Source organism: Chiroxiphia lanceolata, chromosome W, assembly GCF_009829145.1.
Source record: "Chiroxiphia lanceolata isolate bChiLan1 chromosome W, bChiLan1.pri, whole genome shotgun sequence".
Lineage (NCBI taxonomy): Eukaryota > Metazoa > Chordata > Aves > Passeriformes > Pipridae > Chiroxiphia > Chiroxiphia lanceolata.
In genome coordinates this window covers 1,590,913-1,735,091 of record NC_045670.1, presented here as the reverse complement: position 1 = coordinate 1,735,091, position 144,179 = coordinate 1,590,913, and the positions used below count along the sequence as shown (strand labels likewise).

The following is a 144,179-nucleotide window of genomic DNA, read 5'->3' as shown; positions in this document are numbered from 1 at the left end:
GTTTGGTCAAAAGTGTATATGGGTTTACTACCACTAGGTGGAGATAGAGGATATTGTTTGTTTCTTACCAACTGTGTTCTGGGTTTTTAGCCTTACTGGTTTTGTGCAGATTTAGCTCTTTCTGGGGTCCCATTGGCCCAAACTCCAGGGTAAAACTTGATTAAGGCTTGATGACAGTATTTATTCTGATATTTGTAGCTGAATTAAAGCAAGACTTAAGATTTCGATTTGTTTATTTTCTCTTACTTTGATTTGTATTTCCCTATTTTTAACTCAATTTTTGCATTCAAGTTTTCTAATAAATCTCGTCTTGAAAGTGATATAGGTGTATGAAGAATATAAAGGAATTTGTGCATACTTAAAATGTTTCATAAACTATGAAACTTCTGATGTTGACTAGTTTCTTTTATAACATTCAAAGATACATAACATTTAGTTCCTAACTTAACACAGAGCATGATGCACTAGTGTCCATCAAAAATTCTATTTTATGTTTGTCTTTCCCCAGTTCCATTAAAACCAGGGGGTCTCTGGAGTGCAACCCCCCCCGGTACGTCTGAAGAAGTTGGTAATGGTTATTTCTATCAGACTTTAACATAGTTTGGGCATATGCTCTGGCTGCCTTTAATACTAATTCCTTTTCAGTTTCAGTTAAAAGCATCTAGCATCAAATCAATATATTCTCAGTCCAGACTTTTAACATATGTTTTAAACTTCTTCGCTACCCCCAACTATATTGTTCTATATTTATGAGCAATATTTTTCAAATTATCTAGATCTCCCATAGAGAAATTAACTTTAGACCTTAAAGGTCGGTGGGTCTTGTTCTCATTTTGCTGCACGTTTGCCTGCTCAGGGGAGATAAGGACTGGGAAAGGGAAATATTTTTCTTCTTCTCCTTTCTCTGTCCCTTTCTTGCTGTCTTGAGGATGAGGACAATAAAGTGTCCTCTTTTACCTCCTTTACCAATCCTGAAGGGGAACGGAAGCATCATCTTCCACGGGGTCATTTGCCCGTTTTCCAAAGGACTTACATAATCATCAATTCCAATTTCTGGTTTACTGTTTTTATATTTTAAACATCTCTGTCCTATAAAACATGTTGAACAACATCATTTAAGTTCTCCTATTCCCTCTCTTTGATTCTTTTGTTCTAAAGTTAGGACTGATGCCTTAAGATCCTTTTGGGTTTTTGATTTTTCTAATTTTTATAAACTTTATAAGTAGTTATATAGTAGAAGTAAATTTTAGAAGTAGCTGTATTATATGTCTCACCCTTTAGCACAGTAGTTTACACATTCCTCAACCCCTATTACCCCATTCCATTCTCCCCATATCATTATCCCCTGAATTCCAGTAAAAATGTTTACTCTCTTGTCAAAATAGGTCCATTTTGTTTAGAGAACACTTGTATCCTGGCCTGAACTGCAAGAGTACAGTCAAGAACTGGGTGAACGTGAGCCCCCTTGTCTCAGTCTGAAGAGACTGGAATGTTTGCTAAAGAGGATGAGTTATAAGATAGACCAAACTCCTCTCTCTCAGTAATTGTAAATTCAAAATTAAGGGGTTTTAATCGAGGAAGTGTGGAAAAAAACAGAAGAAAGAACAACCCTTTATTAAAATATATATGTATGTTGGCAAAAACAGTAACAGAACACAAAAAACTAGACAGTAGTCCTAGAAAAAAAGGGTCTGAATGAATACTTCTCTGTCCTTTAGCGCAGTCCTAATCGTGGCCTGCAGGAGGCGCTGTTGGGTCACTGAAGGTGTAGGACCTACAGTACCCTGTTGTGACCTGCAGGGGGCACTGTAGGATTGCTGAAGGTGTAGAGCCTGCAGTTCTCTGTCGTGGTCGGCAGGGGGCGCTGTTGGGTTCAGGCAGTCACCACGTGGGGAGAGGGGTCTGGGGAGGGAGTTCCTGGACCGCGGGAGAAGTCGAGAAGGAAATGGAGGACCCTTCCCTCAGTAGGAGGAAAGGGGTAAGGAAAAGCAGTTCACCCCCCAACAGGACTCACTGTGGTTCTCAGTTGATGGCGTCCCAAAAAGCTCCTTCTTTTCTCCCAGCAAACACAGAGACTCTCCAATGAAACACACAGCAGGACCGAGTTGGAGACAAAAGACAGTTTGCAGGCAAGTTGAAGCCAGCAGTCAGGGTTGACCAGGACGGGAAACCAAACAAAAAGGCTTCCAGGCCTTCTCTCCAAATGCCCCAAACACAGACCCTGTCTCCATCCTCGAAAGAGGACCCAGTCATCTGACTCTCTCCCCTCTGAACAGAGTCAGTTACCCCCTCTCTCCCCAGCCTCTCTGATGGTCCATCAGCGAATGCAGTCTGGTGAGCTAGTTCCTTTGTAAGGCTAATTACCTCCCTTCCCCCTTCCCTATTCGAAACTCTGTTTCTCTTACAGGGAAACAGGGAAAGAAAAATTCCTCTCTGATTTATAACCTATAACACCCCTGTATCCCAAATAAGATGAAGATGATGAAGAGGTGGTCTCAAAAAGCCCCTAGCCCCAATTCCCAGGGGGCGGGATGAGGGTGGATCGAGACAAAAGCCACAGGGTGGAAACATCTGGGATTGGACAGACAGTAGTATAAATTATGACATCTGTACAGAGAGATACACACGTCTTGTAATCTTTATGCCTAGGCACAAACTAAAATCTTTTCCTTATCTCACCTCCAAAACTAATTTACCTTGGAGCTTTTTTTCTCCCTGAATTTTCTTTAGGTATCAAGACAAATGGATCTCGCAAGACCAGATTAATGCCACACACTCTCTGCCACTCTGGGTGTTCCCTCAAAGCAAAGAATATATCCGCATAAATGACTTCATCTCATTTTCAGCTTTCGCTTTGCCTGTCTCTTGCTGTGCCCTTTGCAAGATAACAGATATGCAAATTCAGCCTCCTACTTGCTCTGTGGTTTCAGTCACACACTGCTAGTACACACCACACAGACCACACAGCACCAGTTTTTAATTATTTACAGGTTCAGTCCCTAAAGCAGGGAGTTTTTGAACCAGTTCTGTCAGTTGTTTTAATACTTCTTGTTCTATTAATTCATTGTCTTGCAGGAATTTTCAGTTTAACATTGGGAACAAAAGTTTCTTTCTAGGGTGTTCCACTGTCCTAAAATATCCACACTGTCTACAAATAATACCCACTAACGCAGGTTAGCAATCTCCACAATTTTGACACTAACAAAGGAAAACCACCTCTATTCCTTTCGTCTTATTTCATATACAGATCTCGTTATGCCCTATGGCACTGTATAAGAACAGTATCTAAATTCAACTACTCTATTGCTAAAGTTCTGTTTGTGCAATTTATAAATCTTTGCTGACACGTTTTCCAACCTTGTAAGACCGTTGCACAAACACATGTGTTTTCGTCTTCTAGTTCTAAATCCCCCCGTGCCAATCCTATCCCTATCCACAGGTTAACATGCTGAAATTGCCAACAATTAACACAGATGATGAATATACGAGGTGAACAACTATTACAAATTGAGTACAGATAAGAGTTAGCACTTTCGTTTGCTGTTATCAGACAGGCTGTCAGCCCTGGAGTTTGTGGCATTTACAAGCAACCAGTAAACTTCCGGATCTAATTCCTGCAAATAATAAGTGTCAGAGTCAGTTTCCTGCCCAATTAGTTCTGTAAACCATGAAACCACTATCTCCCATAAACACATGAAGGTAGTCTTTTTACCGTGGTTGGAAGTAAAACAGTAACACACAACAGTAATTTTATGACATAAAAGACAATACTCCCAAACAATATAATCAACACACACAAGGGATCCCCACAGATAGTTTAAAACAAACCCAAAGATAATATATTACCAGACTTATAATGATCACAATTCCGAGTCCAAGTCCAAAATCCAGCCACAAAGGTAAACCCAAAAACATCTGTCCCTTTCTTCCAAATCCTCTTAGTCAGAGGAATTTGGTATAGCTTTGGTGAGACTCTAACTCACAGTCAAAGCCTATGCAACTTTCCAGTGGGACTTTAACCCACAATTAGAAAGATGCTGCTCTTTTTAGCTGCTAACAAGTCAGAACCCTAGAAAACCAGTGTACAACTGAGGGTTTCCTTCCCAAAACCCTAGAGAAAAATGAAAGAGTGCTTTAAAATTTGTATACCTTTGCACAGAATCTTCGTCCATGTCATAGTTTGAGAGCCCTAAAATCCAATTCCTTAGTTCTAACCCCCCTCCCACATCTCAACCCAGTGTGAGATGGGTTTTCCAGACACCACACAAGACTCAAAATGGCAGGAAGGGAATATATTACAATGACTGTACAAAATAAATACTACAATACATTATATACAATCTTAACTATCTCTACCATGACAAAACAGTATTTACAATGGATCAAATCTCTTCTCCCTTCCAAATAAAAGTCCAGGAGGGAAGAAGGAAAAGATCCTTTCCACTCTCAGAGCAGCAGTGTCTTCAGGGCAGCAGCCTATCTCATTTCATGCAGCAGTTGCAGTTGGATCTCTGCCAGTACACACGAGGGGGGTATCCAAGCCCCTCTCGGCCCTTCATCTCCAAGCGAGGGTCTCCTCTTCCGTGGGCTGTGTTCACCCGGACAAAGGTCACTTCACCATGGTCATATCAATGAAGTACAGAAACCTTCGTGACGGTCCGTATCTTAAGGGGATTCAAGTCCCCTTTGCAGAGCTCCGTGCTCTGACTCAAAGCGGGGGGGGCAAAAGCCCTCCTCTGCATTCCTTTGGCCATCCCGGTCCAGCTTTCCAGGACGCCTGAGTTTCTCAGTTCCTCTGCAGTGCTGCTGCATCTTAGGACTTCCATTCAGTAGGAGTCCATCCTCTCCACTTAGGAGAGGTCAAAAAAGGAGTTTGGGGGTTTTGGTTCAGTTCTTACCCCAAAACTCTGTCTCTGTAGAGCTTAGTTCTCTCTCTACTGCTGTTCTCGTCTCTCAGACAATTCTGTGTCTTCCTGCTCGGTTGCATGCTTGTTTGTTGCTTCTCTCTTATCTCTTCTGGCTCTCTGTCACTTTTCCTCAGTCAGTGTTGTTCTACCGCTGCTACTGCTGCTGCTCACAGTGGAGAAACATCCCCCATCTCATAGTTGCAGGTACTTAGCCCAGTCTTACACTGTTCCAAGTCCCTGTAGCCCCCCAGTCAGGGTCTGGGGGGGTCAGAACCCCTAACGGGCTCCTGCCCCTTCTGCTCGTGGCTTTCACAACATGGTCACCTCTCCAACAACAACTACAACTACACCTTCTCTTCCAGTCTGCTTGTGATATGTTTATATTTTGCAGAAGCGCTCATTGACTCAAACCTCAAGGGTCACCACCCCCTGGGGATTTACCATTTTATAGCTTCAGGGGGAAAGTTTTATCTTAATTGCCCACAATTTGGGCAGCAACCTTCTTTCAAGCAGTTACAATTTTGCAAAGTCACACTAACATAACTGAATTTTTATTTTATTTTGTCTTGTCTTTATTTCATTCTCACTCTGACCTTATTTTTTTTCTAAAGAGATGACTTAGTTCCTTGCAATAAAAACATCCTGTCCAGTCAGAAAACCACAGTGGAAACCTATGACTTGAGGGATTTAAAGCCACACAGTAGCTAACCTGTTTCAAATTAGGGCTCATTCGTTAAAACTGAAACCAGAGGACAGCAAATTTTAATATGTTTTAGTGTAAAAATTAATTAAATGCAGCCTGCCTGGCTGTACTAAACCCTTCTATACGTGATTGTTAGGAGGACCCTGCTTGAGGAGGGAGGTTGGACCAGATGACTGCACTGTCGCCGAAAACATCAGGATAAATGAAACTCTCTGTCATAGGTTTTCTTGTTTTAAAGAAAAAAAAACCTCTGCTTGGAATTTTTTCCCTTTACCACTGTGAAAGAAAGTTGTTGAGGGAGGGAGCAGGGAGGAGATGGTCAGAGTGAACCACACAAAGGCTGATAGCCCCACATTCCGAGCTAATGACTTCAGAAGACTGTAGGGGGAGGTGAGGTTTTTTTTCTTCTGGGGATGGCACTTTACTTTTGCCCTGACTCAGGGAGGGCGTGTGGGAAGAGAAGAACTCCAGGGTTCATTTTGTTTTCGACCAAGTCATCTAACTGCTTTTGGCTCCAGTTTGCCCACTGCCCGGACTTGCCTCAGAGCTCATCGGAGAAACTGCTACCATCTGCTGAGGAATTTTTGAGGGGAAAGGTTGTTCTTCTCCCTCCTCCCTTTTCCGTGCCGATGGCACTTTGCATCCGTTGATGAGGAAGGGGAGTTCCAGTCAGAGCCTTTGACAGTGTGAGTCCATATGAGGAATCACCCTCCCCCCTTCTCCCTTTTCCCTTCCCCCTTCGGTGGGGGTCCCCAATTGGTTGCTTCCTGCATGTTTGGCCCCTTGACCGTGGCTGTCACCAGAACCCAGCGACGCCCCCTGTCGACCATCGGAGAGGAACTGCATCCTCCGCTCCTCTGGAGGTCCAACAGTGCCCCCTGGTGACTGTGAGGCACTGCAACCCCTGCCTCCCAATGCGCCAGTGCCCCCTGCTGGTCATGGTTATAACTGTGTCGAAAGGTGATAAGTACTTAATTGTTTTTGGTGGGGGTTTGGGTGCAGGATTGTTCCTTGTTTTCTTTTCTTATGTTACCTATTGTCCTAGTTAGAACAACTGGGACATCACTGTGTGGGTGTAACCCAAACTGTATTCTACACCCTCTATGTAATTTCCCAGAAACTGTTAACAATAGAACATTTGCAGCAGCTGTCCAGAGCACACCTGACCCCTCAGGCTATAAGCTGGGTGTTAAGAAGCCTGTGAGATAGGAGGATGTTCCTGTCCTCACACCCATGACTCACAATCACCCACTGTGGAACACCCTGCCCTGGGGGGGTGCTGGGTATTCCTGCCTGAATCTGAGGGTATATAATCTTGGGGTCTTGGGACTTTTGATACCACTTGTGGGATCCAGAGGAGGACCAGGACCTCGACCGGACTGCGACCACCACTTTCAACCAGACTGTGACCACCACTCTCGACCGGACTGCAACCATCACTCACATCAACAGGTTTTTCCTCTCCTTTTACTTTTGTACTCAGGGGGACCATGTGGGGCTCAGCATGGGGGCCAACGAACACCACTCTGTTCGTGCTCCAGGGTGCTGGGTTATACATCTGGGTTTTGTAGGTTAAAACCAATTGTTTGTCTATATAATTGTATTTATTGTATTATTTTTATTAAATTGTAACTGACATAATCTCTTTTGAGTTGGGTTCTTAGGGTGATGAGGGAGCTGGCAGAAGAGCTCACCAAGCTGCTCTCCATCATCTACCAACGGTCCTGGTTCATTGGGAAGGTCCCTGACGACTGGAAGTTGGTAAATGTCACTCCAATCCACAAAAAGGGCCAGAAGGAGGACCCGGGAAACTACAGGTCTGTCAACCTGACCTCAGTGCCTGGCAAGGTTATGGAGCAGATCATCCTCAGTGCAATCACATGGCACATACAGGATGGACAAGGGATCAGACGCAGTCAGCATGGGTTTAGGAGGGGCAGGTCCTGCCTGACCAACCTGATCTCCTTTTATGACCAGGTGACCCGTCTGGTGGATGAGGGGAAGGCTGTGGATGTAGTCTACCTGGACTTCAGCAAAACCTTTGACACCGTCTCCCACAGAATACTCCTGAAAAAACTGGTAACCCACAGCTTGGACAGGGGCACTCTGTGCTGGTTGGATGGTTGGGCCCAGAGAGTGGTGGTGAACGGTGCTGCATCCAGTTGGCGGCCGGTCACTAGTGGTGTTCCCCAGGGCTCCGTGTTGGGCCCAGTTCTATTTAATATCTTTATTGATGATTTAGATGAGGGGATTGAGTCCATCATCAGCAAATTTGCAGATGACACTAAGTTGGGGGGGAGTGTCGATCAACTGGAAGGCAGGAGGGCTCTGCAGAGGGACCTGGACAGGTTGGAGAGTTGGTCTGATTCCAACAGGATGATGTTCAACAAGGTCAAGTGTCGGGTCCTGCACTTTGGCCACAACAACCTACAGGCTGGGGACAGAGTGACTGGAGAACAGCCAGGCAGAGGGACCTGGGAGTTTGGATTGACAGGAAGCTGAACATGAGCCAGCAGTGTGCCCAGGTGGTCAAGAAGACCAATGGCATCCTGACCTGTATCAGGAACAGTGTGGTCAGCAGGACCAGGGAAGTGATTCTTCCCCTGTACTCAGCGCTGGTGAGACCACACCTCAAGTATTGTGTCCAGTTCTGAGCCCCTCAGTTCAGGAAGGATATTGAGATGCTGGAGCAGGTCCAGAGAAGAGCAACAAGGCTGGTGAAGGGACTTGAGCACAAGACCTATGAGGAGAGGCTGAGGGAGCTGGAGTTGTTCAGCCTGGAGGAGGCTCAGGGGAGACCTCATCACTCTCTAAACTACCTGAAAGGAGGTTGTAGTCAGGTGGGGGTTGGTCTCTTCTCCCAGGCAACTATCAGCAAGACAAGAGGGCATGGTCTTAAACTGTGCCAGGGGAGGTTTAGGTTAGATATTAGGAAGAAATTGTTTATAGAGAGGGTAATCAGACATTGGAATGGGCTGCCCGGGGAAGTGGTGGATTCTCCGTCCCTGGAGGTATTTAAGATGAGACTGGATGTGGCACTTAGTGCCATGTTCTAGTAACCATGGCGGTAGTGGATCAAGGGTTGGACTTGATGATCTCAGAGGTCCCTTCCAACCTGACTGATTCTATGATGCTATGATTCTATGATTTCTCCTACTGGTTTACCTTTAAACCAGCACATTCCTTGGCACTCAATGTGGGGCATGAGAGAGAAGTCAGAATCACAATTTCATTTTAAGCGTTTGTGTATTTGGATATAGAAACTCCGTGATCACCATGTTGCTTGATGTATTCACATGGATGTTATATCTGAGCATGTTCATATTTCTGCATATGGGGAACTATTTGCCTATTTTGATGTTCACTTTAAGACCAGGGAGAGGGATCCAAATTGCTTTATTATTATACTGTTTATGTCGTCATAACGTCAGAAGCAATGAGTTTCATTGTGAATGTGTATTCAGTCTTGTTTGCCTGTCCTGGTTTGGGTTGCTACCTCTGGGGCCTCATTGAAAATTACACCCAACCTTTTGGGGGAACAGGAGGGAATGGTTGTTTCCAGTCTTTCACCTCCTTCTTCCCCTTCAGACCTGCTACAACAGCTTTTGAAAATATGGAGTTTCCTTTTGATGTTAAAGACAGCATAATGTTATTGTTAGTGTTGCTTTGTCTGCTCTGTACTTTCTACACCATGTTTAGGGTCAGAACAGAACCTTCTAAGGAGGTTGTCTGGAGGCCTGCCCTGGGAGTGGATAATGTTGAGTGGCACAGGAAGTGGGAGGACATCAGCCAGTATTTGGAGAAGTTTTCTCCTCCAGTGATCTGGAAATTCACCCCTGAACAACTGCAGGATCCTGTTAGCATGATAAGACTGGTGAAGGAAAAATGCTCTGGCAGTTCCAGAGATGACCAGTTCACAGCAACCTGCTGGACCCTGACCACTGCCTACCAGACACTACTTGACATGGTACAACACTGTCAGGGGGAGGAGAGAAGGACCAAATCCACAGGCACCATGTCCACCCAAACCATGGTTGAGTCAGAGGGAAAAAGAAATAAATCAACCAGCACTGTGTCCACACAAACCATCAAGGAACCAGAAGGACAACCGAAACCAAGAGCAGTTGCCCCTGTCCAGAAAAGGAAATCAAAGACTAAATCAGTCCGTATAGCAAATGATGACGAAGAGGCAGGACCTTCCCATCCACCGGAGGAGACAGAGCCAGAAATAATCACTCGGTCTCTATCCCTGGGTGAACTACGTGAGCTCCGGAGATACGGCGTTTGGGGTACTTTATATGATAAAGAAGGATGCACGCTGTTCTGAGGTGGAGAACAAAGAGGTTTATTTCAAATTCGGCGCTTCCTCCATGTGACTTCCTTAACCAATAGGATTGTCTGTTTTGGCGCATGCTCCCCTGTGCATTCCTGCCCTGGTACATCCCCTCGTGCCTTAGACATGCCCCCTACATCACCCCCCCCTCAATTATATAAGAAGGTCACAAAAACAGTGCAAAAACAACAGTGCAAACAATCAGAACAGTACATTGTAAACTACCAAAACCTGCAATGACCCAACACATCGCTTGCTCTGGCCTCTTATACTTCTGTTGTAAACCTTTTAAAACTTTCTTATTTTCCTAAAGGGTAGTGCAACTTGGAGAAATAACTTTATTAACTTAAAGGCCTTAGCCCAACCATGCATAGACTTATAACCTTTATTAATCTGAGGGTTTTGAATAACTGGGGAGTTCAACTTTATTTAAGAAACAGGTTAAACTTAGCAAAACTAAATTCTCTTAAAGTGACCTTGTGGCGGAGGTGGTGTTATCTTGTGAGGTGTTTTGTGTTTTAATATTTGTCCAGTCAAACAACTCTCTTATTCATTCACACACTCATTCACTGACTGCCGTCATTTCATACATCATACACACATTCATGGATTTTATACAGACTGCTTTTTGCCACATTGGTCGTCCCTGAATGTCAACCTGAAACATAAACATAACTCTTTTATAACTTCTGCGTTACTCTGGTTCTTGCTGTTGTGGTTGTGTACCTAGGTAGGGTCTACACACCTGGAAGGAATCCATTTTAACTCTTTTCCTGTAGTCACACAGGAGTAACCTCTCTCCCAAGTCACGAGATCTAGCGGTCCCGTCCACTGTCCCGAGATCAAGTTTCTTACCATGACCGGTGGTTTGGGAGAGGTAAGAGCCTGAGGCTTGTGCTACTTTTTATATCTGCTTCTTTCAGTGCTGTCACAATTTAAAAAATTGATAACATACGTGACTTTCCACAGATGCTCTTGCAGGTTACACAGATTCCTTCCCTTTTTTGTTGTTCATGCAACATGTGTTTCAGTGTGTGATGTGCCCTTTCAATAATTGCCTGTCTGATGGGTTAGTGTGGAATGCCTGTGACGTGAGAATTTTCCTATTTGATAGGAAATGAAGTTGATTTATTGTTAGTGTTGATCTGTTTTGGGGTACCAAAGGTTGCTAAGCAACTAAACCAGTGTGTTTTACACTCTTGGCCTGTTCTCCAGTGGGTGTTGTGGCGGTTATGTTTTGTGGATGTGTATCTGTTTACATGTACATATTTCAATATGCCAAATTTGGAGATGTGTGTGATATCTGTTTGCCAGATCTCATTTACCATTAACCCTCTGGGGTTAACGCCTTCCTGAGATGGCATGGGTGTGATTTTCTGACAGTCTGAGCATGCCATGATGATGTCTAGAGCCTGAGTGTTATCTGGAATTGTCTCTTCAGAGAACTTGTGTTCTGATGGAAAAATGAGTGAGACAATTTCACTTGTTCTAAGACTCTAGGTAAGGTGTTAAACATAGCTACTTTATCAGTTTCCCAGTTCCCGTTAGCTATTGACCCTGGCATGTCAGTGTGAGATCTTGTATGCATTATATAGAAATCAAACCTTCTGTGATTGACAAGAACCCAAATAGTATGCATTTCAAATAACAGGTGGGGGTTGGAGACATTTCAAAGAAACGAACTCTCAAGACGAGACACCAACCCTGCAGCATAACAAGAGTCAGTTACAATATTAATAGGTTGATCAGAAATCTTCCCCAAGGCAATGCAAATGGCAACCAGTTCCAGAACCTGTACAGAACCTTGGTTCACGGTCTGTGCCTCTCGTTCTATTGTCCTGTGTCAGGATTTACCCAAGTCATTGCAGCTTTTCGTGTTTTTCCAGATGCATCTGTGAAAACCGTGAGGCCTTTCAGTGGTTCATGTTTGCATCTGGTTGTGGTTTTTAAAGGTAAACTACCAATTTCTGCCCACAATCTGTGTTTAGGGAGATGGATTGAAATGTCACCATCAAAGTTTGCCAAGGCAGCTTGGAATCCTGCGTCCTCAGCTAGCATCCAATCCAAGTTGTCCTTTGTAGCTGGAATGTAGATGATGGTAGGATCCCTTCCGTCTAGTTCCTGCAGTCGTCCTCTGCCTTTAATGACAAGCTTAGCAAACATTTCGTTAGTAGTCCACAGTTTTAGGTGGTGTGTGGGGCAGAAACAACCACTCCAGAATTAGTAGTGGGTCTTTCTCAGTCTGATCCCACTGAAACAAAACTGCAAATGGTTGATACCTGCTGGGAACAAGGGTCAGGTAGATTTGCAGTTCAGGATTTCTCCTTCTGCCTTGTCTGCTTTCTATCACCTTGTCACGAATGTCTAACGCCTGCTTTACCTCTGCTGTCAGAGACCTGTTAGACGTTAGGTTGGCGTTCCCCTTTAGCAGCTCAAATAGAGGGTATAGTCCCTCTGGGGTTATCCCTAAAACAGACCTTAACAAGATGATGGCTCCCAGAAGTTTTTGCAACTCATGTAAAGTGTTTTTTACCTCGAGATGCAGTGGTTGTGGAGAAGTTTCTGGTTGCATGATTTCCCATCCAAGGTAAGTCCAGGGTTGTGATGGTTGGATCTTCTCTGAAACAACCTGTAACCCAGCATCTTGGACAGCTTTAGTTAGAGCAGTAATAACAAATGGCAGTTCATTTCTTGTGACCGTGGTTATTAATATGCCATCTACATGATGGTGTATGATAGCTGTTTGATTTCTCATCGGGCTGTTTTGCATATGTTATGGGTTATAAATCTGAAAGGGGAATTTTCTCTTCCGCTGCTTTCCCTGTAAGAGAAACAGAGTTCGAAGGGGGAAGGGGATCGATTAGCCTTACAAAAGAAGTGACTGGCCTGGTTAATGGCCCACTGACTGCTGGAGTGAGGGGAGGATGGTTGGGCAGACGGGAGGGCAGGTTAGACAGCAGAGTGCTCTGGCCGGGACAGAGACAGGGACTGTATCCAGGCATTTCTAGAGAAAAACCTGGGAGCCAGTTTTTTCCTGGTTCTTTCGTCCTGATGAGACCTGACCACCGGCCCTGCACTGCCAGTGTCTCGTGACTCCCGTCGGGACCTACGAGTTGTTTCTTCTTTTCATCGGAGAGGTCTGTACTTGCTGGGAGAAGAGGGGAGAGCCTTGGAACACTACCATCTGGGAACAGTGAGTCCTCTTGGGGGGTGAACTGTTTGTTTGTTTTTTTTTCCTTACCCCTTCCTTCCATTGAGGGAAGGGGCCCCCTATTCCCTTCTCGGCTTCTCCTGCGGGTTGGGACCGCTCCCTCTGGACCCCTCTCCCCCGCGTGGTGACTACTGGAGCCCAACAGTGCCCCCTGCAGGTCACGACAGGGTACTGCAGGTCCTGCACTCTCAGCAATCCCACAGCGCCCCCTGCCGACCACAACCGAGAACTGCAGGTTTTGCACCTTCAACGATCCAACAGCGCCCCCTGCAGGTAACGATTAGGACTGCGCTAAAGGACAGAGAAGTATTTCCTTCAGACTTTTTTTTTGTTTTCCTAGGACTACTGTCTAGGTTTTTTTGTGTTCTGTTACTGTTTTTGCCAACATACATATATCTTTTAATAAAGGGTTGTTATTTCTTCTGTTTTTTCCACATTTCCTCGATTAAAACCCCTTAATTTTGAATTTACAATTGCTGAGAGAGAGGAGTTTGGTCTATCTCATAACTCATCCTCTTTAGCAAACATTCCAGTCTCATCAGACTGAGACAGCATCCCCTGAGGAAGGACAACCCAACAGTAACCTTGCATGGGCTGTGCATTGTTCAAGGTCATGATGGAAAAGGTAAACCTTGGCTTGTCCTCAGGGTATAGGAAGATGGTAAAGAAACAGTCCTTTAAATCAATTACCACTAGTGGCCAATTTGCTGGGAGCATAACAGGTGAGGTAAGTCCAAGCTACGATGCTTCCATAAGCTCTATGACTGCGTTTGCTGCTCTTAACCTTTTCAGTGTTCTCCACTTCTCACCTTTCTTGGGGGTGCAGAATACAGGGGTATTTTTGGGGCCGGTTGTTGGCACATTGTGGCTTGTCTCAAACTGCTTCCTCTCTTGCTCTTGAAAGTAGGCGGCAAAGAGGAGGATAGCGAGCAGCACGGCAGCAAGCAATGCAATGCTCGTGGCATGGCCTTTGCCTTGCCCACGGTACCCTTGGTACAACTCAACCCATTCCCTGCTGTTTAGGTACTTGTGGGATGTTGCTGCTAAGGGTCTCCAAGGACAATCCCTTTGAGAGTGGTCAGTGTCACCATATCTAACACAACTAGCTCTGTGTCTGACCTCTTTTTGCATTCCTAACCAGGCGCTTAGGGTTGTAGCAAAAGGGGAAGACTTGTGCTCCACAGAACTAACTCTTTGGTAGGGTCGAAGCAGTTCAGCAATGCTGTAACCTTCCCTTTCAGGAAGGGCTTGCAAAGCTCTTTTAAAGTCTGAGTTCGCCTTTTCAAAAGTCAATTGCCTATACAGCATCTCCCTGGTTTTATTGTACTTTACTTGCTTGTTTAAAGCAGATTGCGGTCGATCTAAGCATCTTGAATTTGGTTCAGTACAACCTTGTAACACTTTTGTGGGGGACAGATTGCTATCTTGGTTTGTAGTGGGAAGGTTTTTCATAGCTTTCAGGGCCTGTTTGGTTATTACTCTGTACATTTCCGGCGGATAGACTGATTGGGCATCTACTGTACTGTAATCTCCCTCTCCAGTTAATTGGTTTGTTGTTATGCCTGCTTGGGTGTCAGTTGCATATTTAGCACAATTCTCCCAAAAGTCAGCTAACCATACTGTATATTGGGTGTTATTAAGAACTAATTTCATTAGATTCTTCCAGTCATGTGGGGTGAAAAAATAGATGGAACTCAATGTCTCCAAATACTTGAAAGTATTGGTTAAGGACATGTCAGCATCTCTTATTGACTGTCTCAATTTCTCTGTAACCCCATATGGCAGAGGTTGGAATTGAGGGTGCTGACGTTGGCTAGTATTGATTGAACATGCCTGAATATCCTTCAAGCCTCTCATTCGAAATACCTCATCCTGACATTGCTCCCACTTGTTAGCTGACCTTCCCCCGTTTGCCTCTTTACTCCCTCCCGCTGGAACTATCTCTGGTCCCTCCTCCTCATCCCCCCATGCCTCCCCCCTTGTGGTCCTAGTGAATCCAATTCCCTGGAGGGGGGGGTGGTGGGTGGTGGAGGTGGTGAGGGGGTGGGGCTACCTCCCCCCTCGTGCCTATGGGTGGGGCGGGGCAACGCTGGGGCTGGAAGAGACGGATCGACTTTCGGTCTGTTTGGTGGGCAAGATGGCTGTGCCCAGTCCGAGACACACGGTCACTGTTCTTTCGCAGTGTGGTTACCTCCCACATCACTGTAACAGAACCCTGTGCGCTGATCCCATGGCTTGGGACCTCGCATTTCGGGCTCTGTTCCCTCCCAGTGACTTGTGTCTCTGTGGTACTCGGTTCCCAACCCGAAGTTTAACTCACGAACGGTTCCTTTCTCTCCCCCCAGTACATCTCATGCATTTCTGTTACTATGCCTGGGGGTTTTGTTGCTGCTAGCAGTGTGAGTGGGGTGTGGGGTGTGCCTTAATTGTTTCATTCCCTCGTGTGCCTTGTGCAGGGCTGACATTATCCCTGCATAAACTGGTACTATGTTGCAAGCTCTGCAGTCGCTTGCCTCTGTCCCAGTGTTTTCCATGTGTTTAAATGTAACACTTCTGTTAGTGGGAGTGTGGGGTGTACAGAATTCTACCTTTGTAGTTTGAATGTGGTGGATTTTAGCAGTAATGTTTCAATGCCTCTGTGAGGTTTCCATGGAGACAAAGCTCCCCATGTTTACCTTAGCTCCGGGCGGCAGGTACACATGGAGGGAGTCCTTTTGTCTGGTTGTTGAGTTTACTTTCGGTTTCTGGATCGTCTGCATTATTGTGACTTGAGTGCGGCGGCATGGCTGGCGGCTGAGGGCACGGGTTGCTCCTTGGCAGAGGCACTGCTCAGCGGCAGGTGGCATGGTGGTGGGTGCGAGGTTGATCCTAGGCGCAGGCGGTGGCGGGCGGTCCTAGTGTTGCTCCATTGGCGAAGCAGCGAAAAGCGGCGAGAGGTTCCTTCGGGGTCTGCACCATTCCTGGTGGGTTCCTCCTCAACGTGGGAGTGTTGCGCTGTCATTACAGACAGGCATGGGTCAACAGAAGGTGACTCCGGGGCTCCCCTGGTCCACTGAGCGGTGGGGGAGGTCCGGGTGGGCGGTTTTTAAGTGTGGCGCAGGGCAGGCAGAGGCGGTGAGTGACCTCCGGTGTGGATGTTTAGGCGGTGCTGGGCTCCGTTCAGTGGGAGTCCTGGTGCATCTGGTATGGGGTCCCTGCAGTGGCTGTTTCGGGTGCTTGACTCAGCCACGGCGGCGGGGGGGGCAGGGGGGCAACTGGCAACACGTGCATGGTTTGACCATTTCCCCACGGGGTGGTACGTGGGGTCTTAGGGTCCCCAGGGCGTCCGGGGCGGTTTTAGCTGCCTTTACTGGGGTCTCCTTTGCTTTTTAGCTGTGGAACGCCCGGCAGCAGCTCGTGAGGTATACACAAAGCAACTCCGAGCTCCTCTTGGCAGGAGTTGGGGGTTGCAGTGTTGATAACTCACTCAGCTTCTCTGTTTTCGCTACCTGCTTCTGCCTGCGTGGTCCTCGACTCCTCTCTTCGCCACCCACCGTTCCATTTCTCCTTTTTCTTTTCTTCTTTCTTTTTTCTTCTGTTCACTTTCCCTAATATTTTTGAGCTCTCTAAATTTACTTTCCGTTTCTCAGACACTGCTGAGATAACGATTTACAGATGTCTAGGTATTTTTCGGTAAAAATTCCCATCTCCAAACAATTGAGACGATATTTGGAATTACCGAGTTTTCTACCTGATTCAGGATATGCTAAACTAACCTAATATAGGTTCAAGTCCAGGTTCGGGGCGCCAAATATGGAGTTTGGGGTACTTTATATGATAAAGAAGGATGCACACTCTTCTGAGATGGAGAACAAAGAGGTTTATTTCACATTTGGCACTTCCTTTTATCCCCTAGAACCATGTGACTTCCTTAACCAATAGGGTTGTCTATTTTGGTGCATGTTCCCCTGGGCATTCCTGCCCCACTACATCCCCTCGTATTTTAGACACGCCCCCTACACAGAGAGAGTTCACGCAACAGGAGAATGAGTCCATTCTGACCTGGTTGCTCCGAATCTGGGATGCCGCAGCTTATGATACAATTCTAGATGGGAGTGAAGCAAGGCAACTGGGATCCCTGTCTCAAGATGTAGTCATTGATCAGGTGATTAGAAAGAGGAAGGGAAACTCTCAACCTCTGGTGGCGACTGTTGTCCGGGATGAGGGATAGATACCTTTGTAAGGAGGACCTCCACGTACAGCAAGGACAGTGGAACACGATGGAACAAGGTATCTGGTACTTAAGGGAATTAACCATACTGGAGATAATCTTTTCAGAGGACGGAAGATTCCCTAGGATTGCAGGATGCTGTTTTTAACATGGTGTCAAAGTGTTTCAGGGGAGTCATCTGTAGAATCTATGGAATGGTTTTTGAGCCTAGTTTGAAGATTTGCCTGGAATCTGTTACTCACTGTGGCTGATTGGACATTGTAAACTTGAGGTCTCCTCCTTGGGATACTGCCCCTTTTAGGTTTGAATTTGAGATTGAAGTTAAGTTTACAGCAAACAAGTCAATGGTCTGTTTGGCATTCTGCACTAGGCATCACGCAGGTATGGTGGACATCGCGGACATCTCTCCGTCGCACCAAGACATAATCGATGAGGTGCCAATGCTTAGATATAGGATGCATCCAGGTTGTCTTCAGACTATTGTTCTGTTGAAAGATAGTATTAGTGATGGTGAGCTGTTGCTTCGCACAGAATTCTAGCAGAAGTCAACCATTATCATTGCAGTTTCCAACACCATGTTTACCTAATACTCCTTTCCAGGCTTCAAAGTTCTTTCCTACTCTGACATTGAAATCACCAAGGATAATGATCTTATCATCTGCAGGCACCTTTTGGGTAAGGCGGTGCAGGTCGGTGTAAAATTTATCTTTTTTGACAGGTTCAGTTTGGAGAGTTGGGGCATATATACTAAAGAGGACAATGTGCTGCTTGTTGTGTAGTGGAAGGCGTAGGGAGATAATGCGGTCAGAATGACCTGTTGACAGATTTTCGAGTTTAGGAACAATAGAGTTTTTGATCATGAAACCAACTCCTGAGAGATGCCTTTCGGTTCTGGGTTTACCTGACCAAAAGAGTGTGTAACTGGCACCATGTTCTCTAAGGCTGCCTTCCTCGTGAGGGCGAACTTCACTGAGAACATCAATGTCGATGTCAAGACATGCCAGTTCATGGGCAATTAGGGCAGAACGATGCTCAGGACATCCGCTATCCACAGAATCAAGCATGGTTCTGATGTTCCAGCATGCTAGAGTTAATTTGGGTACACCTTTGGAGGCAGGTGTATGCCTTTGTCTTTTGATCTTTGTGCAACCGCATTGGAAGAAGATGCCCGTTGGCCTGCAGTTAACCAACCGGGTGAAGGTGGAGATGAGCTTTGTTTAGGCCACCATTTCTAGACCCCTCTCCGAGTGGAGCCAGCAGTGTTGTCCTTGAAAAGGTTTATCATTCAGGATGCTGCCCAAAGAGACTGTCATCTCCGATCAGTCTCTGACAACCAATATCCTGAACCACCTGCATGCGGGGTTAGGTCTGCGGCTTCCAGTGCACCTTACACCTGCCATTTCAACCCTTGCCCGTTGCTACGGGGCTTTGCAAATGTGGGTAAGGCCTTCAAACCTGCACAATGGATTTTTAAGGTGAGACGCAGTATGCATGGAACTGGACCCACCCTTTAAGCCTAAAGTTCATCTGCCAGGGCCGAGTGGCAGCAAGGTCCTCAGGACGTAGATTTAATTAGAGTGAACTTCTCTTAGATGGATGGCCTTAACAGGACTAAACGAGTTCCATCTGCCCCAGTTTGGGATTAGAGTTGTCCTTCTCCTAGGATGACTGCCAGAAGGCTAACGAGTTCATCCTGCCGACTGATATATTTTATCTGACCCTACAGTTTTGACCTGTCTGGCATGGGCGACCCTACCAAAGGCATGAACCATCGCCAGCATAGCTCACAATCACATAGGGGTACACAGGTTTCATTCCTATTAGAATGATTAGGGCAAGTCTTTCACTTCCTATATTTCTATCACCTATCTATATACAATCCCAAGGAAATACCCAGGAACAACCCTTTGTCCTGACCACCCTTTCAGGATGTAACAAAACAAATATTTCCAGAGCATGCCGAACCTGGGCAGTAGCCACAGGTGAACCAGGAACAAACAAACAAACAAACCATTCTGGTTCTCGTACCCATCCAAGGTTGGAATCCTTTCAAGGCCCCAGCCCGACCAGGACCCCCATCACTCCAAAAGAACCCATTATCCACCCTGACCTTTTCCTCCACCCACTGTGTTACCACATATCTTCAGACGCACTACTCACCTGTGACATTTCATGCAGGGCTGCCCCGCCTGCCCTCCCGCCAGTCCGAGGATCCCCACGGCCCACCCGACACCCTTCCCCTCCCCCAAACCTGGAACAGCAAACCTCAGTGTGTTCCAAAGCTCCCCTCTCCTCTCCCTCGAGGGTGCAGTACCCACTGGCGAGGTTCCCTCTCCTTTCTCCTGCTGGGGCCATGGCAGGGGCCGGCTACGACCGCACCCAGGGACCAAGGTCCCTGGGGAACTGCGACCATGTCGCAGCGGCTTCTGGGGTCGCCAGGAGAGTTCATTAGATCTTCTTTAAATGGGTACCTTTCTCTGACAGCGAAGAGGATCCAGAGCCAAAGACTGCGGATAAATCTCTCCCTTCCAATTTCCTGTTCAATTTCACGATCTCTGGCAATAGATCCTAGTTGCTGTGCTTCATGACCTTCTAACAGGTGACTTCTAGTCCCATCATCCCAGCATTGGAACATCCAGGTAAGAATTCATTCACCAGGCTGGCGGTTGTAACCTCTTCGCAATTCCTGAAGTTCTGATGGGGTCAGAGACCGGGTAACTTCGTTGTCCTGTCTAGTTTCTTCTCTGCTTCTCTCACATGGAAGTGGAAGTGGAAGTGCCCCCGCTCCCTCTAATGAATCACTGTCTATTTGTCCTGCCTCCCCTTCTTCTCTTGGAGGCGCAGGCAGGGTAGATCCTTCTCCTTCTTCCTCCCGTACTAATGATGGAGGTAGGTCTGTAAGTCCTGAAGAACTCCTTACCCATGTCTTCCTTTTCACTACAGGGGCAATAGTGACTTCAGATGTCATGGTTTGGATCCCTGTCTCAGTCATAGTCTTTTTAGAGTATTGAACAGTAGCTCAGTAGGCACAGACTAGGCCCCAGTACAGGGTGAGAAGTTGCTGGTTTTGATCGGGGTAGGCAAGGTAGCCTTCCATCAAACAGTGTCAGCTTGCTGGAGTTGAATACTTGTTCTGGTGTGAAGTCCCAAGCAACAGGGGGTATTAGATGCCCTATGAACCTGCCTAAATTCATCCACATCCCTTGCCACCCAGGAACTGGCCCCTTTAGAGAACATCCCAGTAAATTCTCTCTCGAAGTTGGTTTTGTCCTGGCACAAGGCAACAAAAACAACACTACCCTCCCCACTCCCCATAATGTTTTAAGAGCATTGGTTATGAACAGTAATATAGCTAGACAACTCAAGTAAGGATTAGTAAGGATCGTGGGTGCTTTCATTACCAGGCCCTCTATGTCAAAATTAGGAAGAGAAAAAAAATTGATTTCTTTCCCTTCTGTGTCTTTTAAGGGATAAGTTCCACACCCTATCAAAACTGTTAGTAAAATTACAGGGATCCCCACAAGAACTGAGTGGATTGCCATGTTTTTGTTATATGTTCCTGGCTTAACAAAACAAATAGATAAGTGAGGCAGTTGTTTTATAAACAATTTTCCCTTGGCAGTCTTCCCAGGTTTTAGGTACCAAGAATGTGGTTGTTTACTTTGGTTGAATGCCAGGTGTCCACTGAACCTGTGCAGATTCCCCCTCCTCCCAAAGGGGAGTCGAAAAAAAACGTGAAAGAACAAAAGTTTATATTTACATGGAGAAAAAGAAAGGAAGAGGTTAATAACGCTACAAACACACAGGCGAAGGAAACTAACAGTAAAAATTCTACCTCCCCCACTGAACGGCTTCTTGGACAGGCACAGCTGTCTATCCAGCCATCCCGGAAGGAGAAGGCGGTTGAGTTAACTTTCCCTCCCCTTATATAGCAGACCTGATGTAACATGGTATGGAATATCCTCTTTCTCCTGGGAAAAGGAAGTGCTATTTGACTACACAAACCCACTACAGCAAGATGGTACATTTTGAAGGGTGTATCAAGAATGTCTATGGAGTTCTGGGTGTGAGGGTAAAGTTATATTAAACATTGTTATACTGTAATTATATAATTTAAAGATGTTGTGAAATATCACAGTAACTTAGTGGGTATCTTATTTTTCTACACATTATAGTTCAGTATTTTGCTTCCCATGAAGTTATTTCTCTTGAGATCATAGTTCAGTACTGTCTCTTATAGACTCCTATGTCATAAGGATCTTCATCCTGATCAGCTAGAGAGTTAAACAGGATGAATCCACTGGTGCTGTTTGTCTGTCTTGGTGTAAAGACAACATATATATAAGAGGCAGGAAGTCCAATAACATGAAACCCCTCCCTTTTTTATTCCCTCCCCTCCAAAAAATAGAAGAGACAAAAATGAAAGAAAGGTGTAAGTGAAAAAATGACTATTTATTAAAAGAATATTAAAAAAAAAATTAATCACCAAGATACAGGGAAAAGCAGTTTACCCCAGAAAAGAGGGAGACCACTTGACCACGTGGACCCCCACTCCCTGGAAAACAAAGGGGAACAACGATGGTGGGGGATTTTTCCCCGCTGAACTCAACACTGCCACTGCTCTGCTCATCTAGGCAAGCAACAAGTGAAGTGAGGTAGCAGCAACAGTTGCTGGTTCTGAAGAGGCTCTGAGTGCAGGGCAGCTGGGGTGGGGTGACCTCTGGGGTGCTCCTATTCTGTCATGGCGTGGAGTTTTAGCTCCACACTGCTGGGGCACTGCGGCAACTCTACTCTGTGCAGGCAACAGCAGAGGGGGAGTGGTTCTGATGCGGCAGAGGCGAGCTACTGAGTTTTCCTTTCGCTTTCAGATGGCAGTGGCACACAGGGACTGGGACAACCTCCAAAGTGCTCCAAGACCTGAGCTGTGGTGATTCCCCTGGCTTCAGTATGGGATAAACAGTAAACCGACTGTCCAATGATGTATCTGGGTTCGGCTGGAAAGTGAGAGGATGGCTGGGTGCCCCAGAAAAAATGTGGACCTGTTACTCAGTGGGGCAGAAGATCCAGTGACCAATGACATGGAAAAGGTCATTCATTAATTGCCCTCTTTTTACTTCAGTTTTCACCACTAAGTACTGCCCTAAGACCTCTCAGTCACCTGAGCCTCCTAGCAGTCTGTAGGAGTGAAGCATTACCCATAGCAGAGAACAATACAGTTAGAGAACATTAAAGCCAGTTGAACGGTGGTCTATGGCACCAGACAGGATGCTGTTCTGGTTCCTGCCAAGACATGGTTAAATTTTTGCGGTAGCCAGGAGAGGGTGTGACTAGGGTCCGGAGGTTATTCTATACCACCTCACGTCATTGCCAGGGGCGGGGGAAAGGAACTCTTGCTTCAGGTCAAGAAAATGTGGTGGAGGGAGCTGTATCGTCTATTATCAGGAATGTTTCTCTGTGTGAATAATTTCTTTTCTTATACCTTTTATTATTAAAATTGTTACTGTTTCTGTTCATTTTTTATCTCATTGCTGTTTCCAGTAAATTGTTTTTATCTCAGCCTGTGATTTTCACCTTTTGTACCTCCAATTCTCAACTCCATCCTGCTGGAACGGGAAGGGGGAGGGGAGGGGAAGAGGGGGTACCTAGCAAGCAGCAGTGTGGTTTGTAGACTCGGTGGGAGAACTAAACTGGGGAGTACCATTACTAAACCACAACAGCCTTAATTGGCACCCAATCTGGGGCACAAAGGGTTGAGATAACAACAGATGTGCCCAGAACAGGTTGGAAACAAATTTGATCTAAGCATTTGTTGTATTAGGTACAGAGTCACTGGTCACAATGTTGTTTGGTCTGTTCATGTGGGTGTGGTACCTAACCCTGTATATGTTCCCATATGTGTTCCTCGAGGTGTTCTTTTTCAGAGCAGGGAGGGAGAAGAATCAAGATTGCTTTGACGCTGTACTGTGTGACATCCGCTTATGACATGATACCATCAAGGGCAATGAGGGTCATTTGGAACATGTTGCCCTTTGTCGCAGTCGTAGTGAGACTGGACTGTTTGCTAAAAAGGATGAGTTATGAGGTAGACCAAACTCCTCTCTCTTTGCAATTGTAATGTCAAATTAAGGGGCTTTACTCGAGGAAAATGTGGAAAAAACAGAAGAAATAACAACCCTTTATTAAAAGATATATGTATGTTAGCAAAAACAGTAACAAGAAACAACAATAACAACAACAAGTCTAAATGGATACTCCTCTGTCCGTTAGCACAGTCCTAATTGTGGCCTGCCGGGGGTGTTGTTGGATCGCTGGAAGGTGCAGGGTCTGCAACGCCCTGTTGTGGCCTGCAGGGGGCGCTGTGGGATCACTGGAAGGTGCAGGACCTGCAGTACTGTTCCCAGATGATAGTGCCTCCAAGGCTCCCCGCCTTTCTCCAGCAAGTACAGACCTCTCCGATGAAAAGAAACAGCAAAGACTCGTCAGCCCCGACGGGAATCACACAACACTGGCAGTGCAGGATCGGCAGGCAGGCCTCACCAGGATGGAAAAACCAGGGAAGAGAGTTCGCTCCCAGACCCTCCCCCAGAGATGCCCGAAAACAGTCCCCGTCCCTGTCCTGGTCCGAACACTCTGCCATCTCCCGTGTCCTCCCCGTCTCTGTCTCAAACATTCCCCCATCACCCCAGCAGTTAAAAGCCCATTAAGCAGATTGACCAGTTCCTTTGTAAGGCTAATCGACTCCCTTCCCCCCTTCGAACTCTTTTTCTCTTACAGGGAAAGCAGGGGAAGGGAAAATTCCTCTCTCAGATTTATAACCCATAACACCCTTCTACCCTGGCCTGTGGGAATTCATTTATAATTGTACCCGGTCTGGGGGGGGGAACAGGGGAGGATAATTTTCCCCTGCTTTTCACCCCCTTTTCCTCCTTCAGGTCTGTTACAACAGCTTTTGAGAATTTAGAATTTCCCTTGGATGTTAAGAAAAGCATGTTCTTGTTGCTAAGTCTGCCAGGTCTCCTCAGTGCAGACCATACCATGTTTAGAGTCAAGAGATTTCTAGGAAAATCATTCAGAGATCTGCCCTGAGGATGAATAATCATGAGTGGTATGGAGTGTGGGAGAAAATGGACCAGTTTTGGGGGAAATTCTCTGCTCCAGTGGTTTGGAAGTTCACCCCTGAACAACTACAGGATCCTGATAAAATGACAGAATAATTGCAAGGAGAATGCTGTGGCAACTCCAGAGAGGACCCACTTACTGCAGTGTGCTGGGCCCTGGCTACTATTAATCAGACACTGCTCAATACTAAACAGCACCCTCATGGGAAGGAGGAGGAGGAAAGCAGACCAACAGGCACTGTGGCCATTCAAACTGCAGCTGAACCAGAGGGACAACTCGTGCTGGTAGCAGTTGCCCCTATACAGAAGAAGTCCAAGACCAAATCAGTTTGCTTAGTGAGGGATGAAGAGGAAACAGGGCCCTCACAACAGGAGGAAGAGGCAGGGCCAGAGATAAACACCTTATCCCTATCCACCGAGTGAACTGTAAGATATGTGAAAAGATTTCAACCGCCAGTCAGGTGAGACCCTGGTGACCTGGTTGCTCTGATGCTTTGACAAGGAGATTGGGAAGAGGACAGAAATTCTCAACCTCTGGAGACGACTCCTGTCAAGCATGAGGGAAAGGTATTCTCTCAAGGATGATCTAATAGTGTACCACTGAGCTCTGCTGTGTTGGACATGCTGGAACTTCAGTATGAACTAGAGTCCAAGGCAGCAAAGTGGTGCCACCATTGACATTGCTAATGTGTTTTTCTCCATTCCTTTAGCAGTAGAGTGCAGGTCACAGTTTGCCTTTACCTGGAGGGGTGTCCAGTACACCTGGAACCAACTGCCCAAGGGATGGAAACACAACCCCACTATTTGCCAGGCTGCACTGGAAAATGGTGAGGTTGCAGAACACTTGAAATACATTGATGACATCATTGTGTGCAGCAACACAGCAGAGGACGTTTTTGAGAAAGGGGAGAAGATAATCCAGGGAGACTCGAGGATGACCCCCGGGGTTCTGGAGTCGAGGATACAAGAGTCTGCTACACTCCAACTCAAAAAGAGATACTGGCATCCTATGAAGGGGTTCAAACTGCTTCAGAAGTGATTGACACTGAAGCACAGCTCCTCCTGGCACCCTGACTGCAAGTGCTGGGCTGGATGGTCAAAGGGAAAGTCCTTTCCACACATCATGCCACTGATGCTACATGGAGTAAGTGGATCACTGTGATCACACAGTGAGCTCAAATAGGAAACTCCAGTCACCCAGGGATCTTGGAAGTCACCATGAACTGACCTGAAGGTAAAAATTTTGGGCTATCATCAGAAGAAGAGGAGGAGAAAGTGACACGTGTTGAGGAACCCCCACCATATAATCAACTATCAGAAAATGAAAAGCGATATGCTCTCTTTACTGACAGTTCCTGCCATATCATAGGGATACATCAAAAATGAGAAGCTGCCATATGGAGTCCTATGCAATGAGTTGCAGAAGTTATTGAGGGACAAGGTGGATCAAGTCAGATGGCAGAGCTGAAAGCCATCCAACTGGCTTTAGATATTGCTGAACAAGAGAAATGGTCAACACTCTACACTGACTTGTGGATGGTGGTAAATGCTCTGTTGGGGTTCCTAGACCAACAGAAAAAGGTCAATTGGCAGTGCAGAGGGAAACCCATCTGGGCTGCGGAATTGCAGCAAGACATGGTTGCCCGGGTAGAGAAGTTGGTTGTAAAAGTATATAATGAAGATGCGCGCATACCCAAGAGTCAGGCTACTGAAGAGCATAGCAACAGGTGAATTGAGTTGCCAAGATTAAAGTGTCTCAGGTAGACCTGGACTGACAACATAAGGGTGAATTATTTCTGGCTCAGTGTGCCCATGATGCCTCAGGTCATCAGGGAAGAGGCTGGAGAAATGGGTTGACAGGAATCTCAGTGAGTTTAAGGAAAGAAAATTTCCCAAATTTGGGATGGAACAACTCCATACACCAGTACAGTTTGCAGGTTGACTGGCTAGAGAACAGATTTGCAGAAAAGGACCTGGGATCCTAGTGGACAATTAGTATATGAGCCAGCAGTGTGCCTTTGTGGTCAAGGGCAACTGCATCCTGGGATGTATTAGAAGTAATGTAACCAGAAGGTTAAGTGATTCTTTTCCCCCCTCTATTCAATATTGATGAGACTGCAACTGGAGTCCTGTGTCCACTCTTGGGCTCCTCAGTACAAGAAAGACTTGACATACTGAAGTGAGCCCAGCAGAGGACCACCAAGATGGTCAGGGGGCTAGAGCATATGGCACAAAAGGAGAGGCTGAGAGTTGGGATTGTTTAGCCTTCAAAAGAGAAGGAAGGACAAGAGGCAATGGGCCCAAGCTGAAACATGGGAAATTCCACTTAGATATTAGGAAGCTTTTTCCCCATAAAGATGTCAAACACAAATAGAGACCATTCTTGGGGAGTGGGGTGGATTGGACTAGAGACCTCCAAATGTCCCTTTCAACCTATATAATTCTATAATTCAATAAATGCCCATCATCATCCACTTGTTTTCTTGTTCCTCTAACTGAACTACTACAACAGCTGAGGAAGCTTTAAGGACTTCCCGAGTTATGGAACAAAGATTAGTACAAACTACTTTCATCTAGTTTAAGCAAAGGTGGTTGATTTTGTCTCAGAAATATGCTAGTTGTACTCAGATCATCTGTACTCACATCCCACTCACCGTGGTGAACAGCATCTTCTAGCTGGAAAGAGAGAACAGTTTGGGACAACATCTTTTTAAACACCACTCCAGCTAGATCTGTGAAAGTATGTCTGACTATGCCCTAAACTCTAGTTGTGAAGACATCTTCGGATTTTGGGTGCATAGTATTTCCTTGGGAAAACAGTTCTATTCATAAAATTGTTCAGAAAAAACTGTTGACAGCACCACATTGTAGTCAAGATTTCTTTTTGTTTGTTTTCTTTTTTAATACTGTTAGGTTTATCCAGTTATTGGGGAAGAATACATACAATGGTGTTTAGTGAAATATGGAATAAGATCAGGAATAACAGCATAAAGTCAACACAGCAACTCTATTTGGCATACTATTAGCAGAAATAGATAAAGGTTTGACTGCCTCGGTTCCTTTTTGGAATAATAATTGGCTTTGTATTTGTGATGGCTTTTTGCACAGTTTAGATTGTTGTGGACTATATGCATTTTTACACGTTAGAAGTGATTGTCTGAGGTGAGGTAAATTAAATACATTTAAAATAACTTGATATAAAATGTAATTTACTTGATAATATGAACATTGTGCAGAAAAATCACCTTGCAGAAGTAATAAAAATGGTATTTTGATGTGTAACCCATCATATTCTGCTATATTCTTACAGTACCTTGCATTTCCCTGAATTTCCACAATTTCTTCCATATTGTATGCTATGGGATATATATTACAGCATTTCCATTTATTATTTAAATTATTAAACTATTTTAATTAACATTAACAGTAACAGACACTGAATCCCGAACATTCTGGTAACACTGCTGCTGAAAAATAATCTAATAATATGACCAAATACTGTCAGTTGGGATGAGTATTGATCTGGGGACCTACAGGCCTATCAGCCTGACCTCGGTGCCCAGCAAGGTTATGGAGCAGAACATCTTGAGTGTGATCACAGGGCACATACAAAACAACCAAAGGCTCAGGCCCAGCCAGCATGGGTTTAGGAAAGGCAGGTCCTGCCTGATATCCAGGTGACCCGCCTAGTGGATGAGGGAAAGGCTGTGTATGTAGTCTACCTGGACTTCAGCAAAGTCTTTGATACTGTCTCCCATGGCATTCTACTGGAGAACCTGGCTGCCCACAGCTTGGACAGGTGCACTTTTTGCTGGGTTAAGAACTGGCTGGATGGTCAGGCCCAGAGATTGCTGGTGAATGGTGTTGCCTCCAGTTGTCGTCCAGTCACTAGTGGTGTCCCCAAGGGCTCAGAATTGGGACCAGTCCTGTTTAATATCTTTATTGATGATCTGCATGAGGGGATAGAGTATACCCTCAGTAAATTCATGGACGACATCAAATTGGGTCAGAGTATCAATCTGCTGGAGGGTAGGAAGGCTCTGCAGAGGGATCTGGACAGTCTGGATTGATGGGCCAAGACCAACAGCTGCATGAGGTTCAACGAGACCAAGTGCCACATTTTGGCCACAATAACCCCCTGCAACACTACAGGCTGGGGGCAGAGTGATTGGAAAGTGGTCCGGTGGAAAAAGACTTCAGAGTGCTGGTCGACAGTCGACTAAACATGAGTCAACAGTGTGCCCAGGTGGTCAAGAAGGTCAATGGCATGCTGACTTGTATTGGAAATAATGCGGTCAGCAGAACCAGGGAAGGGATTTTCCCTCTGTACTCAGCACTGGTAAGGCCATACCTCGAGTGCTGTGTCCATTTCTGGGTCCCTCAATTCAGGAAGGATATTGAGGTGCTGGAGTAGATCCAGAGAAGGGCAACTGTAGCAAACCAAGTGTGAGAACAAGAAGAAAAAGGTCTGAGAAATGTGTAAAGATGACCTTGTGTTGTTTTCTCTAGGCTGATTTACTGCCCAGAAACGAGCTCAGTTATTCTGTTTGCATTCTTACCGTATGTGGGTGTGAAAAGGAGTTCCTTGAAACTCCAAGGTCTGTGTATGTGAGGTGTGTGTGAACAGGTTGGCCTGAGAGAGTGACGGATGTGTGACTTGCAACTGTGCTCTGTCTTAATTTGCTTAACCACTCCCAGTTAAAGTGAATGATATAAAAACCCTGAGTCATGGGGGAATAAACTGATTTCTGTTCATTCATTCCTTTCTCTATGTAACCTTTGTTGACCTCACCAAGGCTTTTGATACTGTGAGCAGGAAAGGTCTATGGCAGATTTTGGAACGCTTAGGTTGTCCCCCCAAGTTCCTTAAAATGATCATCTCACTCCATGAGGATCAACACGGTCAAGCCAGTTATGGCAATGCACTTTCTGAGCCCTTTCTAATAACTAATGGTGTGAAACAAGGCTACGTTCTCGCACCAACCCTATTCACAATCTTTTTCAGCATGATACTCCAAAGGACCATGGCACACCTGGAGGATCAGGACGGTATCTACATTCGATACTGTACTGATGGAAGTCTTTTCAACCTAAGGTGACTGAAGGCCCATACTAAGACCTTAAACCATCTTGTCTGGGAACTGTTCTATGCTGATGACACTGCCCTTGTCGCTCACACAGAAGCAGCCCTGCAGCGTTTAAAGTCCTACTTTTCAGACACTGCTGAGTTCTTTGGGTTGGAAGTCAGCTTAAAGAAGACAGAAGTTCTCTATCATCCCCATATCACCATTGGCCAATCAGTGCTCAAATCAGTCCAGCAGTTTAGTTACCTAGTAGTCTCATCTCCTCGGATGGTAAGATGAGAGGAACCCTGAAGAGAAGATACAAGGACTCCCTGAAACAACATCTCAGCCTTGACCATATTGATCAACATAACTGGTCTACTCTGACCTCCAACCGGGAGGTCTGGAGACATATAATCTATAACACTGCTGATGCCTTTGAGAACACACGCAGGATCACTCTCGAGGAGAAAAGACAAGGGAGAAAGAATCGTACCTTGCAGAATTTACCATCTAAGGAGTCTTTCTGCTGTGCCTTTTGCAACTGGACATGCCTGTCTCATATTGACCTTTTTACTCACCAGCGCACTTGTGTCAAACGTGGGTAGAGACCTTTCCCTAATCTTCATTTGCGAAGCCCAACCACGATGATAGACAATGAAGCTGTTGAAGGGTCTAGAGGATAAGTCATATGAGGAGTGGCTGAGGGAGCAGGGGTTGTTTAGCCTGGAGAGGAGGAGACTCAGGGGAGAGACCTTATCACTCTGTCATCATGGTTAGGCTTCACGAACGAAGATTTGGGAAGGACTCTACCCACATTTGCTACAAGCGTGCTGGTGGCTAAAGGTCAATGCGAGATAGACAAGTCCAGTTGCAAAAGGCACAGCAGAAAGACTCTTTGGATGGTATCAGCAAGACACGATTCTTTCTGCATTGTCTTTTCTCCTTGAGAGTGATCCTGCGTGCATTCTCAAAAGAAGCAACAACCTTAAAGATAGTGTGTCTCCAGGTCTCCCGACTGGAGGCCAGAGTAGACCAGTGATGAAGATCAATATGGCCAAGGCTGAGATGTTGTTTCAGGGAGTCCTTGTATCTTCTCTTCGGGACTCCTCTCTTGTGGCAACCAGTGGCAAGTTCACCATAAAGCAAGATCTTAGGGAGGCGGTGGTCTTTCATCCTTGAGACGTGTCCTGCCCAACGCAACTGTGTTCTCAGCAACATGACCTCAATAATTGTGACTGCTACTTGTTCTAGAACAGAAGTATTAGTCACATAATCTGACCAGTGGATGTTTATCACTCTGTACCACTACCTGAAATGAGGTTGTAGCCAGATGGGGGTCAGTGTCTTCTCATAGGCGATGAGCAACAGGGCGAGAGGACCTCATAGCCTCAAGTTGCACCAGGAGAGGCTGAGGTTGGACATCACAGAAAGGATTGTTAAACATTGGAATGGACTGCCTGGGGAGGTGGTGGAGTCACCGTCCCTGCAGGTGTTTAAGGAAAGACTGGACGTGGCACTTAGAGTCATGGTCTAGTTAACATGGTCGTGTTTGGTCAAAGGTTGATCACAGTGGTTTTTTCCAACCTAATTGATTTTGTGATTCTGTGAAAGAAGTTGACTATAGCTCCTTCTTTACCCGATGTGTGCTGGAACTAAACCCACTCAGTCTCAACCAAAACACCAGTTAAAACAGGATGTCTCAGTTTTCAAACCAAGTGGGAGGATATTGTAAACATAAATCTGGTTTGTCATCAGAGTATAAAGATTTATAATATTGTCTGGTAGAATTCATTGTAGAAGTCGGTATTGTATTTGTAATAAGCTTTTGGACCTCAGTTGAAATAAACTATGAGATAGGCAACTGTGGATTATAATGCTCATAAACTGAATTTCCATAACAAAATAAATTCAAGCTCTAGAAGGCAGTTTTCCTGTCTTTTTTTCCTAAACTTTGTATGAAATACCTTTTTTGATCCTTGTATTCCAAGTTCACTTCAATGCTCTAGCATTCTGTTACTTGGTGGGTCTTCCCCAATTAAAATAGCATTCTACATTTTTATATGCAAAACACACTGCTTGGAACATACATTAGAGATCTATGAGAAACATGGTTTGATAAGATAGAGACTTTATTCTTTGTTTTCAGGTTAAGTACACTAAAATAAGTTAATGCTGCAAATATTTTTCACAATTTTACTAGAGTAAAACTTGAGGTAGTAGGCTATGGGGGGGTCATATATTAACAGATGGCAAAGACTTCTTGCTCCTAACAACCCTCTTTTAGCTAGCTAATTTTAGAATGGAGTTATTCTTGATATTTAAACTAATGTATTATATTCTGCAGTTATTGGAAGCATGAACAGTTATTTCATCAAGTTGACACCTTAAATAATAATTTCATTTGCAATCTGAGAAACAGAGTTAGTTTTTTACTCCTGATACTGTTACATAAATATTAACTGACTTATTTAAAAGGTAGAAGTTGAAATAATTTTTCTTCCAAAATCAATAGCATTACAATCTAAAGTATTTAATTATATAAACCCCCAAACAATTCAAATGTCAAATGTTTGTAACAAGAAAACAAATTTATTTATTTCAGAAGACAATACACAATTTTGTTTTGAAAAACACAAAAAAACCTAGCCTGAGTTCATGTCTGAAATATTCAGAAAAATCCTACTGTCTTTAGCATGTTCCAGTCATTAATTTTAAACAACACACTAAAAGTTAATATATTTTTATAATTATAAAAGTTTTCTAGTTATCGTACAGTACACAATACAAATTGCCCACAAACTATTATTTAGCTCCTTCCAATTTTGAGAGGACATGAGATACTAAAAGATTTAGCATTTCTCACCAAAAAAAATCACATCAGGAAATACATATTTAGAAAATCAAATACATTATACAAAAACCATATCAAGTTATTCTGTAAAGATGTTTCCTTAAATAATTAAAAAGTGTGTTCAACTAATTAAAAAACTGCAAAACTGCATTATGTCACATGTACAGTCTACAAAAAAGTTGCTTTCTTAGTTTACATAATGTATGCAGTAAATAGGAAAACAAAAGTTCAATTTCTCCTACTGTTATTACATTTCTGTGTCTGTGGTACTGAATAATGTAAACTGCCACTTACTAAGTGAAATTTAAATTATAGCGCCTTAAAAAATTACAGTAGAAAATAAATGGAACCAAGTAAGTTTCCTAGATGCTAAGAAAGCCCTGAGTGATGACAGAATTATTGATTGGCAAGCTCTAGAATTACCCTAATTACAGTTTACCACCTGAGGCAAAAATTCCCAAGTCTTTGAAAGGCACTCAAAGTTTATTCAGTAGCCTCATTGGTTATTACTGTAAATCCAAATTTTCAGTGAAGATGAGAAACTTGCTTTGGTACATAATTATATTTTTCGGACATTTTAAATTGCTTTATTGGGTTACTTCAATATTATATTTAATGTTTAAATACAAAAGAATCACTTTAACAATGCATTTGGGATCCCTTTAGTATTATTTGTGTAAAAAACCCCCAAACAAGTTAAAAGAAAAAAACCCTCTTGTTGATATCAGTGAGTCAAAAGATACTGGATTATATCCCTGGTAAACACCAGTCAAGGTGAGGTTGTCCCTCCACAGCTTAAATTCTTTTAAAATATTTATCATTTTAAAGTTTACCCAGTGCTGAAAATTCTTGAAGACATTTGTACCACAACCAAGTAAGTACTTAAGAACATAAGAGCATTTCCCTGATTCTGATTTAAGTGAGGCTCATTTTGATGCTCATAGTCTTGTTATGGACTTCTCTACAGTGAATTTTAGCCTTAATGATCAATTTACAAGAACAATTTTTGCAAAAAACTTAAATTACTCAGGGCTTCCAGTCCCAATAATTTAATTGCCAAGTTCCTTTTTTTAAAAGAAAAAAATCAGAATAAACCATGAGAGTTTAAATGATCAAACTGAGGCATATTTTCCTCAAACAAAAACTAGGCAGTCACTTTGTAAGTGGCTTTTACTATTTCTTAAGCAAAGTGGGTAAATTAAACTTAGGTCTTCTGGCATATAAAATCACTAACAGCAATGTTCAAGGCATGCAAACTGAGGAGTATTTACAATAAATTATGAATAAAATATTGTTAAATTAAAACCCTTTGAGTATTGCATTCTAATTATGCATGAATTTGAGGACCCCTGGTGGTCTAGTGGTTAGGATGCGGCGCTCTCACTGCCGCAACCCGGGTTCGATTCTTGGTCAGGGAACTCCTCCGGGCAGATGGAGCTCGTCAGCCCTGTAAGGCCATCCATCTAAGAGAAGGTCACTCTAAACAAACCTACGTCCTGAGGACCTCTCTGCCACCATCCGAGTTCGCTCGGCCCCAGCAGATGAACCTTAGGATTAAAGGGTGGGCTCAGTTCAGCGCACACTGTGTCTCACCTAAAAAATCCACTGGGCAGGTTCGAAGGGTAATGACCTTTCCCAAATCTTTGTTCGCGAAGACTGACCATGATGCATGAATTTGCATTAACGTACTAAAAATCTTTACAACTTACTTGCACTATACTAGTGATGTAATTCCACAAAATGTAATGAGACTTTTTTTCCCTCAGCTAGATTTGAATAAATAGATCTGCACCTCCTGTTGTTGATTGCTGCTGCAAGGAATCAGTAGAAAAGCTCAGTAAGGTGGAATTTCTATCTATAATTTTCAACAACTCTCTACTCACTTCTGAACTTGTTCCCTTTTTCTGGTGAGTACTACTTGTAAGAACAAAGGACTTTTTCAACACAGCAGAAGATAGGTGCAGTTTCGAGTTGTTTTTTTTTTTATTTATTTCTAAATTATGACATTCAATGTTAACCAAACAGCTTCCCTGTAGAGAAAGTTGAATCTAGTACCACTGTCTTTTCATTAGTTCATATCACAGTGACTGAATGTTAAAAGTAATGTGAATACAATGTCCTTTTTGTCTATTTATCAGATAGACTGCAGAAAATTTGATTGCAAACATACCAAGCATTCTGTAAAATTCATTCTCATGTTAACTAAGCAGTTTTGGTTTTATTTTTAAAGATTTTAATTTACAGTATTAGAGTATTTTAATGTTACCCTAAAGATATTTCCAAAATAGTACAAATATATTTTTTCTAAAACTCCATATTGTAAAGGCATCTTAAACAACTTATGTCTGTAGAGTCAAATATTTGATTTCTCCAGATATTTATGCAATTATGAAAACAAAATAGCAGAAATAGTTTTGCACCATACAGCACATATTGATGGCAGTGAATAATTTAGCCTAAATCTATTGAACCTTTTTTGTCTAGCATGCAAATATTTAATTTAGAAACTAAAAAAAAAAATCTGCAGGACAATCAGTTACCTAAATAGAAGGCATTACATTAAATTAATTTACTAAGGCTTAAACTAAGCACTTTGTATTTATTCTTCTATTCTTGTTTTTTATTTCTTTTTATCACTAAAGTAGCAAAGATACTAAAATACCATTCGTTGACCTGTTTTTAAACATGATAGTTTTTATTTTCTACAGAGGCAAGGATGTAATTTTCAGAAATTTATACTGATCTGTCAAATGAATGTTTTAAAGTCTGAAATAACTGTCACATGAAGTACCAAAAATACTTACATTATTTAAAAAGGTACTTTTTCACCATTTCTTTTCATGACTATAAAAGTTTATTTTATTTTGTAAAACCACTCTATAAAGTAAGTTAGATTGCAATGTAGCACTAACTAATATAAATGTTTTTCTAAACAATGCTGATATCATTTGATGAGAAACACAAATATATCAGGTCAGGTCTTCGCCTGTGGAAAATATTTTGACAAGAAGCAGTATTTCAGACATTTAAAAATGCTTCGCTTTAAATGGAAATGTTTTATAGAGCTATACATTCTTCAGTGACAGTACACCAGTACATTATTTTACACATTTGTGAACTATAGGCAGAAATGTTGTACATCATCATTTTGTAAGTAAACAATTTAAAGAATATTATCCCAATTATTTAATGGAACATTAAAAAAAAAGATGCACAAAGTATGTTACAGTACAATATTGAAACACAGAAACGGGTAACTGAAAAGAGGGGGCTTTTTTCTTTTTTAAAAACTGATTTACAATGAGAAATATGAAAATGTAACTAACTTTTCATAAATATAAAACTTGTGAAATTTGGGCTCCGTGTTTTGAAAAAGTAATTCAACAATACTCATTCTGCCACAGTGTTTACTAAGTTATTTGTGCCAATAGGGGAAGCATCTCTAAAATAATTATTTTGAATTTCACATCAAGATTTGGTAAAATCCACAAATGATATCCACAAACCCTTATCTTGTAGTGTCTAGTCAATAGATGCTTGCTACAGCTCTTTAGAACTCTTTTAGAGTTAAGCAGGCTTCAGAGTAGCAATTCAGCCACATGCTACACACTACATAATTTGGACCAATGTATCCATATTTGTGTTCATGAATCATTAACAATACACATCTGTTTGCAAATATCAAAAGTTTGTAAATTGTTTCACGTGTGTGTTTGATCTAAATTGCAGTAAATTTAAAAGCAAAGCACACAAATCTTGTAAGTATACACAGCAGCTTACAATAACTTAATTCTTTTAAATATTTGATAAAGTGATGAAAAGATTACTCAAAAATTTGAGAGAATAATCATTTGATAAGCACAGAAATACAAACTTCATTCAGTTATCTGAATCAGGGATAGTTCCTTCCAATTTGTTTTGATAACTTCTATTAGAATCCATGATATGCATTCTGGTTTTGTATGCATATATTTTGTTTTCTTTTTGCACTACATGAACAGTGATCAACTGTTCAAAAGATATTCAGGTCCCACCACTTCTTAGCAACCTAGATTTACATGTTACAACTATACTTTTCTCTCAGCAACAACAAATCCAACATTCTACCAATAAAAAACCTTTAAGATTTGTCAACACAAAATTTGAAAACACACAAAACAGATCAGTACAGCATAGAGTACCCTATGTTAAAAATGAGAAATACTGAGTATTAAATTACATTTCACTTGTTAAAATCTTATAATGCAAAATAAAAGGGAGAAAATATTTATCATAGGTTAGTTTTTAGGATTTTTGGTGAAGGGTGCTGATTTCTAAGGGAAAAAAAAAACAGGATGCAGTGGTATTTGGGAGAACAAAACCTATGAGGATTCAGTGCACAGGTGAATGTAGATAGAAATTTATACAAACCTCATTTGCACTTTTTGCTAAGACAAAAAACATCTACAGACATAAGAAGGAACTGTGCCTACACAGAATGGAGTAGGATGGGTTGGCCTCCAAATTCTGCTAAGAAATTTACAAATAATTTTGTACCCCAAAAAATACAGTTGATCTGTAACCATTCTTGGAGTATCTGAAAGCTCTAGCAACAAATTTCTTTGCTAAAAATACACTGTTCATGTCACATGCTGTTCACCCATTTGGTATATATGACTTTAAATAAAAATTGGTCCACAGTCACGCTAGAGAAAACAAGAGACTCCCTACATTTTTTATACAGTCCTTTCTATAAAATTGCTTTTGTTATTTTTCCTTCACTTTTTGTTTTTATTTATTTATTTTCACTATTTTAGGCTAGTCAATTCATGTGTCTGCTTTAAAAATAATGAAAAAATATAATCAGAAAAAAATTAGACATTTAATGTTAATTAATATGGACTGTATAAACTATCACTATAAGATGTTATCATTAAAACATAGCATCAGACTGACACCCTACCACATATACAAAATGAAAATATGTGCTGCATTATGTACCTGCTTATTTATTTTGTCTGACTTTTAAAAATTAAAATCTGTCAAGGATTTAAAATATATAACCATGATTATGACTAGGGTCCATTTACTTTAACAACATCTGAAGTTGGTATTAAAGCTAGTTTTGCTTTTCAAGTTCCCAAGCAAATTTTATTTGTAATAAAGTGATATTCAACTAGAAACAAGAGAAAATATTGTTAATATCAATTTTAGGAGGGATATAAATATAACTTAATAATAAAACCCTCTTTATTTCTTTGAAGACTATGTAACCTGCCCCAATATTTAGGAAATTTGAAAGTGACAGACACACCTTGTTGAATAAATTTTAAGAGTTATTAAAAATAACAAAAAATACTAAATCTTAGCTTCAGTTCTGTTTAAGGCACCATGTAAAAGCCGAGGTACAATGATCCCTGATGTACATTCTTAAATGGCAATGATCCATCTAGCCACCTATGCAAATTTAATGCAATTGGGAATAAGTACAAGGGAGGTGTGCCAGTTACACTACCTTAATAAAGTTTTGTAAAAATTTAAATTCACTTTATTATTTGGGAAATATATTTTGAAAAGAAAATGATGCGGGTTGCTACATTTCTTACATTCTATAAATTATCATTTATGAAAGTAGCAAATTAAACCAGTAGGAAAAGGTCTGGAATAGAAGAAAGTCATCCAAAAGGAATGTTTTCCTGTATGTCCAGTTCAACATAAGTAGCATGTACACTTAAAAAAAAATCAAGTCACTTTTTTTCTGGTTTAGTTTCTATTAACTACAGTACCACTTGACAACCAAAAGTATCTGTGCAGTGATCTCAAATATAGAATCAGTAATCTCCAAAACCAAAGGAATTGTCATGCAAATAAAATCCAGAGTTGTTGATTTTAAAGGAAACTTGTATTGTTTACACAAGATCAGATAATTAGGTGTGCCTACAGTGTACACATTACCACATTGTTACAACTCTATCACTTATTCTGCATTTGTAAATGCAGTGAAAACACTTCTTCCTTACAGAAAGAAAACAGTAGATATTCCCAACCCTCCAACGTTATGATAAAAATACCCCCTGAATGCTCACAATTTCATCAAAATAGGGTCTTCTAGTTCTGTTCAATGAAAAGCACCTTTTATAACAAATGTGATGCATTTGCTGTCAAATGAGCATGCATCCAGTAAAAGTCAAAGAAAGCATTTTTTTAAAATATTTTACATCTAATTAAAAACCTATGCATATGAAATCATTATGACAAATAATTAACATTAAAATATATTTAAACTATAAAAAAAATAAGTTGTTTTAATTTTAAGCAAACAAAAGCATTAACATTAAAAGTTTGACAAAAATCTTCATTGACACCTGGAACTAAGAAAATTGATAATATTGAGTAACCAATGTAAAATGATTTTGCTTACAAATTTTTTTAAACATCTGACAAAATGCATACACACATTTCACAACTCTAATAAAAGGTAATGGTCAGCACAGATAAAATTTGATAAGTCAGCTTTCAGACCTACTCTCCTACCTCCCCCCATTAAGTCCAGCATCAACAAGGCTAATGTAGTTGGGGGGTACTTCAGTATTAGACTGCAGTATATGTATTTCCAGTAGCACTGCATTGTCTGATAGTCTGAGTATTTGTAACAATGTGCTCATTATGAAGTGGGTTCAGGAGGCTCTGCTCTACTCCACTCTCAAGCACTGGTTGCTGCATGCAGCCTGCCTGAAATGCTTGGTTTAAGTCTGTTTTCTCCCTCTTTGCTTGTGGTTCTCCATTTTCATCCATCTCTTCTTCTATTTCACTTTCAACTTCACTGCCCTCATCTGCACACACAAAAAAAAAGAAAATGAAAAAATAGCAAAAAGGGAAAAAATCTGAATACAAAGGCCTTTATTTTGCAAATAACATGAAATATGAAAACACAGGAAAGTGTAGCAACCAATCATCTCTTCCTTTTTTCAGCTGTCCATCCCCTTCAGCTCTCTCACCAGGATATACAAATAAATTCTGGGTGAAATTCTGAAAATTTCTTGTGTAAATAATAAACATTTTAAAAAAAATTAACTATTAAGGCCCTACAGTACTGTAATCATTATTATATATAATGCATAGCATATTGTACCCATATAATAGTTATATTCACATAATTTAAATTATGATAGAGTTTTAGATTCTGCTTAACTATATTTAAAAAAAAAATAAGAACTTGTCTTACTCCAAGACACACATTGGTTCTAAATAAAATGATACATTTGAGAGGTTTGACTGCTTACCTTTATCCATATTTCCAGGGGATATAGCATTTAAATCACCAAACTGCAAAATAAACAATAAAAAGTGTAGTCACAGTCCTATATAAACATGACCTTAGATTATCTATGATGAAACCAGTAGTATGCTCTAATGGCTTGTTGCTAGTATGAAAGTGCATGCATCTGACTGCAGTCACATCCATAGTATACCAGTTCATTTTCCATTCCATCATATTCACGTTCATACTAAGGAAATTAAAATATTCTCAGCAATTAAAACAATAGGATATAAACTTAACCATATGGTTTTGGATTTTTTAGGGTGACTTATGTCAAGGCCTTTGTTGCTTTGAGTGAGATATGTCTGATGTAGAATGCTAGAAAATATGACCGGTGTCCATTTTTAAACTGCAATATTTTAACCAAAAGCTTGTTTAAAAGTTCCCCTAAAATGGTGTGTCACTAAAGGCAGTTATAGTGTAGCAAAACTATATGTAATGTAAATAAATGGCACCACTGAAAATAAGGTTAATGGTTATTACAGCATATTCTGTTGACTAGTTTACTTATACTAAAAACAAAGTGAAAAGTTGCTCACAAGTGAAAAATGCAAACTTCTTTCCTCCCTTTTCTTGTCCGAGTCTTTTACCCTTCTCTTAAATGATAAGCAGCAGAGCATAATTTGATGAGTTAATCTCAAATGAAAGGAGTACAATATTTAAATAAATATATTTCTAACCATACCTGATTCAGTCCTTTTCAGAAATACAGAAAGATAAAACTTCAATGAACATTAAACCAACATAAGCAGCAGCAGCCCTATCCTTCCAGGTTCCTTTACACATACTCCCTCCTCACCTCCCCATACCCATCCTTTCACCTTAAGTCTTCACATCACCATGCAAAGAACCACATGACAGAACTAACCCAAGAAAAGTAGCCCAAGGGGTTATTTTGCACAGGATTAATTCTCTGATCCAGTTAACCACAGGTCTGCCTGAGTACTTGTGCCAGCATCAATATACAAATCTAAGGGGATGGGAGAGGAGGAAACAGAGTGCTTTTCTCAGCTGCAAAGACAGTTCATAATGGTTTCAAGTGTTTGTCAAACCAGCCTTAGTCTTTCCCATTTTATATTTCAACCAGTCAGTAAATGCAGAGAAACACAAGAAACCAGGTATTTAATGAATGTTTACAACTTCTTCCCTGTTCCCTTCATCTCTCAAAGCTTTAGATTACATATTTTCTCTCTAATATCTGCCTTAAGTTTGCCAAAACATTATAGGAAGTCCCCCAGTACTCCACAAACATTAAATTTAACATATACTATGTCTGTCAAGAAAACAAGAATGTAGCAATACTACACTTTTGCAATAACTTTGCTATAAATGTAATGGCAGAGTTCAATCAAGTATCTAATCAGAAACAGTCATTTATTTTTTACAAAATGTCATATCGAACTACAAATTAGGCCAACTTCCCATCTCTATGAAAAAGTACATATTTTTATAATATTTAATTATACTATTTAATATATCCTGAGGAAAGAATGATATATCAAGTCATGCAAGGTGACTTACAACTTATCAGGAAGATAAAACATGATATACTGATCATCAAGTATAAAAACATTAAGCGTCAGTCTAGTGAACTATCTATTGTATCTCCACATCTATCCATTCTCTAGAACTTTAAAAGTACAATTCCTTGATGATAACTCCTAAGATAATGTAAATTCTTAAGCAACTCGCACAAAATTAAGAGTTAGGTGAGCTACTGAAAAAGAAGAGGTCTGAGGAAAACAAGACACAGTGGTTATGAATTTAGACTTTTGCTCTGATTATTTTAAGCAAAATACATTGAAATATAGGCATGAAATTATGCCATGTCCCAATCCTGCAAGTACTTCTGTGCTACTTTCATGTGAAACATGGATGAAGATAACCCAAATTTGAAGATGCCAATGTATTTGCAACTCAATCTACAACGAATTACAAATATTATTACAAAATATCCCATAGGTCCATGTAAATGTTCAAAAAAATTGTATATGCATATCCAGATTTATTGCTAAATTCACCAATCCATTGTCTTGAATATTATCTTACCTCTCCCATAACTGCAATAGGTGTTTCTCCTGTTGCCTGAGCAACACGATGTTCGACTAAGTAAAACATGTACTCATCATAAAGCAAGCGGATCAGATGAAAAGAGCCAAAGCTAGCAGCACTGCGTAAGGTTAAATCTCGAATCACCATTGAGCTATTTAAATATGGGGGAAAAAATTATGAAATAAATATCACAATTATTTAATAATTTATTCATATGGAATATACACTTCAAGAATAATAAAACAATGCTATCCAAAACCATCTGATCAATGGTAGCTTCAGAAAGAAATGTCTGGGAAAGACAATTATTTTTCTCTCCCCTTTTATGAAAGCGTGGTTAGAGACCACATTACACAACTAGAAGTTAAATTTTAAAAAAGATGGGAAAGTTTTTGTTTTGGTGTATGCACAATTACCAGTATGTGAGCACATGTAAAAACTGAACTTAGTGAAAGGAAGACCTCTGTTAAAATTTTAAATAACAAAATTGTATTAAAATTATTTAATTTTAAACAAAGCAGTCCTTCAAAATATTGTGTCTGTTGTGCTCACATTCCTAGTTCAAAGGTTTTAATTGGTATGATTTTTAAACTTGTAAAATTTAGATAAGTTTGTGTATACCTTATAATAGAAAAATGCAGATTGTGGATGAAAACATCCATATGATACTCTCAGAAAGTATATGTACCATTTTGAAAAAAAAAATAGCTTTACTATGATAACTGATACAGTAGCAGATGAGATGGAACATTTGCCTTGTTGTTCTTTTTACACATTAAAAAATATTTTCTTGTCCCTACATAATAAAAATAGAAGTCATGGTATTTTAATAACTAGTATTAAAACATTTGCTTTAAAATTATATAACTATTCAATCCAAAATGTTTCATGGCATATTTCCAAATCAGGATAAAATTCCAACCTCATTACCCTTACACAAGGCCTTTAAAACAATATACAAGGATCGTTTCATCCACTACTGAGTTGAGTTGCACATAGCACTGTGTTTAATGTTAACAACATTAATCTTTCAGTGGATGGGGGAAGACTCTTCATTTCTTGGGAACTATTGTCTGATATTACTTTTTTCAACATTATTACAGCATACAGTTCAGCAAATAATAAAATAGATAAAATAATTTAGAAGACTACCTGTAGAAAGACCATTTTAAAAGAAATTGCCGTGCTGCTTTAGGAAAACTGGGTCTTCCTTCATATGGTTTCAATGCTTGCATCATTACATTATCAAGCCAGGCAGCCCACTGCTCCAGAGTGCTCTGTTGTTGAAGAGTCATCTTGAAATCTGTTTCTAGTCTTTGAACCATATTGTCATCACACTGACACACCCAGGAAGCCTGTTCCTGTTATAACACATGGCAAACATGAAAGCAAAACACAAAATGTAAATTATTCTTAAAGACTGAAGAATTAAATGAAAAGGATGAAATACACTTATTAAACAAACTAATGAGTATTTTTATCTTCCTATCTCTCTCAATTTTGTTGGAAGAAAATGAGAATAAGGAATCCAAAGTATAAAAATGGGCATCAAATAAAGTACACACATAAAAATGCAATGAAAAATCACAAATACATTGCAATGTTCCATATTAATTTTCATTAAAGAATTTTCAACTTCCTCCATTCATAGTTTTTCTAGTAAAAATTTCAGGAATTTCCAGGTTTGAGACTACAGGAACAAGGAATGGAAAGGGCAGTCAAATGGAAGTTGAGAGAGTAAAAGCTAAAGAGGAACCAAGAAACCAAAGTATCATGGTTACTAATGCTTTGAAGTAGTGTCCTGGTTCCGGTCAGGACAGGGTTAACTTTTGCAGCAGCCAGGAGGGGCACAGCCAGGAACCTGGGGTTATTCTATACCAACTCATGTCATGTGCTGGGGGGTATTGTCTTTCCTGTTTGCCAGTGTGTGATCTTTACCTTTTTGTGCCTCCAATTCTCCTCTCCAGCCCTCCACAAGGGGAGGGGGGGAGAAGTGAGCAAGTGGTGCATGGTCTGAAGTGTTTCAGGGGGAACACTAAATTGGGAAATGCTATTCCTAAACAACGATAGCCTTATTTGTAGCCCAATGTGGGGCTCAAAGGGTTGAGATCATGACGATGGATCCTGGGATGATACCCCCCCCATCCTCAAGGCTCAACCCTTTGCCTGTTGAGAAGATGCAAAGGCATCCAAAGTGAGTATTTCACTGAATTCAAGGGGAATCTTTCAAAGGTACCTTGTACAGACTCTTTAGGTCTGTGTGCATGCAAATGTGAATACACTATAGTAAATGTACTAGGAATGCTGCTTCCTAGATTCTTAAGTACTTTAGATTCGTAAGTTAGGCCCGTAAGTAAGTTACTGTTGTGCTATAGTAAATTCTATATGAATCCTTTGCTAAATTATTTAACTTCAGTTATGGATTGAGTTTAAGTGCTGTTAAGTTTAAGTTAAATACTTTTGGGCCTTTAGGCATAAACTGTTGATCAAGTCCGGGCTCAGTTTAGCACAGGGGTCTACTCTGAACCTTGTGACTCAACAGAAGGGTCTTCCATATTCCTTTTTATCTTTACCCTTTCCTATCCTTTTCTCTCCCCCCCTTCCCCCAACCTCCACATAAATACTTTTGGGTTTCTTTCAGTTTGGATTGACTGATTTTGGATTTTTGTTTGCTTTTTCTCGGTGTGCTTTAACCATCTAGTAAGTAGTAGAGTGATCCTTGCCAAAGAATTTTGTTATGCTGTCACTTTTATATTAAACCTGTTTTTGTTGATACTTTACTGGCGATTCTTTAAGCGATCTTAAAACACTCACTGGCCCAGGGGTGGAAACACAGCCCTACTATTTTCCATGGACTGATCCAGACTGCACTGGAAAAGGGCGAGGCTCCAGAACACTTGCAATACATTCATGACATCACTGTATGGGGCAACACAGCAGAGGAAGTATTTGAGAAAGGGAAGAAGATAACCCAGATCCTCATGAAGGCTGGTTTTGACATAAAACAAAGTAAGGTCAAGGGATCTGCCCAGGAAATTCAGTTTTTAGGAGTAAAATGGCAAGATGGATGTTGTCAGATTTCAATGGATGTGGTCAACAAAATAGCAACTATGGTGGATTTAACCATCGACACTATCTCCCAGGTTATCCATAACTGTGAAACAAACAGGCCAAGTGGGTAAAGTCCCTGTGGTATGGGGGACGAAATGGTTGAAATATAAATATGGGGAGGCCTGGCAGATTGATTACATCACACTCCAGTAGACCTGCCAAGGCAAGTGTAATGTGCTTATGATTGTAGAAGCAACCACTGGGTGGCTGTAGACGCACACTGTGCCTCACACCATTGCCTGGAACACCATCTTGGGCCTTGAAAAGCAAATCCTGTGGCAACATGGCACCCCAGAAAGAACTGAGTCGGCCCACAGGACTCGTTTCAAAAATAACCTCATAGACACCTGGGCCAGAGAGCACAGTATTGAGTGAGTATATTATATTCCCTATCATGCACCAGCCTCTGGGAAAATTGAATGGTACAGTGCCTACAGTTAACACTAGAGGTTCCACCAATTGAGCTGGCCATGTCCAATCAAAACCTCCACGTACTGTAGAAGGGGATAAAGTTCCCATGGTGCATATGAGAATGTGTTAGGGAAGACAGTTTGGATTAGTCCTACCCCCAGCAGAGGTAAACCCCTCCGTGGAATTGTTTTTGCTCCAGGACCTGGGTGCACTTGGTGGGTAATGCAAAGGGATGGGGAAATACGATGTGTACCTCAAGCAGATTTGATTTTTGGGTGAGAACAGTTGGTAATGTTGAATCGTATGATATTGGTTGCTGAATGACACTGCTACTGTATGCCATAACTACCATGGACAATGAATATAGACTGCTCCAGATACACCAGTCGTGATCTCCTGATGCAGCTTGTAACCAGCCCTTCTGCCCTGGAAGACATCTAGGACAGATAGAATCCACAGTCATGGACTAAATGAACTCAACATCTTGGAGGAACAGCCATTGACTATGGAAATGATACCTCTGCTTGTGTAGATATATATATATATAGTTGCAAGGTGTAGGATCTGGGCATGAGGTAGATGATATAAAATAAAGGGTGGATAATGTCCTAGTTCTGGCCAGGACAGGGTTAATTTTTTGCAGTAACCAGGAGAGGGTGAAGGTTATTTTATACCTGAGATTAGCTCACTTGATTAAAACTTGGTGCTAACGCCAAGGTCACAGGTTTAATCCCCTATATGGGTCGTTCATTTAAGAGTTGGACTCGATGATCCTTGTGGGTCCCTTCCAGCTCAGAAGATTCTGTAATTCTGTGACTATGCTCTGTGATTCTATACCACTTCACACCATGCGCAGGGGATGGAGGGGGGTGGGTAGCCTTCTGGTTTGGTTGGTGCATGGCGTGTACAGTAGTGTGGTGCCGGGTTAGACATGGAGAGCAATCACATGTGAATCGTTTGCCTATCTTGTACACTCTTATTAGCCTTGTTGTTGTTACTGTTTGTTTTCTTATCTCATTGCTGTTTCTAGTAAATTGTTCTTATCTCAACCCATGATCTTTACCTTTTTTGTCCTTCCAATTCTCCTCTCCGGCCTGCTGCAGGGGGAGGGGTGGGAGGTCTGGTGTGTTTCAGTGGGAACACTAAATTGGGGAATGGCATTACTAAATCATGACAGAGTTAAGACCAACTACAATTTCTGTTACATTTTTTAATCACCTCACTTAAAAAAAACTTTGTTTAATGTACAAAAAAGGATTGCTGTGTTTATCCATAGTCTGCAGTATATTACAGATTGCTTAATGAGCAATATAAATAGCACACAACTGGACAAACACAGTCCGTGTACAATAATGAGCAATTCACAGTATTATCATGGAATGTGATTATATTACATTTTTAAGTTTTAATAAGACTAGTATGGATACTTCTGTTAAATGGAATTTGAGAAAACCAATATTGATTTGACATAGACCATATTCTTAAACTCTAGCTATCACATGCCAAGTTAATAGCTCAACATTCATAGACCCTATATCTTACCACAGAACAATTTTTAATACACCATATATTTGGTCACATACTAAATCACACACTATTATGCAATATAACTATATTGTGTTAAATATTATTTATTCAAAGATCTTTGAAAAAAACAAAAAGAATTTAACTGTTCTTAGTGAACTTCTGAACTTCTGTTAAAATGAGTTTAAATGTTTGTTCATGAAAGAAGACAAATGTGTGACTATCAGTAATCTGGGCCATGAAAGTTAGTTGAGCAACAGGAGAAAAAAAATGTTATTTTTTCTAAGGAGAAGAAAGAGGCAAAAGGGAAACCCTTTTATAAGTCTAATGAAAAATAATAAATTGATGTTTTACAGATAACTGGAAAATAGTTCTAACCAGTTACTTAGGAAAGGTCAGAAATGTAAACACAAACAATTAAAGTATACATATGATATTGTATTTTAAATAAAAATATGAAACATAATAAAAATAATGAAACCATCTGTACTAGAAATACGATCAATACTTTTTTATGGAAGATCAGAAGCTATGTTACTATCCAAGATTTCATCTTCAGGCATTGTTCATGCTGTTCATTCTAACAACACACGTAGTCTACACTTTCATCTGCATTAAATAAAAATTGGCAGAATGCATAGTCTGAAGGATAAGAAACTTTCAGAGAAAATGGAAACAGATAATGTTTCTGAGGTTTTATTTTCCTTACAGCCAAAGCAGAAACTGGAAATTTTTGACTGAATCACTGTATATATATAAATCAGAAAAATGTTCCTACTTTGCTTTCTTGATAGAATAAGAACTAACAATAAAAATGAAAAAAATCAGGTAGAAGTTATAATTGTTTTAAAAGTCTGGTTTTTAAAACCAAAGGTACCTGTACATTGGCAAAATCCACACGGTTGAGATCACTGAGCATCTGGTTGATCTGAGAAGTGTTCTGAAGCACAGCTCGAGCTGCCTGAGCCAGGTGATTAAGAGATGTGTATCTTCTCAAAGTCTGGGCAAAGGCACTTACAGAGGCAATCTATGAAGAAATCCATTTATCTTAACACATTGTATTATCGACCAATCTTCTGTTTCATCTATTTTAATTTTAAAATTGCTGTATTAATTTATGAGCAATTCACATATAATGGAACAAATACTGTTTTTCCTATGGTTTTTTTTGGCAAAACAAAGTTATTTCCAATCCCATGTTTTATCTTTGAAGTTCAACCTAAATATGACATTTAGCATAAAAGTTAAAAGGTTGCTACTTTTAGATCTTGAATGACATCTAGTGTACAATTGTGAAAAAAACTGCAGTAAACTTTGTTTACCTTGGTTTGTATCATTCTCTGTGGAATATTGATCATGGCACTGGAAAGCCAACCTTCAAGGCTTTTTGCAAAATTGCGAATGGCTTGAGTCAAGGCACCTAAACATTAAAGAATAAAAATAAAATTAAAAGGATGGCAAGGTGCCTCTCTTGAAACCTTTTTCATCCTCAGAATTTAAATATCCCACATTGAGAAGTACTGCATTTATTGGCTCAGAGACTTATTCAATCTAGGTTTAGATGCCTATCAATACAAGAAAGATGTTGATAAACTGGAGCAAGTTCAGTAGAGGGTCACAGGGTCAGGGAGTTGGAGCACATACCTTATGAGGAGAGGTTGAGGGAAGTAGGTTTTTTCAGCCTGGAAAAGAGAAAGTTTGGGGGGACCTAGTAGAAGCCTTTCAATACCTACAAGGTATCAAGAAGATAAGACCCTCTTCAAAATGATGCAGGAGGGTGATAAACACTGGGCATAAACTGAAAAAAGAGGGGTCCTGACTTGATAGGAGAAATTTTTTCACCTTGAGGACAGTTAAGCAGTGCCAATTCATGACCCTTCAGTGGACTCTCTCCAGTATGTTCATGTCACTCTTGTACTGGGGAGACCAGAACTAGAGACAGGACTCCATGTATACAGTACTCAACTAGTGCTGAATAAAGGGGAAGGATCACCTACCTGGACCTACTGGCAATACTTTGTCTAACACAGCCCAGGATACCATTAGGAGCAGGACTTGGCACTTCCCCTTTCTGAACTGTATGAGGTTCCTGTCAACCCATTTATCCATCTTTTCAAGGTCCCTCTGGATAGCAGCACAACCTTGTGATGTATCAGCCACTCTTCCCAGTTTTGTGTCATCAGCAAACTTGCTGAGGGTATGCTCTGCCCCATCATCCAGATCACTAATGAAGACATTGAACAGTGTTGGACCCAGTATTGGCCTCTGGGATACGCTGCTATTTACTGGCCTCCAACTAGACTTTGTGCCACTATGACCATGGGATTCTCTTTAAGAATGGAGGACTGCTAGGGAGAAACAGGATCCACATGACTAAGTGAGGCGCAAACAGCTTTGTCAACAGGCTGACCAACCTGGTAAGGAGAGCTTCACACTAGAAATGATGGGGAAGGGATGACCAATAGTCAAGTGAGTAAGTCATAGACTGGATAGGCAAGCAAAGGATGTGGTGTAAACAGGAGGGACCTCAGAATCAACAAAACCATGTTGAAAGCAGACCACTTCAAGCATGTGCACATAACTAAGGAAATGTCAGGACATCAGCATTATGGGAAAGCTTTCATACCCTTTTGGGGAAATTGGTATGACTGGGTGCCTCTCTGAAGTGCCTGCACACTTATGCATGCAACATGGGGGAAAATAGGAGGAATTAGATGTCTGTGAGCATTTGCAGGGCTACGATCACAGAGATATTGTGGGATGGTTCATACAACTGGAGTGCTACAATGGATAGATACAGAATCTTTAGGGAAAACAAGTCAAGAAGGTGTTCTATATGAAGGAGGAGGTAGAATGTGTGGAGCTTTGCCTAGGGATAGATGATAAGCCAGTTGAGAGTTTAAGGGTCCGGATTAGATGACATAACAATGTGGGTGATGATGTAGGTATCTGATACAGACTACCTCATCAGGAAGAAGTAGATGAAGTCTTGTGATGGGTTGACCTTGGCTGACCACCAGGTGCTCACCAAGCTGCTCTATCACTCTCCCTTCTCAACAGAACAGGGGAGAAAAATATGACAAAATGCTCATGGGTCAAGATAAGGACAGGGAGATCACTCAGCAATTACAATCACAGGCAAAACAGACTCAGTTTAGGGAAATTAATTGAATTTTTTGCCAATCAAACAGAGTTGGAAAATGAGAAATAAGAAGAAATAAAAAAAAAAAATTCCTCCAATCCTCACTTCTTTCCAGGAACAACTTAATTCCCAACTCTTCCACCTCCTCCCCCCAAGTGGCACAGGGCAACAAAAAAAGGGGGTTGCGATCAGTTCATAACACTGTCTTTGCCTTTCCTTCCTCCTCATGCTCTTCCCCTGCTCCAGTATGGGGTCCCACCCATGGGAGACAGTCCTTCATGACCTTCTCAAACATGGGTCCTTCCCATAGGCTACAGTTCTTCACGAACTGCTCCATCATAGGTCCTTTCCATGGGGTGAAGTCCTACAAGAATGGACTGCTCCAGTGTAGGTCTCCACACAAGATCACAGGTTCTGCCAAAAAACCTGCTCCAGCATGGGTTCCTCTCCACAGGACCTACCAGGACCCTGCTTTAGCATGGGCTCTCCATGGGCTGTAAGCTTCCTTCAGGGCACACCCACCTGCTCTCGTGTGGGGTCCTCCATGGGCTGCAGAGTGACAGTGTGCTTCACCATGGTCTTCCCCATAGGCTGCAGACGAATCTCTGCTCCAGTCACTGGAGCACCTCCTCCCTGTCCTTCTTCACTGACCTTGGAGTCTGCAGAATTGTTTCTCTCATATATTCTCACTCCTTTCTCCCAGCTGCTGTTGTGCAACATTTTTTACCCTTTTTTTAAAATATGTTATCACAGAGATGCTAATAATGTCTTTGATTGGCTCAGACTTTGGCCAGCAGTGGGTCCATCTTGGAGCCAGCTCAAAATGACTCTTTCTGACATGGGGACAGCTTTTGGTGTCTTCTCATAGAAACCATCTGTGCACCCCCCACCTCTACCCCGACCGAGCCGTGCGGGACCGGACCGTGACTCACTGCCCAACCCGCTAGGTTCCCCTCCGAACGGGAGACCTTCCATCCCAGCTCACACACAGTGCCGCCGCTGCAGAAAAAGTTTTTCTACCAGATGACTCAGTCGAGGAAACAACTAAGGAGAGAAATTCAAATCGAGACGTGCAGGCAAAAGGAGCGGGGCAGAAACAAACTGGAGAGCGAACAAAGGGGCGGCAAAACCGAGCTGAGTGCCGCGGCCCCTCAGCGGGGGCCGGGCGGAGGACAAGAGAGCAGAGCCCGTGTTTGCCCTCGGGCTTGGAGTCGGCACCCACCTTCTTTTCTTTCCTTTTCGCAGCCTGAGTTACCTATTCTTTGTTCATGTGCTAGTTAACTGTTTCAGTTTCACAGTGTGTGTAAGGCAAAACACATTCGATATGCAACTGTTTTAAAAAGTTCTCACAGATTAAGTTTAATGTAGTGAAAGGTCGAAGTGTCTTGAACAAAAGAGAGGGGGTACCTACGCTGTGCTGGGACCCTGCGAAGACGGCCCCCGCCGCTCGCAAGCGGTGGGGGGGAGAGAGCGGGGGAGCAGCCGGGTGCAGGGCGGCTGACAGCGGCGCGCGGGGGGGAGCGCGCTGAAATGGCGGAACGGCGCAGGGCTGGCGGTCCCGCTGCCTGCGATGAAGAATTCCGAAGCGTGTGTGTGTGGGGGAAACGGCTTTCCACCGGAGCTGAGCGGAGTTGGCGCCAGGCACAGCTGTTCCTGCCTCCTCCTCCCCCCCCCCCCCGCGTGGACAGACGTGCAGCACCCTTTTGTTGATTTGTGTGTTGCAGACAAGTCTTTACAGATTGCTAGAAAAGGTTTTGTGTAGACTAATTTAGTAAAATGCTTGGTTCAAGGTTTCTTAGTTGACAAAGGCAGTTTTTGCCAGAGGGGAAAAAAAAAAGTAAGAAAATGAAAATTGGGTCGTTTTAGCCGGAGATGTCCACCTTTGTGGAGAGAGAGATAAGATCTAAAGAGATAATACAGGGAATTGCCTAGCAGCAGACAGCCTTTCAAATTTAATCTGTTGCTTAGTAAGGGAATAGAGGAAATCAAAACCTTTTCTACCTTTTATAACAACAAGCAAGAAGCAATCCATGTAAACTACTTTGATAACCTTGATTTTTCTGTTCTCAGTAGAGCATATGCCAGAAAGACTGAGAGGTGGAAATTTTCTTAGGCAATATTTTTTTATGCAAGTTGTTGCTGAAAACTAGAAAACATTCTGAAAACTCGAGTGCTTTCAGAACTGTGAAGTTTTCTAAGAAAGAGAAATAAAAGAGTATAAATGCTCTTTCACACAAAGATATTTTGCTGGAAAAGATAACAGCACCAATAACAAACTCTAAAATAGAACACAACTGATGATTAGTTACAGCCTTGCATTGATTTGTTTAGGGTTATTACATTTGGGAATTCAAAAGACAAATTCTGCCTTACTCAGATTCTGTGAAATACAAATATGCGTAATTTTGAAGGTATCTAAAATTGTCTTAAACTGCATCTGTTCTAGTCTCTGTGCTAAGCAGCAGAGGTGTGTCCCTGTTATCAAGTGACAAGCTTAGACCAGAACTGTTGCTGCTTTGCCAGGAAGCATCCCTGATCCCCTGGTATGCTCCTATAAGTAAGACCCTGGTTTGAAGCAACCTGAGTGAGTTTTGCTGTATCTTTATTTAAATTGCTAAAGTTGGAAGTTGCTAAACGTTGTTTGCAGTTGTTAAATTCTTAAATGCATCTGTGTAAGTTAAACTGTTATAACTATTTTGTTCAAGTAATGTGTTTAGAGTTTTCAAGCATTCCTATTCTTCATTACTTAATACATACAAATATTCTCAAAATATTATGTTATCCCAGAAAAGTATATAATATCAACAAATATTCAGAATTAGTTGCTTATAAATCCTAGCTGATCATATCTTTTCAGAGGCTGGGTGAAACTGCTTAAGTCTGAAAGGACATGACTGTTCTCCAGTTTCATGTTTTGCATCCAGAGAGGCAGAAATCTGCCCTATGAATTACTGTGCATCCTTACATTAGAAAGGTGGAAGTTTCAATTTCAAAAATGCTGTTCAAATCCCAAGCTAGGTGTAGCTTGATAACAGAAAAGTAAAGGATACAAAACTATATTTAATCCAATTATGCAAATAAAACCCTTATCAAAATCAGTAATCCCATCCTCTGAAGGATTTCCATATGCTGGAATTTCGAACAGCCAGTTGTCTCTTCATAATGAAAACTGACACTTATCAACCTGTTCAATTAATGCCTTGCTACTTTCTTTTATCAAAGTTACAGTGGTCTTCTTGAAATTCAGTGTGTTTTGCTTTACGATAAGAAAGAATTGTTCTGCAGTACAACCTGATAAAATGCTGCTCAAAATGATAAACAGAGTAAAAGAAAATACAGAAGTCAGAGACCTAAAGAAACTGAGTTAGAACTAAATGTGATTGTTCTAACCAATGTTATTTGAGAAGCAGGATTGAAGAATGCTCGAGGAAAAATTCAAAGAACCAAGTCATAGAACCTATCTCCTATGGAGAGAATTATACTGCAAAGAATCGTCACTAAGCCTTCAGCTTCAGAGAAAAACTGTGAAATTACCCACAATAACCACTTAAAACTGACTAAACTATTAATAACAAACTTGTAAGTTTTTTATTAAAGGTGAAGAACGCCTAGAAGAGGCAAATGAACAAGGACCGAGAGTTAACTACATCCCAGAGACAACTTGGACTGACTTCTCATGGAAGATAATGAATTTCAAGCTGTATTAGCAGACTATAATAGCGACTTATCTATTCATTTTTCTAAGTACCGACTATAGACAGAAATCATGCGTTGCTGCCAATCACACATTACTCACGTAACTCAGACATTGGTTTAATTTCTCCACAATTTAGGAAGCTTTGAAAAAACTGTAAGAACAAGTAATGCTGTAATTTGCTGTTTTTCCAAAACTAAAACAATTCTTGCAGGTTGGAGTGCATGTCACGCTGCAGACATCCGGCATAAATCTCTAAAAGTTACAACATTATACTCAGTGTGAGGGGGCATGGATGTCTTTAACAGAATTATTTGCAATATACTATGTGAATTCTAATAACTTTTATTTTCCTTTAGTGACTACTGCTGTGAGACTTCTCTTGATATGCCTAATGTAAATGGTCAGAGATTCTTATTCAGTATTAACACTGTTGAGTAGGTAATCCCATGATAACGTATTGTACAAGCTAATTTGATCCATATTTGATACAATATCCCTTCGGTTCAGTCAAGATGTGAATTATGAGTAACTAGGTTCAAGAAGTGAAATACCATTTGTATTAATTTACAGCTCTTACAGCATGTTGCTAAAAGATGAACAAAAATATAAAATTAGATGATATGTTAATAGAATAATATAACCCTGAATTTTACACATGAATAGAAATTGCTTTATAGAACACTTCATTCCATACAAAATTTCTAATACCCTTTTTAATTAATGTAAAAAGTAGAAGTAAGGATAATTCTTCTAATGAGAAAATAAATGTTAGTGCCTTAAAGATTAAATTTCAGTAAGCTACAAACATGTCCCACCTATCTCAAGGATAAATAAGACTTTTAAGTACTAACTTTATATAAAAAATAGAATACATGTGACTTGAGCATTGCAATTTCAGAAATTTTCACTAAAATAACTGTCCCTTTTTAACTTTGTTTTGTAGTGAAGAACATGATACAATAATATTCAATTACAAACAGAAGCTTTAACTTATTTACCTTTTGTTTTAACCTGTGTAAAGGGACAAAAACCTCATGTTTCTACTTAAATTACCAATGTTTAAAAACTCCTGAGATTTTTATTATTCAAATGTTTCTTTAACTCGTTGCAGTTAAATTCAAAGGCTTAAATTGTTGGGTTTTTCCTTTTTTGCCCTTCTATATGTCTGCTTACTAAAAGAATAATTAAGAGTAATTCAGAAAATTTAATCCTAATCCGGGTTACTGTAGTCCGGTGATTGCAAACTAAACCTTCTTTCTTTCCTTTTTCCCCTTCCTGGCATCACATTTGTGTCTCCCTGCAGCAAACTCATTGAGGAAGTCCATTCAGCCAAATAATAAGGTTTTTTTTGCATAACTAGATCAGTTGTGTGGCCTGAGTATCGAGACTACGTTGTCTCCACAGTGAATTGACTTAAACACATACAAATAAGCCCATGGGACAAGTGGAAGTAAAAATAAGATCAAGTAGCGTATATAACACATGATGTGTAATTTCTCTTGATGTTCCTTAATCATCTCCTTTAGAATGCTCTGTATGTAATACTGCCTTCTTAACTTTGACTTAACTGGAAGTTAGTACCCAAAATGAAATAGCATCAATAACAGATAATAGTTATAACAGTGGAACTTAGGTTATGAAACAAATTAAGTGCCTTTCAGTTAGAAATTAAAAGTGTACGGGCATTACTTTCTTATGTCCTTTTAGCTTAAATGACATTGTTTCTATTTTGTTGTGTAGAAAAATCAAATTACTGCAAGATGCAAAATGCAGAAATTACTCACCAGTGTTATGTCTTTGACTTTATTAGCCTTTAGTATTCTAAACAAAACTAACTCACTCCTAGAACAAGTTATTATCAAGAAAGCATTTTACACATCAAATGACTATTTTTAAATACAAAAAAAGGGGGAAAGAGACTATGCATGTGCATAAACAGATGCTAAATCAGAATAGATCTCATTTAAATTTGTTAGACCTTATATTCCTTATAATAATTCCTCTTCAAACCAAGTACAGTTGTTGAACGTGACTACCAAAAAATGACAGACTGAGAAGTACACAGCCAATAACTACTTAAAATGTAAACTGTGTAATTACAATGTAAAAGTATAATAGAAATTCCAGTTATGCGTGAGTGAAGAATGACTGAGGTGACCACCTATTGAACGACTGGAAAAAGATTGTATGAGAGAGAGAAACTGTGTAGATATATATGTGTGTAGACTTAAAAATACTTTACATGAGTGTCCAGATTTTAAAGGAATGTGTTACATGAATCTGTCAGACCATAGTGAGTCCTTATTCTAGATGGTAGATGAACTCTCTTTTTTCTTGGTGAAGTGTTGTTATCCATCCTCGTTGGGAAATGCTGCATTTCTTCTTAGCTTTGATTCAGGGTTTGTTGATACTGATGCCTTGCTTGATCAGCCTGTTGCAAAGGGCCCTGCAACAGACTGTCAAGGCCATCTTTGTGGCATAAATACAAAAAAAAGGGGGAATTGTCAGGGTTAACAGTAGGTCTGCCAGAAGGAAGACAGGACTATAGAGGCAGATATCCTGAGTTTTCTGCGGAGTCAGAGTGAGTTTGCTGGAGCTTAATCACCATGAGTCTACAGGTGCTGAATCATCGTGAGCATGCTACAGGGCAGCCAATCCTGATGCATGTTTATTTACAGGCACCAATCATAATGTAACATGTATGTTATGCCAAGAGCTATAAATGTCGGTGACTTGTTACAATAAAGGTTCTATCTATCTATCCCTCTCCTGTCCTGCTTTTGGAAGAAGACTGTTTCTGTGTCGCTTTGGCCATCTCAACTTAACAGCGACAAGTAAAGACTGGATTTTGTTTATGAGGCAAAACAGCATGTTTGGTAGAGTAACAATTAACTGTTAATGGAAGTCACCTAATATGAGAAATGCCCTTTTTCAGCTTGAGTAATTGATGAATCCTGTAATTAAAAACTTCTGCTAGCAAAGTTTTTTCCTGGACAAATGCTATGTAAAATACCTAAGATCTTTTCAACCCCACTGTATTACAGAATTATCTGTTTTACAAAATGAGTGTGGAACAAATGCAGTTCAGTGTCATCCTGATTTAAAAAAAAGTCTTTAGCTATGAAGAAAGAAAAAGTCTGAATTCTAAAGAAATAATATTCCATCTTTCTAGCTGAACACTATATTATTAGAGGACGGTGATGTATAGAGTGATCACAAATTTCTAATGAACTTTGAAAATGATACATTAAATTAAAAAATTTTGTTGTCCTCTGTCCTGTAAACAGTGGTTAACATATCCAGCCATTACCAAAAGCCTAAGCGCCTACATGCTCCAAACATTCTTCAAGTTGATCTGGGTATCATCAAAATTGCCAAAAACCACTTTCAGAGAATTTTAAGCATCTGGTGCAAAATAAATGGCCTAAGTTCATTCAGATAGTTTGTAAAGTGTTACTAAACACATATTAAATGATGCAGCAAAAAAAGTTAGGAGAAGAACATTTATTTTTGGATAAGCATTCAAAAAGTTTGTGTTTCTCATATGAAATCTTTCTCCTACACAAATAACAAGATTTTGCAGTTTTTCCGGAACTTGAAATTGCTGAAATTGAGAAACACAATGTGAAAAATATCTTGAACATAACTTCTCTGCCTGGAAGAGGAACTCTCAAACAAGTTTGGTACTGTCCATCCCGTCATTTGTGAAGAGTTAAAAAGGCCATTCTCAGGGGAAAGGATCTATTGCCATTAATACACAGTGGTTCTGGTCTTTTGCTAGAATCATTAGATAATAATAAATTTTACTCTTGCTGAAGTATAAAGTGTTTGACTTATTTTTGAACAAAGAAATTTGGCTTTTTCCTACTCAGTAGTTTTTCATTCATTTTGTTGGCACTAAAAAGTTTTCACAAAAATTTCAACTGACCAAATTTTACTTAGAGCTTGTTTTTCAAAAAGTTTTTCTTCACTCCTAATTTCCTTTATGGTAATATTTATTAGGAAGTTATGGGAAAGAGTAGGTTTCCCCGAATACTGAAAATCAGGAAAAGAAAAAAAGATGAAACTCAAAAATAGAATTATCAGTTTACATCCTTACTAAATTAAACATATTTTCCCTTTTTTTTTCCTGTTGGTACCTTTCTGATTATCCAGAAAAAAAAGAAACCTGCCTATGATGGGGTATTTCTACAAAGTAGTACTTGCAAATATTTTCCTGAGTTTTTTCTTACAGCATAGATAACAGAGGCAGACAACAGATGCAGCACTTAGAAGGGACCCAGAAACTTTGCAGAGAACAGCATCCATGTCCTGAGTAATGGTGTTAATGTGTCACAGGGTACCACCTCCAGCCATTGATGCAACTATCCCTATAATGTCAGAGGTCTCAATCCAGACCGAACTCCCAAAGGGAGGATGCAACTCTCAGAGTACAGTGAGTGCTTGGGGTCTCTCGCTGAGGCTGGGGTAGAGGGAGACAGTTTCCTTGCCTGCAGAAGGTGTGCAGTGGAACAGGACCTGTGTTGCCAAGGAGGTACAGGAAGAGGTCAGCAGACTGCGTGGTATCAGAGAAGGTGAGAAAGAGATCTACTGGTTTTTCAAGACCCTGCAGCCTGAAGTCTCAGCTGTGTTGAAGGAGAATCAGGTGGTCTGTGCTACTTGGGTTAGGAAATGGCAAAGGCTGGAAGCCTGTGACTTCTGGAAGCAGAAAGAAAGCTCCTGCTTCACCTGCATATCTCCAGCTGAAGAACAGATGCAGTACCCTCACAGCAGATGAAGGTCTGGGAACTCTGTCCAATGAATCATCTGAGTTAGTTAAGCCCAAGCCACACAGCAGCACCAGAAGGAAGTGACAAGTGATAATAGTGGTAGACTCCATGCTTTAGGGGATGGGGGCCCACATCTGACCTGCTGTGTTGGGAGATTTACTGATTGCTGGGGAGATACTGACAAGGTTTGTCCAATCCTGGGATTATTACTCCTTGCGAATCTTCACATGGGCACCAATACTGCCAGAGGAGACCTGGAGCATATCAAGTGTGACTACATGCACCTGGGAGCAATGGTCAAGGGTATGGGGGCCCAGGTAGTTTTCTCATTGATCTTTCCAGTGAAAAGTAAGAGCTTGAGGAGGAATGGAAGTATCCTGTGGGTCAACAGTTGGTTGCTCAGCTGGCAATGACAATTGGTATTTGTATTTTATGACCATGGGGACCCTTCTTTAAGGACTGAAGACTGTTAGAGAGATATGGGATCCACCTAACCAAGTGTAGCAAAACCATCTTTACCAACAGGCTGGCCAACCTGGCAAGAACTTTAAACTAGAAATAACAGGGGAGGGAGATGACTACCCACAATCAAGGGAGTACTGGAATGGGTTGGCAAACAAAGGGTGCAGGGTGTTATGGAAAAGAGAGAGCTTGTAATCGGCAAAACAGGGCTGAAAAGGAGACACTGCTGGACACAGTTCTTACAAACAAGGAAGCTTTTCTTACAATTCTTACAAACTGTTGGTGATGTGAAGCTTGGGGGGAACCTGGGCTGCATTGACCGTGAGATGGTGGAGTTGAGCATACTGAGAGAATAGACCTGCTTGGAAGAATCCCATGGGAGGCAGTCCTGGAGATCAGACGGGATCTAGGTGACCTGCTTGATATTCAAGGATCACCTCCTCCAAGCTCAAGAACGGTCCATCACAATGAGCAGGAAATCAAGCAAAGATGACAGGTCTGCATGGACGAACAAGGAACTCACAACTAAAACACGAAAAGGAAGCGCACAGGAGCTGGAAAAAGGGGCAAGTGACCCAGGAGGAATGCAGAGACACTGTCCAAATGTGCAGAGATGAGGTTAGGAAAGCCAAAGCCCACCTGGAGTTGAAACTGACGAGGGATGTGAAGAGTAACATTAAGGGTTTCTACAGGTACATCAGCAAAAAAAATGACCAGAGAAAATGTGAGCCTGGTGCTGAATGGGGTAGGGAACCTAATGACAAAGGCTGAGGTACTTGATGCCTTCTACACTTGAGTCTTTACTGGTAAGGATTGCCTTCAGGAATCTGAAACCTCTGAGATCAGAGGGCAAGTCTGCAGCAAAGGTAAGTCATATGAGGAGCGACTGAGGCAACTGGAGAAAAGGAGACTCAGAGGTGATCTTATCACTCTCTACAACTATCTGAAAGGAGGTTGTGGCAAGGTAGGGCTTGACCTCTTCTCCCAGGCATCTAGCAACAGGACGAGAGGACATAGCCTCAAGTTGCGCCAGGGGACATTCAGGTTGGACATCAAGAGGAATTTCTTCATGGAAAGGATTGTTAAACATTGGAATGGACTGCCCAGGAAGGTGGTGGAGTCATCATCCCTGGAGGTTTTCAAGAAATGACTGGATGTGCCACTTAGTGCTATGGTCTAGTTGACAAGGTGGTGATCGGTCAAAGGTTGGACTCGATCTTAGAGGTCTTTTCTAACCTAAATGATTCTGTGATTCTGTAATAATGTTGATAACACACTGATGTTTTGATTGTTGCTAAGTAGTGCTTACCCTAAGTCAAGGACTTTTCAGTGTTTCATGCTCTGCCAGTGAGGAGGTACACAAAAAGCAAGGAATATAGTTGGAACAGCTGACCTGAACTGACCAAAAGGATATTCCATGACACAGAACATCATGCCCAGTATATAAACTGGGAGGAGTTAGCTGGAAGTGACCAATCGCTGCTCAGAGATAGACTGGGCATCAGTCAGAGGGTGATGAGCAATTGTATTGTGCATCACTTGTATTTCTTGGGTTTCATTTCTTTCTCCTTTTCATTACAATTGCAATTACTATTATTGTTATTATTATCATTAACATTATTAGTATTATTATATTTTACTTTGTTTCAATTATTAAACTGTTCTTATCTCAACCCACAAGTTTTACTTTTTTTTTCTGATTACCCATCCAACTAGCAGGGGAGGGAGGGAGTGAGCGAGTGTCTGTGTGGTACTTATTTGCCAGCTGGGGTTAAACCCCAACACCATCTAACAGTCCATTGATCAAACCCATATGCCTCCAATTTATTGGCCAGAATATTTTGGGGGACTGTTTCAAAGGCCTTACAGAAGTCCAGGTAGATGACATCTGTAGCTCTCCCCTTTTCCACTGATGCAGTCACTCCATCGTAGAAGGCCACTAGATTAGTCAGGCATGATTTGCCCTTGGTGAAGCCACATTGACTGTACCTAATGTCCCCCCTGTCATCCATATGCCTCAACATATCTTCCAGGAGGATCTGCTCTGTTAAGGAAACTACCCAGTCTTACCATTCACACGACTTCTCGGAAGCACCAGCTCAGGCTGTTTCTGTGTTGCTGTACCATGAATAAATGGTTTTATGGAACAAGACATCTGAGATTCTGCTATGGGAAACCTGGGGTCAAACTGGTAAGAAAACCTGGTCTGACTGTGTGTGAGGGGGAGTTGTGGGGAGCCAAATGGGGCTCCCGTCAGCTCACTGGAGCCACCTACAGTGAAGGGGCTTCGGTCCCAGAAGTTAAAGTCTTTGTCCTTGGGACTGTGACTGCCAGAGAATCTCACGAATGGTGAGACAGGGTAGTTACCTTAACATGCTTCATGATCTTACAGGTAACAGAGGTGAGGTCGACCTCACCCTGAGTTCCCAGGGTCCTCCTTTTTACAGTTTTTAAAAATGAGTGCAATGTTTCCCTTTTTCCAGTCACTGATGATGTGGTCTGATTGCCATGACTTCTCAAATATAATGGAGAACAGCTTGGCAACTATATCAATTTCCTCAGGACCCCAGCATGCATCTTGTTGGGTCACAGAATCATATAACTATTTAGGTTGCAAAAGACCTCTAAGATTATTGAGTCCAACCATTAACCTAACACTGCCAAGTCCACCAATAAACCATGTCCCTAAATGCCATGTCTACACGTCTTTTAAATGCCTCCAGGGATGGTGACTCAACCACTTCTATGGGCAGCCCGTTCCAATGCTTGACAACCTTTTCAGTGAAGAAATTTTTCCTAATATCCAATCTAAACTTCTCCTGGTGCAACATGAGGCCATTTCCTTTTGTCCTGTCACTTGTTACTAGAGAGGAGGGACCCCCACCTCACTACAACCTCCTTTCAGGTAGTTGTAGAGAGATAAGGTCTCCCCTGAGCCTCCTTTTCTCCAGGCTAAACAACCCCAGCTCCCTCAGCTGGTCCTCATATGACTTATTCTCTAGACCTTTCACCAGCTTCATTGCCTTTCTGTGGACTCGCTCCAGCACCTCAATGTCTTTCTTGTAATGAGAGGCCAAAAACTGAACACAGTATTTAAGGTGCAGCCTCACCAGTGCCAAGTACGGGGAGACAATCACTTCCCTAGTTCTGCAGGCCACACTATTTCTGATACAAGTCAGGATGTCATTGGCCTTGGTCACCTGGGCACACTGCTGGCTCATATTCTTCCCACATAAACTCACGACATCTTTGTAGTCCTCCTGAGTTGCCTGTCCCTCCTTCCAAAGGTCATAAACTCTCCTTTTTTTCCCCCCCAAGTTCCAATCAAAGCTCTCTGTTCAGGCAGGTTGGTCTTCTCCGCCAGCTTGTCTTTTGGCTCATGGAGACGACCTATTCTTGTGACTTTAGGATTTCCTTTCTGAAGAATGTCCAGCTTTCCTGGACTTCTTTGCCCTTCAGGACTGCCTCCCAAGTGATTCTCTCAACCAATCTTCTAAACAGGCCAGTCTGCCCTCCAGAAGTCCAAGGAGGCAGTTCTACTGGCACCCCTCCTTACTTGTCCAAGAATCAAAAACTCTCATTTTGTGATTGCTATGCCTAAGATGGGCTCCGACTATCACATCATCCACCACTCCTTTCCTATTCAGAAACAACAGGTCCAGTGGGGCACCTTCCCTAACTGGCTCCCTCACCAGCTGTCAGGAAGTTATCTTGCACACACTCCAGGAACCTTCTAGACTGTTTCCTCTCTGCTGTGTTGTATTTTCAGCAGACCTCATAAGTTGAAGTTTCCCATGAGAACAAGGGCTAATGATCACAGGACTTCTCCCAGCTGTTTATAGAATATTTTGTCTGCCTCTTCATCCTGGTTGGGTGGTCTATAACAGATTCCCACCATATATGTCTTGTTGGCCTTCCCCCTGATTCTTGAGTAAACACTCAACCCTGTAGATACCATTATTAAGCTCCAGACAATTGAGACACTCCCTAACATACAGGGATACCCCACTGCCTTCTCCTTCCTTGTCTATCCCTTCTGAAGAGTTTCTATCCATTCATTCCAGCATTCCAGTCATGTGAGTAATCTCACCATGTTTCTGTGATGACAACTGTCATAGTTTTCCTGCTGCACAATGGCTTCCAGCTCCTCCTGTCATCCCATGGAACCATGCTCAGGTTCCTCATGTGGTCACAAACCTGATCTTCTCCCATGATGGGAGGGTCTTCTTTCTACCAGTCCCTACCTTTAGATTCAGGGTCTTGAAAGATGTGGGAAGAGAGATTGCCGGTGTCAGGGTGGTTGAAGTCCACCACAAGGATCAGAGCCTGCGAGTGTGATGCTTCCTGTAGCTGAAGTAAGAACACTTCATCAACAGGCTCCCTTGATCTGGTGGCCTGTAGTAAACACCAACCACGAGATTGTCTTTGTTGGCTTTTCCCTTATTTTTACCCATAAGCTCTCAACCCATTCAGCACTAGTTTTCAAAGACAGCTCTCTCCAGTCAATCCATTTTTTTACATAGAGGGCAACCCCTCCATGCCTTCTTCCTTGTCTGCACTTTCTGAGCAGTTTATAGCCATTGATTGCAGTGCTTCAGTTGTTTGATTTGTCCCACTAAGTTTCAGTGATGGTGATTAAATTATAGCTTTCCAGGTGCACAGTGACTTCCATCTTTTCCTATTTGTTACCCATGCTGTATGCATTGCTATAGAGGCACTTTTGTGGACCTATCAACCTTGTTAACTTTTTAGAGGAACGCAACCTAATTCCTTCGTGGCATTTCACCGGTGTCTCCCTGTTCATTCCTAATATTTATTTTATAATTTCTTTTAATATTATATATTATATTTTATATATATATGTAATTATAATTACTTTTCAATATTTAACACAACATACAAAACATGAAATAAATGTTTTTTTCTTCCTGGAAAACAATTTAAAAATCATTTACTACCAAAAGCAACCATAAAAAAATACCATGCTTGAGCAATGATGGATGCTATAAAATCAGCTTTGAAAAGAATGCTCTATTCCTGATAATGGTCAGTTGACCATAATACTAGAATCAATTGATGAGTCTTTCATGTTGGAAATAGAAAATGAAGTATAATAGAGTGGAACAATAAACAAACCTTAAGATGTTTGACAGTGTTATGTTGGTTTAATAGATATCAAAACTGATAAGGTTTTAGCAACCACTGATAATACACAAATCTTCAATTATCCAAAAATGAAAAGACAAAGCATATACATTTTACTTTTTTAACAACTAGAACTTTTATATATAAAACTTAAACTAAAGCCTACTGAGGTCAGCAGAAAGGCTGTCTTGACATTATTGGATTCAGGCTCAGGGCCATAGTGCATTCACAGCTGTCAGACTAGAACTAGTATATAAAGAAAACCATTTTTATCTTAAAATTAATAAAAACTTAGAATTTGCAGTTAAAAAGGCATATTCCATAGGGAAATGTATTCTTAAAAATTCTAGAGGCTTTCTTAAATGCAGTGAAATATCCGCTCTCCTTTTCTTTAAATACAATGCTTACATCAACTCCAGTACACTTTTCTACTCAACAGAATTAAGGAAAGATGACACACACACTAAGTTTACATCCTTCAAAATCATTCCCAAAAGTTTCACGTGAGACACAAAAATTTCACCACATAAAACAAAACAAAAGACAGTCTTATGAGATGTTATCTGTGTTTAACTTACTAGGAATAGGTCTAAGGACATCAGGAATGAGAATCTCCACCAAAGCCTGGTACATCACATGGTCACAGTTACCCATCCATTTCAGAATAGACTCATTTTTGCACAGAACAATTAGTTTTCCTTTTGGAAGTCGATTTTCTATTTCACTCAGATTGCTAGTGTGAATAAATGTAACAAATGGAAATGCATTTACATACAGATAAGAACAACAGATTTTGAAATAGATTATTTAATGAAAACTTTATAGATATCTCTGTTACATCCAATTGAAACTCTAACTTGGTCATATGAAACTGGGGGAAAAAAATGGCCTCCAAAGTTCTGCTCCAGACCATAAATTATGCAGAGGTATGATAAAATGGTCCTTGCAATTTAAACAGACCAGACAATATATTGTGAAGAGATACTTTGAATTTAGTCATCCAAAGGAAAAAATAGAAGATGTATACAATAATTTCAAGGCTGCAGTTTGACATATACCAACAGCCTATATGTCAAATATCAGGCAACAAAAATTTAACCTGAAAAACTGCTGATACCAGAAAAGGTTCTTAGTCTATATGTAAAACTAAGTCTTTCTTTGATTTGACTCCTGCTGTTATATCATAATGGTGAACAGTAAGCAAAGAGACATTTACTGACCTCAGTTCAATAATAACTGTGTCGTCAGCTGGAGCAGAGGGAGAAAAGCGCCAGAAAGTTTGCCACAATTTTTCTATCAGGCTAAACTGAAGATTCACAATAACATCCACAATTGCCTGAAAAAATATAAAACCAGTGCAGATAGTCTTCTATGTGATTGCCCTCCAATTCTTCACAGGGGTATAGCTGCCCCAGTCATTTTGCAGAAAAAATATTAAAATGTATGCTTATAAATAAATGTATAATATACTTTTTAATAACTTTTTAGCAAAAATTTTTCCAACTGTCCAGACTAGTGTGGACAGAGACTCAGATCAGGCCAAGAGGAAATACATGGAAGCCTCCAGAAAAGAACCTAAGCACATATACCAGGTGAATTCACCTAAACAGAACTTTTAATACTATTGCAAACACAAAGGAAACCTGGTATTTCATTAATTTTGTTACTTCATTACATGCTTTAAAACCCCATCAACAATAATTTTAAAACACATTATTCAATATAAAATGTGGTTTTAAGTTCTTAAACAAACTACTTCTTTAAAACTTGAAGAAAAATTGAGTTTGTTTTTAGCATAAACATTAGAAATAATTTAATCTAATTTCAACTCCTATAAAAAAAGCAAAATTCTGAATATATATTATCTAAAGTTTGTTTTATCTAAAATTCTCAAAACCTACACATGATTACATTCCAGTATTGGTATTCTATTACCTATTATTTTCTTTCCCTGTTAAGAGAGAAATTCCAGAAGTCTTTTTGCAAATGTCCTTTCTGAATAAGCAAAATATTTGAGGAGTGTAAAAGATACAAGTAGGCTGACCGTAATCTGCTTTGTGTCAGTCATCCTGTTGAACTGATTCTCACTAGAAACACCAATTTTCAAAGAATGATTTCTGTGAAATGCCACTTTTCTTACCTCACAGTGTTCTCGATAAAGACTTTGCAGTGATTTTATGTCCTCAAGGGTAGTACCATCTGGCAGAGAAGATATTTCAAGTTCCCCAAACTCTGGAAGTACTCGAGATGCATCTGTTTCCATGACAACATAACAGAATAAAGCTATCGCAAAGTATGCCAATTATAGTTTGATTAGAAAACATTTAAGGATGATGTAAAGAAATAAAGTCTAGAAGGTCATAATGCCCAAAGAGGAATGTCTTTCATAGTTAATATATTTTGAAGTTTAATTTGTGAACAAACCAACTATCTATTTTTACAGCAAAAGGAGATGTTAAATTATTCTTGACAGATAGCAGAAAAAAATGATCACACATACATCTTGTATCTGTATAGAAAAAAGATAAGACTCATTTTCAGAATATGACAGGATGAAGCAGAATATTCATGTCAGTACATAAGAGATTAATAGAATTTAATAGGTTTTATTTTGATCAACTGAATAGTTTTTGAATTGACATGAATGTTAGGGTTTAGTAGACTCAGTAGCATATATTTATTTGAAAATAAAAAGACTTTCGACTGTAGCCAACATGTGCTTTTACTATTTCTCATAAATGTTTCCCACAGATATACTGGTATGGGGGGGAAAGTCCACTGTCAACCAGGGGGACAGTGGAACAAAAATTCAAAAACCTGCTAACTATAACCTAAGGTTCCCAATGATTTTGGTAACAGCAAGGTTAGGCCAAATCCCAATACATGAATTCAAAACAAAGTGTACAATTACTGCAATAACACATTTAATAAGCATTTTTACATTAGCAAATATAAAAGCCAGGATGCCATTGGCCTTCTTGGCCACCTGAGGACACTGCTGGCTCATGTTCAGCACCCCCAGGTCCTTTTCTGATGGGCAGCTTTCCAACCACTCTTCCCCAAGCCTGTAGCGCTGCAGGCGGTTGTTGTGACCCAAGTGCAGGACCCAGCACTGCGCCTTGTTGAACCTCATGCCACTGGCCTCGGCTCATTGATCCAACATGTCCATATTCCTCTGCAGAACCTTCCTACCCTCCAGCAGATCAACACTCCAGTCCAATTTGGTGTCATCTGCAAATTTATAGAGGTGCACTTGATCCCCTCATCCAGATCATCAATAAAGACATTAAACAGGACTGGTCCCGAGATTGAGTCCTGGGGAACACCACTTGTGATCACCTGCCAACTGGATTTACCTCCATTCACTACCACTCTCTGGGCTTGACCATCCAGCCAATTTTTTACCCAGTGAACAGTGTACCCATCCAAGCCATGAGCATCCAGTTCCTCCAAGAGAATGCTGTGGGACACAAGCCTTTCCTTCATCCACTAGGCAGGTTACCTTGTCATAGAAGGACATCAGGTTATAGAATCATAGAATGGTGTGAGTTGGAAGGGACATTAAAGATCATCTGCATCACTTGTGTGACTTGTCCCACTATGTCTATGTGATGGCAACTATGTCATTGTTTTCCTACTGCACCATGGCTTCCAGCTTCTCCTGTTTGTTGCTTATGCTGCATGCATTGATGTGATACACTTCATTTGTGTTACTGATCCACTGCTTGACCATTCTCAGCTGCTTCCACGGTTTCTAGCACATCAATAACCCATGCATCCTTGCTACTGCATGTATCTCCATCACATACCTCTACTGAGCAGACTGAAGGACCTCTCTAGCACACCACCCCTCAAACAATGGCATACCATCCCCAGGCTTATCTCCAGTGTTCCTGATTTTATTCCCTTTAAATCTAGTTTAAAGGTCTCTCAGTGAGCCTTGCTAACTCCTGTACAAGGATCCTTTTCCCCCTTTGAGACAGGTGTACCCCAGTTGTTGCCAGCAGGCTCGGTGCCATGTAAACCCATGATCAAAACCCCCAAAATTCTGCCGGTGACACCAGGCTCAGAGCCAGGTATTCATATGTATGATTTTCCTTTTTCTACACCCATTGTTCCCTGCAACTGGAAGAATAGAGGACAACACTGTTCACACTCCAGATCCTTCAACCAGTCATTCCAAAGCCCTGAGGTCCGTCTTGATTGTCCTCAGACTTCTTGTTTGGACTTTATTGTTGCCTACCTGAAAAAACAGTAATGGATAATAATCAGAGGGCCGTACCAGGCTACAGAGTTTCTTGGTAATGTCTCTTACTTGGGCCCCAGGGAGGCAGCAGACTTCCCTATAGGTTGGGTCTGGTCAGCATATCAGGCAGGCCTCTGTTTCTCTCAAAAGGGAGTCACCAATGACAACTACTCTTTTTTTCTTGACTGAGGCAGTTGTGATGCAGGGGGTAGACTTACTCACGTTAGGCAACTCCTCCAACCTGTATGGATCTTTGTCCATATTGTAGTGTATCCATATTATATTTGTGTTCATCTGTAAGTGGCATTTGGGGATATGGTTTAGGGGTAATTATGGTGGTGCTGAGTTGATGGTTGGACTAGATGATCTTGATGTTCTCTTTCAACCTTGATGATTCTGTGCCTGTTCTTCAAGTTCTAGAGCCTCATATTTATTGTAGAAGGGCACCTGGGAAGCTGAGGTAAGCCAGGAGGGGATTCGTCTGCTGCCTCAAGTAGACACCTGTTTCCATTGCTCCCCCATCTCTTAAGTCCCCTCCTTCTACCTGGTGGTGAGAGAGTAGAGGATCCTTTGCTTCTTGTGATGTGGTTGGTTGGTGTATTTGCCTAAGGGATGGTAAAGAGTGGTTCCACCACTCAACCTCCTCCTGAGACTCCCTGATACTTCTTAACCTTTCTACCTCCTCTCTTGAGCAGATCATCCACTTCATCACACCTCACACAACTTTTGTCTCTACTGCCATCCAATACAGTGCCAGGCTCTGGCACTCCCCGTAACCCAAGACCTAGATGGCAACTTTGTCTGTGTCACCACATCCTTTCTGGCAAGTGCAGAGGACATAGTTCCCCACCGAGCGGATACGATAACTCATCTCCTTCTGAGAGGGTAATGACCACCAACTGAGCTGACCTCTTGAGCTGGTGGGTGATTGCATCCTCCCTTTGCGAACTGCCAGGCAACACCACGCCCTGTTTACCTACTCTGCTCTCTGTGTTCCCTAAGAGATACTTTTGTAGGGGTGGGGAATGGACGTGTCACTCCTGATCCCACCCATACTGAGTCAGCGCTGCCTCTGAGTCAGAGCTTCAGAGCTTCCTGCTGGGGGGAGGGGGGCTGAGGCACCTCTCTGTGCTAATTTCAAGGTCTTGCTGCTTCAGGAACTCTCCCCACAGTCCCTCTGCATGATCCTTGATTCCAGAGCATGTTTGCCAGAGCAGTTTGCCTCGGAGTCTTCATCGCAATTGCATTGCAATATATTTTAAATCTACCATGCAAGTAGATTTTGCACATTTTTTCCTTTTATATTTGCATGATGCATATTAAATATTGCAGAAGTCTTGCAATACAGAACATATAGCTCCTATGAGTATCTTTTTGTTCTATTAGCAATGAGACAACAGTATAACACATCTTTTCATACCTAAAAACTGTTGATGATGTTGACTTTGGGCAATTATAGTTTGTTCAGCAGATGTACCTGTCTGTTGACCACTTCCTGTGAAACCATCTGCAACTCCATCCACTTTCTGCACAGGCTTGTACCTACAAAATTATCAAATACAAAATTATTCTTTATGTTCACTTTTTTTGTAAGTGCAATATCACACTCTGTTCTGCCTGATTTCCCAGTCCCAATATACAGTTTTACTAGTTCACACAAAAAAAAAAGTAACATCAGAATAATTGTAGCAAGGAAACAGAACACTGGCAATGCATTATAAAATTCATAAAGTGGATATCGCAGCACAACTACCAATTTCTTGTGGAATTTAGTTTTAAAACTACGCCACTAACATCTAAAGCTCATTTACACTATTTCCTTTTCCAAAGGACTCGTCTTCTCAGGAATCAAGTAGCTCAAAAATAAGGTTTAATCATCTAAAGAGGGGCCATGCACCTGTTTGAAGACAAAGGAATTTAAATAATTTTAAAATGTAACAAACTTCTCATGAACTCAGAAGGTCTGAGAAGACTACTTAGACTTGAACTAAGTAGCTGAAGTAGGGGAGGTTCAGACTTGATATTAGGAAGCATGTCTTTACTGAGGGGGTGGTCAAACACTGGAACAGGCTTCCTACAGAGGTGGTTGATGCCCCAAGCCTGTCAGTGTTTGAGGCATTTGAAGAATGCCCTTAATAATATGCTTTAACTTTTGGTCAACCCTGAAGTGGTCAGGCAGTTGGACTAGATGATCGTTGTATGTCTCTTACAACTGAAATAGTGTTATTCTATTCTATTCTATTCTAAACTCTTCATCAGTCAAGTCACAAAAGCTTTTATAAAGGATAAAAAGGACAAAGATACAAATAGGAGTCCTGGTTTGGATGGTCAGATGTTAAAACTATCACACGGACAGGCTGAAGCCTCTGCCTGCAATCTTCAACACAACTGAAAATTCTGCTACAGTTCTTAGTGGTAAGAACTTGGAACCTTTGTCCTGAAATAACTTTTTTTGCCAGAAGAAAACTAGAGAAACCTCGGTGCAGGAAGCAATGCATGTGAACTGTTGCTCAAGTCTGAAATTGCAGATTGTAAGGCTTTATATTAACTTTAGAAACATCAACAAATTCCACTCTGAAAATGCTCCTCTTAAGAAGCAGTTGAGTCAGATGTGAGCATGTTGTCACTTTGATCTTATTAAACAGATAATAGGAATGCCCTATGTAACTATTTAGATTTTAGTTTATGAGAAAGCTCCCATAAGAAACAAACATCCAAGGTTCTGGTCATTCTAGACATATATTTAACTATACAATAACATAGAACATGTGATATATAAGATGTATACTTCTCAAAGATGCCTCTTGGCCTGATTAACATAGAGCATGATAACTTTAGGAAGGTTAATACTTGGAAACAAAAACTTCTGTTATCATCTTAATCTATGGGACTTTTACATGATGTTTGGTTATTTTAAAGGTTCAGGATAAAATCCCAGGCCTGCAGAAATAAATAGCACAACTGTAATCAACTTTAGAAGACTAAAGTTTAATCTCTAGTATCACAGTAACATTGAACTCTTATGGATAAAGTTCTCATCACTTGATAGATCTATTTGCAATCCCAAAATCTCATTTTGTAAGAACTTTTAACTTTATTCTCATTATACTTTATCATTAAAAATACCTGGCAGAAGATCAATTTCTATTTTTAAATTAAAATCAGTATGTTCACATAGTTCCACTAGTTTCTACAAAATTTAATATTTAAAAAACTTTTCAGCTCTTGGAGTAGAATCCAAAGTGCCTTGAATGCATAAAACTAACAGTCCTTTGAGTTTCTAGGGTTTAAAAAGAACTTTCACACACAAAAAAAATCTAGGTGCTAGGAATCCAGATTATCCTGTCATTTGCTCCAATGTACTTCAAGTAAAAAATCTTGGTGAAAAGTCTTAATTCTGGCATTATTACAGGTGACATTATAGGAGTCAAACAGTTTTAACAGCTTTTACAGGCCAGTCAGCCTCAGTTTGATCCTGAGAAGGTGATGGAGCAGCTAAACCTAGGAACCATTTACAAATGCATGAAGAAGGTGGTGATTGGGAGTAGTCAACATGGATTCACCAAAGGGAATTCACACTTGACCAAACTGATAAACTTCTACAATGAAATGGCTGGCCTGGTAGATGAGGGGAGAAGCAGACAGTGAGATGGACTGAGAATTGGCTGAACGGCTGTACTGTAACATGGCAAGATTTTGGTAGTGGGGGTCTGCAGAGATGGCTTCTAAAAGGAGACAGGAGATGTCCCCATGTCAGAAAGAGTCAGTTTCAGCCAGCTCCAAGATCACAGAATCATAGAATCAGCTGGGTTGGAAAGGACCTCTGAGATCATCAAGTCCAACCCTTGATCCACTACCGCCATGGTTACTAGAACATGGCACTAAGTGCCACATCCAGTCTCATCTTAAATACCTCCAGGGACGGAGAATCCACCACTTCCCCGGGCAGCCCATTCCAATGCCTGATTACCCTCTCTGTAAAGCATTTCTTCCTAATATCCAACCTAAACCTCCCCTGACACAGCTTAACACCATGCCTGGGAGAAGATTACTGATAGTTGCCTGGGAGAAGAGACCAACCCCCACCTGGCTACAACCTCCTTTCAGGTAGTTTAGAGAGTGATGAGGTCTCCCCTGAGCCTCCTCTTCTCCAGGAAGAACAATCCCAGCTCCCTCAGCCACTCCTCATAGGACTTGTGTTCAAGTCCCTTCACCAGCCTAGTTGCTCTTCTCTGGACCTGCTCCAGCACCTCAATATCCTTCCTGAAATGAGAGACCCAGAGTTGGACACAGTAGTCGAGGTGTGGCCTCACCAGCGCTGAGTACAGGGGAAGAATCACTTCCCTGGTCCTGCTGACCACACTGTTCCTGATACAGGCCAGGATGCCATTGACCTTCTTGGCCACCTGGGCACACTGCTGGCTCATGTTCAGCTTCCTGTCAATCCAAACTCCCAGGTCCCTCTCTGCCTGGCTACTCTCCAGCCACTCTGTGCCCAGTCTGTAGTGCTGCATGGGGTTGTTGTGACCAAAGTGCAGGACCCAGCACTTGGTCTTGTTGAACCTCATCCTGTTGGAATCAACCCAACTCTCCAGTCTGTCCAGGTCCCTCTGCAGAGCCCTCCTGCCTTCCAGCTGATCGACACGCCCCCCCAGCTTGGTGTCATCTGCAAATTTGCTGATGATGGACTCAATCCCTTCATCTAAATCATCGATAAAGATCTTAAACAGAATTGGACCCAACACTGATCCCTGGGGGACACCACTAGTGACCGGCGGTCAATTGGATGCAACACCGTTCACCACCACTCTCTGGGCCCGGTCCTCCAGCCAGTTCCTAACCCAGCAGAGAGTGCACCTGTCCAAGTCATGGACTGCCAGTTTTTTCAGGAGAATGCTATGGGAGACGGTGTCAAAGGCTTTGCTGAAGTCCAGATAGACCACATCTACAGCCTTCCCTTCATCCACCACGTAGGTTGCCTGATCATAAAAGGAGATCAGGTTGGTCAGACAGGACCTGCCCTTCCTAAACCCATGTTGACTGGATCTGATCCCTTGTCCATCCTGTAGGTGCTGTGTGATTGCACTTAGGATGATCTGCCCCATAACCTTGTCAGGCACTGAGGTCAGACTGACGAGCCCACTGTTGGCCAAAGTCTGAGTCAATCAGAGACATTAGTAGCTCCTCTTTGATAACATATTTTAAAAAGGGGTAAAAAATGCTGCACAACAGCATCTGGGAGAGAGGAGTGAGAATATGTGAAAGAAAAAACTCTGCAGACACCAAGGTCAGAAAAGAAGGAAGGGGAAGAGGTGCTTCAGTTGCTGGAGCAGAGATTTCTCTGCAGCCCATGGTGAAGACTATGGTGAAGTAGGTTGTCCCCCTGCAGCCCATGGAGATTCATGGTGGAGCAGATATCCACCCTGCAGCCTGTGAGGAACCCACATGAGAGAAGTAGATGTGCCCTGAAGGAAGCTGTAGCCCATGGAGAGCCCACACTGGAGCAGGTTTGTTGGCAGGACCTGTGGCCTTATGGGGGACCCACGCTGGAGTAGTCTTTTCCTGAAGGACTGCACTCCGTGCTAAGGACCCATACTGGAGAAGTTCATAAGGGACTGCAGTCTATGGGAAGGACCCTCATTGGTGAAGTTCATGAAGGACTGTCTGTTGTGGGATGTATTCCACACTGAAGCAGGCAAGGAGAAAGGAGAGGTAGAGACATGCATTATGAACTGACTGCAACCTCCATTCCCCATCCCTCTGTGATGTTCGGGGGGAGGAGGTAGAAGAATTGGGAGTGAAGTTGAGCCTACAAAGAAGTAAGGGTTGAGAGTAAAATTTTTTTAGACTTGTTTTTATTTCTGTCTCAGTTGAAGAGACTGGAAAGTTTACTAAAGAGGATGAGTTATGAGACAAACCAAGTTTCTCTCTCTCAGCAATTGTGAATTCAAAATTAAGGGGCTTTAATCGAGGAAGTGTGGAAAAAACCAGAAGAAATAACAACCCTTTATTAAAAGATATATGTATGTTGGCAAGAACAGTAACAGAACACAAAAAAACCCTAGGCAATAGTCCTGTACCTAAAAAGTCCCCTTCAAACAAAAGGAAAAAAAAAACAGCAAAAAAAGTCTGAATGAATACTTCTCTGTCCTTTAGTGCAGTCCTAATTGTGGTCTGCAGGGGGCTCTGTTGGGTTGCTGGAAATGTAGAGCCTGCAGTTCTCTGTTGTGACCTGCAGGGGGTGCTGTTGGGTTGCTGGAAATGTAGAGCCTGCAGTTCTCTGTGTTGACCTGCAGGGGACGCTGTCGGGCTCTGGTGGTCACCACGAGGGGAAGGGGGTCTGGGGGGTGGTCTTGGATCGCGGGAGAAGTCAAAAAAGAAAATGTGGGACCCTTCCCCCAATGGAAGAAAGAGGGAGAGGAAAGTCCCCAACGGAACTCACTGTTGTTCCCAGATGACGGTGTCTCAAGGTTTCTCTTCTCTCTCCCTCAGTGGGCACAGAACTCTCCGATGAAAACACAGTAGGTTCCGGTTGGAGTCACGAGGCAGTGTGCAAAGCCAACTGAGACCAATGATCCGGCTTCACCAGGACGAGAAGCCAGAAAGCCTGGCTTCCAGGTTTTTTCTCCAAAAATACCCACACACAGACTCCGTCTCCATTCTAGAGGGTGAACTCTGCAGTCTACCTCTCTCCCCTCCGAGCAGAGCCAGTCAACCCCTCCCAAAACTCCTCCCCTCTCCCCCCAGCCTCTGATGGGCCATCAGCTAGGAATGCGGTCTGGCTAACTAGTTCTTTTGTAAGGTTAATTGACTCCCTTTCCATTCAAACTCCGTGTTTCCTACAGTGGGGGCAGGGGGAAGAAAAATTCTCCTGGATTTCTAACCTATAACAATTTCTCTTTATCCAACTCTGATTGACAATAAATTGAATTAATTTCCCCAAGTTGTGTCTGTTTTGCCTGATGGTAATTGCTGAGTGATCTCCCTGTCCTTATCTTGACCTACGAGTATTTTGTCATATTTTTCTCCCTTCTCCAACTGAGCATCTTGGTGGGCAATTGGCAGTCAGCCAAGGTCAACCCACCACAATGGTCGGGCCCAGAGCGTAGTGATCAGTGGCAAAAACTGTAGTGACTAGCAGTGTACCCCATGGGTCAGTACTGGGGCCAGTCCAGTTCAACATTTTCACTAATGATCTGTATGATTGGGCAGAGTATACCCTCAGCAACTTTGCAGACAGCACCAAAACTGGGAAGAGTGGCTGATATTACAGAGGGTTGTGCTGCTTCCAGAAAAGGACCTGGGGGTCCTTTTGGACGGCAAGTTGAACATGAACCAGTAGTGTGCCCTTGCTGCAAAGAAGGTCAATGGTACCGTTGGTTGCATTAGGTAAAACATTGCCAATAGGTGGAAAGACATGATCCTTCCCCTCTACTCAGCACTGGTGAGGTCACATCTGGTGTACTGTGTCCAGTTCTGGGCTCCCCAGTACAAGAGAGACATGGACATACTAGAGAGAGTCCAGCAAAGGGCCACCAAGATGATTAAGGAACTGGAGCATCTCTCCTATGAGAAAAGGCTGAGAGAGCTGGGACTCTTTACCCTGGAGAAGAGAAGGCTCAGGGGGGATTTTATTCATGTATATGAATCCCTGAAGGGAAGATACAAAGAAGATAGAGCCAAGTTTTTTCAGTGGTGCCCAGTGAAAGCAAAAGAGGCCGTGGGCATAAGCTGAAACACAGGAGATTCCCTCTGAACATCAGGAAACATCCAGTGATTGAGCACTGGAACAAGTTTCCCAGGGACGTGGTAGAGTCTCCCTCCTTGGAAATATTTAAAAGCCATCTGGACACAGTCCTGGTCAACTGGTCTAGGTGGTCCTTCCTGAGTAGGGGAGTTGGACAAGGTGACCTCCAGAGGTGTCTTCCAACCTCAACAATTCTGTGATTCGGTGATGCTGTGAATTCAATTATTTAAACATCCTGGCATTTCCTTCCCATAAACCATCTAGCACCAGTATGTCAAATGCAAACCAGTCTTCCATTTGGAAGTCTGAGCCATACAGCAGCTCCAGTTGAAAGGCAGGGCTATTACCTATATAGGTGAGGCAAGTCCTTACCTGTGCATTTCTTCTATTTCAGTCCAAAGGTGCTTTAAATGTCTTGATCTGCTTCTGTTGTGTCCAAGCTACTATCTCAACTGGGAGATGGGACTGTTAGCAACAGTCATCTGTAGTTTACATTTACTATTTTTTAATTTCTTATTGAAACAGAGAAGTAGCACTCCCATAGCTCATGTTGACCACAAATGTGGCTCGGCAACTAGCAACACCACCTTTGAATTAGCTCAGTGATTGTTGCCACTCGACTGAAATTCATTTCTGAAATCTCAAACCCTGAATTCAGGGCCATGTCAAACATTGAACACAAGCATATGTCTAGCAGGTCTTTGGATATATTCATATTCGTGGTGTTTTAGCCTTGGCCAACAGTGAAACTCCCACTCAGCCACTCTCACTCCCCCTGCCCCAGTAGGTCAGGTGGAAAAAATAGGAAGAACAGGAGCAAGAAAGATTGTAGGTCAAGATAATCACTGTTGGGGCAAAACAGACTTAACTTAGGTAAAATTAAGTTAATTTATCATCAATTAAAATAAAAGTGTAATTACTACTTCAGGTAGCAGGAAACAAAAGGACAAATATCAAAATACCCTTCCTCCTTTCCCAGGTTCATGCCTTCATTCCAGGCTCCTCTTCTCCCACCCTTGTTATTGACACAGGTTACATGCAGCCCCTTCAGTGAGGCAATGAGCAGCTCAAGGAGGCGAGTGGAAGGGTGTTATGGTCAGTACATAATAAAATCTCTCTGCCACTCCTTCCTTCTCACACTTGTCTCCTCCAGCATGGATTCTCCATGGGCTGCAGTTCCTTCAAAAAATGTCCAACTACTCCAGCGTGGTCTGTTGTATAAGCTGCTATGTGAATATTGATTCTGGCACCACGGAGCACCTCCTCCCCCACCTTCTTCTCTGACCTCTGTTCGTACTGCTGTTTCTCACTCTTTTTTCTCCCCTACACCTCTGCATGTCTGGTGGATTTTGCCCTGTCTTAAGTATGTTTTCACAGAGGCAACACCAGCTTTGTTGATTGGCTCAGCTTTGGCCTGCATTGGGTCCATTAGCAAGCCAGCTGGAACCAGCTGTGTCCAGCACAGAGCAGCCCCTTATCCACAACCAAAACCTTGCTACATATACCCAATACGCTGTGACAGAAGTAGGAAAGTTGCATGACCTTTCAAATTAAGGAAGAATGATGAAAAGTGGTCTGTAGCATAAATTCAACCTACACTTTGTCAAGAAGTCAAGAACTAGAAGTGTCTACCAATTAGATGTGATTGATGGAGAGGGGGTAAAATTGATACATCCAAACAGAAAAAACAAACATAGTTGCCAGCTGATTCTAAAGGACAGAACATAAATAACATTACCTAGCTTAAGTTATCAGAAGGGAGAAGGAAAGATTTGTGATTCTTAGATTCTCTTTGCTCTGAATGTCTTCTTATAAGAGAATTATTGCACAGATGTTAAAACATTTTTTTAGTTTTTAAATCAAATTAGAAACATTAATAAAACTGGAAATAATAAAGTTTGCTCCTAATGACTCAAACTATAGTATTAAACCTTTTATCTCATGTTAAAACATGCTAGACTTCTGAATACTGTAAGAGAAAATTTATACTGATGCCTATGGATTTTTGGATTTTTAGCTTTTTGTAGATTTTAGAAGTAGCTGTATTATATCCCTCACCCTTTAGCACAGTAGTTTACACATTCCTCAACCCCTATTACCCCATTCCATGCTCCCCATATCAATATCCCCTGAATTCCAGCAAAAATGTTTAGTCTCCTGTCAAAGTAGGCCCATTTTGTTTAAAGAAAACTTGTACCTTGGCCTAAACCGCAAGAGTACAGTCAAGAACTGGGTGAACGTGTGCCCCCTGTACTCTGAAGAAGATGAAGATGATGAAGAGGTGGTCTCGAAAAGCCCCTAGCCCCAATTCCCAGGGGGCGGGATGAGGGTAGATCAGGGCAAAAGCCACAGGGTGGAAACATCTGGGATTGGACAGACAGTATTATAATTTGTAACAACTGTACATGGGGGGGTGGCGTGTGTCTTGTGCCTCAGAGGCACAAATTAAAATCCTTTCCTTATCTCACCTCCAAAACTAATTTACCTCGGAGTTTTTTTTTCTCCCTGTATTTTCTTTAGTCAACAATACATATATACCGATATATACCAAACTTCTCATATATATACTAATCATACTTCATAACCATTGAAAAAGTCTTAGTTTGGAAATATAGTGTTAAAAAAATGCAATGCAGCTTAATGCATGTTTTTGTTTATTTTTCTTACATGTAGCTCTTTTATCCTCTCCCCCATCCCCCAAGGATTAACTTCTGAGGTCTAGTACATACATGAGAATCTTGATTTGCGTTAAAATAAACAAGCAACTATATGGGTCAAGCTTTCCCCCCATATACATTTCATGAGAAAATCTGACTAAACTGTATCCTAAACACTGCAAAATAAGGATATCAACAGAAATAAAAAGTAAAAGTAAAGATTTCTGCATGCTAGAGAACAGTAAAATTGTATTAAACATGTTAGAATAAGAAATACTGGCGTTTTATATATATGTTTAAACTTTTGTTTAAAATTACTATTAACCATATTGGAATATGTTAACCATATTCCAATGTGATAAAAATATTAGGAAAACATCTGGTCTTGCTTTTAAAATGTCTAGTTTTCCATGAAAAAATTTAAGTCAAAAACTCCAAAGTTGGCAGTTTTTTGCACAAAACATCTTGTAGGTAACCGTTGGTTCATGAGTTTCCAATTTTTTCAATGAAAATTTCTAATTTTTCTATTTTCTTTTTTGAAAAGTATAGTAGTATATCTGATTTTGAGCAGAAAAGAGAGTACTAAGTTTTTCACCTTGTAAATATCACGCAGTCAATCTAACTCCTTGCTGTCTGCATTTCATCTACTTAGAATGTCTGGGATTTGGAAATTTATTTTACTGAAATCTTTGCACACCTGAACTGATTTAGGAGATGAATGAACAAAGATCATTGAAACTACTTTATATATACTGTTGGGATTGAATAAATAAAGCAGATCCACACTATTTTCATTAGTATCCAGTGAAAGGACAAAAGGCAATGGGCACAAATTTAAACACAGGAAATTCTGCTTAAACATAAGAAAATACATTTTTTTCTTTAGGGGTGGTTGAACCCTGAAACAGCTTGCCCAGGAAGTTTGTAGAGTCTCCATCTTTAGAGAAATTCAAAACCCAACTGTACATGGTCTTGGGCAACCTGCTCTAGCTGATACTGCTTTGAGCTGGGAGGACTGGACTAGACAATAGCCAGAGGTACATTCCAACCAAATGACATTTTCTGTTTTTCAGTTTGTGCCCATTGCTCATTGTCTTGTCACTGGGCACTGCTGAGAAGAGTCTGACTTGTTCTTTTCTCCCTCCCATCAGGTATTTATACTCATTGATAAGATCCCTGTGTTGTAGGAGTACTGATCTCTAGCTCAGCCACAGCCATGACTGTGACTGGTATGGATCCCATTGACCTGCACCCCAACTGATGGATTTGCTTTCTTACTTGACCTTGGACCTGTCTTGCCCCTAGGGACTTACCCAATGATCAGTGGGCTGTGTCTGACCCTGGTTGTCCTCACCAGACCTGAGTCTGATTTGCAGACTGACTTCCTGTCTTGACCTTGGACCTGTGTCATCACCACAAATCTGTGTGATGATCTGGATTCTTGGTTGAATCTGACTACCACCTCGAGATCTGTCCTGCTCACTTCACTTGTATACTGCAGGATTAGACCCAGGCTGGTGAGGTCCTTGCTGTGTGTATCATGGTACTCAACTCCCAGCTCCCCATTCCTTAGGGAGAAGCTAGCCCTCACTGCTCCCTGACAGGAATAGTGTTGAAAGCCTTGCTAAAGTCAATATAGACATAATCCATTGCTCTCCCCTCATCCACAGAGCCATTCACCTCATTCTAGAAGACTATTGGGTTGTTCAAGCATGACTTCCCCTTTGTAAATACACACTGACAACTCTCAATAATCTTCTTGTCCTTAATAGGTGGGCTTTGGTTTTCCTAACACCATCCCTGCACACTCAGACAGTCTATATATAGAGTGTCTATAGACAGACTCTATATTCCTCCTGGGTTCCCTGACCTTACTTCCACCTCTTGTATACTTCCTTTATATGTTTGAGCTTTGTCAGGAGCTCCCTGTTCATTCATGCAGGCCTCCTTCCACCTTTACTTGACTTCCTGCATGTTGGGATGGACCATTCTTTAGCTTCAAGAAGGTGATCCTTGAAAAATAAACCAACTCTTCTGGACCCCTTTGCCCCATAGGACTGTCTCCCATGGGATTATTCCAAGCAGAACCCAGAAGAGGTCCAAGTCTTCTCTCCTCAAGTCCAGGGTTTTGATATATCAGTTCTTTCCAGGAGGAGGAAATCAACACAAAGCTGAACCTAATCACAAGTTCTTCTATCATTTTTTATACGTGCTGATTAAAGAAATGAAAATGAACAACAGAATTTGAAATTCAAAGTTTCTATTACTTTTTTTTCCGTCTTGTGAGAAAATAACCTAAGACTTACAAGAAGTGCCTGTTCAGAAGAATTGGGTGATATTTTATTTTTATTATCAATTTTTAAAATTTATGAGATTTTAGGTATGTCTACTGATATCAGACTCCAGTGATATCAACTGCTGAACTGACAAACCTTTATTTTTCCCAAGAGAAGTTAAACAAGTTTCATTAGAGGTTCAACTTTGTCACATAAATGAGGAGAGGTAAGATTTCAAGAACTAGAAATATGAAAACATAGTTTTATATAACACCATACCTCTGTTTCTGCTGCATGGGTTGCTGTCTCATAGCCATATATTGCATGTCCTCTTGTAGTTGATTAAGGGGAGAATCTGGTTTGACACGAATCCCATAATAATGGTATTTGGAGTTCCCCCTTCATGAAAGAACAAAAATAACAATGGAGTTTTTTTTATATATACATCATACTTCACAATTTGCCTTGACTGGAAAACAGTACATAAAAGTTAGGTTTGTCTTTCCTCTCACTCTAGTATAAAACTGATATAACTCCACCAGCTTCTGGAAATCAGTTCACTTAAACTATATTTTCCAGCACTTTACTGTTGGACTTCGTTTAAATAAAATAAGAAAAAACAAATACACGACTTATGCAGTCATAGTGAACAAAAAAATTCCATAAATGGAGTATGCTTGTGAGTGAGGGTTTGTGAATGTTTCACTAATCAACTTCAGTCCTGATCAGCTGGAAAGAAAGAACAGAATTGGGCTATCTGCATTCATGTTTATGAGAGTGTCTATATGGGTGCTGGTAAAGGCATTACCCTGTGTTAGCTTCTGTGGTTAGCTGTGTTAGTGTCACGTGTGTGTTTGTCTGCACCTCTGGAATGCATGTTCAGCCTCACTACTAGTTGGACCTGAAAATGGAAACATCAGTAGCTACATCTATTGGACTGAGATGGAAGATATCTGGGTCATAAGGGTACACAGAATCTGGCTATAGCAGACCAGGAGTCCCCCGGGTCCTGAAGTCTGCTGGATTTGGCAACTCCCTTAACAGTAAGGTTTTAAATATTTTTATTTTCTTATTTCCTTGCTTGTTTTTAACATATGAGCTTCACGTTCACTATTATAATGGATATTTTCTGTTATACTTTAAGATTTTCTTAACACAAACCTGGTTCCCAGTCTTCTGGTCCGTAATCCCATGAAGATTGACCGTATGAGTTTTCCAAAGGAGGCAGCATTGACTGGATCTAACTTGTGCTCCTGACAATGACGTAAGTAATGGTTGTAAAGGGTACTTCTGGGGAGACTCACTCCTTCTGCAGTTTCATAGTTGTCTAAAAGCCATTGGAGCTATGCCAAATATGAAAGTGAACATATGTAAATTTAGTATTACTCTACTAAGAAACCCCACTTAATTGTACAACATAGACCTCTGATATTTTTTAGACCACTCTTAAGGCCTGTTTAATACAGGAACTTTCTTCTTCAAGTAAATATAATCTCTTTAAATCTATTTCAATGCTAGATATGCAATGATGTCTTAGTTTGGGGTTTTTTTTAGGATTACAAGGAAATAACAAAACTCATGGCACTTGTGAGCTCAGATAGCTCCACTTCTAAAAATATTTCAGATTCAGTACCATACATTAACATTTTATGAAGTTATTTGTGTTTTGGAGAAAAATTGTTGGAACTCCAAGGAACTAAAATAATCAACACAATTTATATTAATTGCATGAAAAAAACTTAATAGAACTAATTAAAAAATACAAATAAAAAACCCCAGTACTCCATTTAACTGAATAGGGTTTATTGTCTTCCAAATACAAGGAAGAAAATATAAGGTAACAAGCAATCTAGATGACATGAAAAATAACTTGTACATCTATAAAGTATTATGGGTCCAATCCCTTTCTGTTGTAGCCTGTTTGGTTTTGACTTTGAAACATAACAGAATTAGTATTCTTTTTTTTTCTGTGTAATTTATTGTAGAATTTGGGTGGGCAATTTTGGAAGCATGTAGGGAAACAGTTTCTAATACATCACTGTACCTTTGTGTAGAACAAATAGTAACATACACACAAAACTCAAGTAAAATGGTCATTTTAATGACATTTACCAGTATAAGAGAATAAAATGGAAATATTTTTATAATGGTCATTTATCAGCAGTCCTGACTAACCAGAGAGGTCCCAGTTGACTAGAAGTTAGTAAATCTATAAGAAGGGTCAGAAGGAGGATCCAGGGAACTACAGGCCCGTCAGTCTGACCTCAGTGGCAGGGAAGGTTATGGAGCAGATCATCTTGAGCACCACCACATGGTATGTAGAGGACACCCAGGGAATCAAGCCCAGCCAGCATGGGTTTATGAAAGGCAGGTCCTGCTTGACTAACTTGGTCTCCTTCTATGACAAGATGACCCACTGAGTGGATGAGGGAAAAGCTGTGAATGTTCTCTACCTGGACTTTAGTAAGGCCTTTGACAGTGTTTCCCAGTGCATTCTCCTGGAGAAACTGGCTACTCATGACTTGGACAGGCGTACTCTTTGCTGGGTAAAAACCTGTCTGGATGGCTGGGCCCAAAGAATGGTGGTGAATGAAGTCACATCCAGTTGGTGGCCCCAGGGCTCAGTATTGGGGTAATTTCTGATTAATATCTTTATCAGTGATCTGAATGAGGTGATCGAGTGCACCCTCAATATGTTTGTAGATGACACCAAGTTGGGCAGGAGTGTTGATCTGCTTGAGGGTAGGAAATCTCTACAGAACTTGTATGAGGTTCAACAAGGCCAAGTGAAAGGTCCTGCACTTGAGTCACAACAACCCCATGCAATGCTACAGGTTTGGGGATGAGTGGCTGGAAAACTGCGGGTTAGAAAAGGATCTGGGGGTGCTGGTCGACAACTGACTGAACATGAGCAAACAATGTGCCCAGGTGGTCAAGAAGGCCAATGGCATCCTGGTTTGTGTCAAAAAGTGTGGCCAGCAGGACTCGGGAAGTGATTGTCCCTCTGTACTCAGCACTGGTGAAGCCACACCTCAAATACTGTGTTCAGTTTTGGGCCCCTCATTTCAAAAAAGACATTGAGGTGCTGGAGTGTGTCCAAAGAAGAGCAAGGAAGCTGCTGAAGGGTCTGGAGCGCAAGTCTTATGAGAAGCAGCTGAAAGAACCTGGAGAAAAGGAGGTTCAGATGGGACCTTATCTCTCTCTACAACTACCTGAAAGGAGCTTGTAGCAAGGTGGTTGTTAGTCTCTTCTCATAAGTAACAAGCAATAGGACAAGAGTAAATCAAAATAATTTCCACTTGAATAATTCCCAAATTTTGTTTTCTTCTTGTATTTACTAATTACTTAAGAAAGTAATTATACCAAAATGAATTAGCATGAACATCCAATTTTCCAGGTTCACAATTCATACAAAAAGTCTGGGCTTAGTTTGAGCATCCAATAAATCCCCAAACCATGGATTTGGTTTCGGCATTTGGAACAAAATTTTATTCCAGTATGCTGAAGCCTCATAGAGTTGTATAATCCATTTAAATTTATTCCACCGAAGCAATTAATATGACCAAGATATGTGTTTAAAGTACAGTAAAATATATAATAATTATGTGACATTGAATATGCTACTCTGCAGGGCTATTTACTAATAGATCACTGAACAAATTCTGTTCTACTAATGTTCAATAAAACATGTCATTTAAAGAACAAGAATATCAATATTTTAGTGCCCATTATTCTTGAAATATGTTTCCACTCTGACCCTTCTTTATTGCAGAACTTACAACTCAGCATATTCTGTGATTCTGTGATTCTATTAGTAAAAATTAGATTATAATTAATATATTGGACATACAGTTCTGTTTAAGTCAGTTGTGAACAATTTACCAAGCACAATACATGAAAAATGAAAGAAAAATTAGGAAAACATTTACTCCAGACCTTTCAAAGACCATATTCATGTTTACTTCCTTGCAGAAAACATCACCAGAACTATCATGCTTAGGTTCCTAAACAAGAGCTCTATGTAAAGATGCAGGAGAAGCAAGATCTAGCTGGTTCCAAGATGGATGTAGATAATGTTGCACTTCAAATAAACATAAAAAAGTGCAGTTCATCATCCCTATATCAACTTTTGGATATAAATACATTATTTTAAAAGTCTTAACATTCACAACTTTTTTTATCTTGAGTATTTAAAATTTTGAAACAAAGCCTAGGAAAAATATTATTATAAACTTTTACCTTTACGTGAGTGTATGAACAAAACCATTTCACTAATTTCACTATATCTTAATTATATTCTTCAACTTTACCATTTAAGATTTAGATTATGGAATATGAGCAATTTCTGTTTTACTTCACAAAGAAAAAAATGATTGCCAAAACCCCAGAATTATTTCCGAATTAACTTCTAAATATAACATTAGACTTTTTTCCAGATGAATTCTAATTTATTAGGATTCCTTTCAGTGCATTTTACTAATGATCTGTATTTGACAGATATTCTTTCAACCTCAACTAGTGCCCAATGGAAAAGCAAAACCCAAGATAAGTATAAAGTAAGGATTTTTGCTCCAGGGTGAAGATATTTCAATTAAAAAAAAGCTTGACATGATTATTTGGTAGGTTACAGTCTTCAAATAAGAGTGTCAATAGCTGAATGCCATGGAAAAAAAGTAAATAATCTGCAGACATGATAACATTATTGCAAATGACCTTAAATACATTTTTGCATTTGCAAAAATCTAATTATAAAATTGAAATGTCCACACTTTGATTTTTGACTTGTTGACTTAAAATATTAGCAATATTGGAATGGTATGGTTTACACAGAGTGGGTAAATTGACTCCACCTTCAATGAAACTTCAATATTTAGAAAACATTAGATTATAAATTAATTAAGTCAATCACATGCAGAAAGAAATCAGGAAAGAAAATAAAGGAAAATGAAAAAAAAAATCATTAAAATGAACAGATATTAATTTAGGCAACAAAATGCCAGTTTAAGGAAGAAGATAGGACCAAAACCATATTTACTGTCCTTATTTGAGTCATAATTCAATAAAAGTTTTTTTAAAAAGGGAAAATATCCAGTAAGTTTGATCTGGGTTCCATTAATTTCTCCCAAAATTACTGAGGCTAGGAAAGAACAATTATTACAGCAAGATGCATGGAGGTCTTTTTTTTCACAGAATCAACAATAGATCCCTCTATTGTCTTTCAGTAGTTTTGAAAATACTTCAAAACAGTTAAGAAACATCAGGATAAGACTACCATAACAGACATATGCAAATCTCATTATTAGAAAGAAATTTTCATAAAATCGTAGCATGGTTTGGGTTGGAAGGGACCTTTAAAGGTCATCTAGACCAATTCCCCTTCAATGATCAGGGACATTTTCAACTGGATCAGGTTGTGCAGAGCTCCATTCAACCTGACCTTGAACACTTCCAAGGATGGGGCATCCACAACTTCTCTGTGCAACCTGATTGTTCCAGTGTCTCACCACTCTTGTTGTAAAGAACTTTATTCCATATGTTCAATTTAAATCTACCCTCTTCCAGTTTTAAACCATTGCTCCTTCTGCTGTCACTGCAGGCCCTGGTAAAAAGTTTCTCTCCATTTTTCTCATAAGCCCCCTTTAAGTATTGAAAGGATGCAATAAGGTCTCCACAGAGCCTTCTCTTCTCCAAGGCTGAACAACCTCGCTTTCTCTGCCTGTCTTCATAGGAGATATGTTCCAGACCTTTGATCATTTTTGTGGTCCTACTCAGATCCACTCTATCCCACTATCTAAGCTGTTGATGAAGATATTAAATGGTAGTGGTCCTAGTATAGGCCCCAGAGAGACACAACTCAGTTTGGACATTGAGCTGTTTGCTGCAACGCTTTGAATGAGGCCATCCAGTCAGTTTCTCATCCAAGACTCTATCCATCAAACCCATATCTCCAGTTTAGCAGCAAGAATGGTGTGGGGGACTGTATCGAAGGCCTTACAGATGTCTAGATAGGTGACACCAAAGCAGTCACTGCATTGTAGAAGGCCACTAGATTAGTCAGGCATGATTTACCCTTGCTGAAGCCATGTTGGCTATGTCTAATAACCTCCCTGTCTTCCATATGTTTCCTCCTCTTTCAGGAGGATCTGTTCCATGATCTTTTAACTAGTGCATGACACAGGAAATAGAGGAATACAGTTTTCTGATGTAGAAAACCTTATCCTTTAATTCTTATTGTTTTCAGTGTGAAGATTCTGGACTTCCTTGTCAGATTCAAGGCAGATTTAGTAATTCTTTGTATATCTAAGTTTTAATACATATTAAAGGAATTTTGCAAAAAAAATTATCATCCATTTAATTATGATGCTAAAATAATTTTAGCATATTTCTAGGTTGTCTTATCATGGAAACATTTATTCTAAAAACATCCAAAATTATCTAAATGTCTTTCTTCACATTTTACAGAATTCAGTTTCCCTCACCCAATTTTAGCATTTTCTAAGAAAACTAAATTCTTCCAAGAAATTGTATTGGCTCCTGCTGCCTTTTTCTCCCATGATGATAAACTTTAACAAAACAATTTTGGTTTTCACCTCCATATTACTACATTCTTTGGCAGGAGAGATGTCAACAAATGAAAATAAGTCTATAGACTCTACCCAATATACTCATACATTCATATCACAATTCATATTTACATTTCTGTGGTAAAGGAATACAAGAATCTGAAGACTGCGAAGCAAAAAGGATGCAGTATGTATAGAAATTCAGCAACATTTAAAAATACAAAACTATTTATACCAGCTGAAGAAAAAACATGTTTACATAACATTTCAAGAGAGACTAACACTATTTAAAAACAAACTGAAGATTAAACTTTGAGCCTTTCTCCTTTACCTAAAAGTTAATTTAATGGCTTTACCACTATATTTGCAACCATCTTTTTATGCAAATATCTTCATCCTTTTATTACAGAAAATTCCTAACTACAGGATTTGCAAAGATAGAACAAAGCAAAAGGCAGAAGAAGAAACATATTAGAGACTAACATATTGTTTTAATTTATCTCATCAAATGGATCTGCAGAATTCTTATAATAAACTTATTCAGAATAATAGAAATATTTAAAACAAAATCTAAAGTATATTTTTTATTCAAAGTGTGTGTGCTGCTTCTTTCCCCCTTCATCTGCTCTTAAATTATTGTATCAGGTACACAAAGTATAGAAAATTATTTTAAAATGTCAAACCGAGACTACGTAAGACTTATTTTGTTATTATTTTTACATTTACATTAGGACCTAAAAAATAGGCAAATATGGTAAGCAGTGTTAACACAATACAGAACCTAGAAAAGAAATGCACTCTACAATGTCATGACACTTAGCCTGAAAAAATATAGTGACATAAGATGTAGATTACAAGCAACTAAAATGGAAAGATTACAAGCAAATGTAGCAATAAATTAAAACAAACATTTAGAGGCAGGCTAAGCATGCAGAACAAGATAGAGATTAGCTTTCATGAAAGAAGAGACAACTTACATGGCTGTTGAGAAGAGAGCTTCTGTGAGTAGAAAGACCATCAGACTTTTGAAGTGTCTCAATCGCCATTTCAATCTGATAATAGATGTCATTAGAAAATGACTCAAGACAAGACAGTATAAAAGGCTGATCAGAAAAACTCTGATAGATTGCCTTAACTTCAACAGAAATATCTAGTTCAGTCACAGATAAGTGATATTTTCTACTTAAAGGCCCCATCATGAAGTCCACGTGCAGGCAAACCTCCCAATGAAGTCAGGGAGGCATTTTGCTTGCATATATACTGCAGGATTCCACTTTCAAAGTCCAATTTACCTTCCCCCCTACTCATGAAATAAGAGAAGTGGATTTACCAGTAAGCTACATTGCAAACTAAAAATAACTAAACAATCAGTGTTTTGAATAAAAGAAAAAAATCCCAGAATAAAATCATAAGAAGGGTCTCAGTGTTTCTTCCTCCAAGTATTTAAGAACTGTGCACACTGAATATGAATAAGAAACAAAATTTCTGCTCTCTTGCAACCATGGAGTAAAATCTCAATCATTCAGTACATTTTCTGCCATTAGCTTCATGGTATAGGATATCACCCCTACAGCCTGTTAGAGCATTCTTTGAATATCCAGAGTTCTCAAAGTAAATGAAAATTGGAGGTTTACACAGGCAGTAAGATCCATCCTTAAAAAAAATTAAAATCAGATGGGTTCAGAATAATACTTTTAATGGAAAAAGTATTATAAACCACTAATTATACAGTAGTAATACAAGTCCTAATACAAATGAGTAAAGACAACCATATCCATTCCCCTTCTTCCCTTCCATATTAATATATCTTTTGATTAAGTCAATAATGACATTAAAAATAAAATTACAGTCTAACTGTAGTCTAACTGCAGAGCTAGAATAGCAAAAACATTGAAAGTGATCAAAACAATGGGATGTACAGTAAAAGAAGGCACATAATGAGTCACATTAAATGGAAAAACAAAAAAGCAATGGAAAAGCATCCGTACATTTAAAAGCACTTATATCCCCTGTTGACAGTTTTAAAATAAATCTTCCCTATCCTTCTTTAATTATTACAGTATTATAAAAAAAATTTATGCTGGTAAATTGCACTACTAAAATGAGTTCACTCAATATACAGCACAAAACTGAAAAATATTTCAGATTATATTTCAATTAGTGCATAAATAAAATGTGCTTTCCCCTTAACTAATCAAATAGTATTCTTACTGTAGGAATTCTCAATGAAAAAGGAAGTCTTTCTTACAACTGTCTACTATTAGAAGTATAAGCCTTTTTATAAAAGCGTACTAGTATCTGATTAGTATGCAAGAAAATATAATTCAATATTGCAAAAATGATCTTTAAACCTCGATTTTTTTCTTACTTCAGTAGAAAATACTATTAGGTCAAACTATTCGATCAGACAGAAAAGGTAAAATTTAAAAGATTACAGTATGTTAAAAATTTAGAAGTTAAGATTTCATCATACTATGATCAACTTACTATATAGTGCAACCATAGACTCTCCCATTTTAACATGATATTATAACATGATACATAATTTAAATTGTAATTCTGAATCTTACTCCACTGTTTGACAATACCTTCTCAATGGCAGTACCACAGGGCTGAAGTCACAGAATCGCAAATCCTGCCTCCTGCTGCTTGTTCAAGCTATTACACTATCCTCTCACTTAGACAAGTTTTTGTGACCTGTTCAAAGAACCAGTCTTTTAAAATCATAAATTATGAAGTTATATATATGTATATGTAAAGGAACACATCCCTGCTTCGGTAACAACATATCACTACAAACAGTTGAGGGAACAAGGCACTGGGGAATATATGCGAACAACTGTCACTAATATTACCATCAAAGGCAACATAGAATCATAGAATGGTTTGGGTTGGAAGGGACCTTAAAGATCATCTAGTTCCAACACCCCTGCCATGGGCAGTGACACTGTCCACTAGATCAGGTTGCTCAGAGCCCCATCCAACCTGGCCTTGAACACTTCCAGAGATGCAACTTCTCTGGGCAACCTGTTCCAGTGCCTCACCACTCTCACAGCAAAGAATTTCTTCCAGATATCTAATCTAAACCTACTGTCTTTCAGTTTGAAGCCATTCCCCCTTGTTCTATCACTACATGCCCTTGTAAAAAGTCCTTCTCCAGCCTTCTTGTAGGCTCCTGTGGGGAAGATGGCTGGGGGTAAAAATTAGACTAAGAATTATAGGGAAAAATGCATCTGCTACTCCCTGGATGGAACGCAGTTGACATGCTTCACAAGGACTCCCCATACAACAATAAGCACCTGCTACAGAGGATGGAATGGAGGATGGAGCAGAGTGGAGACGCTGTGGCCTCCCTCCAAAGAAATCCTTGCAGGGAGGGGAACATAGTGGTACTTTGTAGTTCATAAGACTGTATAGTACCTGTCAACCAAGGGAGAGAGATGATGTTCTGCTGCTGAGCCAATATGTCGAAATCCCTCTCCTTGGATGAACTTGGTTCATGAAAGCCTAATCATAATAAACACACACCTCCATTCCAAAGTTTCCAACCTCCAAGATATGGTCACTCTCCTATATTCTTTTGGGTTGTATCTTTAAAAGTGAAGCAAGACAAATTTACACCAATCAGAAATAAAGGTGTTTATGCCTAAAGTCACTTAAGCTCCACCTTAACATAAAGAAACAGTCTAAAAATAAGTCGAGAATAGGGGGAAACTTGGGGGACACTCCACCGAAACTGTTGGGATCAGTCAACAGGTTGAACCTGTCTTCCCCCCCTATAAGGACATCTATTGGGTAAGAATCATATTACTATTAGGATTAGAGCTTGCTTTATAGTATAGTAGATTGCTTTAAATACATTTTTGCAGTCAGATACTATCACCGGCAACTCTCGAACATTATTAACCTGTCACAATTTCTATTAATAAAGTCTTATTCCGTAAAATGTTAGAGTGAGTGCTTTATAGGTACTAGCAGTTGCTGGCAGTGGAAAACTCATTAGGAAGACACACTGAGGTCAAGAAAAATCTCCCTACACTAAGGATCAAGGAAATCTCCCCTTTTCATATGACAGTTCCCTTCAGATACCGAAAGGTCACAATAAGGTCTCCCCAGAGCCTTCTCTTCCCCAGGCTGAACTCTGACTCTCAGTCTTTCCTCATAGGAGAGGTGTTCCATTCCTCTAATCATCTTGGTGACCCTCCCTTGGACTTGCTCCAACAGGTCAATGTCCTTTCTTTGCTGGGGCCCCAGAGCTGGATGCAGGACTCCTGGTGGGGTCTCACCAGAGTGGAGTAGAGGGGCAAAATCCCCGCCCTCAACCTGCTGGCCACGCTGCTTTTGATGTAGCCCAGGACACAGTTAACTTTCTGGGCTGCAAGTGCACATTGCTGACTCGTCCAGCCTCTCATTCACCAGCACCCCCAAGTCCTTCTCTGCAGGGTTGCTCTTGGTCTGTTCATTCCTCAGCCTGTATTGATACTGGGGGTTGCCCCAACCCAGGTGCAGCACCTTGCATTTGGTCTTGTTAAACCTCATGAGATTCTCATGGGCCCACTTCTCAAGCTTGTCCAGGTCCCTCTGGACAGCATCCCATCCTTCAGGTGTGTCAACTGCTACACTCAGTTTGGTGTTATCAACATATCCATGGCCACAGATGCATAGATTTTAAAGCCAGAGAACTTAATGATTATTATGATCAGTTTGTCTTATTTTTTTGAATAATGCAGGTCACGAAGTGTTTGTTACCTCTAAAATTCACCCTTAATTATTTCACTAATCTCATGGACTGAACTAGAGCAAGTCTTTCAGAAAGACTTGTGATCTATATTCAAAGTTATAAGTATTCATCATATTCTAGTGTAACCTGTTCCAATAGTAATTCTTTTCATTATTAAACAGTTTGTGCATTACTCCTTGTCTAAATTTTGATGAGTTGCATTTTGAGTTTTATCTGCTACTGAAATATCTCTTTACCATCAGATAACTTTTTCCCATGCAGGCACCTAACCATAGACAAAGTACCTCTAAATTTTCTCTAGTATGTATATAAAATGGTTTAATTTGAAGGCAGATTTTCCAGACAATGAATCATTTGTCTTGCTCATTTTGAAAACTTCCAGCTACTTCTGGGTTCTCTCTCATTCTAATGTATTTTATTTTTAAAAATTCCCAGTTTCTAACAGGTTTGGGTCCTCAGGTTTTCAAAATGTTCTATGTGAAACAGGTCCCTGCATGTTGGGGAAGCATCAGCAACTTTAATGGCAAGTTATTCACATGCAGAATCTGTTCCTTCAATCTTTTAAGTTCAAAGTTACGGTCAGGAACTTAGACTTTGGTTCTGGAAAAAGATGAGCATGAACTTAAGTTCACCTTCATTCAGAGCATTGTTTAATCATATATCCCAAATTAAAAAGCGATTATCCCAAATAGTGTTTTGGGATTTGTGGTAGTTTGGACTTGGTTCCCCCACCAAGTGCTCAAGACCACAGCAAAAGGCTTCCCTCCCCTCCCCCCTTTTTTATGAACACAGGGGAAGGAAAGAGAAGGAAAAAAACTACCAAAAAACCAAAATAACAGAACCAAAACAGTATATATATATATTTTACACTTATATACAGTTACAAAAACTATATACATACAAGAAAGAGAACCCCAACACCCCAAAAAACAGGAAAAAAAGCCCAGATATACGCAGCCAATAAAGAACTAGCAAACAAAATCTTAATACTTTCCTTAAGAAAGCAGAAGCCACACCACCGGATCTCTCCTCTCTAATTGGGAAAAAAAAAAACCAACAACCTCTCAAAAAAAAATCCACAGGCCTACACTCACATGAGGAACCCAGCCGCAGGGAGGTTGCTTGCTTCCTCCAACGCCACTGGAATAGATCTCCCTCCAACTTCCTTCCCTGTTCTATTTATATTTCTGCTTACGTAAAGAGTAGAATGGAATATTGGGATATGGATACTTCCTTAGTTTTGACCTGGTTGCCAGGAAGAGGTCTAAACCAAAGCACTGTAGAGTTTTTTATTAAATTGTAGTTTTGACATTTTGGGAAAAATTACAAAAAAAAATTGAACAGTTTAAATTATATTATGCACATATAGAGATTAATTAATTACATTCCTTACATTTCTAAGGACAATCAATCAGAAATTATAGGCCTATTTACAACTGGACTACTAATTGACAAAAAAATAACATACCTATCTGTTTGAATGTGTGATCAGTCATACTTTTCTTCTTGAAAAACTAATTCTACATGGAAAGGCATTTATTAAAATGTTTTGACTGATAACTGAAAAATGTTATCATTCCCACAGCAGCCCCAATCAAAGCATGTTAAACATATCTGCATTGCTAATTACTAATGCATATAATTATGAGTGGACATATTGATATAAACATGGGTGGGGAAATTATGGCATGATAATTATGGAAATTGTGATTTTAGACTTCTCCATCAGTTCAATCCGTTTGCCTTCTGAAGTGCTAATTTATTATCTACCATAGTCATTAATGGTTAAGAAAGGTAGAACATTTCTGTGGATAATAAATTCAAAAGTGTAATTATTATACATGTCAACTAAATCCTACAATATATGTAATCTTATTAACTGTTGTTGTTAGTTTAAGGTTTTTTGTCTATTAACATTTTATCAGATGAACATATACATTAACCTCATAGATGTCTCTATTGTATATAAATAGAAAACCACTTAAAAATCCAAAATTCACATTGAAAAACTGCCTTTCTAAAAGTCAATGGCAAGGAAAACTTTTTTCATGATTCAAGTACTTGACACAAAATACTTAAGTTGTTCTGAGGAGGTCAGGACATAAGGAAAAAAACAACTTGGAAGTTTAAACTCTAAATTACTGAAATTACATGAGCATCCTTCAATTCATTATCTATGTTTGTTTGCATTTCTAAACCCCTGTTCACTGACAGTAAAACAGGTTACTTTTGATGATATCTTAAAGTTTAAGACATCTTCTGCCTCATGTCCAGAAGAAATCCATGTCTCTATCTACACAGGCACTGATTTTTAACTTTATCTGCTTCCTTTTATTTTTATCTGCTATATATTTAGCAAGTTTTAACTTTATCTGTTTCAAAAATGTTACCGTTGTAGGTTTTAAATGAACTGAAATAAAAAAGTTTTCTTTAAGTTGTGGAGAAACTATTAATTCACCAAATGTGTATTCAAAAAATTAAATTCAGCACAGCTAAGACTTGGATACTAGTGATAACTATGTTTGCTGTTATAGCTTTTCCTAGTAACAATTCTTACATTCTCATTGACAATCCTAAAACACGGTCTATACACATCACTATAATAATGTTATATGATAAATGGTTGAGAACTCCAAAGTGCTTTCCACATATATTTCAAACCAGTGCATTCATATGAATGGTACTGTCCTCTGAAGAGGTACTCATGCCAGAGCTTTGAATTAGGCAGACAAACTTGCCTAGAAGCAAAGACTTGAAAATGAAGCATCTGTTCTCACAGACTAAGCAAGTGTAGTAGAGTTTTTACTAGGTTATATCAAATTTTGCTCAAGAGAATGAAAAAGTAATTGAAAGACAGAAGAAAAAAAAAGCAATTGTTTTAAGATTTTGGGAAAAAATAAGTTTTGCACATATACACAAAACGATCATAAAAGATGTGAAAAATGTCTCATTAAATATATATGCCAACTTTAAAAGAACTAAGAAAGGCTTCAAAAGTGTTTATATTGGACTAGATGCACAAACAGCAGGAGGTAGTTCATATTCAAAGGAGAACAAGAGAGAAAATAATGAATTACTGGAACAGTGTTGGCCACTTCAGTAAGAACAGCAGTCATCTAATGAAAATATTGAAATTTATCAGAATCCATAGAGTTAGACATAGTTGTGGTCTCTGTTACTGTATCACTTTTCATAATGTTTTACTTCTGTTTACCTTCCAAAACAGAATACTGTAACTAATATATTTATAATAATTAAGGAGAAGATAAACAAGTCCAATAAAATAATGGTCTCCAAAATTCACACTTTTCCCAGTTGGAATGTTTAATTAGTCTGAGGACTTCTTTTCTGTTCCCTACTCAGATAGGACAGCTGGGAGAAATGAATGGGGACCCTAATTATTTTGTTTGTTTTCTGATGTTGATGTGAGGGTATTTCAGGTGCTATGAGCATCCATTAAATTTCATTAAAATAAACACATCACAGTTATCTTCAGTAGTCTGCATGTGCATAGGGTATGCATATTGACTAATGAATATAAATATTTCTTATGATCAGAAAACAACATATTGGGACCACCATATGGAGCAGAAGCATACATAACATCCATGAGTTGGTAAAAATTCAAAATATTTGGCATTTATACCAGATGACTCCCTCCTCCCTAAATTCTCAACTGACAACTCACTGTCCATTTTTATTTCCTTGCTGGATGTTTCAAATGGCTGGTCAAATTATCGATTCCACTCTTACTCTTCGATACAACCCCTTTTTATAAATCAAACTGTAGTTTGTATACCTCACCTTTCTCATACACTTGAGATTCTAAATCTCTGAGCTGCCCTGTAGTTGATCTTTCAGATATGGTACAGACTCAAAAATCCCCCCAAAACATTGTCAAGCGTACTTAGGATTTCTAGAATAGGCACAGTCCAGTGAACTAAAAAACACATAGCAAGAACCATATGCTTCCACATGAGTTAGTCCCATTAGGAAATCAGGATTGAGAAACAAAACAGAAAGTTCAGATAATTATTTTCTAAAATTCAGAAAAAAAAATGACAAGATAGAATTGGCAAGAGATTGTCACTTTTAGAACAAACTGTCTATTTAATTAGACATTGTGCTGATTTTGCCTGGGGTAGAGTTAATTTTCTTCACAGTGGTTGGTATGGGGCTGTGTTTTGGATTTGTGCTGAACACAGGGTTGATAACATAGAGATGGCTTTCTTATTGCTGAGCAGGGTTTACATAGAGTCAAGGCCTTTTCTGCTTTTCGCTCTTCCATGCTGGCAAGGAAGTTAAGGGTGCATGGGAGGTTGGGAGGAGACACAGCTGGGACAAGTAACCCAAACTGACCCAAGGGATAAAGGGATATTCCATATCATATGACATCATGCTCAGTATATAAAGTGGGAGGAAGAAGGAGGAAGGGGGTATGTTTGGAATAATGGCATTTGTCTTCCCAAGTAACCATTACACATGATGGGGCCCTGCTCTCCTGGTAATGGCTGAACATCTGCCTGCCCACGGAAAGCAGTGAATAAATTCCTTGTTTTGCTTTGTTTGTGTGTGCAGCTTTTGCTTTTCCTGTTAAACTGTCTTTATCTCAACCAACGAGTTTTCTAACTTTTACCCTTCCGATTGTCTCCCTGATCCTGCTGGTGGGGGAGTGAGCAAGCGGCTGTATGGGGCTTAGTTGCTGGCTGGGGTTAAACCACAACAGACACACAGGAATCCACTCCTCTAGAAAAGTGCTAACACCATGCCACTAAGATTTGAACTGCAATAGCAGCAGTGGCTAGTCATATTTGACCTACTTTATACATTTTCACAGAAAAAAAGAAAAAGAACAGACAGAAATTCACTTCAGGGATTCAGAATCATCTCAAATATCAAATTCTAAATACCTCAAAAAAAAAATAGTCGTTGTGTTCCTCTGACCAATTTTTAATAATGAGAATAGACCTGGAGGTGCAGGGATGGCTTCTGAGAAGACACCAGAAGCTGTTCCCATGTCAGAGACAGTTCCAACCAGTTCCAAGACAGACCCACCACTGGGCCAAATCTGAGCCAATTGGTGATGTTGCTAGAGCCTCTGTGTTAACATATTTAAGAAAGGGTAAAAAAACCTTCACAATGGCAGCTAGGAGAGAGAAGTGAGAATATGTGAGAGAAACAATTATGCAGCCACTAAGATCAGTAAAGAAAGAGGGGAGCAAGTGCTCCAGGTGTCTGAGCAGAGATTCCCCTGCAGTCCATGGAGGTTAACGCTGGAGCAGATATCCACCTGCAACCCGTGGAGGACCTCATGCTGGACAAGGTGGATGTGCCCTGAAGGAAGCTCCTGGCAGGAATGGTGGTCTGTGGAGAGGAGTCCATGCTGGAGCAGGTTTGTTGGCAGGACCTGTGACCCTGTGGGGGACGCATGTTGGAGCAGTCCATTCCTTAAGGACTGCACCCCATAGAAAAAAAACATGCTGGAGCAGTTTGTGAAGAACTGCAGCCAGTGGGAAGGACCCACATTAGAAAAGTTCATGAACGACTGACTCCCATGGGTGGGACACGATGCTAGAGCAGGAGAAGAGCATGAAGAGGAAGAAGAGGCAGAGACAAAGTGTTATGAACTGACAGCAACCCCCATTCCCTGTCCCCCTGTGCTGCTCTGAGGGAGGAGGAAGAAAAGTAGGGAGTGAAGTTGAGCCTGAGAAGAAGGGAGGGGTGGGGGGAAGGTGGTTTTAGATTTGTTCCTATTTCTCATTATCCTGCTCTGTTTAATTAGCAATAAATTACAATAATTTCCCAAAGTTGAGTCTGATTTGCCTTTGAAAGTGTGGTGGGTTGACCTTGGCTGGCCTCCAGGTGCCCACCAAACTTCTCTAACACTCCTCCTCCTCAACCAGACAGGGGAGAGAAAAATATGACAAAAAGCTTGTGGGTTGAAATAAAGACAGAGAGGCAGAGGCAAAACAGAGTGTTGAGGACTGGGAGTAAAAGTGGTTTGGTGGGCACCTGGTGGCTAGGTCAACCCACCACAAAGAGTTATTTCAGAAACAATTTGTTTGTAATGAATACACTAAATAAAACATGCTGATATAGGTATGTGATCTACTGAATAAATATATTAAGAGGCAAAACTAGAAAAAAATACTAGGTGCCACAGGGTTTTTTAAATTTAATTTTTAACACAATTTAAATTTTTTAACACAACAAAACATAATGTCTGAAAGCTAGAGAGAAATAAGCAACATAAGCATATGAGACCAGACTGTAAATGGTGCAAGTGTGTCTGACCTTAGTCTCATGGGGATTTTCTGGAAATCCAGTGGGGGTTGTATGGGGTTGACAAGGGTAGAGTAGGACATATATGTACTTCTATCTACTGTGCAACACTGAAACCTATCTCTTTTCCTGGAAAGGGATAGGGACAAACCATGATGCTTCACAGCTATTGAGCAGAAAGAAGCAGAAGGCAGAGTCTTGGGGGACAGAGGTTAATGAGAGTACAAGACCCCCCAAATCCTCTAAATTGACACCGCAATAGTTAATTCATAACTGAACAACATTTTTAACAGTGGTACTAATTGAACATTTGAATGACTGATTAAACAGATTATTCACCTTCTTGTGTTTGGAAACCTAGACTGAATGCCTTTTTTAACTAAACAAGTCACTGTGTTCAGAAGAAGATTTGAATAAAAATGTCAGGTCTGTATGATTAAAAGGTCAGACTAGGTGATTTAATATTCCAATGTAACATAAAGATCCATGTATCTCTGATTTTTTATCTGAAGCAGTTTGTTCATCTTAGGATGAATCCAACTATAAAAACTGTGCTGCCAATTACCAGAGGGGAGGAAAAAGGAAAAAAAATCCTTTACCTGGAAAGAGATTGGCTGTTTGAATAAATAAAATCTTTTTTCAAACTACTTTCCAAATCACAACCACTCCAGCTTAAAGTAAGGCTATGTAAGTTTACACATTTTTATTTTTTTTCTCTTAAAAGAATTATAATATTTCCTCCAAAAGTAATTATCAGGATTTGACATTACTATTGGCCCTCCTTATTTGTGGCTGTTATTCTTTTTCTCCCACTCCATTATTGGATGGTTTATTTTAGAAAGGTACCATGTTTTCTTTTCCATCAGGACAATGCTTAGCACACTGTACTTAGTACCAGGAGTATTAATTATTATTTCAGAAGTATTAATTCATTCATTCATATTGACTTTGGTTTTATTTCCATGTACCTTTTGCTGTGCACAAGCATGACTGAAATAGGATAAATTTCTGAGTCAAGAGTTCCTATGGTTAGTGATGACTGATGAATAACAGTGATTGCAGATCAATCCTAATGAAAAACCAGAACTAATAGATGGGAGTTCCTTCCCAGCTGACAAGCATAATACATTGTTTAATTTAATAACTATATACACATTTTAAAAGTTTTGGCATTAGGAAACATTGATATTATAATTTGAATTTTATCAGAACAATCCTTAAAACATTTACATTTAGTAAAAAGTGCAGGGTGATTTAAATTCTATTATTTATAGGGCAGATAATTTTCTAATTAGTCCTTGCTGTAGCTGCCCATCCTCTGACAGTAACTGTCAGTAACCCACCCAGACTCATCATTCATTCATGTAGGATACAACATGTAATATAATTTCAAATTGCTACAATGTATTAGTAGAATTATCAGGAAGACCTAAGATCTTATAAATGTTACAACTAATTTGCTAGTTACAAAAATGTAATTATTTGATTAGTGAGGGTGAATAAAACAACATTAAGTTGTTTATTGCAAACAGTGAAACAGAACTAAATCTTGATATGGTATAGGTGTCAGAGGTTATAATAAGCCCATACCTGGTTCATTTGCCTCCATGTGAAAATTATCCAAAATTAATTCAAAACATTTCAATACATTTGATGAGTATTACATTGGGAAGCAGGTCTGGCTATATATTATTGAGATCTCTTAAATTCTCTATACAAGTATGAAAAAATATTATAATGGTGCTGGTAGAATTAGGATTAAAAGTGAAATGTACCAGGTACAAACCAAGAAAAATTGAACTGCTGCGTTGCTCTAGTTTACCTGGTTTATTTATACCTTCTAGTAAATTTAAAACTGAATATGTGTTTGACATCACAGTTTAAGCTGAACTGCTTAGATTTCAATTGACTATTGCTTGTATGAGCATTGCCAAAAAGCTGATGAAGAAACTCTCTAGACTCATTTTGAGAATAGAGAGCCAAAAAGCATACAGGTTTTGAACCCTATATATCAAGAACCTTAATTCAATTAGAGATGTAAAGAACTAATTAGAGTTCTCAAGACTGGTGGCAGCCTGTGCTGCAGTGATCATGCTCTGGTGGAATTCACAATCTTGAGGGATTTGGGCCAGGTGAAGAGTAGAGTCAGGGCTCTGAATTTTGAGAGCAAAATTTAAGTTGTTTAAGGAATTAGTGGATGGGACTCCCTGGGAAACTGCCCTCAGGGATAAAGGGGCTGAACAGAGCTGGTAGCTCTTCAAGGACATTATTCTTAGAGCACAAGAGCTCTTGATTCCATCAGGCAAGGAAGACAGGAAGCCAGCATGGCCCAGTAAGGACCTCCTGGTCAAACTAAAGAAGGAAATGCACAGGCAGTGGAACTAGGGACATGGGAACCTGTGAAGAATATAGGGATGCTGCACAAAGGTGTAGGGATGGGATCAGGAAAGCTGAGGCACAGCTGGAACTGAATTTGGCAAGGGATGAGAAGAATGAGAAGGGTTTCTACAGGTACACTGACCAGAAAAGAAAGATTAAAGAAAATGTACTCTCCTCTCTACCCTGATAAATAGAATAGGAGAACTGGTGACAACTGAAGTGGAAAAGGCTTAGATACTCAACAATTTTTTGGCCTCAGTTTTTAATGAAAATCTCTCTTCCCACATCTCTCAAGCCCTGAACCTCAAGGCAGTAACTGGAGGAAAGAAGTCCCTACCATCATAGGAAAAGATAAGTTCTTGACCACCAGAGGAACCTGAGCATACACAAGTCCATGGGACCCAAAAAGATGAATGCCAGGGTCCTAAGGGAATTGGCAGATATAGTTGCCAAGTCACTCTCCATTATATTTGAAAAGTCATGGCAGTCAGGAAACACCTCTGGTGATGGGAAAAAGGGAAACATTTGTACCCATTTAAAAAAAAGTTAAAAAGGAGGACCCTGGGAACAATCGACCAGTCAGCCTCAGCTCTGTGCCTGGGAAGACCATGGAACAGATTGTCCTGGAAAGTATTGAGTCCAGTATTATTTAACTTATTCATCAATTACTTGGATGAACGCTGGAACAGGTTGCCCAGAGAGACTATGGAGTCTCCTTCCCTGGTGATATTTAAGAACCATCTGGATGCAATCCTGAGTAACGTATTCTAGGGCCCTCGCTTGAGCAGGGAGGTTGGACTAGTCAACTTCCAGGGGTCCCTTCCAACCTTACCCATTCTGCGATTCTGTGATTCTTTGTTTCTGTGACTGTGTATGTCAAAACATGGAAAACAAGGAGGTGATTAGAAACACAGACAATATGACCACCAAAGGCAAATCACGCCTGACTAATCTAGTGGTCTTCTACAATGGAGTGACTGAATCAGTAGAAAAGGGCAGAACTATGGATGTCATCTACCTGGACTACTGTAAGGCCTTTGATATGGTCCCCCACAACATTCTGGTCACTAAATTGGAGAGATATGGGTTTGATATCAATACAGACTGGGGGATGAAGGGATTGAGAGCAGCTCTGCAGAGAAGGACTAGGTGATATACTGGTAGATGAAAAACTGACCATGAGCCAGCAAAATGCACTTACAGTCTAGAAAGCCAATTGCATCCTGGGCTTCATCAAAAGAAGTGTGGTCAGCAGGTCAGTTGAGGTGATTCTCCTCTACTCCACTCTTGTGAGACCCCACCTAGAGTACCGCATCTAGCACTGAGGTCCCCGGCACAAGAAAGACTTATAAGAAAGACAGGGATAGACTTTCTAGTAGAGCCTGTAGCGGTAGGACAAGGGGCAATGATTGAACACTGAAAGAGGGTGGGTTTAGATTAGACATAAGGAAGAAACTGTTTACAATGAGGGTGGTGAGACACTGGAACAGGTTGCACAGAAAAGTTGTGGATGTCCCATCCCTGGAAGTTTTCAAGGTCACGTTGGTCAGATCTTTGAGCCACTTGATGTCCCTGTCCATACTGTTTTTGGTTTTGGGCCCCTCACTTCAAGAAAGACATTGAGGTGCTGGAGCGTGTCCAGAGAAGGGCAAGGAAGCTGGTGACAGTTCTAGAGAGTAAGTCATATGAGGAGTAGCTAAGGGAGCTGGGGTTGTTTAGCCTGGAGGAGACTCAGGGGAGACCTTATCCCTCTCTACAACTACTGGAAAGGAGGTTGTGGCAAGATTTTCAGTCTCATCCACATTCTTATGCATACAAGCATCCCCAGTGAACTGCACTGGTTTTGGCTGGGTATCCCGGGTTACACAAAGACTCTGGTATCTACCTTTTCTTTTTTCTTTTCTCCAAATATGCCTTTTAATTTAGACTGTGGGGAGTGACTTAAGATAAGGGTGGTACTCTATTATCCTAGGAGAAGAATGTATCCACCAGTGTGAAAAGACTGGAAGGCTGATGGCTCAGAGGGCATGCACACCTACCACCTCAGGCTACAAACTGGATATTGTTTCTTTGTCCTTACACAAATGACTCATCTGTGATAACTCCCCTTGGGGAGACATCAGGACAATTCATACACATGGTCTGAAGGTATTCATCTCTGCTGATGGCCATAATGGATCCACCTGTGCTTAGGTGTCAAAGACTCTTTAAATGTCCTGTGATTCAGTATTAATCATCCAGTGAAGAACTCCCTGCCCCAGGGGAGGTACCAGAGGCATTCCCACTTACCCTGAGCCCAATAAAAGACCACACTCAGCAGATCAAAGGTCTCTTTCCCTCACTCCAGGGGACTTCTACCACCCGGGGCTTTTACCACCACCTCGGGCGATCAGGACTACAACCACCATATGAATTGCAGCAACTAGGTCTCATTGTTGGATCCAGCGGACATCTCGTGGGTCCTTCCAGTAACACCCCTGCTCCAATGGCCTGTGCCAGCACTGCAGCCTGTGAGATCCTGGATCCGAATCTCACTGAATTATTGATATGGGTCAGAACCAACTCACTGTGTGTGAGCATGTACATGTGGGGAAGGGCTGGACCTAGACCTGCAGGTACATGGTAAGGCCTGCACATAAGGCCTGTGCTGAGGGCACATGGCAGAGCCAGAAGGCAAGGCCTGCTGACCACGCAGAGCACATGGCAGAGCTGAAGGCCCTGCAGCTAGACTATCGGTCAAGGCAGACCTGCCTAGTAAGCCCGCCCACACCATGCCCCTGCAGCCTGTGACTGGCTACAGCAGAACTCACTCTGGCCTGGAAGGCACTGACTGGATATCCTGCCTGGGAGGGAAAATGGAACTCTGTAAATGCACAAGACTCCATGTGGTCTCTCTTCTCCCTCTCCAGCTGGCACCATGTGAATCATCGAATCTTGTCGGTAACTATTCTCCTCTCCTTTCTCTCCTTCTCTCTTTCTTTACCCCTTTTAATCTGTTTTCTTCTGTTACTCTTTTCCTTCTCTTGTGGGCAACTTAAAACCAATGAACTGTGTTTTACTAAAGCTGGTATATGGATTGTTTTTAGTGGGTGTTTCCTGTGGAATGGATCTTTGTGCTGAATGTTTTAGTGAAATGCTTTTTTTCTTGGTTGTATTTTATCCCTGTAAAAACCTTTTGCCAAAATATCTTATTTTTCTCACATAATTAAAAAGAATTTCTCTTAGAGAACAGTGTGTGACTCTTTCTCTGGATGCTAATTAGAGGTTATAATGAACCAAAAGGCTTTTAAAAAAGTCTTAAATAAAAATGTAACCACTCTGGGCAGTTTATAGCTTAATCCAGAGTGCAACACAGCCTCACTAGAGCACTGACCCTCCAAACCATTCCTGACAGATTTCAATGGGTGGGGGGAGGCCAACCACCATCTCATTTTGGTCCGGTGGGGGACCTTGGGAATTTTTCTGGTTAGCTTAACCCAGTTTTCTCAGTATTGTTTATCATTCTTCTTGATAAAGAGTTATTTTTTCACTTACATCTAGGCATATTTGGTCTCTCTCTCTCTCTCTGTATTGGAGAGAACCAGGGGTACTGAACTGGAGGAAGGAGGCTTCCATCTGAGGTCTCTGCCCCTCCAAAATGTCCCAGAGACACCAGGATAGAGTTAATTTTCTTCACAGTGGCTGGTATGTGGCTGTGTTTTGGATTTGTGCTGAAAACAGTGTTGATAACACAGGGATGTTTTGGTTATTGCTGAACAGGGCTTATCAAGGCCTTTTCTGCTTCTCACACTGCCCTGCCAGCAAATAGGCTGAGGGTGCACAAGAAGTTGGGAGGGGACACAGCTGGGACAACTGACCCCAACTGACCAAAGGTATATTCCATACCATATGATCTCATGCTCAGCAATAAAACTAGGGGGGAAATTGGCAGGGGGGCTATTGCTCAGGGACTGGCTGGGCAGTGATGCCTTTGGATTTTTAGCTTTTTGTAGATTTTAAAGTAACCGTGTAGTAAATATAGATTTTTAATATTGTTGTATAGTCTCTCACACTTTAGAATAGTCGTTAACACTTATCAAACCCTATTCCCCACTTCATGTCGAATTTTTTAAATTCTTTAGGTTTGTTTAGGCTCCTTTCAAGGCAGGACTATAGTAAATAGTCCCAGGCTGGAACAATAAGATACCATCACAGTCAAAGTAACCTTCAAGCCCAGAACCCTGGAGAAGCTCCAGAGACAGTACATGCCCTGAAGAAGAAGAGGAGGAAGAAAGGGGTCTTAGGACCTCCAACTCAATTTCCGGGGAGGCGTGCTGGGGGGCGGATTTGGGGAGGATCTGGGGGTGGATAGTTCTCATATCAGACCATAAATTGTGGAACCCCTGGACACAGGTGTGCGCCTTTGTACTCCTTGCACCAGAAGGCCTTCAGTAAAGACCTGCTCTCTATCTTATCTATACTAATATTGTCTGGTCAGTCCTTTTCTCTGGTTTTTAGGCAACAGCAACTGGACTGGCTCAGTCAATTGGTGGTGAGCAATTGCTTACATTTCCATCACTTGTCTTTCTTGGATTTTATTTGCACTCTCTTTGTTATTTTTTTATTTTCCTTTTATTTTTTTATTCCTATCAGTATTATCACTATTATTTCTATTTTAAAATTAATAAACTGTTTTTATGTCAACCCACAAGTTTTCTCACTTTTACTCTTCTGATTCTCTCCTCCATCCCACTGGGTGAGAGTGAGTTTGTGTCTCTGTGGTGCTTAGTTGCCAGCTGGGGTTAAACCATGACAGCACTCAATACTATTCACATGTACAAATTTAAACTAAATGTAAATATTTTCAAGACAAAGCCATGTATAACTGATTCTGCCAACATGCTTTTTGCTATGGAAACATGTCAGCATGCAGGAACATCATAGTGATTAAGAAATATCCCCAAAGATTTAACGTAGTTCTGAAGTACTTACTGTAGCTGGGGAGGATCGTGTTGTATGAGTCACTGAATGACCAGAATTTTCCATTGAATTGCCAATCAGATAGGTCCCTCCTGAGCTGCTAATGAGCTGTCCTCCTGCAACACCCATCTGAATCCCTCCGGTGCCCACCATACTATGAGAGGAGACCACTGTAGTTGCCTGTGCAGAACTTCCTTGAGTATCGAAGTAATTTCCCCCAGTGTTTTGGCTATACATCTGGGTTTCCGTGTAAGGATAAGTTGTTCGACTTCAGGAAAAGAAAATAAAAGAAGTAATGGTTATTTATTTTGATTGTTTAAGTGAGGGAAACATAATTATAGAAAAGAGTGTACAGTTGCTATAACCAAATTTAATAAGATTGGCAAAGAACCCCTGCATGTACACAAAATAGCATTTCATATGTCAAAGTACTGAGTAATTAACTTGGACTCACTGTTAAAATAAGTATTCATTAAACTTAATAGAAAATGGTTTTAGTCCCATCTGAAGAGTGGAAAAAAGTATGACAAAAATTGAAGATGTTGAGAGGGAGATCTCATTCAAGTATTAATATATAGTAATTTATCAAATTGTTGTAACTTTTAAAATCCTACTGTCAAAACTGGATTTTTATTTATATTCCGTTTATTTTGTGTACTGTTCTCCTGGTTTCAGTTGGAATATAGATAATTTTGTTCCTAGCAGCTGGTGCAGTGCTGTGTTTTGGATTTAGGATGAGAATAATGTTGATAATACACTGATGTTTTAGTTGTTAAGTAGTGCTTATACTAAGTCAAGGACTTTTCAGCTTCTCATGCCCTGCCAGCAAGAAGCACACCCAGGACAGCTGACCCCAACTGACCAAAAGGATATTCCATGTGTCTGCTCGCAGCCCAGGATGCCAACTGAATCCTGGTCTGCATCCAAAGGAGCATGGCCAGCAGGTCGAGGGATGTGATTCTCCCCCTCTATTCTGCTCTTATGAGACCCCCCCACCTGGAGTACTATGTACGGTTCTGATGTCCCCAATATAAGAGGGACATGAAACTGTTGGAGAAAGTCCAGAGGAGGGCCACAAATTGATAAGAGGACTGGAGCACCTCTCCTATGAAGACAGGCTGAGAAAGTTGGGGCTGTTCAGCCTGGAGAAGAGAAGGTTGCATGAACACCTCATAGCAACCTTCCAGTATCTGAAGGGGACCTATAGGGAAGCCAGAGAGGGAATCCTCATCAGGAACTGTAGTGATAGGACAAGGAGTAATGGGTACAAATTGAAAAAGGGGAAATTTAGATTAGATATTAGGAAGAAATTTTTTCACTGTGAGGGTGGTGAGATACTGGAACAGGTTGCCCAGGGAGGTTGTGGATGCCCCAACCCTGGCAGTGTTCAAGGTCAGGTTGGATAAAGCCTTGAGCAACCTGTTCTAGTGGGAGGTGTCCATGCCCATGGCAGGTGAGGTTGGGACTAGATGAGCTTTAAGGTCCCTTCCAACCCTTAACATTCTGTGATGTCATGCTCAGTATATAAACTGGGGGGAGCTCGCCAGGGGACTGGAATCACAGCTCAGGGATGGGATGGGCAAACAGCCATTGCATTGTGCATCACTTGTTTTGTATATTCTATTTTTTTTATCTTCCTTTGTTGTCCTAGTAAACTTTCTTTATCTCAACCCATGAGGTTTACTTTTCATAGAATCATAGAATCATCAAGGTTGGAAAAGACCTTTAAGATCAAGTCCAGCCGTCAACCTCAACAATTGTCAAGTCCAACTGTCAAACCTTTTTTTCCCAGTTCTCTTCCCCATCCCACTGCAGGGAGGGAGGAGCAAGCGAACATCTGTGTGGTGCTTAGTTGCTGGCTGAGGTTAAACCACGACAACTGTGTACATTGCAAAACTGTAAACGTGACAAAAAAATATCAGCCAAGATGGTCCTATATACGAGAGTCCTATAAATGTTTTGCATTGATTTTAAATTCACTGAAACTCTCTGGCCGAAGTTTGAAATTATAAGCACATTTGTATTTTAAGACATTCAGTTAGTTCAGTAGAGTGAAATTTTAAATTGGACAGCAATATGTACAGTGTTATGTAGAGCCCTTCCCAAATCTTCGTTCATGAAACCTAGCCATGATGATGATGAAAAAGACAAAAAACTAAAATAGAGTTACAATTCGTGAAGGGATTTGTGAAGGGAGTAAAAAATTCAGAGGAACATCAGTAATTTAATAGAATTCTTTCCAACTATTAAACATTTTAGCCTAATTAACCAGTTAATCTTAAACTTTTCACTTAACTCGTGAACTTTATGTCATTCTTTACTTCATGTTCATAATGACTTGAATCACTACCCTTTAATGAGTTATAATCTATTATTAGCTATTGAACATAGTGGATATTTGGTCCTATGTACTAACTTGGTGTTTCAAATTGATGTAGCTCAAAATACACAAATAAATAATACTCATTAGTTTTTCTAAAATGAAGAATCTGGATTTTGAAGTAGTTAAAAATTGTAACCAACTTTTCAACATCAACAAGCTTTATACCATGGCTTGTATTACAATAAAATAAGTAAATGACAAAAATTAGTTTATTTACCCAGATGATAATTTTGACATTTAATCATAAAATCCTATAATTCTTCTTAAAATCAACTGGCACTAACATTTTGAATCCATAACAACAAACAAGTCAGAACTTCTGTGGTATTAACAATGACCATCACGAATTCTCCCTTGTTCTTCAGAGACAACAAAAATCTCTAAAACTTAATTTTAATATCCCAAAAACTTTTCAAGTTATGTACTATGTTACTTGTTTTCAGTTACTTTAGATAATTTAAAATCTTTTGGTTTATTCTAGGTATTTCAAAAACTTTAAAAGCAGATGAAAGGCACAGTTAATCTTGAGGGACTACAGTGCAATCTAATGAAAAAAATTTAAAAAAAGGGGAGAAGGAGAGGTGAAAGGCTCTAGAACCTGTATAGTCATCTAGTAGTATGTTCTTTTAAGAGCTAGAATCAAGCCATATTTTACATTGCAATAACATGTATGCAGGCAAGATGGTTTGGAAAAATCTTCTTGGGTGTACCTGATTGATTTTATTAAACTGGGGCATCACTGAATGCCTCCAATGGATGGTAAGTCATCTGTTAACCAGAGCAGATGCTATATATGCTATATATTTCTTAGAACCAGACAATGTAATAAACAGCTCTATTTAATAGAGAGTACTTAAGGAGAACATGATTAGGGGAAACAGTTCAACAAGTGTCTTCCGGGGGGTGGAACACTGGAATTTCCCCAAAAAAGGGAAAGAAAAAACAAAGATTGATGCAATTCCTAGAGAATGCCCTCATTTATTCAGTTCATTTCTCCCTCTCTCCTGTAGGCTACAATTAATAATACTGGAAAGATTGATCTGTCCAACTGACAGGGAGTGAATAATTAGATTCCTAACTCTTTGTTACAGTTTACCGAGATAGAAATGTTCTGTTAGGAGGGCGGGATATGGGAAAAACAACCAAGTTCCTCCCTCCCAGTAATTACAACTTTGAAATTAAGAGGGTCCAGTCAAAAGGTGTGGAAAAGAAAAATAACAGATCTTTACTAAAGAATATATATATATAGGTAACACAACAAACAAACAAGCAACAATCCCGTAACCCAACTTTCACCGAAAACAAGTACTTCTTTGACTTTTGGCGCAGTTATAACCACAGCCAGCAGGGGTTGCAGTTGCTCTCCGATGGTCACCAGGGGGCGTTGTTGGGCCTCCAGAGGAGTGGAGGTTGCAGTTGCTCTCCGATGGTCACCAGGGGGCGTTGTTGGGCCTCCAGAGGAGTGGAGGCTGCAGTTGCTCTCCGTTGGTCGGGAGGTGGCGCTGTTGGGCCTGGCAGCCGCCACGGCCGCGGGGTCCAATGCACGGGAGGCAGCCAAGTGGGTCCAAGGCACGGGAAGAGAGAGAAGGGAGGGGGCGGCTTCCCCCCGTGGACTCACACTGGCAAAGGCTGGCTCCGGCTGTGAATTCCCTTCCTCGTCAAAGAGTGCCGGCTGCTGCCGTCACGGGGAAAAAAAAGAGGAGGGGAAGGGCAGCCCTTCCCCCCAAAGGCTACCCCACACTGGCTTTTCAATGAATTCGAGGCAAATCCAGGCAGTAGAGCAGAGCAGAGTGCGGGGACTCAGATGCGAAACGGGATCTCCCTGGAGGACAGAAGAAAACCAGCCACTCGTCGGAGAAGATGAGCTCCGAACCCTTCCCCACACCGCTCCCCGAGAGAGCCGTAAGGGTTTCTCCCTTACCAGTTAAGCCGGTGTGCTGAGGTTATTTAGCATTTCAATGAAGCAGTCGTTAAGCCCTGGCCTCGCATAACAATAGCGTCTTAGCTAGCAAGAAGCTTTTGGTATGGAAAAAATTCACTAGGAAAAAGCAAAAATGGTATAGAACTATAACACTCTTCAAAAATAGTTTTAAATTTTATTCCTATTTCCAGATCTCATGATTTATTATTCCAAAGACATTTGCATTTCATAAAATAGATTAGATGCCAAATTATTTTTTGTCTGATGATGATATGCAAAAAAGATGAAATCTAAGAACTTAATAACTCTTCTGAAAAAATTTTCTCCACATAAAATCTTAACTAACCAAAACTGATAATTCGTTTAATGAAAAACTGAAATGGTATAACTTTTGAAAATTAAAACAGTAAAATTACAACCCTGAGCTTGAGAAGAGCAGATTCTGGTCTGTTCAGGGCTCTGCTTGACAGGATCCCATGGGAAACTGCCCTGGAAATAAAAGGGGTCCAGGAGAGCTAGTTGATCTTGGAGGACAGCCTCCTCAGAAAACAAGAATATTCCAATCCAATCAGTAGAAAGGCAAGCATAGAATGAGTAGAAAGATAAGCCTACAATTATAGAATCGTAGAACAGCCCAGGTTGGAAGAGACCTCAAAAGATCATCTGGTCCAACCTTTTGTGGGAAAGGGAGTCTAGATGAGATTATCTAGCACCCTGTCCAACCGCATCTTGAAAACCTCCAATGATGGGGATTCTACCCATGTTCCTGGGGAGGTTGCTAGAGTGATTGATTGTTCTCACTATACAAAATTTCTTTCTTATGTTGAGATACAGTTTCTCCCAGTGCCACTTTTACCCATTACACTTTGTCTTTTCCATATGGTTCCTTGAAAAGAGAAACTTTTAGTCCTCTTTGTAGTTGCCCTTCAAGTACTAGAATACTATGATGAGATTTCCCCTGAGACTTCCTTTCTCCAGGGATAAAAGATCTAGCTACTTCAATCTTTTCTCATAGGGCAGGTTCTCCAGCCCTTTGATCATCTTTGTGGTCCTCCTTAAGACACTCTCTAGTCTGTGTGTGTCTTTCTTGAATTGTGGAGACCAAAACTGGACACAGTACTGCAGGTGCAACCTGAGAAGGGCTGAGTAGAGTGGGATGATCATCTCTCTGTGTGTGGTAGTAATGCTCCTGTGGATGCAGCACAGGATCTGATTTGCCTTTGTTGCTGTAGTGGTACATTACTGACTCATGTTCAGATTGTTGTCTGCCAGCACCCCCAGGTCTTTTTCAGCAATGTTGTTTGCTACCCAGCCACACAGATCCTAGTCTATACTGGGGTCTTTCGTCACGTCATCACAGGTACAGGAATTTGCACATCTTTTAAATTTTAAACTGGCAATCTCTCTTCCCATACCACTTGAGTGGATAGACCTCAAGGCAAGGACTGGAGGAGCAAAGTCCCTCCCACTGAAAGAGAATGACAGAAGCATAGAATGGCTTGCATTGCAAGGGACCTTAAAGATCATCTAGTAACAACACCCCTGCCATGGGCAGGGATACCTTCCACTAGACCAGGCTGCTAAAAGCCCCATCCAACCTGACCTTGAACACTTCCAAGGATGGGGTATCCTCAACTTCTCTGGGCAACCTGTTCCAGTGCCTCGCCACGCTCACAGTAAAGAATTTCTTCCTAACATCTAATCTAAATCTACTCTTTTTCAGTTTAAAACCATTCCTCCTTGTCCTATCACTACATACCCTTGTAAAAAGTCCATCTTTCTTGTAGGTTCCCTTCAGGTACTGAAAGGCCACAATTAGGTCACCCCAAAACCTTCTCCAGGCTGAACAACTCCAATTCTCTCAGTCTTTCATCATAGGAGAGGTGTTCCATCTCTCTAATCATCTTGGTGGTCCTCCTTTGGACTTGCTCCAACAGGTCCATGTCCTTCCTGTGCTGGGGGCCTCAGGACTGGATGCAGGACTCCAGGTGGGGTCTCACCAGAGCAGAGGGGCAGAATCCCCTCCCTCAACCTGCTAGCCACGCTTCTTTTGATGTAGCCCAGGACACAGTTGTCTTTCAGGGCTACAAGTATACACTGCCGGCTCATGTCAAGCTTCTCATCCACCAGCACCCCCAAGTCCTTCTCTGCAGGGCTTCTGTCAGTCTGTTCATCCCCCAGCCTGTATTGATACCAGGGGTTGCCCCAACTCAGTTGCAGCACCTCGCACTCGGCCTTGAGATTCTCATGGGCCCACTTCTCAAGCTTGTCCAGGTCCCTCTGGATGGTACCCCATCCTTCAGGTGTGTCAACTGCACCACTCAGCTCAGTGTCATCTGCAAACTTGCTGAGGGTACACTCTATACCTTCATCTACATCATTAGTGAAGATATTAAATAACACTGGTCCCAATACAGACTCCTGAGGGACACCACTTGTCACTGGTGTCCATCAGGACTCTGAGCTATTGACCACTACCCTCTGGATGTGACCATTCAACTAATTCCTTATCCACACAACAGTCCACCCATTGAATCTCTCTCCAGTTTAGAGAGAAGGATGTTATGGGGGACTGTGTCAAAGGCTTTACAGAAGTCCAGATAAATGACATCTGTAGCCCTTCCCTTGTCCACTGATGTAGTCACTCCATCATAGAAGGTCACTAGGTTGGTCAGGCAGGACTATGCCCTTGATGAACCCATGTTGGCTGTCTCAAATCACTTCCCTGTCCTTCATGTGCCTTAGCAGAGCTTCTAAGAAAGAAAAATCTTTTTTAATCTAAGTGTGGTCAAACGTGTTCATCCTGTTTGCTTCTCATACTGAGTGCATTCATGTACAAGCATTTCAACTATGCTCCTGATCCCTAAATCTAAATATTCCCTCTTTCAGTTTAAAACCATTGCCCCTTGTCCTGTCAGTACAGGCTCTGGTAAAAAGTCCCTCTCTGCCCCCTTTATATATTGAAAGGCTGCGATAAGGTCTCCCCAGAGCCTTCTCTTCTCCTGGCTGAACAACACCAACTCTCATAGCCTTTCCTCTTTGTTATAAGTTAGAAATCCAAGGGGGGGAATTTTTTCTTCCCCCTGCCCCCACTGTAGGAAAGACAGAGTTTGAATGGAAAGGGGGGCGATTAGCTTTACAAAAGGACTAGCCAGCAGAACCACATTCCTAGCTAATGGCCCATCGAAGACTGGAGTGAGGGGGAAGGAGTTTTGATTCGGTAGATGGTCCTCCTCAAAAAGGAGAAAAGAGTTTTTTGGGTCTCTCTCTGGAACAAAGACACGGTCTGTGTGCGGTCATTTTGGAGAAAAAGCCTTGAGGCCGGTTTTTCTGGCTCCCGACCTGGTCAGTCCTGATCACTGGCCGCGGCTTGCTTGCAAGCTGCCTTTGCCTCCAGCCTGAACCTGCTGTGTTTTCATTGGAGAGTTTTGTGCTCACAGGGAGAAATAGAGGAGCCTTGAAACACCGTCATCTGAGAACAACAGTGAGTTCCGTGGGGGTGGATACTTTTCTTTTCCTCTTCTTCCATTGGAGTAAGGGTCCCCATTTTTTTCAGCTTCTCACGTGATTCGAGACACCCCCCCCAGACTCCCTCCCCGTGCGGTGACCACCAGAGCCCAACAGTGCCCCCTGCAGGTCATGACAGAGTACTGCAGGCTCTGCACCTCCAGCGATCCAACAGTACCCCCTGCAGGCCAACACAGAGAACTGCAGGCTCTGCACCTCCAATGATCCAACAGCGCCCCCTGCCAACCCTGATTAGAACTGTGCTAAAGGACAGAGAAGTATTCAGACTTTCTTTTGTTTGAAGGGGATTTTTGGGTACAGGACTACTGTCTAGTTTTTTTTTTGTGTTCTGTTACTGTTCTTGCCAACATACATATATCTTTTAATAAAGGGTTGTTATTTCTTCTTTTTTTCCCCACACTTCCTCGATTAGAGCCCCTTAATTTTGGATTTACAATTGCTGAGAGAGAGGAGTTTGGTCTGTCTCATAACTCATCCTCTTTAGCAAACATTCCAGTCTCATCAAACTGAGACACTCTTACGAGAGGTGTTCCAGTCCTCTGGTAATCTTCATGGCACTCCTCTGGACTTTCTCTAACAGAATTGGATGTTGTACTCCAGGTGGAGTCTCATGAGAGTGAATTCACCTCCCTCATCCTGCTAGCCATACTTCCTTTTATGCAGCCCAGAATGCGATTGATTTTCTGGGCTGCAAGCACACATTGCCAGCTCATAGACAATTTTTCATCCATCAGTATATCCCCAAGTCCTCCTCAGGGCTGCTCTTGATCCAGTCTGTATTGATACTGGGGATTACTCTGACCCAGGTGTAGGACCCTGCACTTCACTTAGTTGAACATCATGAGGTTTGCATGGATCCACTCCTCTCTAGCCTGTCAAAATCCCTCTGGATGCCATCCCTTTAGCAAATCAACTGCATCCCTCAGCTTGGTATCATCTGGAAACTTGTTGAGGGTGTACTTAAACAATGTCTATGTCATTGATGAAGATATTAAATGGTACTGGTCCCAATATGGTGCCCATTCATCACTGGTTTCCGCTTGGACATTGAACCATTGACTGTAAGTCTTTGGACATGACCATGCAGCCAAGTCCTTATCCATCTAACTGTCCATCCATCAAACCCGCATCTCTCCAATTTAGTGGCCAGAATGTTTTGGTGGACCATATCAAAGGCCTTACAGTAGTCCAGGTAGATGACATCCGTAGCACTCCCTTTGTCCACTGATGCAGTTACTCCATTGTAGAAGACCACTAAATTAGTCAGGCACAATTTGCCTTTAGTGACGCCATGTTGGCTGTGTTAATCTCCTCCCTGTCATCCATATGTCTCAATATATGTTCCAGGAGGATCTGTCCCATTATCTTACTGGGTACGGAGGTGAGGTCAACTGGTTCGTAGTTCCCAGGGTCCTCCTTTTTATGGGTGCAATGTTTCCCTTTTACCAGTCATCAGGGATGTGGTCTGACTGCCATGACTTCTCAAATGTAATGGAGAATGGCTTAGCAACCACATCAGCAAATTCCCTCAGAACCCTGGCATGCATCTTGTGTGGTCCCATGGACTTATTTATGTATGCTCAGGTTCCTTAGGTGGTCACAAACCCGATCTTCTCCTATGATGGGAGGGACTGCGTTCCCCCTAACTTGGATACAGACCTTGATATTCAGGCTGTGGGAAGAAAGATTGCTGGTGTCACGGTTGTTGAAGTCCCCCAAGAGGATCAGAGCCTGTAAGTGTGATGCTTCCTGCAGTTGAAGTAAAAATGCTTAATTGACATCCTCACTTTGATCTGGCAGCCTTTAGTAAACACCAACTACAAGGTTTCTTTTGTTGGCTTTTCCCTTATTTTTTCCCATAAGCTCTCAACCCATTCAGCACTGGTTCTCAAAGACAACTCTCTCCAGTCAATCCATTTTTTTACATAGAGGGCAACCCTTCCATGCCTTCTTCCTTGCCTGTGCTTTCTGAACAGCTAATAGCCATCGACTGCAGTGCTCCAGTCATATGATTCATCCCACCAAGTCTCAGTGATAGCGATGAAATCATAGCTTTCTGGGTGCACAGTGGCTTCCATCTTTTCCTGTTTGTTACCCATGTTGCATGCATTGCTTATAGAGGCACTTCAGTGGGTCTATCAACCTTGTTAACTTTTTAGAGGAACACAACCCATTTCCTTTGTGGCATTTCACAGGTGTGTCCCTGTTGGTTTCTAACACATCAGTGGTCTCTGGTTCTTTTGTCCAGATGGCAAATGGATCCTTCAGTGCCTCTCAGTGAGGAATCTTTAAGATTCACAGAACATCCACTCTTGCCCCAAAAAGTATAAAACCAATGCAGATATTCTTCTTTGAGAATTCCACTTTGAGCTGGGCAGGGGGAGTGGGGGAGGGGGTGCACTAGACAATCTGTAGAGTTTTCTTGCTATGTGTATGGGCAATATGTGTATGGGCAATATGTTTGTGTTTGCCACAAGTAGTCTGTCTCTGCTTCCACCTTCTGTGTACTTCCTTCTTGTGTTTGATTTCAGTTTGGAGCTCCATTTGCTTGGGTGGTGCTGGCTGTTCCCCAGCCAGTTCAAACCAGGGGAAGCCAATGCCAGTAGCAGCCATGGCAGTAGCAGCAGCAGCAGTATTTGCTGTGTTCTGAGAAGAGCGTGAGGCTTGTGAGGTCCTGGAAGGTGTCTGAGGAGCTTTCTGGGCCCCCAACATCCTTGGGCTGTGTGTGTGTAGGGACTGGTCAGTAGGCGACAGGTCTCGTAAGAGGGATGGGAGAGAGTTGGGTGGTTCCCACTGTCGTTGCAGCCAGTTCAAACCACAGGAATCCACATGTAACTGGTCCATAGGAAGTGCCGGTGACCAGGGTGTGGTGCTGTAGGGAATGGTGTCCGAGAGGAATGGTGCAGCAGATTGTTCGCCAATTCGAGCAGAAGGGTGCATGAGAAGGGCGGCACATCCTACTAGTTGTTGGGCTGCTACCTGCTCTGCTCACATAGTCTTATGCTGCAGCCTCAATGATCACCCCAGCTAGCTGTTGGCTGTGCAAGCCTATCCAGCAGCTTAAGGTCTCCAGGGAATTAGAAGGGCATATTAGGTAGTGCTTTGAGGTTGTTGAAAGCATGGTGATAGAGACTCGATGAGGGCTGCACTCTGCAGCAGACAGGAATTGGCTGTCTAGTCAGGCTCTCCTGGGATGAGTGGAGGCAGCCACCCAGACAGAGCTTCCTATCAGGGAAGCTGCTGTACAGGTGGAGAGTTGCAAAGACTGCATCTTGCACTCCTGGGTGGAGGAGGATGGATGCTCTACTGTTCAAGGTGCACTCTGGTGCAGTCACTTCAGTCAGGAGGAGATGCAGGAGGAAGTCACTAGGTTATGCTGTATTAGGGAGGGGTGTGAAGACCCACCCTTAAGGAGAAGGAAGCACCTAAGATTTGTAAATGTTCATGGTCAAAAGGAATGACAAAAGTCAGAGGGTCTGCAAACAATCAAAGTTTTATTAGTAAATTACACATTTAGCATGGAAATTGGTATGTTAATCCCTGACCTACTATATAAGCACATGGCAGTGGGTTTTGGATAAAGGGGTAGGGTGAAAGGGAAGAGAGCAAGAAAGAGATTAATTAAAGAGGGGGAGAGAGAGGAAGGAAGGAAGGAAGGAAGGACGGAAGGAAGGAAGAAAGAAAGAAAGAAAGAAAGAAAGAAAAAGAAAGAAAGAAAGAGAAAGAATCACCAGTCCTGGTTCCAGCATCAATCCAGCTGAGGGAATGTCAGTCCTAGTTTCAGTCTCGATCTAGCTGTGTTGGTCTGGCCAATGAGATGTCCAGGGTCCTGGGGGCACTGCCCAGGCTTGGGTGGGGGTAACTTTTAATGGACAGGTTTCTCCACCCTGAAGACAGGTTTCTCACTTTCCATGCAAATTGTCATGTGCAATCCGTTCTTTCAGTCCTTTTTGGAAATGGATTGGAGGGCTTTGGGGGTCTTTGGTGGTCTTGATCTCCCCGTACAGTCCATGCCCACTTCTTGGCCTCATTCCTGTGCTTGTGCTGCACTGTGTTGTGCTTATGTCCAGGAACTACAACAGGGATGTTTGTCCCAGGAAAATGCTGCCCTATCTCTGCATGGCCCCCCTTCTCCAGTCAAATCTTGTTCTTTCTCATGGCGTTAATACAAACAGTCCTTGGTTGGCTCCATAGCCATCTGGTTATCAGTGTTTGAGACATACACATTAGGTCCTTATCTTCTGGGAATCTAGAGCTCAAAGGGTCTCACTTTGGACCACTGTTTATAGGGTCACAAGAGAGTGGGCTTCAGAGTAGTAATTCATTCATAGTAATCCATTGATAGTAATTTTTCATCCTGGCTGCAATTCGAGTCTAACTTTCTTTGAAGGTCCAATAACAAAAACATTATTCCACTTGGGTTGTTATTCAGGCAAGAAAAATAAGTTTCCAAGGCTGTTTGTTAAAAAATAGGAACTCGTTAGACACCTGTTAATTCCTGGGAACAGACAGTGTTTCTGATAAGCTGGAGAGGGGCTTAGTCCAAGTGCAGTTTGTCAAGGTCAAGGCTTAATGAGTATTTCTCAGATCATAGTGTGACCTGGGGGGGAGATGCACCACCACAATCCACCCTGTGACTAAAGTCAACTTCTATCGGCCTCTACAAGGGAGAACAAGAAACAATGTGAGGTGTTGCAAGAATAAATACTAGGGCCCCATAGCACTGACCTCCAAGGACTACCAGACAAAGAGCTGCAGTAGCAAAAAGACAGCACCTTGGAGAAGGAGACACCATGGTGTTTGGTAACCCATGGAAACAGGATATTGCTTTACTCCCCTTCCTTGTATGTACCAACCAGCAAAAGATATAAAGTCTTGGCAGTGGACAAAACCAATGAGCAAGATCCACAGGGAAAAACCACACCAGCAACACATACTAAAAGCTGCAAAAGCAAGGGGCGAGTGCTAAGAGTGGGTGAGAAGCACTGAGGCACATGCATCAACTGGCCTGATATACAGTCAAGGAAAGTTTGCTGCTTGACAGGAGCCATGATCCAGGATGTCACAGAGAGACTGCCAGAACTGGTAAAGAGCACAGACTACCATCTCCTACTTTTTTTCCATGTGGGTACCAATGACATGGTAAAGCATAACCTGGGCAAGATCAGGCAGGACTTGAGAGCACTAGTGGTCCAAGTGAAAGGGACAGGTGTCCAAGTGATCTTCTCCTCTATCTTGCGAGTCAGGGATAGGGGTGCAGGCAAAAGTCAATGCATCATGCAGATCAATACCTGGTTTCGTGGATGGTGTTGTCCTCAGGGCTTTGGTTTCTATGGTCATAGGACACTCTTCAATGAATACAGTCTACTGGGAAGAGATGGAATCTACTGATATAGAAGAAGGAGAATCTTCGCCAGCATGTTGACTGACTTAGTGAATCGTGCTTTAAACTAATAAATTTGAAGGGGTGGAGTCCACAGCTCTGACACCTGTATATCCATGAGCAACAGGCTGGATGAGCAGACCTACCTAAGTAGAGAGGAATGCTCCCCAACTCTCTCCAAAGGCAAGAACCCCAAGTCCAGCCACCTCAAGTGCATGTATATGTAGTCTGGTCAACAAACAGGAGGAACTGGAGCTCCATACCCAGTCTGACAGTTATGATGTCATAGGAGTCAAAGAAGCCTGTGGGGAAACTCACATAACTGGAAGACCACGATGGATGGCTACAAATTCTTTTGGAAAGACAGGAAGGGAAGAAGAGAAGGTGGAGTTGTACTTTATGTAAAACAGAAATTTGAATTTATAGAGGTAAGTTATGGAGACCACAAAAGTTCTATCATTGAATACCTTTGGATCAAGATTGGAGGGATCATCACCAAGGAGTATCTTATGGGAAGCATCTGTTACTGACCTTCCAAGTAGGATGATAAGGCTGACAAAACCTTACTTTGGCTGCTCAAAGAATTCTCAGGCCAACAGAACCTGGTCCTCATGGGTGGCTTCAATTACCCAGACATTTGTTGTGAAAACAACACAGCAGTGCAAAAGTCATCCGTCAGGTTCCTGAAATGCATTGAGGACTCCTTCCTGCTACAGATGCTGGACATGCTGACTAGGAACAGCACATTGCTGCATTTACTGCTCACAAACCGAGAAGACTTACTTGACAACATAACTACCAATGGTAGCCCAGCAATCACAACATTGTAGAGTTTAAGATCCTGCCAAGCACAACTGAAGACCAGTAGTAGGACAAAGACCCTGGATTTTAGAAGAGCCAACTTGAAGATGCTCAGAGCCCAGGTGTGAGGCATTCAATGGAAAGCATCCATGGAGGGAAAAGGAGTTTGGGAATGTTGGGAGTTATTGAAGAACAGTCTCCTGGAAGCACAAGAACATTCCATCCCCTACAAAGGGAAAGGAAGGCAGAACAAGAGACCACTGACTTAACAATGACCTTATGAGTGTCCTTAAAAGCAAAAAAGAAGCATACTGGCTAAGGAAAGGCAGCCAAATAGCCATTGAGGACTATGAGAACCTTGTTAGGGCATGCAGAGATGCAGTCAGGAAGGCTAAGGCTCAGCCAGAACTGAAAATGGCCAGAGAACAAGAAGAAAGGATTCTTCAGGTATGTCAGCCAGAAAAGGAAGGTCAAAGAAGGTGCACCCCCCCCATAAGCAAGACTGGCAGATGGGTAACAACCGATGAGGAAAAGGCTGAGGTACTCAACAAATATTTTGCTACAGTCTTCAATGGCAACCTCTCTCCCACACATCTTGAGTGGATGGACTGCCAGACAGGGACCAGGGGAGCAAAGTCCATCCTATTTATCATGTTTGTAACCACTTGAAGAAACTGAATATACATGAGTCTATTGGGACTTGATGAGATGAATCACAGAGTCCTAAGGGAATTGGCTAATGTAGTTGTCAAACCATTCTCAATGACATTTGAAAAGATAAGGAGGTCAGGTGAAGTCCCAGGTGACTGAAAATAGGGAAACATTGCACCCATTTTGAAAAAGGGTAGAAAGGACGACACTGGGAACTACCGACCTGTCAGCCTCACCTCTGTGCCTGGGAAGATCATGAAACAGATCCTTCTAGAAGCTATGCTAAGGCACATGGAGGACAGGGAGGTGATTTGGGGTAGCCACCACGGCTTCCTGCCTGACTAACTCAGTGGCCTTCTATGATGGAGTGACTACATCAGTGGACAAGGGAAGGGCCATAGATGTCATTTATCTGGACTTCTGTAAAGCCTTTGACACAGTCCCCCACAACATCCAGAGGGCTTAACAGCTCAACGTTCACATGGAATAAGGAGTGATGTCCCTCAGGGGTTCATATTTGGACCAGTGTTATTTACTATCTTTACTAATGACATAGACAGTGGGACTGAGTGCAACCTCAGCAAGTTTGCAGACAACACCAAGCTGAGTGATGCAGTTGACACTCTGGAGGGAAGGGATGCCATCAGGAGCAATCTTGACAGGCTAGATAGGTGGGCCTGTGCAAACCTCATGAATTTCAATAAGGCCACATGCAGGGTCCTGTACCTGTATGGGGGAATCCCATGAAAATATACGGGTTGCATAGAGAATGGATGGAGAGCAGCCCTGCAGAGAAGGACTTGGGGATGTTGGCTGACAAGAAGATGAACATGACCGAGCAGTCATAGAATCGCAGAATTATAGAATCATTAAGGTTGGAAAAGACCTCCAAGATCATCAAGTCCAACCTTTGACCTAATACCACCATACCCCCTAAACTATATTGGAAAATGCCACGTCCACTTGTTTTTTGAACACTTCCAAGGATGGTGACTCCACCATTTCTCTGGGGAGTCTGTTCCAATGCTTAACTACTCTTTTTTTCAGTGAAGAAATTTTCTTAATATCCAACCTGGACCTCCCCTGGCACAACTTGAGGACATTTCCCCTTGTCCTCTTTCTAGTTGTCTGGGAGAAGAGGCCAAGCCTCACTTCACTACAACCTCCTTTCAGGTAGTTGTAGAGAGCGATAAAGTGTCCCCTCAGACTCCTTTTCTCCAGACTAAACAACCCCAGCTCCCTCAGCCACTCCTCATAACTTGTGCTTTAGACCCTTCAGCAGCTTTCTTGCCCTTCTTTGGACATGTTCCAACATCTCAATGTCCTTCCTGTAATGAGGGGCCCAAAACTGAACACAGTACTTGAGGTGTGGCCTCACCAGTGCTGAGTACAGGGGGACAATCACTTCCCTAGTCCTGCTGGCCACACTATTTCTGATACAAGCCAGGATGCCATTGGCCTCCTTGTCCATCTGGGCACACTGACAGCTCATGTTCAGCTGGCTATCGACCAACACCTCCAGGTCCTTTTCCACCAGGCAGCTTTCCAGCCACTCTTCCCCAAGCCTGTAGCACTGCATGAGGTTGTTGTGACCCAAGTGCAGGACCTGGCACTTGGTCTTGTTGAACCTCATACAATTTGCCTCAGGCTATAAATCTAGCCTGTCCAGATCCCTCTGTAGGGGTGATCTGCTCCAAAACCTTACACAACTGGATGCATCTCATCTAGTTCCATAGACCTGTGTGTGTCCAAGTGATGTAGCAGGTAGTGCTATATTCACTAGGTGGAATGAGTCCCACAATTGGAGTTCTGGGATGGAGGGTTACAGGTTGTTTAGGAGGGATAGGCAGGGCAGACAAGGTGGAGGTGTGGCACTATACATAAGGGAGACGTTTGTACAATCCTTACAGTTCGTGATGATGTGGTGGAGACCCTCTGGATGAGGATTAAGGGGTTGGAAAACAAAGGAGATGATATAGTGGGTGTTTATTACCAATTGTCCAGCCAGGATATAAGCAGTGATGAGTTATTCTGTAAGCAATTAGGAGAAATCTCTGGATCAGTAACCCTTTTACTTATGAGAGATTCCAACTTCCCAGACATCAATTGGGAATATACTGCTGTGATGAGCAGGTCTTGGAAAGTCTTGAAGTTTGTGGAAGATAACTTCTTGTCACAAGTACTCTCTGAGCCAACTATGAAAGATGCCCTCCTAGACTTGTGGTTTGTGACTAGAGAAGGATTTGTGGGAGATGTGATGGTTGGTGGCTGTCTTGGCCACAGTGATCTTGAAATGGTTGAGTTTAAAAGTTTCAGTGTAATGAGAAAAAAGGTCAGCAGAGTTGCTACTCTGGACTTCAAGAAAGCAAACTTTAAGCTACTCAGGGAGCTACATAGTAGAGCACCCCATGAATCTGCTTTGGTGGGCTTAGGGGTCCACAAGTGCTAGTGAGTCTTTAAGAATCACCTTTCAGAAGTACAGGAGCAGGCAATTCCACTGTGTTGAAAGTCAAGCAAGTGGGGTAGAAAACCAAATTGGCTGAACAGGGAACTCCTCGTGGAACTCAAGAAAAGGAAAAAGGAAATTTTAAAATCTCTGGAAGCAAGGTCAGGTTTTGCAGGAAGATTACAGAGTTGTGGTTCATATATGCAGGGAGAAGACACGGATAACATAGCTTAACTAGAGCTGAAACTGGCCAGGGTTTTGTCAGACAGGAAGAAAGATTTTTTTAAGTACATTAATAGCAAGAGGATTTCTAAAGAAAACATTGTACCAATACTTGTTGAAGATGGTCACCTGACTAATAGGGATGAAGAAAAAGTGGAGGCATTAAATGCATTTTTTGCCTTAATCTTTAATAATACTGATAGACCTTGGGTTGCCTGGTTCCCTGAGTTGGAGGACCATGAGTGTGGGAACAGTGACTTTCCATTTATGGACACTGAAAATCTAAGGGACCAGCTGTATCAGCTGAATGTTCCCAAGTCGATGGGGCCTGATGGGATTCATCCCAGAGTTCCAAAGCAGCTAGAGGATGTTCTGGCAGGACCTGTCTCGATCATCTACCAAAGGTTTTGGGAGTCTGGGGAGGTCCCTGCTGACTGGAAGCTGGCCAATGCTATTCCTATTTACAAGAAGGGTGTGAGGGAAGACCCAGGGAACTACAGACCTATTAGTCTAACCTCAGTACCTGGAAAAATTATGGAGAAGATCATATTGGGTGCTACTGCAAGGCATTTAAAGAACAATGCAATCATCAGGGACAGTCAACATGGATTCATGAAGGGAAAGTCCTGTCTTTGATAATTTGATATCCTTCTATGATAAGGTCACCTGCCTAGTGGGTAAAGGGAAGGTGATGGATGTAGTTTTTCTAGATTTTAGTAAGGCTTTTGATACTGTCCCTCACAGTATCCTTCTGGACAAGTTGACCAGCGGTGAGATGAGCAGGTACATGGTGCACTGGGTGAAGAACTGCCTGGATGGCAGGGCTCAAAGGGTTGTAGTGAATGGGGCTACATTTGGCTGGCAACTGGTCACCAGCAGCATTCCTCAGGGTTTAATTTAAGGGCCAGTTCTGTTCAGTATATTTATCAATTATATAGATGGAGGAGTTGAATGCACCATTAGTAAGTTTGCTGATGATACCAAACCGTGAGGAGCTGCTGACTCTCTCAAGGGACAAGAGATCCCAGAGGGATCTGGATAGATTGGAGCAATCATCAATGGCATGAAAATTAACAAGTCCAAATGCCAGATTCAGCACCTGTGACAGAGTAATGCCAGGAACATGTATAGATTGGGAGAGGAGTGGTTGCAGAGCAGCCCTGCAGAAAGGGATCTGGGGGTGCTGGTTGACAGCAGGCTCAATGGAAGTCAGCAGTGTTGCCCTGACAGCCAAGAGGGTAAACCACATCCTGGGGTGCATTAGGAGCAACCTGATCCTAAAGGGGTTCCCTGCCCATGACAGCAGGGTTGGACCTTTAAAGGTCCCTTCCAACACAAACCATATGATGATGATTCAGAGAGATATGGTCCATCCAACTACTGATGCAAGGTCCCTCACTCACTCCTGTAGCTGACACTACATCCCCGTCTGACTCCAGTATCTGGGCACCAAATTTCACTCACACACCTGTCTTACCAGCAGCTGGCACCTGTTCCTTGCAGCACACGGACACAGGGGACAGAGAATGAGATTAGGCAGAGCAATAGTTAATATTTTAAAAGAAAATATAAGAAAATAGGACAGATTACAGTGATCAGGTGCAGGGTTCAGCCAGGCAAGCATACTGATTGGCCCTGTTTTACCTGTGCTTGGCCACTTTTATCCCCCTTTTTGTCTATCCGCCCTCTTTGTTTCTCTCTGCTTCCTCTTTCCCCTGTAATTCCCTTCATCAGTTTGTATAGTAGTATCAATTCTTGCATCCATCCCAGTTTTGTGTCTGGGATCCCCCCTGGTTTAACATCTTATCGGTTGCAAAGTTCAGTTTGATCTTCAGGGAAGTGGTGCCTGTAGTTTAAATTCCTTCCTAAAATATTTATTGTATGTTTTGTATGTTGTATTAAATATTAAAGTTTCCTATTTACAATGCAGAATAATGCTTGTAAATACCAAGTTTTGTATTCCTTTCTGTGGACCAAACAATAATCACTTTATAAAGTTGAATTAATATTTTAAGATGTAGAGCCTCAGCTATCCTTGTAGCTAGCAAAGCTATTTTCGATCCTGTAAATAACACCTTCTGCCATGGTGATTTCAAGTGTAATCACAGAACCATAGAATAGTAGAGTAGTTGAGGTTGAAAGGGATCTATGGAGTTTGTCTAGTCCAAACCACTTCCTGACCCATGCTCAAAGCAAGATCAACCAAAGCAAGTATCTCAAGACATTATCCAGTCAGGTTTTGGATATCTCCAAGGATGGAGACTCCACAACCTCTCTGGGCAATCTGGTCCAGAGTTTGACCACTCTTAGAGTAAAAAAGATTTTTCTTATGTTTAAGTGGAAGTTCTTGTATTTCAGTTTGTGTGCATTGTCTCTCATCCTTTCACTGAGCACACCTGAGAAGACTTTGGCTCCATCTCTGTGCTGGTTTTGTCTCAGGTAGGGTTAATTTTCTTCACAGTGGCTGGTATGGGGCTGTGTTTTGGATTTGTGCTGAATACAGGGTTGTAAGTGCAGAAGAATTTTTTTCAGAAGAATTATTCGAGGAAGAGAGAATTTATCTTGCTCAAGGAAGCTTTGCTGCCCAGGAAAAAACATCTTCCCATGAATAGTTTGGTGTTTTTTCCTCCCTCTTGCCTTACAAGGAGGTTTACTCCCTGAAAAGATAAAGTTCTTACAGACAACCTTGGAGGTCCCGCAGGGGGCCCAGGCAAGCCATTAAAAAGGCCCCAAGAGAAAAAAGCGGCGTGTTTTTCCATGCCTCTTGCTTAGTGCTGTAAAGTTAGTGTTCTTAGCTTTTGGAAATAAATTTTCCTAAATTCTTCTGCTGCCTGGTATCTGAGGTACCTGCATGCAATTTTTCTACACAGGGTTGATAATATAGAGGTGGTTTTGTTATTGTTGATCAGGGCTTACACAGAGCCTTTTCTGCTTTTTGTACTGCCATGCTGATGTCTTAAGATTTGTAGCAAATATGGATTTTTAGTACAGTTGTATAGTTTCTAACACTATAGAATAGCAGTTGACAGCTACCAAACCCTGTTCTCATGATTCATATTTTCTAAATTCTTCAGGTTTTGTTTAATGTTCTTTTCAAGGGAAAAGACTCTAGCAAGCATATCTTGTTTGGGATATGCACCTGGACCAGAATAATAAGATATCATTGTAGCCAAAGTAACCTTGAAGGCCCAGGAACCTTGGAGGAGCTCCAAAGACAGGACGTGCTGTGAGGAGGAGGAAGATGAGGAAGAAAGGGGTCTTGAGACCTCTGACTCAATTCCGGGGAGGTGTGCCAGGGGGGCAGATCTGGGGAGGTCCTGGGGGAGGATAATTTTAGGATTAGATGTATTAGTGCTATAAAACTGTAGAACCCCTGTACACTCATGTACACATTTATGTATCTGCTGCACCATAAAACGCTGTATTAAAAGAACTGTTTTCTACCTTATCTATACTAATATCGTCCAGAAAGTATTTTCTATTTAAGGCAACAATGCTGGCAAGGAAGTTGAGGGCTGGGAGGAGACACAGCCAGGACAGGTGACCCAAACTGACCAAAGGCATAATCCATACCATATGACATCATGCTCAGTATATATCAGTGGGGGGAAGAAGTAGGAAGGGAGGGATGTTTGTAGTGAAGGCATTTATCTTCCCAAGTAACCATTACACGTGTTGAGGCCCTGCTCTCCTGAAGATGGTTGAACACCTGCCTGCCCATGGGAAGCAGTGAATGAATTCCTTGTTTTGCTTTGTTTATGTGCGTGGCTTTTGCTTTCTCTATTAAACTGTCTTTATCTCAACCCATGAGTTTTCTAGCTTTTACCCTTCCGATTGTCTCCCCGATCCTACTGGTGGGGGAGTGAGCAAGCGGCTATGTGGGGCTTAGTTGCTGGCTTGGGTTAAACCAAGACAATCTTCAATACACAGTGCATTTAGACACATTGATAAGATCCTCCTGAGCCTTCTCTTTTCCTGACTAAACAATCCTATACAATTCAGGAAGTGTGGACTAGATGAGTAGACAGTGAGGTGGATTGAGAACTGTCTGAATGGCAGATCCCAGAGGGTCGTGGCACGGGGTGTAGTTGGAGGCTTGTCACTAGTAGTGTCCCCCAAGGTTCAATACTGGGCCCAGTATTGTTTAGTCACTGGTCCAGTGACTTGGTTGAAGGGGTAGATGCCTCCTCAGAAAGTTCACTAATGACACAAAGCTGGGAGGAGTGGCCGATACCCCAGAGATCTGTGCAGTCCTTTAGAAAGACCTTGACAGCTTAGAGAGATGGGCAGAGAAGAACTATCTGAAATTCAACAAAGGCAAATGCAGGGTCCTGCACCTGGGGAAGAATAACCCCAGGCATCAGTACAGGCTGGGGGCCAACCTGTTGGAAAACAGCTCTGCGGAGAAGGACCTGGGGATCTTGGTGGAAAACAAGCTGACCATGAGCCAGCAGTGTGCCCTTGTGGCCAAGAAGGCCAATGGTATCCTGGGGTGCACATAAAGAACAGCATTGCCAGCAGGTCAAGGGAGGTGATCCTGCCCCTCTACTCAGCCCTAGTGAGGTCACATCTGGAGCACTGTGTGCAGTTCTGGGGCTCCGCAGTACAAGAGAAACATGGAGCTCCTGGAGTGAGTCCAGTGGAAGGTGACAAAGATAATTGAGGGACTGGACTATCTCTCTTACAAGGAAAGGCTGAGGGAGCTGGGTCTGTTCAACCTTGAGAAGAGACAACTGAGAGGGGACCTCATCAATGTCTATCAGTATTGAAGGGAGGGTGCCAAGAAGATGGAGCCAGGTTCTTCTTGGTGGTGCTGAGCAATAGGACAAGAGGCAATGGTCAGTAACTGATGTACAGGAAGTTCCACCTGAATATGAGGAAGAACTTCTTTACTGTGCAGGTGGCCAAGCAGTGGAACAGATTGCCCAGAGAGGGTGTGGAGTCTCCCTCACTGGAGATATTCAAGAACCATCTGGATGCAATCCTGTGCAATGTGCTCTAGGATGACCCTGCTTGAGCAGGGATGTGGGACCAGATGACCCACTGGGGTCCCTTCCAAGTTTACCCATTCTGTGATTCTATGATCCTGAGTCACCATCCCTGGAGACATTTGCAAGACATATGGATAAGGCACTTAGGGACATGGTTTAGTGGTGGACTTAACAGTATTAGGTTAATGGTTGGACTGGATGATCTTAAAGGTCTTTTCCAACCTCAATGATCCTATGATTTTATGATTCTTTCCCAGCTCTCTCACCATCTGCTCCTGTGGGAGATGCTCTGATCCCTTCATCACTGCAGTGGGTCTTCGTTGAACTTGATACAGTATTTCCATGTCTTTCTTGTACCAGGGAGACCAGAACTGGACACACATGTGGCCTCACCAGTGCTGAGTAGAGAGGAAGGATTACCTCCCTCAGCCTCCTGTCAACACTGTTCTTAATGCAGCTCAGGATACTATTGGCCTCCTTTGCTGCAAGGGCACATTACTGGTTCACATTCAGTTTTTCTACCATGACTCCCATGCCCTTCTCTGCAAAGCTGCTTTCCAGACAGTGAGACCTAGCTTCTACTGGTGCATCATGTTATTCCTACCCAGGGGCAGGACTTGGCATTTCCCTTTGGTGGACTGCATGAGGTTCCTGTCTGTCCATTTCTCCAGCCTGTTGAAGTCCTTCTGAAGGTACAACAGCCACCTAGTCTATCACACACTCCTCCCAATTCTGTATCATCTGAAAACTTGCTGAGGGTGCACTCAATGTCACAATGTCCAGTTCATTAATGAAGTTGTTAAACAGTATTGGCCTGAGGATCACTCCAGGGGAACACCACTAGAGGTTGGTCTCCAGCTAGACTTTATGCTTCTGATCACAGCCATCTGGGCCTGGCAGTTTAACCAGTTTTCAGTCCACCTCACTGTCCACTAACCTAACCTGTACTTTGTCAGCTTGTCTATGAGGATGTTGAGACTATCGAAAGCCTTGCTAAAGTGAAGATAAAGAGCTGGCAGGTTGGTCAAGCATCATTTTCCTTTTGTAAATCCATGGTGACTACTCCAAATCACTCTGTGTCCTTTATGTGCCAGGAAATGGCTTCCAGGATTATTTTCTCCATCATCTTCACAGGAATAGAGGTGAGGTTGACCAGCCTGTATTTCCTCAGATGTCATTTGCTTTCTTCCAGTCCTCAGGAACCTCCCCTATCCTTGAAGCTGTACATGACTTGATGGGACAGGTCCCTGAGAAACCTGATCTAATTACACTTGCTTTGAGCAGAGGGTTGGACTAGATCACCTCTGGAGGTCCCTTACAACCTAAAGTTTTCTATGGTAAATTATCAGTCATACTCATCATGGCTGGGCTTCGCGAACGAAGATTTGGGAAGGCTTTATCCACATTTGTTACAGGCACGTTGGTGACTTATGAGGCCAATACGTGACAGACATATCCGGTTGCAAAAGGCACAACAGAAAGACTCCTTAGATGGTGTATTCCGCAAGACACGGTTCTTTCTGGAGGTCCCTTACAACCTAAAGTTTTCTATGGTAAATTATCAGTCATACTAAAATACAGCTTACTAGTGGATGAAATAGGACTACAAGTTATGTCGTGTCAGCCAGCTCCTCCTTCCATCTCCTTTTAAGGTACTATCTATAAATAAAATTATTAGCAGTTATATCAGGAAAATCATATAGACATCATCTCCTGTATGGAAATAACTTTTTTGGGCTGTTTATCCAGTCAGTATTTTTATTTTTGCTTTGTTTTGTTTTTTAAAGTTCTTTTTCCCAGACAACCACGCATTTTGGGTCTTTGTAAGTTTGTATGTCTGCCACCACACTTGCTTCTTTCCACCCACTGGTTCTTGGCTCTTGCCTTTCCAGTCACTTCCACCAGCTCTTTATCTAAGACCAGAATCCTTTCCTGTTTACTGGATCACAGTTTCACTTTTCTTAACCAGTCAACTCATGTTTTCCTTTCCTCCTCACTGACTGGGCCTAGTTGTTGTTTTCATGTGCAAATGATCTCTTGGGATGGCTTGAGGGTTGTGTTAGAATCGGACTAGCACATGACCATAAAAGGAGAATGAAAGAATATCCATGTTAATAATAATTTTCCATTTCCACCACAGGTTTAGTACTTGCTCCTTTCTCTGTTTTAATAGGATAACTTCCTTCAGCCATACATCCTAGGCCCTGTATATGGAATGGAATAGACTCTTTGTTAATAGATTGGATACTAGAACCCAAAGTTCATATAATTAATAGCAGAAGCAGCAGCTGCAAGGAGATACCCCATTTAGGGCCATCTGAAGCACATCCTTTGGAGCAATTAACATATAAATAGGATAAAACAAACATAATCCTCTGCTTAATATATTTGAACTATAAAGTTGGACAAAATGTCATGAACTGCAATAAACCACACACTCCCAACATCACTGCCCAGTTTCAAGTCCATGATTGAAAGAGCAGAAGTACTAGAGCTTTTAAAAGAAAAACTTATAAAAATGTGGATGAAGAAATGTTTTCTTTTGTCTCAAAAGTTCAGTGTCTTTGGTTGACATTTTTCAAAAAGAAGTTAGCCTAATAAGGCATTCTACATCGATATCTTCAGTCTTTGATTACAGTTTAACAATGTTATGAGTGACTTGCAGTTTTTGCAGTATCTTAAACAAGGACACATTGGTCATTCTTAATAATAAGCATGTCTTAACAGACCCATTTAGGACAGAAGATTGATTAGTCATTATAAGACCAAAGAAAATGAAGGAACAAGAGAGTGTGTGGGAAAAGATTATCTGAAGAATGAATTTGGCAAAATATATCAGTGGAGAGGATGCTGCAAGTGTTAACATCAGTCTCAGAACACAATAGAGTTGTTGACTTCTTTTGTGTCAATGCCAGATTATCATCAATAAATACATATTTGCTGTCACCAAGCAAGTTTTCTACACGCGTTTTGCTTCTTCCTTAACCTTATAACATATCAAAGGTTTCAAGGGGATATATTTAGAGGTAACTGGGAAAAGAGGGAGGGAAGGTTGTCCCTGAGCAACTTGGAAGTTAGCCCTACTCTGTGTGTGTGTGTGTTTTACCATATAACCTCTAGAGGTCTCTTTTGACCTAAATTATTCTACAATTTTAAGTTTGCACATGGGAGAAAAGAACTCGATGGCCAAAAAGCATATTCATTGAAGCAAGCAAAGCACAGGAAATAGAAGAGTCTAAGAGAGAAACAAAAGGACATATTCTCCTTCCTCTACCTTCCTTCCTTTGGAAAAACAATAAATATGTATATCATTGCACTTAAAACAATAAAGAAATTACATAACCATTTTCTGTAAGTAACGACTACAGTTGCCTCAGCAATTTAGGAAATTGCCAGTAGAATTTAAACTAGAAGAGTAGAGGTCCACATGAAGACTTCTTTATAACACAGATGATAATATTATGACAAATTTAGATCATCCTTCCTATCAGCATAACTTAAAACTTGTCCATAAACTTAAGTTTCTTCCCCAAACAACAAAATACTGCATATATAGCTTCACACTATGTCCAACCATAAAAATTACCCAAATTCCTTTTAGATTAATTCAAGTGATGTGAATTCAACTTGATTTCACTCAAATAATGAATTAATATGACCAAAAAAAAGGTTTTTGTTCAAACATTTTTCTTTGCTAGATAAAATACAGTAGCCCATATGATGTCATTAAAAGAGTGTGCATTTAACTTCATATTTTGGTAAACATTCTAATTTAGATCAATAGCCAACTTACATAGTTCCATTTGTGTAGACTGTGTCACTTCCTTCCACATACTGAACCTGGGCTGGGTAGACATGCTGTACCTGTTGCACAGTCTGTACTTGCTGTACCTGCAAACAAGAACACCAGAAATATAGGATAGTTTACCTTATATAAAGAATAACTAGTGTTTCAGTGCATCTAATGGTTTCTAAACAATACTCTCCATCACAGGACATCCCTGTTCTCACAATTACAGAGAATGTAATATTGTGCTGCAAGTCTGTAATATGCTAAGTGAAGTATTAACATTGGAGATGTAGGTCCTTGAGAGTATGGGTATTTTCAATGCCAAAGAGAGAACCATCTAGAAAGAACAAGAACTATGTACTTTACTCCAGGCGTAGGAACTATATTTAGGAAGGAAGAAAATTTTATTTGGTCATCTATATGCTGATTTTCTGTATTTTTTCAACTCTAATTAAACTCTATACAATACAAGCCTCTAAATCACAACTTATATGTGCTGTTAACAGGCAAACTCTGACCTGTCAGAGGAGGTCCTAAAAAATTCAGTGTAATCCTAGAAGAGTCTGGTTCTCATGCATGTGATGCATCATCACATGTCTTCAAGGTGAACTGCTCTGGCAGATGTGCTCTGAAGTGGAGGATTGCACTAGGAGAGCTTTCCAAAACCAGGTAAAACTGTGAAGCTAGCTCATAGAGAGAGAGGGTACCCCAGCCCCTGCCAGAGGGGGAAGTGTTAAGACCTTGATGAGTGGCAGCTCTGACTCAGCTTGGGTGGGGCCAGGAGTTAAGGCAGCCAACACCTACATGTACAAAAGACACACCCAAGGAGCACGAGTGACAAGGAGTGGGGTAAATAGGGCAGGCAAACAGGGTGTGGCTGTCATGGTTTAGGAATGGTATTCCCCAATTTAGTGCTCCCACTGAAACCACACTGCCATTCCCCCCCCCTTCCAATTGGAGGCACAAAAGGCATAGATCATGGGTTGAGATAAGAACAATTTAATGGAAATAGCAATGAGATAAGAAAACAAACAATAACAGCAACAATATTAATAACAAAAGGTATAAGCAAAAGAAACTATTTACACGGAAAACCTCCAACAATAAACAAATACTGGACAGCTTCCCCCACCACTGTTTTCTCAACTGGAAGGAACACCCTTCTCAGAAGCGAGAGTCCCTTTCCCACACTCCCTGGCAATGATGTGAGGTGGTATTGAATAACATTAGGGTCCTGGCTATGGCCCCTCACAGCTACTGAAAAAAATTAACCCTGTCCTGGACAGAACCATCCCAAGGCATGGTGTATCAGCCAGGGTAGGTGTGGCGGTTTGCACAGCAGTTCACGCAAGAAGGGCATGCAGGGAGGGCACAGTCCCCCTACCAACTCAGGACATAAGCCCAATTAGTGGTCATCAGTGGGTTTAGGAAATGCAGTTCTTCCTGACCAACCTGATCTCCTTTTATGACCAGGTGACCCATCTAGTGCATGGGGGGAAAGCTGAGGATGTAGTCTGCCTGGACTTCAGCAAAGCCTTTGATACTGCCTCCCACGGCATTCTCCTGGAAAAGTTGGCAGTCTACAGCTTAGACTGGTGCACTCTTCTCTGGGTTAAGAACTGGCTGGATGGTCAGGCCCAGAGAGTGGTGGTGAATGGTGTTGCCTCCAGTTGTCGTCCAGTCACTAGTGGAGTTCTCCAGGGCTCAGTATTGGACTGTCCTGTTTAATATCTTTATTGATGATCTGGACAAGGGGATTGAGTCTACTATCGGCAAATTCACAGACGACACTAAGTTGGGTAAGAGTGTCGATCTGCTGGACGGTAGGAAGGCTCTGCAGAGAGATCTGAACAGGCTGAGGCCAACAGTATGAAGTTCAACAAGGCCAAGTGCCGGGACCTGCATTTCCGTGACAATAAGCCCATTCAGCACTACAGGCTTGGGGAAGAGTGGCTGGAAAGGGGTGAGACAGAAAAGGACCTGGAGGTGCTGGCTGACAGCCAACTGAACATGAGCCAGCAGTGTACCCAGGTGGCCAAGAAGGCCAATGGCATCCTGGTTTGTATCAGAAATAGTGTGGTCAGGAGGACTAGGGAAGGGATTGTCCCTCTGTACTTGGCACTGGTGAGGCCGCACCTCAAGCACTGTGTTCAGTTTTGGGTGCTTTCACTGCAAGAAAAACATTGAGATGCTGGAGCCTGTCCAGAGAATGGCAACAAAGCTATTGAAGGTTCTAGAGAATAAGTCATATGAGGACCGGCTGAGGGAGCTGGGGTTGTTTACGCTGGAGAAAAGGCGGCTCATGGGAGACCTTATTGCTCTCTACAACTACCTGAAAGGAGGTTGTAGTGAGGTGGGGGTCGGCCTCTTCTCCCAGGCAACTAGCAGCAGGATGAGAGGACATAGCCACGAGTTGCACTAGGGAGGTTCAGATTGGACATCAGGAATAATTTCTTCACGGAAAGGGTTGTTAAGCATTGGAATGGACTGCTGTTTTGGGTCTGGCCGAGATGGAGTTCATTTCCCCCATAGCAGCCCTCACAGTGCTATGCTTTGCATTGGTAGCTAGAAGGATGTTGATAACACACTAATGTTTTGGCTGCTGCTGAGCACAGTATCAGCGTTGTAACATTCCTCCCAGGAGGGGACACAAGTAGGTCAGCTGACTCAAACTAACCAAAGGGATATTCCATACCATATGATGTCAGTTCAGATATAAAAGCTAAGGAGAGGAACAGGAAGGGGGACATTTGTTGTTTCCAATGGCTGCCTGCTAAGAAACCATTACGTGTGCTGAAGCCCTACTTCTTGGGAAGTGGCCAGACATTGCTGCTGATGGGAAGTAGAGAATAAAATCTTGTCATTTTTCGCTTTGCTTTTGCAAATGCAAGCTTTTGCTTTGCTTTTGTTTTTGCTTTGATAAACTGCCTTATCCCAACCCACAAGTTGTTTTCCATCTTACTCTCTCTCTCCTTTACAGCTGGGGAGTGATAGAGCAGCTGGGTGGGCACCTGGCATCCAGCCAAGGTCAACCCACCACAACTGCCCAGGGGGGTGATGGAGTCACCATCCCTGGAGGTGTTCAAGAAACAACTGGACATGGCACTTAGTGCCATGATCTAGTTTATGAGGTGATGATTGGTCAAAAGTTGAACTCAATGATCTTAGAGGTCTTTTCCAGCCTAAACGATTCTGTGATTCATTGCTCTCCCAGAAGAAACCTAGCTATGGTTTCCACTCTCCAGAAAGCTATCACCAGAACTCATGTGGCGACTCAGAGCTCCTGTGTAAACATGCAGCTGTCCAGGCCTCAGGCTGCAGGCAGTGTCAGAGCTTGTCACTGGTATCAGAAGGCAGCAGAGGTAACACCTGTGTGAGGGGAGACGGATGACCTGCTCGACCTGGTGGCAAAGCTGAAAGAGGAAGTAGAAAGGTTAGGAGTTACAGGGAGCATGAGAGGGGGATAGACTGGTGGAGTCACTCTACCATCCCTGAGACAAATGCACTGGATGGACACATCACAAGAAACAGAGGATCCTCTACCCTCTCGCCACCAGGCAGAAGAGGACCTAAGAGATGGGAGGGAATGGAAACAGGTCCCTGCTCAGGGAAGCAGGTGAATCACCTCCTGGCCCACCTCACCTTCCCAGATAACCCTACACAATAGGGAGGAGGCTCCTTTTCTGCCATGTGGCTTTCCAGTCACTCTTCCCCAAGCCTTTAGTGTTGGAACTTAATCTGTCTACTGCTGTAAAAGTCAATACATCAGGAACAAAAGGAGGGCCAAGGAGAATCTCCATCCTTTAGTGGATAGGGAGGGAACATAGTGATTAGGAAAAGACTGAGGTACTTAATGCATTCTTTGCCTCAGTCTTTAATAACAAGACCAGTTGTCCTTGAGGTACCTAGCCCCCTGAGCTGGAAGACAGAGACAAGGACCAGAATGAAGCCCCCGCATTCCAGGAGGAATGCAACAAGTACAGGGCAACCAGGGGATCAGGCCCAGTCAGCAGGGGTTCATGAAAGGCAAGTCCTGCTTGACTAACCTGATCTTCTATGACAAGGTGACCTGCTTAGTGGATGAAGGAAAGGCTGTTTGCAGACAACACCAAGTTGGGTGGGAGTCTTGATCTGCCTGAGAGTAGGAAGGATCTACAGAGGAGTCTGGACAGGCTGGATTGATGGACCAAGGTAAATTGTATGACGTTCAACAAGGTTAAGTGCCGGGTCCTGCACTTGGGTCACAACAACCCCCTGCAATGCTACAGGCTGGGGAAGAGTAGCTGGAAAGCTGCCAAGTGGAAAAGGACCTGGGGGTGCTGGATGACAGCCAGATGAACATGAGGCACCAGTGTGCCCAGGTGGCCAAAAAGGCCAATGGCATCTTGGCCTGTATTGAAAATAGTGTGGCCAGCAGGACTAGTACAGTAATCATCCCTCGTACTCGGCACTGGTGAGGCCGCACCTCAAATACTGTGTTCAGTTTTGGGCCCCTCACTTCAAGAAAGATATTGAGGTGCTGGAGTATGTCCAAAGAAGGGCAATGAAGCTGGTCTTATGAGGAGAAGCTGAGGGAAATGTGGTTGTTTAGTCTGGAGAAAAGGAGGCTTGGGGGGACCTTATCGCTCTCTACAACTACCTGAAAGGAGGTTGTAGCGAGGTGGAGGTTGGCCTCTCCTCCCAGGTAACAAGTGACAGGATGAGAGGAAAAGGCCTTGAGTTGTGCCAGGGCGTGTTTAGATTGGATATTAGGAAAAAATTTCTTCACTGAAAGGGTGGTCAAGCACTGGAACAAGCTGCCCATGGAAGTGGTTTAATCACCATCCCTGGAGGTATTTAAAAGATGTGTAGATGTAGAGCTTAGGAGACATGGTTTAGTGGTGGGCTTGGCAGTGTTGGATTCGATGATCTTAAAGGCCCTTTCCAACTTAAATTATTCTTTGATTCTAAGATCTACAAGAGCTCTTCAATAACATTTTAGTTAGAACACATTCATCATCCTCACTATAGTCTGTAAAATTCCTATCCCCTCCTTTTCCACCATTACTCATATACTTTAAGACAAGATACTAAACTACATTGTTAAGTATTGGCAGTAGTCTGGAGGTGCTCAAGAAATTGGGAAGGGGCACAGCTGGGACACCTGAACCCAGCTAACCAAAGTGATATTCCTTACCCTTATGATGCCGGGTCCTGCACTTTGGCCACAACAACCCCATGCAGCACTACAGGCTGGGGGCAGAGTGGCTGGAGAGCAGCCAGGCAGAGAGGGACTTGGGAGTTTGGATTGACAGGAAGCTGAACATGAGCCAGCAGTGTGCCCAGGTTCCCCCTTTTCCTTGCAATTTATTATGATTACTCTTTAATTATTAAACTTCTTATCTCAACCCACGAGCTTTTCTTTTGGTGCAGTTATAACCACAACCAGCAGGGGATGTTGGCACGCCTCAGGAGGCAGGGGCTGCAGTGCCTCACTCACAGTCACCCGGTGGCGCTGTTGGGCCTCTGAGAGATGCAGATGGAGGGGGGAAACAAAGGGAGCAGTTTGCCAACCTCCAGATGAGCTCACGTGGCAAATGGTATATCTCAGCTGTGGTAGCTGGTCTGAGACCCAAGGCGAGCCCTCCCACAGGGACTATCTTGCTATATCCCAAAATGGGGGTGGTTGGAAGCCCCTCCTCAGGCAGTGCCAGCCCCAGGCAGTCCACGCCAGGCCCGGGGCTGTAGAGGTGGCAGCTGGCAAGGGACAGAGGTGCCAGTCCATCCAGCAAAGAGCAGGGAGACCAGGGGACAAATGAGAGCTCCTTTGGTCCTCAGCAGCTCTGAGGGGCATCCAGGCAGTGGGCAGAGGTGAAACCGGGACCTTCCTCGGGGCTCAAAGAAGCTAATGACCCAGCCAAAAAAAAAAAATTAATCCGGAGACCCTCTCTCCACACCCTTCCCTCAGTCAGGGGAAAAGTCCAGTCCCCAGGAAAAAAATCAAAAAACAACTCACCTCCCCCTACAGTCTCCCAAAGCCATTAGTTTGGAATGTGGGACTATCAGCTAGCTAATCCTTTTCTGTGTGGCTCCATGCTGGCCATCCTTCCAGGCCAGGGGAATTCAGTCAGCTAGTTCCCTTCCCCCTTCCATTGCTCAACACCTTTCTTTCCCAGTGGTAAAGGGAAAAAATTCAAAGCAGGATTATTTTTTTTCTTAAAAGAAAAACAAACTATGACAGTCGTTTATGAAGATGTTGAAGAGCACTGGGCCTAAAATGGAGTCCTGTGGAACCCCACTAGTGATAGGTCGCCAGCCTGATGTTATCCCATTCACTATTACCCTTTGTACCTGACCTGTGAGCCAGTTGCTCACACACCGCATGACATGTTTATCCAGCTGTGTGCTGGACATTTTGTCCAGAAGGATCCTGTGAGACACAGCATCAAAAGCTTTTTCTCAACACTTATCCTTTGCCACCTATCCTTTTCTCTCTAAACCAGTATCTCCTTCATATCCTGCCCTAATCACTGAAAAATCATCTGTGTTGGCTTTTGTGGGAAATAAATAAGGTGGTTTTATTACAAGCAAGGATTTCCATGGTTACCTCGTGTTGAGATACCTGGAGGTCATTTTATTTGGGGAGATTGAAGAGCCATTTTATGGTCAGGAGCTGGTGAGTTGCATGTTGTTCTGGTCACTGTTACTTACTGCTGCTTACTGCTTTGTTTACTGTTCTTATTGTTCTGGCCACTGCTTTACTTACTGTTCTTGTTGTTCTGATCACTGTTAGGCAAATGGGAAAGCATGTAAGGCAGCGAGACCAATTTGGGCTTGCTGCCAAGGGACCATGTGGCCGAGGGCAGGGAAACAACCTGATAGGTGCATGAGGACAACCAATGGACTGCACCAGAAAGGAAAGATTGCCTTTTAAGGAAGAAAACAAGGGCTGGCATGGGAGGAGCGAGGGAGTGTTTATGTAAATCAAGAGACCTTAAAAAGGGCTCATCCCTCCCATTCGGATGTGCTCAAACCAGGTCATGAGTTCAGTGCACCCAGAGCGCTGTCAATAAAGTTCTTTGTTTCACTTTATTTGACCATCTTCAAAATTTTAATTAGAGATATTTCTCACACTTTCACTACATAGCATCACCTTTTCAGTCTAAACAAAATATTGCAGCAAACTCCTCTTCCTTGGCCACGCTGATCCCCTAACATTCCTTTCTGACACCTTACTTCAGTTATACTTTCAAAATAAGACTCAACTAAAAAAATACAATTCAATAGAATCACAAAATACTCCAAAATACAGATGAAATATTCAGTGAAACAGAACTATTGGAAATAATAACAGAAAAAATAAGTAATATCCTATTGAAAATATATACTGATATAAACTATATCTAGTTTTTAAAAGTTTGAAGCAAAGCTTAGAAGAATTAACCACAGTAATCCTCATAGAAAGCTTTACTAAGTCCAAGCACCACAGAAGCTTAATTTACAAAGTTAGCACAATAATACAAAGACCTTTTTACACCACAAGGAGGAACGGTTTTAAACTAAAAGAGGAGCAAATACACAAAGATAAGCATTTAAATTCATGTTAAGTGCCCAGTTCTTGAATGTTTTGCTGAAACACTGGGTTTTTTTGGGGAGGGGGGGGTTGGCAGGGTGTTTTAAAAAAAAGCAAATGTATTCCAAGGTACATTAGAAATAAAAGTGATATTAATGGAATTATGATGCATTATGAATTGAGTCTGTATACCAGGAAAAATTATTAGTGAAATGTATGAGGCTTTTAAACAGCATTGCAAAGAACATGCAGAAAAACATCATCACCTTAAATTTTAAAACTAAACTTAACACAATGCTAGATTTTTTAGTTTAGACAACAGCACAGAAATAGACATAATTTAACAAGTTATTCTCAGTTTTAATATTGTTGATTTTGAAACTGTAAAGTCAATTTATATTGAAAAAGAACATCAGATTTCACCCAAAGAACCTAAAACAGTGACAGCTGAATGGAGGGGAAGTGGAAAGGGAGATACTGATCTCTTCTTCCTGGTATCCTGTGACTGGATGAGTGGGAATAGTTCAAAGATGCATCAGGGAAGGTTCAGACTTGATATTAGGAAACATTCCTTTACTGAGAAGGTGGTCAAACACTGGAACAGGCTTCCTAGAGAGGTGGTTGATGCCCCAAGCCTGTCAGTGTTTAAGAGGTATTTGGACAATGCCCTTAATACTATGCTTTTGGTCAGCCCCGAAGTGGTCAGGCAGCTGGACTAGACAATCATTGTAAATCTCTTCTAACTGGAACAAATAATTAAAAAAAAAAAAGCTAAATTACACATACTAAAGGAGTCTTGGACTAAAGTCATGGCTTTTCACATTCAGTTCCTGTTTTCCAACTCCCACTTCCCTCCTCAGTCTCCCCATGCACCACACTCTCCAATGTTGGTGGGGCTGCATAGGTGATTAATCATGTCACAGAAGTGTGTGCTGAGCTGACTGCTTCAGAAGCCCCTTTAATTCTCTGGCAAATCCAAATTATGCATTACTTAAGGTTTTACTTCATAAACTTTTCTGCAGTTGCTCAAGAACCTGCAGGGAGTTCAGCTTAGAAGTACAGAATTGCATTCCTTTTGTATTTTACATCTTTATTGTATTTATTTCAAAAATTCCATATTCCTTTCAAAAGAATAAATGTGAAGATTTAATAAATTAATGTAATTTTTATGAGATATTGCAAACATTTCATAGTAATCTACTTTTAGAATCATGCGTATATATTTCTGATGGTTGACAAATATTCTAGTTCAAGAAATAAACCCTGAAAACTGCATGTCTGCTTATGTAGCTATTTTAGTTCCATCAAAATAAAATTGAATAAAACAGTGGAAAGGAATTGGTTTTGCAGCCTTGTACAAAATCAGTTCTTTACTACACCTATTGAAATGCATCATTATGTCTTGCCAGGGTTTTTTGTTTACCCAAAATTAACAGATACCTACCTGTTGCTGAACCGGTACCTGCTGTACTACCTGTGTGGGCACTGCTGCCTGGCCAGCCACAGATGCCTGTAAAGTCACAGTCGAACCTGTATCTGACCCAGTCTCTGATGTCTGCATCGTGGTCTCTGAATAAAATTAAAATGTAAAATTAAAAGTTCAGCACAAACTTATTTGCTTTTTGTCACTTATTCAGATCTTAAAAGAACCATATTCACCCAAAATCAAATCTGGGGATTAGCTAAAGATTATTTCATGTACTATTACATGAGTACATGGAGATAATTTATTTTTCCTTTTTTAAAAATGCTGCTTTGGCCTAAAATATTAGAAATTTCATATTATATATTATTGCTTTGTCTAATCTAAGGTCTACTTAGAACTTGCAACATGCCAAGAAGAGAATAAGCTTTGGGCTTCGTGATTTTTTTCTAACAGTTTACAGTCTGATCCATAATAGCAAATATGTTTATCGAGTTAGAAGCAAGGTGCACACAAACCTATTTACTGCTTTGAGGTAAAGAACTCTTAGAAAACCATCCATTCACAGGCTTTATTCTTCTCTAACTACACTTGTATACATTATCTGCAACTATTGTTAAATTTTGAGAGGAGATTCAAAACCTTATACCATATTAAGACAACACACTTTAAGCTACCTATATGCACAAAAATAATTAATTCTAGAAGCTGCACATATAAATGTTTATTTCTTAATCAAGCACGCCTTCACAAAAAGACTTGCAATCATCAATGCAATAAAACTGATAGGTTAAAACATTTCCTACTATCTCATTACAATTCTAAAGAACTACAAGAATAATTTATGTAGTAATCACAATACAAGTAAATTACAGTACCTTCAGCTTTCAGAAAGAACTAACATACACTGAATAAAGTATACTGTAAGAACACAATAGGTAAAATACGCAATACCAGAAAGAAATTTCTCTCTTCATTTTCTTCCCTGAAATAGTTCAAATCCTTATGCACTGAAATATTAAAAGTTTTCTCTTACCTAACTTGCCCTCAAAATATCTTATTTAATAGTGTAAATGAACAGAAACTTTTCTCATTTATGTGACTTCAGGAACAACACATAAAAACTAGAAATAAGTCAACATCCTCTGTCCTAGATAGAACAGCTGGGACCAGCTCATCACTGTGTGGGTGTAACCCAAAACTGTGTATTCTATAGCCTTCCATGCCATTTTCCAGAAACTGTTAACAATAAACCATTTACAGCAGCTGCCCAGAGCACGCCTGACACCTCAGGCTATAAGTTGGGTGTTAAGAGGCCTGTGAGATAGGAGGATGCTCCTGTCCTCACACCCATTGTGGAACTCCCCGCCCTGAGGGAGGTACTGGGCATTCCTGCCTGAACCTGAGGATATATAATCTTGGGGTCTTGGGACTTCTGGTACCTCTCGTGGGATCCAGAGAAGGACCGGAACTTGGACTGGACTGCAACCACCACTCTCAACTGGACTGCAATCACCACTCTTGACCAGACTGCAACAGCACTCCCAACCGAACTGCGATCATCACCCTCGACCGGACTGCAATCAGCACTCTCACCAACAGGTTTTCCCTCTCCTTTTACTTTTGGACTCAGGGGGACCACATGGGGCTCAGCACGGGGAGGGGGCCCCAACGAACACCACTGTTCAAGCCCCAGGGTGCTGGGTTATACATCTGGGTTTTGTGGGTTAAAACCAATTGTTTGTCTGTGTAATTGTATTTATTGTATTATTTTTATTAAATTGTTATTCTGACTTATAATCTCTTTTTAGTTGGGTTCATTTCCCCTGCCGGTTTACCTTTAAACCAGCACATCCTCCCATCAGCTAGTAAATGACTACACATTCTTCAAATCTATCCTTCCTCTGGTTTACTGAGTTGCACTATAAATTCTTCATATTCAAATGCTGAGTTAAAGCTCTGACAAGTGATAGAATGAGGAGCTTCAACCTGGAAAGAAGATTCTGAAAAGCATTTTAAAGGTGAAAAAGTGACTCAAGTAAGCTTGCTTTAGCAGAAAGTGTTAATGTAATCACTGGAGTTATAAACAGGGATTTTATCCCTACATGAGGTTGTGGCACTGACAATTTTAAGAGGAATATTCAAAATTTGTATACAGCACAAAGATGGTCCAACAATGAAGGAAAATGCCTTACAAAGAAAACCTATTTAGAGTATCATAAAGAAGACTGAGGATGACTTACTATATTGGGTTTATGTGGCCAGGTTTTGGTAGTTGGGGTGGGGGCTACAGGGGTGGCTTCTGTGAGAAGCTCCTAGAAGCTTCCCTCATGTCTGGCAGAGCCAATGCCAGCTAGCTCCAAGATGGACCTGCCGCTGGCCAAGGCCAAGCCCATCAGTGATGCTAGTAATGCCTTTGGAATAATAAATTTAAGAAGGAAAATAAAAAGGTATTGCACAGAAGCAATTGCAGCCAGAGAAGAGAGGAGTGAAAACATGTAAGAACAACTATGCAGACACCAGGGTCAGTGAAGAGGAGGTGTTCCAGGTGCCAGAGCTGAGATTCCCCTGCAGCCCATGGTGAAGCATAGAATCATAGAATCAGCTGGGTTGGAAGGGACCTCAGAGATCATCAAGTCCAACCCTTGATCCACTACCGCTGCGGTTACTAGACCATGGCACTAAGTGCCACATCCAGTCTCTTTTTAAAAATCTCCAGGGACGGAGAATTCACTACTTCCCTGGGCAGCCCATTCCAATGTCTGACCATCCTCTCTGTAAAGAAATTCTTTCTAATATCTAACCTAAACCTCCCCTGGCACAACTTGAGACCATGCCCTCTTGTCTTGCTGATAGTTGCCTGGGAAAAGAAACCAACCCCCACCTGGCTACAACCTCCTTTCAGGTAGTTATAGCAGCTGTGCCCCTGCAGCCCATGGAGGTTAACAGGGGTGCAGAGACCCACCTGCAGCCCATGGAGGACCCCCCATGCCATAGTAGGTGGATGTCTGAAGGAGTCTGTGACATCGTGGGAAGCCCAGGCTGGAGCAGGCTCCTGGCAGGGACCTGCAAACCTATAGAGAGAGGAGCCCACACTGAAGCAGGTTTTCTTTTTGTGACCCTGGAGAAGGCTGTGCCTGAAGGGTTGCACCCTGTGGAAGGGACCCATGCTGGAGCAGTTCATGAAAAACTGTAGCCTGTGGAAGGACTCACACTGGAGAAGTTC

The 144,179-nt window shown here is 41.5% G+C and overlaps 1 protein-coding gene across 1 annotated transcript; it reads right to left on the bottom strand.

The window, feature by feature from the left end:
• Nucleotides 1-38,969: 38,969 nt before the first annotated feature.
• LOC116780087 (transcription factor RFX3-like) lies at nt 38,970-141,091 on the bottom strand. Its single transcript, XM_032674569.1, has 16 exons — nt 140,975-141,091; nt 131,982-132,079; nt 105,875-106,130; nt 88,479-88,553; nt 82,100-82,281; nt 81,218-81,337; nt 69,679-69,800; nt 66,153-66,265; nt 65,233-65,348; nt 64,591-64,745; nt 48,120-48,217; nt 47,675-47,824; nt 42,904-43,112; nt 41,749-41,902; nt 39,662-39,704; nt 38,970-39,211 (listed from the first exon to the last, which is right to left on the bottom strand). Exons 1-16 carry the CDS (start codon nt 141,089-141,091, stop codon nt 38,970-38,972), a joined length of 2,250 nt encoding a protein of 749 aa, XP_032530460.1.
• Nucleotides 141,092-144,179: the final 3,088 nt, after the last annotated feature.

Coding starts and splice junctions, on each gene's coding strand:
- LOC116780087 (XM_032674569.1), bottom strand. CDS start 141,091: ATGCAGACATCAGAGACTGGGTCAGATACAGGTTCGACTGTGACTTTA. Junction 81,338..82,099: donor ACCAGAAGACTGGGAACCAG/GTTTGTGTTAAG, acceptor TCTTTCATGAAG/GGGGAACTCCAAATACCATT. Junction 69,801..81,217: donor CCCATGCAGCAGAAACAGAG/GTATGGTGTTAT, acceptor ATAATTTTGTAG/GTACAAGCCTGTGCAGAAAG.